We start from the raw sequence: 144,179 nt of genomic DNA on the forward strand, positions 1-144,179 counted from the left end.
TTGTTGGCTTTCCTCTTGCCTTATTTATATGCTATCGTGTTTTTGATACGATTCTGCTGACTGAAATGCTAGCTAATTTTTAACGCCGCTGTTATTCTCGTGAGCTGCTTTGAGCTCAGCCTCGTTGTTGGAAAAGCAGACTACAAATATGAATGGAAATCAAAATGCAAACCGGACGTTTCCGTTGATTAAGTGCTATACAATAAATAAATAAATAAATAAATTATTACAGTGTTACCTCGGTTTACGAACGGTCCTGTTTACGAACTATTCGGTTTACGAACTCCCCAAAACCTGAAGTAGTGTTCCAGTTTGTGAAATTTACCTTGGTCTATGAATGGAATAACGGGACACGGGTGGTGCTGTGGGTTAAACCCCAGAGCCTAGGACTTGCTGATCAGAAGGTCGGCGGTTCGAATCCCCGCGACGGGGTGAGCTCCCGTTGCTCGGTCCCTGCTCCTGCCAACTTAGCAGTTCAAAAGCACGTCAAAGTGCAAGTAGATAAATAGGTACCACTCCGGCGGGAAGGTAAACGGCATTTCCGTGCGCTGCTCTGGTTTAGCCAGAAGCAGCTTAGTCATGCTGGCCACATGACCTGGAAGCTGTACGCCGGCTCCCTCGGCCAATAAAGCGAGATGAGCGCCGCAACCCCAGAGTCGGCCACGACTGGACCTAATGGCCAGGGGTACCTTTACCTATGAATGGAATCCGAATGGTGGAAGGGCATTGGCAGCGGGAGGCCTCATTAGGGAAAGCGAGCCTTGGTTTAAGAACGGATTTGGTTTAAGAACGGACTTCAGGAACGGATTAAGTTTGTAAACCAAGGTACCACTGTATTTGTATTCTGCAACTCCCCTCTCCTGCTCCCCCAAAGTCTTATTTCTAAGGTGGGATTAAAGGGCTTTCCATATTTGTCTTTAAGAAAATAAGAACATAAGAACAGCCCTCTTGAATTAGGCCAATATCTCACCTAGTCCAGCATCCTCTTCTCACCAGAAGCTGGTGGGAAACCAGCAAGCAGAACCCAAGCTCAAGAACATTCTCCCCTCCTGTGTTTTCCAGCAGCTAATTTACAGAAGCATTACTGCCCCTGACCATAGAGGCAGAGTGTAGTCCTCATGGCTAGTAGCCATGGATAGCCTTCTCCTTTGTGAAGGCATCCAAGTTGCAGCCAGAATACTGAAACTAATCAGCACATAGATTGACCTGTAGCTTAGCTAATATAAACACACACATACACACTGCTTGCCTACAAGGATGAATTTCACCACTACTTCCCAGATATACATTTGGCACGCAACCAGAGTTTCAATGCCAACAATGTTAGCAGCATATGTCAGACCCTCCTAGTGTCCCTATTTTCCAAGGACGTCCCTGATTTAGAGAAGCTGTCCCAGTTTCTGATTTGATCCCGGAATGTCCCACTTTTCCTTAGGACGTTGGAGAAATGTTGGAGTGTATGGAAGGATGTCCCTGTTTTCATTGAAGAAATCTTGGAGGGTATGGAGCTTTCCATCCCCCAAGCTGTCTGAAGGCAATAATGTATAGGGGAGGGGTGTTTTACGTTTAATGTCTTCTTATGTTTTTATATATTTTGGAAGCCACCCTGAGTGGTTGGGGCCCCGCAGTAAGATGTGTGGGGTATAAATAGTAATATTATCCTTATGGAATGGGATGTCTCTATTTTCATCGGAGAAATATTGGAGTGTATGAGATGGGATACAGTGGTTTAGAGCAGGGGTCGGCAACCTAAGGCCCATGGGCCACAAGCAGCCCATGGGGGCTGTTTAACCAGCCCATGGACCCCCTCCACCTGCCCGGGGACCCCTGCTGCCCACTCGGTTGCCTCCCGTGTGCCACACTAAACCGGTGTGGAGCAGAGCAGGGACCTGCTTCCGTAATGCTGGCCGGCTTCCCATTGGCTGCAGGAAGCTCCTGCAGCCAATGGGAAGCTGCGCACACCTCCTCCACGCCAGAAGGAGTGCCGGAAATAGTGTTTGCACATGCATGCGCATGCACATGCACTCCAGCCCACTGCAGGGTCTGCAGGACCATGAACTGGCCCAAGCCACAAAAACTTTGCCTACCCCTGGTTTAGAGCCTCCAAATTTAGGGCTTTGGGCTGGTTACCACAGCTAGAATTTGTAACCTAAAGTGGATATGAACAGAAACCTCTGTTGTACAGTATAATGTCTCAGGGCTGGCTGTGGCATTTGTGTGGTGAATGTTGGGAAAGTAGTGACAAGGTGTTGGAGGACAGAGTGGGTGTGCCAAGCTAGCCTATCCTAAACTCCCTAAGGAAGCCTGCTGCTTTCCGGTGTTGTGTAAGATACTGCCACCTTGCCAGTGCGGAATAAAACTCAACTGTCAGTCCAGTACATGGAACTGAGGTAGAGATTTTGTCCCTCAGGCTGCCAATTAGCTACCAGCCTAAGTTCAGGGTTCTAGTTTGGGTGTATAAAGTCCTACAAAACTTGGGACCAGGATACCTGGGAGATAGTCTTTATATATCAAATCAATCACTGCACTCTGTGGGTGAGGGCAGATAGTGTTCTGTATAATGTAGGAACGAAGCCTTCATTGTTGTGGCCCCAACAATAGCCGTCACCTTGAATATTTGTGTGTGTGTGTGGGGGGTGTATCTAATTTTTATTACATTTTCTGTTTTACAATTTAAAATACTCATCCTTAAGATAGCCAGGACTTCTGTTCTTCTCTTTCCATGGTTCATTTTACATATCATAAATCCCTGCATATTTTACAAAGACTATTACCATTCAGTATTCCATTATTGCATCCATCAAAATGGTCACCTTGGATATTTGACAGGTGCCATCTGTGTGTAGTCCTTTTAGCACCTGCTGAAGACCTTCCTCTTTCAACAAGCTGAGATCCCTCGCCGTCTGTGTCCGTATTGGAATTGTATGCCGCTTGGGGCTCCTTTGGAGGAAAAGTGTGATATAAATTAAGTAAACAATTAAATAACTAACATGTATTGAGCCAGCCCTGGAATGTCCTGCAAGGGGAAAGGGTCACTAACTCTCAGAGCTGATCCAGTGGCTATTGCTTGCTTTTTGTTTTGTCCAGAATTCCCTGCTGACCAATAGGAGGGCAGGCCTGAGTACTGGTGGCTTTATCTGGTGGTGGGAGTAGCAATAGTCAACCAAGGATGCCCCCTGCTAATGACAGACCTGTGTGCATGCCTGTAGTGCCTGCTATTTTCCAGCACTGGTGAAATAAACCAGTATGCAATTATTCTAACTTCCCCAACAATGGGAAAACAACTATAAATAGAAGTTAAGAGTGTGAGAATTGAGTAATTTCTTGAATATGTAAACGCAGTGCAAACTCTTTGTGATTAATATTTGATAAATTCAAAGGTGAGAGCTGAGTAGAGAAATGCCACGTGGAGATAAAGAAACTAATGTACTTAAGGACCCTATATAGCTGTGTTGAGAATTAATGGGAATGTTTCTTCCTTAATTGATAGACCAGTGCAATATGAAGATGAACTAATGGAGGTATCCTAGCAACTGTATTTTCATAACAAGCAAGGCCTGCAAGATTACAGCAAATTTCAGCTGCGTTTGATTGATATAAAAAGGCGCGGGCAGATTATTTTAGCTAATAAAAATAGCAGGGAGTAAATTTGAAATGCAGAAATCGGATATTGCCTTTAAAAGGAACAGCAAGTCTATTTCAAATTGTGGATTTCGTTTCTAATGGGCATTCTGGTTGGAGTGCTTTGCCGTTTTTAACACAGCTTCCTAACTTTGAAACTATTTTGGTTTCCCTTCTGCTGTCTAAGGCATTTGGCATGTTCTGTCCGAGCTATGACCTGCTCAAACCTGCAGGAAATGTTTCTTTTTTTCATTGGTTGGCTGGATCAGGGTTAGAACTTGATGCAAACAAGGTTGAGGATGGAGATTCAGCATTGGAATTCAGCACTGAACTATGGCGAACATTCTGTGTAAGCAGTATAGCTTGCCAGCTCAAACATTCCCCTCTCTCCAACCCTAAATGCTGTTCTGGGGGTTCTCCTGACCCCTCTCAGCCAAATTTGGAAGTTGGGGTGGGGGAGAGAGGGGAAGCCCTCTTAAACAATTGAAAGTACTTGTGCAGGTCTCCTATGGGCAAAGTATGTTAACTGAATCTTGCCCGGCATGTAAAAGGGATGAGGAATGTGTGGTCTTCTCAGTTTCGTGTGGAATGACTGGGATCATGAAACTGGAGAGCAATTTTTGCCCCCTCTTTAATCTTGCCAAGGACTGTCTACCCTGAGGGGTAGTTGCTCTCCAGGGTCTCAGTCAGGGCCGGCCTGCCCATGGGGCAGGCTGAAGCAGCTGCCTCAGGAGGTGAAATCCAAGGGGCTCTCCTATGGGCACCCTATCTACAGAATGATTGGTTTTCTCGAATGCATTTCAGCAGGTTTAATTTACCAATTACCTGATTAATCAAGTAAATCTAATATGACTAATCAACTAAGATTCATTTAATCAAGTCAGAGTTGTAAGTAAAAAGCTTAAAAGCAGACTATTGCTGAAATTAAAGGATAAGTAAGGCGCCGTGCAGCTGTTCAAGAGGAGTTCCTTCCCAAATGCAGCCCTTTTCCTGAATGAGAATAAATAATAACTACTGACTTAAATGCATGTAAGGGCTCATTGGCACACTGAATGGGGGCTAGACCTCTTCCCAGACTCAGGGGATCCCAGTTCTTGTGGGGGGGGGCAGGTGGAGGGGAAAAGTATGTTCCAGCCTGATCCAGTCTTGCTGATTCATTTGATCTGGCAAAGCTGAAGCCAGTAAGGGTTTGGCAATGGGCTGAAATTGGCTCTTGTTGTAAGATTGAGTTTGCCATCGCAAACAACCTGATAATTTATTTACTGAAAAAGAAGCAGTTTGTTATGTATTGGTATAATAAGATGCAAGAAAATATCTAGTCTCACACACACACACACACACACACACACACAATTTAGAGAACAATGTAATGTCATCTAGTTCAACCCCCTGCAATGCAGGTAACTTTTGCCCAACATGGGGCTTGAACTCATGATCTTGAGATTAAGAGTCCCATGTTCTACCAACTGACCTATCGCATAAGTGTGCATGTTCTTGGTCTTTGAGCAGCTTCCTTTCTTCTCTCTCCAGGACCTGCTCTGACCAACATGTAACGATTTTGCTATATTGCCTCTTCTAAGGCAAGCGAGTATTTAACAAGTCTTGTTTACTGCTCAGTATTTTATAGTCCTGATGCAGCATTGACAAAGGAGCAAGCAGTGCCGCAATCTTCCACTCTTACAGATTGCTCTCCTGCAGGAGGACAATGGGAGAATCTTGTGGATTGACACAGAACGGAGGTTTTTTGTTTTTGTTTTTGGTTCTCATTAAGTAAAGAATGTGAGCAGCATAAATATACTATAAATGGTATGCAGCACATGAGTCACTAGAACAGCAGGAGAGTAGATGCATGGAATATCAAGGCGCAGAAAAATACATTCATTTTTTTTTCTTCAAAAAATGAGAAATGGTTGACGTATTTATGAGAAAACTTTCTTCCCAAGAAATCTTACATAGTTTTCTGATCCTGGACTGATTCTCTGCATGTGACTTGCTTCTTTAAAAAAGCAAAATAGTTTCTTGGCATCATTTTATGGCTCACATAAGTAAACTGAAGACCCACAACTTGAATTCTGAGGCTCAGCTTGGTAGTACTCAAGTAACCTGTCTATGGAATCAGGAGTAACTGATCACGCCATTTGGACTAGGGAAGCAATTATTTCCCAGCTGAGATTAGGGCAAGGTGTTGTAAAGGAAGGCAAGGGCTCCTGCATTTCTAATAGTTGCCTAGAAAACAAAATTTCATTTCAGAAATTCAATTCCCCTGAACCTCCTGTTGAGAACCCCCCCCCCCATCAGTGATTGCTTTGAGGCTTCAAGGAGCTGTCTCCCATCGGTTAAACCTCCTCCCTTCCCAAGGTGAGTGTTTATTATAATAGCTGAGGGAAGTAGCAGCAGGTAATGACATTATATACTCCCACCCCAGGCCAGGTATCCTTAGCTTTCCTGTGTAGGGGAGAAATGGCACAGGGATCACAAACTCAAAGGATTTTGCAAGCAGCATGCTTGTTCAGCACCTATTAACCCCCCTGAGATTTTGTGGATCCTCCGTTTTGTGAGCTGAGCAGGGTGGTGCTCAGTCACCCCTAAAGCTAACCTCATTTTTTAAAAAGGCATTAGCAAAGCATTTCCACAATAGGCAAAATGGGGATAGCAATTTACCCCAAAGCAAGGGGCACGAGTGCACAGCGTCCTTTTACTTGCATCTCTTCTTTTTTGGAAGGCTTATTTCAATGCCACTGTGCTTATTTTTAAATGTCCATAACCAGTTGTTTGGCATGTCTGCATCTATCTATCATCCATCGATCGATCGGATAATTCCCATCAAATGGTGGTTGATTTGAAAACACTGTTGAGTTAGCCTCGTAACATTTGAATGTTGCCATTAAGACTGCAGTGCTAAGCCCTTCTTCATCCAGATAGCCTTAACTATCTGGAAAGCATTATTAAATGTGATTGAATTACTTAGTTTCATTATGTACGATGTATGCAAAATATTTTCTCCAGTATATTATATTATATTTTGTGTGTGTGTGTGTGTGTGTGTGTGTGTGTGTGTGTAATAGTCACGAGAAGCATTTAATGCATTCTGTTTAGCAGTCACAATACCTTTGCAGGAACAATTGTTAATGCTAGATTAATCACCCAAATGTTTTAGCAAAGGCTGAGAAGTCTTATCCTCTAATCTGAAAGACTGCATAACCATTTTTTATTTGGGGAGCTTGCACAATGCTGCGATGGCTTTGTAACCATTAAACAGTGTGAATGAATAATACTCCAGAGCAGCTTGTAGCCAATTTTATCTGGAGATCTCAAAGTGCTTTACAGAGATAGGGAATTAGGGAGAGTAATTAGATCGTTTGTATTTCTCTATCATTGCTATATATTGCCAAGACAGGCATTTTTAGGGGTGGTTGGATGCCCCCCCCCCCGCTGTGTTGTCTAATGTAGCTTTAAACATTTGAAACCCTGGTATTTTCCACCGTTTAAAAAAAGTATTGTTTTTATTATCTGGTTATTACTGAAACGTAGAATTCATTTTACATGAATTGCTGATCACATATTGATGTGCTTTCTGTGCACTCTTCTTAAGAGCAATGTTGGCCAAAATATAGGGGATTTCTATGTCTGCCTATTCTCAGCCAATCCCAAATTTCATACCTTTGAATAGATACCTGTTGTTAGGGGTCTGTCCTGTGGCTTCCAGAAACTGGCATTCAGAAGCACCTATGGAGGCAAATCAGCCAAATGATAGTCTTATCCTCCGTGAATTTGTCCAATCCACTTTTAAAGAAGAGTTTGGATTTAATATCCCGCTTTATCACTACCTGAAGGAGTCTCAAAGCGGCTAACAATCTCCTTTCCCTTGCTCCCTCACAAGAAACACTCTGTGAGGTGAGTGAGGCTGAGAGACTGAGTGTGACTAGCCCAAGGTCACCCAGCAGCTGCGTGTGGAGGAGCAGGGAATCGAACCCGGTTCACCAGATTACGAGACCACCGCTCTTAACCACTACACCACACTGGCTCTCAATAAGCCATCCAATAAGGTAGCCATTGTTGCCTCTCATAGTTCCATAGTTTAACTATGCACTGCATGAAGTACTTCCTTTTATCTGTCTTGATTCTTCTGATGTTGGAAAGCTTCCACAAGCCATGTGAGAGGGAGCAAAAACCTCTCTCTTTCTTTTGTACAGTATATAATTTTTATTACATTTTCTGTTTTGCAATTTAAAATGCACATTTTTACTTCCTTAAGATACCAGTGACTTCCCTTCTTCTCTTTCCATGGTTCATTTTACATATCATAAATCCCTGCATATTTTACAAAAAATATACCATTCAGAATTCCATTATTGCATCCATCAAAACTTATTATTTACACTTGTAGATAGGTAGCCGTGTTGGTCTGCCATAGTCAAAATAAAAAAATTCCTTCCAGTAGCACCTGAAAGACCAACTAAGTTAGTTCTTGGTATGAGCTTTCGTGTGCATGCATACTTCTTCAGATACCATTATTTACACTGTTGAGTTTATCTTAATGGTGCCAGCGGTTTCAACTTTACACAATTATTTCTCATATATTCAATAAACGTTTTCCAATCTTTTCTAAACGTATGTTCTTCTTGTTCTCTTATTCTGTATGTTAAGTCTGCAAGCTGCACATATTATGTCAACTTAAGTTGCCATTCTTCTTTGGTTGGGACCTTGCTCATTTTTTCCATTTTGGGGCTAACGAAACACGGGCCACAGTAGTAGCATACATAAATAACCTTTTTTGACACCTGGGAATTTCAGTCTGAATTATCCCCAACAGAAAGGACTCTGGTTTCTCGAGAAAGTGTGTTAAAACTTTTTTTTTCAATTCCTTATGGATCATTTCCCAACACTCTTTTACCCTTTTACAAGTCCACCACATACGAAAGAACATTTGGAAGGAAAAACCTTTCTCTGTCCAATTTTGTCATGCCACGGATAATTTTATAAACTTCTATGATGGCACTTCTCTGTACCTATGTACATAAATAACTGAGCAAAATCAATCAATAAATGTGCACTCTTTCACACAGCACATTTGTGCAGGCGTAGCTCAACTTGCATCTGTGTTCAGTGTAACATGTGAATGAGCTTGTAGTATGCCAGGATCTAATTCTTAATTGGGAAGAAGGATTCAAATGTCAGAAACGCAGCCTGGCACAATGTAAAGAGGCTCCACTGAATCAAGAAAACACACAGGAGTTTCATAGCTGTGCAGTCTTGGCTTTCAAGCTTGCCTCCAATCTCATCCTGCATTTGCCGCTTGCTTTGTGGGGCCATGTTAACCGGGGCGCACCTGGGCATTTCATATACAACACTGATTGATAACAGTGACCTACATTTCTGGCAGCCTAATATTGCCCAGCTGTTGGAGAACCTCCTTTTGTATATTGTTCATAAAACAAGCTGCTTTTTGAAATCGCTATAGTCTTCTTTTGCGCTTGGTGTAGCCTGACATCCTTCAGCTGGCAGATGGCAAAAATGGAAAGAGACTTTAAAAAAACAGAGGGGGAGGAGGGAACCTGAGTCAACTTGTCATTACTCAAGTGATAGCGAACTTGCCGGGGTAAAGCAGTACCATTCTTTCCGAAATTACCGAATTGCTCCTTTATTCCTCCCTTTGCCCCTGCCAGTCCTCCCTCTCTCTCACTCGTACACAGGTAATCTTCAATGTCTTGGCTTAGCTGTTATGATTCCATCTCTGTGCATTCCTTTTGAAACGTTATTGGCCAGGATGCATTCTTCTAGCGTTGACAGCTAAGAAGCAGGAGTGCAAGTGAAAGAACTAATCAGCTCGCAGAACCGAGGAATGAGCTAGCGGCTTGGAAATCGAAGCCTTCCACTACCCTGTTTTCCTCCCCCACACAAACACACATGCTTTTCTGTAGGCTAAGCTGAAGTCGAGCATGGTCTCTAAAGAAAATGCATTTCTCAAGCTCTGCTACGCTTGTTGGTGTCCTGGGAAGAAATCCTGCCTGCTCTGGAAGGCCAGAATGAGAGGGCTTTCTCTATGTCCTACACAGCAGGGGGGCAACAAGAGATAAGGCCTTCTCAGGGTTGCACCAACATTGTGGGACATCTTGCCCCCAGGGAGTGCAGTCTCTCATAAACACATAAGAAGAGTGCTGCTGGCTAGCCAAAGGCCTATCTAGGTCAACATCCTCTTCTCAAAGTAGCCAAAGCAATGCCTATGGACAGACCCTTCAATTGTCCCTATTTTCTAGGGGCAGTCCTGGATTTACAGAAGTTGTCCCGGTTTCTTATTTGATCCCAGAATGTCCTACTTTTCCTTAAGACATCTCTATTTTCATCAGAGAAATGTTGAAGGGTATGTGGAAAGCCTACAAGCAAGACCTGAGAGCAACGGGACTCTCCCTGAGTCCCAGCAGCTGCCTTTTTCCTCCGTGAATTTGTCTAATCCTCAAAATGGCAGCCACCATTATCTTTCATGGGAATGGATTCCATAGTTTAACTATGTGCTCATTGGTGAAGATATTTCTCCCGCAGCAGGATTTTGCCTCCGAAGCATTTGCTGCAAAGATCATGTTTTATCTGTGTTCTCTACCCTCGTCACATAAGCTCTGTGGTGCACAGGAACTAGAAGGACAGGAAATACAACATTATATATAAAAATAAATTGGTGTCCCCGTCAATGATTTCTTGCTATGACTCACTTTGCCTAAAGGTAGGACCACCCCTGGCTTGAATGTACTTTGATGTGAGGCACATATCAAACCGCTCCATATATCTTAGATAAAGCTAACACCCTGAAAGCGGACAGCTTTTCCTCTTTTTTTAAGTTACTAAGTGCTCAGTAGGAAGCTCTCTTTTTCCTTGGAAGCGGAGAGTTGAGCCAACATTTCCTGCAAAGTCAGATGTTACAAACATCACTGGAAAAGCACAGAGGGCCAAACGCTGCAAAGCGTAACAAATCTGAGGTGGTGCAATCTTGTGTGTGTTTACTCACAAGTAAGTCCCACTGTGTTCAATGGGACTTGGTCTCTAGTAATCATGTATTTGAATGAAACAAGGAGTGGCCCCGAGACCATGTCACACTGGTCCTGAAAGACCTACATTGGCTCCCAGTATGTTTCTGAGCACAATTCAAAATGTTGGTGCTGACCTTTAAAGCCCTAAAGGACCTTGGCCCAATATACCTGAAGGAGCGTCTCCACCCCCATCGTTCAGCCCAGACACTGAGGTCCAGCGCCGAGGGCCTTCTGGCGGTTCCCTCACTGCGAGAAGCAAAGTTACAGGGAACCAGGCAGAGGGCCTTCTCGGTGTTGGCTATTTCCAGACTAGTTGCACTGCAGAAGGCTTGCTGGGGAGACCACACATTACAAGGAATGCAAAATAACTTTAGCTAGGTTTTAATAACAAAAACTCCTTTTACATTAATTATAATATATCAATAAGCATGACCCATCCACCAACCCAACCACCAGGATACTGAGAGAGCTAGGTGCTGCTCTTTATAGACTATACCCAATTGCTGACACAGCTTAATTAACACAACTTAACAGCACCTGCTATACTGCTTCACAGCTGTAAAACTAGGTCATGTTATTTGCTCTGGCCCTTAAAGACATACACATCTTGTGCAACAATAATGAACCTTCAAATTAAAAGAGACCATTCAACACTCGGTAGTGGCACCTGCCCTGTGGATTCTCCTCCCATCAGATGTCAAGGAAATAAACAACTATCTGACACCTGAAGGCAGCCCTATTTAGGGAACTTTTAATGTTTGATGTTTTATCATGTTTTTAATATTCTGTTGGGAGCCGCCCAGAGTGGCTGGGGAAACCCAGCAGGATGGGCAGGGTATAAATAATAAATTATTATTATTATTATTATTATTATTATTATTATTATTATTATTATTATTATTATTACCACCATACATTAGGGATGTAAGTTCAATGTTTTAACTCTGATTAACCAATAACTTTGACACTCTGAACTTTCTTCTCAAAAATATTTTCACAGTATGAAAAAATTAGGGGTCTCTCTCTCCCCCCCCCCCCCCGATTCATGGCTCAATTCATATAGTCTTACCTGCTAATGGCTTATCAAATCCTTATCCCAGTAAACTATCAGGGTTAACAATGAATTCAACTTTCCCATATGAAGCTATCTCTCAGAAACATTTCTGCGTACTGCACATTCAAAGGTCCATTTTAATGCACTTCATCCAGCAGTTCACATTGAGGTTGATCCTTGTGATCCCATTCACGGTCCAGTGCACACGAGCAAACTGTCTCCTTTGGCACGCTGCTTTGTGGCACTCCTTCAAGGTGAGGGCAAAAACTCCCAAGCAAGTGTGCGCCAAGATGGTAAGGGGGGAGTGATGCTCCCAGCCAGCTGTTTTGCTGCTTTTGATCATCTACTGAAACACCATTTTAAATTACCTGTCCCTGAATAAATTAACTTGCACTTTAAAGATTGTAATTATGTTTCTTCTTTCTTCTTTTTTCCTGTTCATTTCTCCTGAATTTGAGGGGGAGGAAAGTACTCCCTGCTCCTGGATTTGCCATTGAAAGTGTGGTGGGAAGTAGTAAGCGGTTGCAATGAATTAATTCAGATTAGCTAATTTACTGAATTGATTTTAAAAAAAATATCTGAATGACACATGAAAGTAGTTCTTAGAAGTTCTGGGTAAACGGAGTTCTTTATTTTAATGGAACTCTGGGTGATTTTTAATTCAATTCTTCTTTAATATATATATATATATATTTTCCTCTGACCTTAATTCTTCTGCTCAGTGATTTCATGATTACTCTTTTATTTTATATAAGGATGGAGGAGAAATTAGATTCCATTCACATCTAAAGGCAAGCCTACCTAATTTGTACTTTCTGAAACAATAAGTGAATTGAAGCACAGAAATCTTTTGAAATCTGCACATATCCAAGTTTGGCAATGCAATTCTCCAGCCAAGTAATGTGTACAAAAATGTATGTAGTAGGGCAAACAGTGAATAAAAAGGTACCTATTTGCAAAAACGGTATCAAATGCAATGCATTATGAAAAATTGTATATTACTAATATAATGTGTATATTAGGAGTATATTGTATCAGAAAATGCTGATGAATTTTCATGAAGCTTATCATCATCATCATCAACCAATGTGGAAATTCAGAGAACTAAACTTTAGATGGGAGGAAGCAAGAAACTCAGAGAAACTGAAATTGACAGATTTGCCCATTCCTAACTGTATATTTATGAAATTTTCTTGTGGTTGATGTTCAGCCTGGAGAAGAAGTGAGTGGGAAGAGATATGATGCCATCTTCAAATATCTTAAGAGCTTTCACATGGAAGATGGAGCCAGCTTGTTTTCTCCTGCTCCAGAGGGTAGGATCCAAACCAATGGATTCAAGTTATAAGAAAGGCGATTCCGACTAAACATCAGGAAAAACTTTCTGATGTTAAGAGCTGCTCAACAATGGAACGGACTCCCTTGGAAGTTGGTGGACTCTCCTTCATTGGTGGTTTTAAGCAGAGGTTGGATGGCCATAGGTCAGGGATGCTTAACTGAGATTCCTTTTCTACATGACCCTCAGGGTCCCTTCAAACTTTATGATTCTATGGTTCTATGATTTTACTCTTGTCAGGAGAAGAAAAAGCTAAGGAGTAAATCCCACGGAAATCCGGAGTCGAGTCCCTAAGACGGCTGAATGATGCTTTGTATGCCTCCGTCCAGCAACTCCTGCAGCGAAGCTGGTGTCAAATGTATTGTTCTGTTTTCCTTTGGACCATATAAGTGAGCCCAAGAGAGGGGGGTCTTGTTGTCTGGGCAATCCAGGACCTCCATACACACTGCCCAGGCTTGTGCCCCAGGGATGTCACTTTGATGCTGATAACAGTTGTTTGACTTCACCCCTGGAGGCGCACTCCATTGTCTCTCGAGACAGATGAATGCCACCAACAACTGTTGTTGCTTAGGTGAAAAGCCGTAAATAAAATTAGGGGGAAACTCCAAAGGTTCCAGCCCAAAGGCTAACAGGAAAGACATAAGTAAAGAGAAAGGGACAGAGCAGGGTGTTTCTCTTCCAAACTTTAATTAAATCCCCAGATCTCTTGCAGCACCCCGATAGATATCCCCACCTTAATCTGATGCATGGACCATTTATCACCTGTCTTTGGAATCCTACTGGAAAGATTAAGTCTAATGGGTTCCTGAGCAAACACATAAAACTTAACTTCCCTATCAGTCATGAAGTGGTGGGAAGACAGAGTTAGGGCTGTCTTTCATCGCTGCAATATTTATAGCCAAACAAATGAGCTTTGCAGCTTTGTAAAATCCTAAATTTGTTGCCAGACAGAATCTGGAGATTGTTTTGCATGTTTTGATTAAATGCAGATTCTGTAATTCTTTCCCCTCTTACACAAACCAGCCTCTTGAGTTAGGCCTTGTTCTTTATTTTATTTTCTTTATTTCCTTTTAGGAATCTATGGTGAACAAGACACCAAATAAACGACCCGTGTCACAAAGACTAAAGAGCCACTTTGTTCATGAATATAGCAGGTCACTTAAATTAGCTATATACAACAACTAATTTAGGCCAATTATAGAACTTTGGTTCAAACGGCCATCTCAAGAGAAATAATAACAACAACAGTAATAAATTGTGCCAATGTTCTAATATCATGTGGCTCTTCGAAAACCAAAATGGAAGAACAACAATGAAACATCATCTAGCTCAGGCACATGAAATGCAGAATGTGATACATCTAGATGCCATGTAAGATCTTGCTTATAGTTTGTTTGAAAACAATATGTTTGGATGTGGAAGTACTTAGCATTCCATCCAAGTTCAGCACCTCTTTGTGTATTCTTAATTCTCTTGTTTAAATCAGTGGAACTTAAAAATACAGTGGTACCTCGAGTTACAAACGCCTCAGGTTACAAATGCTTCAGGTTACAAACTCTGCTAACCTGGAAGAGTTACCTCGAGTTGAGAACTTTGCCCTAGGATGAGAACGGAAATCGTGTGCTGGCAGCACAGTGGCAGCAAGAGGCCCCATTAGTGAAAGCACGCCTTTAGTTAAGCACAGCTTCAGGTAAAGAACGGACCTCCGGAATGAATTAAGTTCGTAACTAGAGGTACCACTGCATTACATTAGGGACTAGAATTCAGAAGTGGATCGCTGGATGCAGCAGAACTGCTATGCTAGCTTCTTAGGAGGTCAGCTACTGTTGCTTCCAGCAGGGAGAGGGAGCATCAGCAGGGAGGTAGAAACACTCCAGCAGAGCCAATCTGGTGCTCCTGCCAATGCATTTGCACTGTGCCAACTTCCTTGCCACCTTTCCTGTCTCCTTCCAACAGCACCTTACAAGGGATGCTAGCGTAGCAACTTTGCCCACCCAGCAAGTCACTTCTAGGCTAGATCATTGCCCCTTGCTAATGTTGCTGCATTCTCACCAGAAACCTTCATCTTGATAATCATTAGCTGTTGACATTACCTTTATACAGCCTTTGTATGAATGCTCCCATGCATGAAAATGCTAGCTAACCCCTTATCACAGAGCAACAAAAACAAAAGAAGGTCTGGAGTTCAGTAGCAGAACATATTCCATGCATGGCGAAAGTCCCTGGTTCAGTCCTCAGCAACTTCAGGTAGGGAGGGGGAAATCCCATTCCAAAACCCAACAGTGTAGACAAGACTGAGCTATATGGACCAATGGTCTGACAGTATAAGGCAGATCCCATGTCCCTGAATCAGGGGTAGGATGCCAGTGCCCCTCTAGGTGCCATTGGCCCATCAGTCCCAGCCAATGGTTAGGGCTGTTGAGGTTTGTAGTCTAGCTAAACACTGGACAAACCACAGATTCCCCACCCCCACCCCTAAACACTTGTCTTCTACTCAAGAAGAAGAGGATCATGACTGCTTACAGCATTCTCCCTGTTCCATGCACATTCTGCAGTAACATTCTGCAGTAAAACAAATTTTACCCGGCATAAACGTAATAAAATAAACGAACCTCAATGAGTTACACTTGTTAATTTCAATGGGCTAGCATTGAATAGAACCCTTTATCGGGGCATAATTACCCAACCAAAGTTAAGCCCTTAAGAGTTCCGTTGATTTCAGTTAGAGAATTAAGAATTCACATTGCTTGGAGAGTTCTTTGATTAAGTAGTTTATAAATCCTTCTAAATATATAAAATAATCAAAAACAAAATTGCTGTTAATGATAATAATGGGTTATAATGACCATTGAGCATTATTTTACATCTACATTAAATATTAAAATAAGGAGAACCATCTGAGCAGATACCTGTGTTCATGAGTATAAAGTTAAAGGTGAAGGGACCCCTGACCATTAGGTCCAGTCGTGGCCGACTCTGGGGTTGCGGCGCTCATCTCACTTTATTGGCTGAGAGAGCCGGCGTACAGCTTCCGGGTCATGTGGCTAAGCTGCTTCTGGTGAACCAGAGCAGCACACGGAAACGCCGTTTACCTTCCTGCTGGAGCGGTACCTATTGATCTACTTGCACTTTGATGTGCTTTCGAACTGCTAGGTTGGCAGGAGCAGGGACCGAGCAACGGGAGCTCACCCTGTCACAGGGATTCGAACCGCCAACCTTCTGATCGGCAAGTCCTAGGCTCTGAGGTTTAACCCACAGCGCCACCCGCGTCCCTTGTTCATGAGTATACTATTGTCAAAATATGACTGTTTGCTCCATTGATGCAGACAATCAGAAGCCCTCTGAGGCAAGGATGTGGGGCTGAGCAGCTGGATCTTGCTGAACCCATGATGCAAGCCGGCTGCCTGTGCAATGTGGGGCTGAGCAGCTAGAATGACCCAGCCCATGAGGGAAGCAGTCTCCTTTTACTGGCAATTGCTACAGTCACTCTTGGGAGAATGCACTCAGTAGCATCTTCCTGGCAGTAAAGGCACTCTGCTTGTCAAGACAGGGCTGGAGTGGTGAGGTTGCAGGAGCTTCAAGTTGGTGGTGGTGGCTTTGTAGGTGCACCTGCACCTGCGGCCACTGCCTGCCGCTCAGAGCTCCTGCCTTCCTTCTCCACTTCCTCACTCACCCCCATCCCAACAAGTGCAGTGCTGCCACCACCAAGAGGATACCACTGACTCTGCTCCCATGAGCTGCAACTGGGCAGCTGGTGGTTGTCAGGCAATAGCTCCCACCAAAGACCTCCAAGACAAGGGATGAGGGCTGAGCAGTGGGAAGTTGCCCTGCACTGGATGGAACCAGATTTCTCTTGCTGACAGTTGGCAGGATCTAGGGATGATTCACTACTTGCTGATTTGCCTTATTTAGAAGGAAATCAAACAGAGACATCCAGAAGAATTTCCTGTCAACACAGTTGTTGTTTTGTCAAATGAACAAAAATTGAATTTCTATTAACCAGCTGTACTACATATATAACCAAAAAAAGGTAGCTTTATTTGCTGTTGAAGGGGAGCGTATGCGCCAAATGTTTGGGCTCTGCTTATATGATAGATTGAGTGACTGACTCTCCATTTCGATAACTTGCTTTCCGATTATCTAATCATGGCTTTTGTGACCTGTGGTTCAAACAAATCTATATATGATGTACACATCTAAGTACTGTTCCTGACTTTTATTTTGTATTGATATCTTAGCTTTGTTATGGTTTATGGCCAAATAAATATAAATTTATGACTGCTACTAAATCAGCTGCCCAAAGCAGTCTGTTTCACATTGCTACATGATAAGTCCAACCTTGTTTTCCTGCTTCCTTAATTTCTATATGCTTCTAATGGTACAGAATGAAGTTTACTTATTCTCTCATTGCTGCAACCAGGAAGGGATGGAGGCTGGTTTCACACTGAAGAACAATTTTCTTCATGGGTCATAACATTATGTCAGCTGACTGGGAATGGTTATGGAACACCGGTATTAAATTTACGGCATGTAATGCCTTAAAGGAAAACATTATGAAAATGGTCTATAGGTGGTACATGACCCCAGTCAAGCTGGCAAAAATCTATCATTTGCCCGATAATAAATGTTGGAAATGTAAGGAGACTGAAGGTACCTTTTATCACCTTTGGTGGACATGCCCAAAGATTAAGGCTTTCTGGGAAATGATCTATAATGAAATGAAAAAGGTACTTAAAAGTACTTTCTTTAAAAAACCAGAGGCCTTTCTCTTGGGCATTGTCGGCCAATTGGTGTCAAAGAAGGATAGAACTTTCTTTATGTATGCCACAACAGCAGCAAGAATACTCATCGCAAAGTATTGGAAGACACAAGATCTACCCACTCTGGAAGAATGGCAGATGAAAGTGATGGACTATATGACATTGGCCGAGATGACAGGCAGAATCCGTGACCAACGAAAAGAGACGGTGGAAGAAGAATGGAGAAAATTCAAAAGTTATCTTAAGGACTATTATAAACTTAATGAATGTTAGAGTGTTGTGGTTTTCAGGAACAAAAGGATACAGTGATATAAGGTCAGTTTATAGAGATAACTAAGATGACAGAGGTTGGAAAGGTATATTTAGAAGTTGCTAAAAAATACTTTGGACATTGGGATGCAGAAAGGGGGGGTATGGGGGAGTCCCGTAAAAGAAGTTTATGAAAAAATGTTATGAAATTATACGTGTTTGTTTGTTATCTATGTGTTTGTTTGTGTTTAAAAAATCTGTAAAACCAATAAAAATTTATAAAAAAAAAAGAAGAACAATTTTCTTCAGCCAAGCTTTTCCCGTCTACCCTTGAGGAAAGGGCTGCAGGCTAGTACAACAGATCCAATTCAGAATATAATTCAGCCCTTGAGACTGACCGGGAAACTCCAGTGGGTGCAGAATGCCACGGCGAGACTCCTTACAAGGTCCTCGCTGTGGGATCACATTCACCCGGTGCTATACCAGCTGCACTGGCTCCCAGTGGAGTACAGGATCAGGTTTAAGGTGCTGGTTTTAACCTTTAAAGCCCTATACGGCATAGAACCCTCGTACCTGCAGGACTGCCTCCCCTGGTATGTCCCACAGAGGATCTTACGGTCTTCAAACAAAAATATCTTGGAGGTCCTGGGCCACAGAGAGGTTAGGCTGGCCTCAACCAGAGCCAGGGCTTTTTTGGCTGTGGCTCCGATCTGGTGGAACAATCTGTCACAAGAGACTAGGGCCCTGTGGGACGACATCTTTCCGCAGGGCCTGCAAGACAGAGCTGTTCCACCAGGCCTTTGGCCAGGGCATAGCCTGACCATCTCCTTTGGCAATCCTCACAGAACTCTCACTCAATGGTTGCCATTAATCTGATTTGAATTGATTTTAGAATGAAATGATTTTAGAATGTTATATCATTTTACTGTTGTTAGCTGCTCTGAGCCCGGCTTCGGCTGGGGAGGGCGGGATATATATAAAATAATAATAATAATAATAATAATAATAATAATAATAATAATAATAATAATAATAAAATTATTATTATTATTATTGCCTGCTGAATCAGGTCAGGTGCCCACCTAGTCCAGCCTTCTATTCTCACAGAGGCCAACAAGATACCTACTGGATTATTCCTGGTGCAACTGCCACAGGAATGTATGAAGGAAGATGTCATATGGGCAGGGACAGTAACTGGTCATGTGATCCTATAAACGTGTACTCAGAAGTAGGAGTGGGGGAGGAATTTGGTTCAGTTTGCAGTGAAAAGTGAGCCTACCTAATTGGTAATTTCCAAAACAATACACAAACCGAAACATAGCCTTCCTTCGAAATTCACATTTCTTTGAATTTTGCAATGCAGTTCTCCAGCAAAGTAATGTGTACAAAAATGCATACGCAGTGTAAAGTGTGCATGAAAATGTGTGTGCAGATGAAAAGAGCATACAAAAAAGTATTCTTATGTGGGAAATTGCTTTGCAAAAAATGTGTGTACTGGGCATAATTGCATACCAAAATGTGTTTACTTGAAGAAATTCACACTTAAATACTGATGAAGATTCATGAGGACTTTTAAAAGAATAATAACAATTGAAAACTGATATGGGATTGGAAAAATGAGAAACAGAGAAAGTGGCAAAGAGTTGCCCACCCATATGCAGAAGTAAATTCAACTTAGTTTAGTGGGGCTTACTCCCAGGTAAATGTGTACAGGATTGCAGCTGTGGAGCACAATCACTAGGTTTAAGTCCACTCTGTTCAATGCCACTGATTTCCAGATAATGCTGTAATCTTAATGCCACCTGCGTGGGAGTGAGCCCCAAGACCTCTAGACATTGTTAGAATTATGCTATAGCTATGCATATGATTGCAGAGTTTGTTTCTTTCCCCCCGCAGAATAAGTAATATAGAAATCCAGTCTACCAAATATATGAATTAACGGGTTTTTTAAAAGAAAAACAACAAAGAGGAAAAGAATTTTTGCTTGTTAGCTTTTTCACATACTGGCTCCTCCACAGCATTCATGACCCAGCGCTGAACTTTCAGTTTCAATCTCTCTGAATGAAGAGCGCCCATCAGGTCAAACACAGCTTTGTCGGCGGGAGTGGGGGTGGGGTGGGGATGTGGAATAACTTCTAGATAGAACTAAGGATGAAACCATCACATTCGCTCTCACTCATGACCTTATATTTTCTGGCTTTCCTTTGGCAGGTTTCTCTGTTGGCCCAGAGGGTAACAGCACCTTGACTCAGTGGGCTGCAAATCCTTTTTACGCTAGGTAATGAATCTTTGCTGGCTTGAAAGTAAAGAAATGAGGTTGCTGACCTACGAGTTGAAAATGGGTTTAGTGGGATTTCTCTATTTAAAAGCTAGGAATAAGACACCACCACTGCAAATAATATTTATTTATTATTTTATTTATACCCCGCCCATCTTGCTGGGTTTCCCCAGACATTCTGGGTGGCTTCCAACAGAGGACTAAAAACAGAATGAAACTTCAAACATTAAAAATTTCCCTAAATAGGGCTGCCTTCAGATATCTACTAAAAGTCAGGTAGTTGTTTATTTCCTTGACATCTGATGGGAGGACGTTCCACAGGGCGGGTGCCACTACTGAGAAGGCCCTCTGCCTGGTTCCCTGTAATCTCACTTCTCGCAGTGAGGGAACCACCAAAAGGCCCTCAGAGCTGGAACTCAGTGTTGATGGGGCTTGGAACTGCTCCTTTAGGTATATTGGGCCGAGGCTGTTTAGGCCTTTAAAGGTCAGCACCAACACTTTGAATTGTGCTGGGAAACGTACTGTACTCAGTAAAAATCTCTGCTTGGGTTCTTTCAAAGATCAGGTTCTTTCAAAGCAGTCTTAGCAAAATCATATTGATAATTCTGAAGTTTGCTTTGGTTTAATATTTCACATTCCTGTAATGGCTTTAGGTTGCTGGCAATATGGGTCAAGGCTGCTCGACCAGGAACAAAGTCCAGGCCAGTGGCTCACCCAGAAGCAGGTTGCGGGATGGGGCAGAGGTGCTACTCTAGCTTCCCAGCAAGTGGGCATTCGTTGCTTATCAGGAGGGGGAGGACCAAGATGGTGGGGAGGTTGGCATGGTGCAAACACACTGGCAGAGCAAATCTGGTGCATCTGCCGGTGCATATGGAGTGTGCCAACCTCTCTGCCACCCTAACATGCCCCCGTCCTCATAAGCAATAGTGGCCCACTCCCAAGGAGACTATCTCAGAGACTCCACTGAGATTCTGAGTTTGCCGCCCTGGTTACTGAAGAATGCCTTTGTGGGGATGTTTCAAGGAAAAGGAATTGTCCATGTACTTTCCTCGCATTTGCGTATTCAGTGGAAGAGTTCTGCCCACCAGCTGGCTGCAGAATCTATTGTCACTGTACTTTTTAAAAATGGAGTGCTCTCATAGAAATTTTCATGCAAGCTCACATAAAAATGCTTAGCTAAATTATCCTTCCCTTTTGCTCTGTGTAATGAAGCACATATTTCATTCCAGCCAGCGAGCTGCTAATTTTCCAAGAGCAAACAGCAGGAATTTATATATTACAATATGGAGCCACAGCCTGCCCCTATGATCTAGTAATAGTGTATGTGTGTTATTGTGTGTGTGAGAGAGGGAGGGAGGGAGGGAGGGAGGGAGGGAGGGAGGGAGGGAGAACATTCCATCATGGTTGAATCTCAGCATTAGTTTGCTTTAATTCTTCGCAGTGAAAAAGATATTCTGTGAGTTAACCATATTGCTTGAGTGGTGCCTGAAAATCAACTATTGTGATTTTCATTCCTTAGCACCATCCCTTATTTTGTTGTAAAGGTAAAGGTAAAGGGACCCCTGACCATTAGGTCCAGTCGTGACCGACTCTGGGGTTGCATCACTCATCTCGCTTTATTGGCCAAGAGAGCCGGCGTACAGCTTCCGGGTCATGTGGCCAGCATGACTAAGCTGCTTCTGGTGAACCAGAGCAGTGCACGGAAACGCTGTTTACCTTCCCGCCGGAGCAGTACCTATTTATCTACTTGCACTTTGACGTGCTTTCGAACTGCTAGGTTGGCAGGAGCAGGGACCAAGCAACAGGAGCTCACCCCGTCACGGGGATTTGAACCGCCGACCTTCTGATCGGCAAGTCCTAGGCTCTGTGGTTTAACCCACAGCGCCACCCACGTCCCTATTTTGTTGTACCAGACTCCTAAATTGTGTCAAGTGCAAGGCATTTCACATAGGGAAACAGAAGTGGAAGGGAAGGATTGCTGGTGCTAAGCAGGAATGTCCATGCCATTGCTTCAGTTGCACATATGGATCCCCTGTTACAGGCTGCAATCTTAATCCCACGTGTTGTGAGCTGCCCTGAGATTTATGGATGAAGGGTGGTATACAAATTGAATGAATAATAATGATAATACCCGGGAATAAGCCCGATTGAATTCAGCAAGAGTCACTTCTGAGAAAACATGAGGAACTTTGCACTGTTAGTTACAGTAGGTCATGGGAACCTATGCCACAGAAAAAGTGTTTTGAGAAGGGATTTGAAGGAAATAAGAGATGTGTGGTCATGCAGCCCACTGTTTCCTCAACCCAACCTTGCAATATAGGGCAATAACACTAGCCTCCCTTATCCTGCTGTGGTACTGATATATCATGTGTGTCTGAAGTGCTCTGTCAATAAGAAAAAGTGCTTTACGCTCACTAACAAAAACGATGACCTTGCAATGCTACAAGGCAAAACCCCTGTACAGTTTAAGGTTGGAAATTAATCCTTGCCTTCAGATTGTGGGGTGGATGACTCTGCAATGCTCCCCCCCCCCCCGGCGGTCTCAGGTTTCCCAGGCTGCCGCAGTCAGAAGACGACTCTTCTCGAGACAGCCGCACCTGTTTGAACTCTAGGTACTCCCTCCGTTTTTCTGCCCAGGTGTTTCTTTTGTCACCCCACATGATAACAATCTGCAGGTGCGCCGAGCTGTTGGCAGGCAAGGCAGATATTTCCACGTGATTCAGTGAGGAAGGAAAGGCTTAATCTACAAGAATGTAAAACACAGCAAGATATCAGCTGCTCGTTTAAACTCCCCCATTTCCTGAAATATAGCTTGTTCTGTCTTTTTGCCAATGCAGCTGGGAATACGAGCTGCGTCTTCTCAGGCTGGACTCCTCCCTGCCTCCGTGGGGACCTGGAACAGCGAACTTCTAACGCCTGCTCCATGGGGCCGGCTGGGCTTGGGAGCATCACAGCCGATATTTGATTTCCTGGGGGCAATCTTGACTCATGTAAAGAGAAGGACCGGTTTTCAATTTCCCTGAAATAACTAGCTGGCTATTTTTATTTTTCCTTCATAGAAACTATTCTGTACGTGTCCTTCCATTTAAAAAGGATGCCCAGGAGCATTACAGGGATGTCAAAACTGCTCCGAGAGAAGCTGTTTGCTTATCTGCTAAGCATTATTCAGGACCTCACCCTACCTATGGCTTTGTTTATGGAAATGGGTTAGTGATTTTCCAAAAAATAAGAAATGCAAGTTGATTCTTAAGAATAATGGCAGTGAGGCTTTGAAGAGGAGCGGGCGATGACTTTCAAACTCCCTTTTATGAAATAACTTCACCTTTTTTTTCAACGATGCTATCATGTTAATATGAAAGACTTTTGATCGGGGGAAATAGTTCTATGATTTCCAGTCCAGTTTTATTTGATGTTTAAAGCCCTATCTATAATAATGCCAGATATTTCAAAACAATTGCTTGGCACACTTGGTTCCTCCATTGCCTCCAGAGTAAGGCTTTTGGCTTTTGGAAGGAACAAATTGGGGTTTTTTGACCATCTACAACCATTATAGAAATATTAATAGGATGTCAGACTGTGATGTACAACTATTGATCATAGCTTAATGAAACTGCATCATTATTTTGTGTGTGATTCCAGACAGAAACTGGGATTCTCTGACCCTACTGGTTGGGGATCCTAAACAGGAAAAAGCCCAACTTGAGCCTGCAGAGAAAGCACTTTTTCAGGTGGCCCTATTTCCTGTGGACAACCAAGAACTATACTCACCTGCAGAGACTAAGTCCTTTCTTTCTGTTGTAAATGGTCAGGATACCCGAGACAAATCTTCCCACACACTGCTGAATTATTTTGGTGTGATGTAACATAAAGGTTAATGAAACTGTCCTTGGTTTTCTTTTTTGATCTTTGTTTCTAATAAAGGGATTGAAGCTGCGCAGAGGTGGAGCCCTTCAAAGTGCTCCTCCCCCTGGACCCCCCCCCATTCCAATACCATGCCAAGAAAAGCCGATTTCTGTGGTATGCATAAATCATGCAAATTGAAATAATTAGCATAATTTCATACTTTGCATAATTCATCCTGGTTTTGATAGACATGAAAGGGAGAGGGACACTGAAGCCCAGCCATTGTAAATGTTGTTCACCCACCCCTTTGGCTTCTGAGATTTCAGCAGACATCCCTTGAAATGCAAATAAGCAGCTTCAGAGAGGCAGTTCTTAGGTACAATTTACTTTTAATCAGGTGGCAGTCCTTTTGAAACGCTTTACATTCCTAGGTGGAATCTATCCTGTTGTCTTTATGTATTCACATCCCGCTTTTCTTCTGTCATGGAATTCAAGGTCCTAGGAATTTATTCATCCAAGTATGGAGCAGACCCAGAAAACCTCAGCCATCTTTCACCTTTAGACCAGGGGATCTTTATCCCACCCCCATGCCCTGTGGGCCAATTGTGGCCAGGAGGGGACACACCCACCTGCCAATTACCGGACATCACAGTGATATCAGGTCACATGCTTTTGCCCATGTGGTTTGAAAGGAGGCCATGAGAGCAAAGATACCACACTTTGCAGTCCCCAGAAATCAGCTGTCCATACACTAACTCTGAGTCATGAAAAGCCTAATTCTGTGGCTTTCATCCCATGGTGTCATGTCACTAGCACAAAACCTGGAAGCCTTGTTTTAAACTTTGTACCTTTGTTGAATCCAGTACTTGCCTTCTGCTTGACCCAGAAGATGAACAATTGCTAACGCTCATTGTTTATAGCACTTGCGTATGTTCTTTGGAAGACTAATTCTTGTCCAATTACTAGCATAAACAAAAACTGCTAGTGGAACAATGCAAAGGCTAACATTTTGGGGAGGGGGTTCCCATTATGTTGGACATTATCCTATCATTTAAATACGTGCAGCAGATTAAATGCATCTGCACACTGATTTTCTTTTTAGTGATGGACAGCACTGTTTTGCCAAGGCTGGGCATCAAAAGTGACCAGAACCTTATTTCTCAGGAGCAAACGAAGCTGGTGCCTCAGGTGAAGCTTGAGAAAGGTGCTCCAGGCCACAGATGCCACCTAAGAATCAAGTTGCAGAGCTGAGTTATATAATAACAGGGTTGCAGAACATAAGAAAGTGATCCTGTGTAAAGCAAGCCAACCAGTGATCCGTGGTTCAGTTGGGTTCCGTCCAGCAATGGGTCTGCATCTGTCTCACCCACATTGAGCTTCAGTTTGTTAGCCTTTCTCTAGCCCATTTGTGGACTCCAGACATGTCTTCTGAGATGCTGAGTAGAAAGAGGAGGTTCTGTAGGTTTTAATGCATGTTCATTCCAAAGACTTCGGAAATACAGCTATCAGAACAATTACCTTAAAATGGATCTACATCCAGGTAGATGGTTTATAGACTGTCAGGGCCACACTGCTGGTTTAGATTTGAGGAATTACTGTAGGAGAACAAGGCAGGTTCTATTTTTGACGTTTCAGCTATGAGACCACTTGTACGTTATGACCCAGCTTGATTTACTGTAAGAAAAAAAGAGTGCTGTAATTTGTAAAAGACATTTATTACATGCGTGTTTTGCTTTTTTAAAAACAAAATTGCTTAGTGTCTCTGTCCATCTCCATCTGGTTTTATTTTAATCTCACTCTAGTCACATATGAAATTTTGCTTAGCTGTCTTCATTTTCCTAGTCAATCTTGATTAATGACCTTCAAAGTAAAAATAATTGGCCTGCATCAGGCTTGTTTTATAACTCTTGTTCGCAAAGAATGTGAAAGGCTGGAAAATGAGCCCAAACAGAAGGAATGCATTACGTTAGCCTTTGAGAAAGAGCAGTCCACCAGTTGCGTTTCACTGTATATTTTTATAACAGGCGCCTCCTTGACCGTCCATGATATTGCTGATACGTCCTGCCAAAAACCCGATGTCTGCTTCATCAGACTGACCAGGTCACCTCTTAGTTCTCATGCAGCCCTGTCTCCAATGGTCACATCAAGCAGAGAAAATAACAATAATGTTGATGCATAAGTGTTGAAGTCTGCCGTGTACTCTCTAGGGATCATCCTGACAGACTTATAGTGGGACTTACTTCTGGGTATGCGAGCCCAGAATCCAACAGACTTACTGCTTATTAGATTGAACAGAATGCCGTGGATTGTGGCCAAATGTATAATACTTTTAAATCCATCCTCGCTCTTCAATGAGGAGCTGAAATAGGTGGCACCAGCCCTTTTTCTAGTGTATAATTTCAGTAATTCAAATAGTCCGAGGGAAAACCACTCCCTTGCCATTGGATACAATGAAATCACAATAACTATTTTTTAAAAAATTTAAAGTGGAGGAATAAATAAGGCTGTGTAGCCACCACACAGTTAAAGCTCATTTAAAGTAGATGGCTTTCTCCAAAGAATCCCAAAAACTGTAATTTACCTCCTCACAGTGCTACAGTTTCCAGCACCCTTAACCAGCCACACTTCCCAGGATTCTGGGGGAAGACATGTGCTTTAAATGAACTTTTAATGTATGGCATGTGGCATGTATGCAGCCTCATTCGTTTTAGGAAGGGAATTGCATATAGGAATGTAGGCATTTGGGGGGAACCAATGGTTTATTCCACCCCAAAGATGATTGTCATGTAATGAAGGGCCCTGTCTCACCAAAGATGAGGATGGATTCAGTCCAAGGCATCTCCAGGTAAAGCTAGGAATGTACTTGGTCTGATACCCTGAAGATAATACTGAGCTATATAGATCTATGGTCTGAACTCAGGACAAGGCAGTTTCCCATGGTCCTAAGAAGCATCTCCCCAATTAGTCAATCTGGCTGAGATATATATATATATATATAGAGAGAGAGAGAGAGAGAGAGAGAGAGGTGTTCCTTCAAGTATCTAGTCCAGTGAGAAGAAACCAGATTACTATCTCCCCTACCTGTCATGGAAGAAATTTGACAGTGGGTGGGCTGCCCAACTGTCTACCACCTGACACCACACTGGTGTCAGGTGATTATCATCATGATTTCAAAGCACCAGGCAGGACATCCAGGCCTTATCAGCAGGTTTGAAGGCACCACCTATTAGCTTGGTGGTGTAGCCAATCCAACAGGTTTGAAGTCATTGCCTATTAACTGATGGACAGTGACTTCAAGCCTGCTTTCTGCAGGGATCAGCTGTGCAATCAAGTTCTCCACTGGCTCCCCACTCAATTGGGCAGCTTATCCAATCACATATCTACCTGTCTTGTATCTGATGTCACATTTGACTTCACAGGTGATGTGGTTTGGAGCAAACAGCCTCATGGTCCAAAGTGGGACCTGTGCAGGGCAAAATATGGCCTGCAGACTGAAGGTCTCTCACCCTCGACTTAGCACAATATTGTCCACTTCAACTGATAGCAATCGTAGGCTGCCACATCCATCTAGTACACAATTTTGTGATCACAACACAGCATAAGTAGTTTTATGGTGTACATGTCTAAATACGTTCCCAAACATATCCTTTGGGGATATAGCATGACAATATAACTCCTCCTTTCTCCAGAAAAATGCATGAAAATATTATCACCCATTTTTCATAAACCTATGCAAATCAATTGTTGATAGGGTAAAAAATGCCCCGAGCCCTTTCTGTTCCGATTCCCTCTCCTCTCCCCTTTTTAAAAGTTAAGGCACAACAGCATAAAAAAAAATTGATGGAGGAGAATGTTATGTCTGTGCCGTTCTTTTTTCAGAGCACTGTAATTACTGTATTTCACGTAGCCCTTTAATTACACAGTAGTTCCGATTAAAATTCAATGGCATTTCTCAAAGAGAAAGTGCTTTCCTATCCATAAGGCTTCTCCTGTAAATTGGCATCTTGTGTTGTTGTTGTTGGGGGTTTTTTTAATGTAAAAAAAGGTCTGAAATGCTAACATTCACCTTCTTTCTATCTGACTGAAATGCCAGGGAGCTGCACAGAATCTTTAAACAGACCTCCCACATTCTTGATGGGATGTTTTCGATCAGAGTGATCCACAAATATTATCATTCAATGACAATACAGTTTCATCAAGGTACGTCTCTATCCGCAGGATGCAAGCTCCACACAACAGACGGAAAATTTGGCGCAGTGAAGTGCATACTGCATGTGTTACTTACTGGTTATTGCGGTGGTCATACCGAGTCCCGTATGGCAGTGTATTAACGAATAGCATGCAAGCACCTTCTGTTGAAACATCTGCGACAGGGAAATTTCAGGCAGTATTCCAATTTTTCCCCCCTCCCTGTAATGCTCTGGACCAAATTTTCTTCAGGACTATAAAATCTGGCAGGCAGCATTGTTGTGCATGATTTTTTAATAAACCGGGACATGCCTTTGTTGGAAGAGTGAGGAAAAGGGCTCTTTTGAGACTTCTTTCTGTTACAGAAAGTTCGGAAAACATATGACATCTCACGAAATCGCATCCCGCCACTTTCTCCTCTCTCTTGCTCCTTCCAAGTATGAGATTTTCTGCTTCTTGAGATGTATGTGGAGATTTGCTGTTTTGAACTATGTTTTCCACTACGAAGTTATCCAGAGCAAGTCCATCACTGCAATGAATGGGAAGTGTGCAACAGTGCTCCCATTCATTCCAGGAGAACTTGGGCAGCAGACCTTCAGCAGAATATTGCCCTTTTTATCACTGCCTAGAAACGCTGATATATGCACTTACGATTTTTTTTTATTTTAAAAAAGCTTTCAACAAATGTTCCATTCAGTCATAATAGGTATCTTATCTAATGCTCGCTTGTTTCTGTGTAGCTCCCCCCTCCCCTGAAAACTTTCAGTTAATAGCTTAATTTAGAGCAATGTTTCATTTTCTTTCTTACAGGTGGCGAATATTACCAAGCGCATTTCAGCCAAACTAAACAATTGAAGCTGTTATTCTTGGAAAGCATCTTGAAAGGCAAAAGGTTTATATCTCAGACAGCCTGACAAGGAAAAAGAAAGAAAAGAAAAGAGCAATACTAAAATTGGACCCCCAAAGTCGAATTATCATACAGGTTTCAGTGTGTCCCTATATTTTGTTTTTGCTTTTACAAATTTTGTTTCTAGTTTTCATTACAATTCACATTTCGTTGAATATCACCACACTACGTTGACTACCCTTCCCCCACTTCCATGGTTCCAGTTATTTAGCCATTAAGGTCGCATATTCCATTTTCCCCTTTTATCCAAATTTTCCCTTCCCCTTATAGTTATGAAAGTTCAAACTGCTGAATTTAAATTAATCCTGCTAACACTTTGTCCTGCTTTATACAATTCTTCAGATATGCCGCAAACATTTTCCACTCTTTCCTGAAAACTCCCATATTCCTGATTTCTTATTATGCTGGTTAAATTTGCCAGTTCTGCATATTCCATTCATTTTATCTGCCACTCCTCCTTTGTCGGAATTGTTCTCTCTTTTCCTTTCGTACCATTAAATTCATAGATTTATGGCAACATTCATTCTCTTATCTATCCAATAAGAATTTAAGAAGAACCTTCTGTATTAGGCCAATGGTCCAGCAAGTCCAGCATCCTATTCTCACAATGGCCAACCAGATGCTTATGGAAAACATGCAAGCAAGATTTGAGCACAAGAGCACTGTCCCCTCCTGAGGTTTCCATCCACTAGTATTCAGAAACATAACTGCGCCCACCTGCGGAGGCAGAGCATGCCCATCACGGCTAGTATTCATGATGCACCAGACAGTTCACCCTGTCACATTTTTGTTAATTTCAAATTTGTATTCCAAGCTTCCTCCCAAAGGAGCCCAGGGACCTTTGCAGGCACTTGCATTTGTGAATGCTAGTTCTTAATATCCAGGTAGATATCAACTCTTCAAGGGACACATTAAAAAAAGTACAGTATTAAAGCACAGCAAGAGCCATGGGGGGTATTAAAAGGGGGAATATTAAAGGGAGCCCTTAGATCACCTCGTTGGATTCACTGCAGTGTGGATTCCTCAAAAGGACTGTGTCCCCCATCTGTTCATTAGTCCAGGGAGAGTGGATCAGGACTATTCGCAGTGTTGGGCATAACTATGTCTTATGCACTGTGTCGCACAGAAGCTGCAGTTAGTTCCTGATGAGTTTCAGGCGTTCTGCAAAAACAGTCCTTGGAACAGAAAACATAAGAAGCAAAGGTAACAGTCTTTTATGAACTGGAATGTTTGCTAATAGATAACCAGACTGCACAAAGTGCCTATGCCCAAACTCTTCCTCCTGCACACTCTTCCATCTGCCCATTTTGAGCACCTGGCAATTCTGTAGTGAAAGCACCGAGTTGAAGGTTACTGGCGTCTCCCTTTTGTCAGGATGTGCTGCCACGGAGCTGCCTTTGCGTTCTGCATGGTCTCCAATTGCGTGTGTGTGCGCTCACATGATCGCGGCCCATCTGCTGCCCTCTGCGGCATGTATAGAAAGGCAGCATATGGACCAGACAGCAAGCACACAGAAGGCAGAGAGGTAGGGAAGAAGGTCTGAGTATTCCTCTTGCTACCACATGCCTGGCTGTTACTGAGCAATTTTAATTATAACAAGCGGAGCTTTTCTTTCCCAAACACAAAGAAGCACGGCCTTAAACCAAAAGGAGGAAGAAGTGGAAGGACAGGCAGATTTTGATCACGCTAAGGGCAAGTTCAGTTTGTCCTTCACAGGTTCACGTGGGGGACTTCCCTCGAGTCCGTGAAGCAATAATGAAGCCATTACACAACACCTGAAAAACACAAAAATGCAAATCACAAAAGCATTCTGTGACAAACGTTGCAGCTTTAAACAAACGGGGAGTGGGTTTTGCCCTTACGACACTGTTTCCTGAAATGCAACCTTATTTATTTATTTATTTCCTCTCATATGAAATAGCAGCAGCCAGTCACTAAAATAGGAGACAATAAAAGGCTAGGCATCAGTTCCATGGCAATGACATGGTCGTCAGGTCATGTCTGGAAGACAGCCATCTTGCTGGCGTTAAGCAGGTCTGGGCCTGGTTAGCTGCTGGATGGAACAGGACCTCAGAATCCCATCTACGTCACCTCAAATTCCATCACAGAACTGTGGTATATAAGTGTAGCAAGTACATTAGTAAATAACTTAATGTTGAGGGGAAATGTTCTCCTCAAATTCCCCATGGGATGGTGTTATATTTCGCTATATATTCTTGAGGGGAAGAGTGAAATTCTTCAACAGTTTAGATGTAGGTAAACATCTGTCAGGAATAACTTTTCCGGAATATTTCAGCTCACTGAATGATGAATGAATGCTCTTACTGTGTATTGGTGGATGAACAGAGAGCCTTGAGTGAAGAGAAGGAGGAGAAGAGTACTAGGAAGAGTGGGACCAAGCCCCTTACATCAATGATATTAAAATAATATTCAACAATAATCAACCTAGAGTCAGACTTGCATCCAAAATTCATGGATGGCGATTTTGGGAGGTGACTGTGTATGGTGGAGAGTGCTGTTTCACCAAATATTCTCAAGGTGAGGGTTGATGTTCACAAACAGTTCAGCAGGCACTCAGTTTAAAAACAACACCAGACATTTTGAAAGCATAGCCCTTTTTTGTTTTCCTAATGCTCTTATAGATATCCAGTCATTATAAAGTTCTCCCCGACCTGCCTCTTAAATCTTCCATTTCCAAAACGCTTCCCTTCCTTCTGGAGAAAAAGTTTATTGGCATTATATTTACTTTACAAAGGCAGAAAAGGAAAATGATTTTCAGCCAGTCATGGTTTTCTGCTGGGCCCGTTTACAAATCTATATCACTTTCATTTGTAGTTGTCAATGTCATGCCGTTTAGTCCAGATGAGAAGTGAACCTTTAAACTCTGAAATCTGCTGATGTTAGACACTGATTAAATGAATACTTCAAATGCTCATACTGCCTTGAGCAATGTACTGCATGGGGTGACTTCATCTTTGTACTCCCCCTTCCTGAAAAAAAGGATTTAACAAAGATTTTTCACTGAGGGTAAGTAAAGATTATTGCTCTCCATGGCTGACTAAAGAGGGTTTTGGTTTTTTTAGTGTATCTATTTGCAAATTCCCTTGTATGATATGCTTTTTATATTTTGGAAGGTCTCTCTGGTTTCTGCATTAGTAGTGTTAAGTGAAACATAAGAAGCTTCCTTCTACTGAAGCTGCTCATTGGTCCTTCTAGCTCAGTATTGTTTACACTTAACAGCAGCAACTCTCTAGCATTTTAGACAGGGGGTCTTCAGCAGTCCTACCTGGAGACACCAGGTATAGAGTGTGGGACCTTCTGCATGCACTATGGCCTTTGTCTTTCTGAGCTGCATCTGGGCCTCTCTTCAAGCTCTCTTTCTCATCAGAATGGGAGTAGATTTCCCTGCTTACAGTCTTCATCATAGCTGAGCTCAGGTACTCGCCTGACATGGTAAGTTGAAACATGGACAGGACCAGGGGCACGCAAGCACATTTCTGGGTGCTCAGGCAGCTCTTCAGACTTCCCACAAGAACGGGAAAGAAATTTTAACTGCATTGATGGGTGAATGCACTTAGAAACCTCCTGCAAGTGGGAAACTGAGGGTATCATGGCTTTTGATTGTGAGGAGAGTTTCTAAGGTCATTTCCAGGTGGCCTGTTTCTTGAGCATTAACCCTGATTTCTTTGCAGAGAGATCAGGTGTCACTGGCTATTTGTGGAGCATTTCTTCTGATTTGCTTATAGGGAGATTAGACAGCATTCCTTTGAGCAAATCCTACCCCACACTTTCCAGTGCCTTTCCCCCCATCACTTTCCTTATTGCAAAAAGTCTAATTGTTTGGGAAAGCCAAAGTTTGTTGGGCAAGCTATCCAAATCATCTTTGATTGATTTTCTAGTACCTGATAGAATCATGCCCCAAAATAGTGCCAGTTCAGAAACTGCATACGTGTATTCTGTTTGAACGTGTTTAAAGAACCCCTTGAGATCTTCACACTCCTCACACCAAGATCCAAAGCCCAGCCCTAGAGGCTGGGGATAGTATGAGTGAGACTTGCATGTGCCGTGCTCCTTTGCCCTGTCCCTGCTTTTACTCATTGCATATCCAGGCTTGTGTCCTGTCCAAATTGTAATCTACCTATATATAGAGCTCTTTCAGTATTACTCTAAAGAGCAAACAGACTGTGTGTGGGAGGTCAGAGGCTGGAAACTTAAAAGAAGCCACAGAAAGGGGATGCAGGGGTAGATCAGGGCAATACCACAGGGGTTGTAGTGATTCCAGCCCTTTCCTCCTGAGACACACATCCTACACTCCTATTTGCAAAGCAGGGGAATAAAGACAAGAACTTGGAACACTGGATAAACACACTTTTACCTGTGCTGCAGCACCAGCTGATTAGCTTTGCCTATCTCCACTCCATCTCATGCTGTTTGGATGCTTTGAGGTTTGTTGGTTTGTTTAAGTCAATACAGCATGGCTCTCCTCCATTGCCTAGGATGCTGCATAGCAGCATACCAGGCCACAAGAATCCCATGGGAAATGTGGTTTCCTGGAAGGCTACTCACAATGCATCAGTAGAAAATGTGGAACCTCCTTCCCTTCCTTCTTACTACCATTAGAATCAGTGCTGGACCACCAGTAAAAGGAAGGAAGGAAGGAAGGAAATCGATGGACCAGTGGGAATTTGGGTAGGTAGTCATGGGGATTTAGGAGTTTAAATGGGTAGAGGACTCAAGTTGGTTTGGAAATAAACTGAATTATTCCCCAATTTAGTGGGGAAGTAGCTTATCTTATTCCCAATAAAAGCCAATTAAAAAGTCAGGGGGATCTCACCCATCACTGGGTGTTGCTGTTGCTTTTTCTATTTTTTGAAGTTTGATTATTTTATATAGATATTTGTTTTACTGTTGCTGTTTTTAGAAAATATATTCCTGGAGAGGTGAAGTATACATAAGTTTGAAATAAATAATTGAGTTCCATTAAAGGAATACTGTTAGTGGTTCTGTGCATCAAGCAGAATAAAATACATAAAGGGGAGCTCTGGAGATGATTATATTCTCCCCTGGAATCCCTTTTCCAGATGTTACAAGCTTGGCACGTTGCCTTGGTTAAGTGTCAAGCCTGGTTTGGGTTTGCTTGTCTTTCTTTTTTAGCTTTGCCCCGGTGGTCTCAAAGAGTTACTGGAATACTTGTTGGACGTGTTTTGTATCAGTGTGTACACCAGTCGTGACATTGAGAAGAAACAGGTAGAGGAAAGGAAAGGGCGGTCTGGATTCTGTCTTGCTTAATTCTGATAGCAGTCGCCCTGTCTGCATAAGCAGCCCTGGAGCTTTCCTTAAGTCCTTCTTTGGCTCCTTTCTGTGCTTTTTGCCTTCATACACTGTAATCTCTCCTTCCATCCCACACCCATTCACTTCTTGCTCCCAAGGGAGGGGGCTGTCAAAACTCCTTATCTGTTGATGAATGGAAGGAATTTCTGTTTCCACTGCCTGAAACTGGTCAGAGCTATTCTGCACAATGCTTGGTCAAGCAAACTGGAATAATAAGTAAGAGAGAGAGAGTTTGTGGCCATCACAGGGCCATAGCTCAGTAGAAGATCATCTGCCTTGCATGCAGAAGGTCCCAGGTTCAATCCCCAGCATCTCCAGGTTGCATTGGAAGAAAAACTCCCTGCCTAAAATCCCAGAGAGATGCTGCCATCAGACAACACTGAGCTAGATAGACCAAAGGTCTGACTCCATATAAGACAGCTTCCCATCTTCCATGGTTATAATCCATCTTGTTAAAAGGAATAGTGGGAGGAAGGAGGGATTTCTGGCTGCAATCTTGTACACACTTACTGGGACTAAGCCCCATTGAACTCAATGAGACTTACTTCTGAGCAGAAAGGTGTGCATGGTGCATGGTCAGGGCATTAGAGGTAGGGCTCCCAAGCTGGCTTGTAATTGAAAGCACAAATTACACAACCTATGCAGTAGAAATCCAAGAGTGTAAAAGCTCATAAAACCAACAGAAGAAGAGTCGATACGTTAAAACCAAAAACAACACAGCTGGGGCAGAAAGAAGCATCCTTACAGATATCCAGTTCCAAAAACCATCTAGGGCTCTGCAGGTAATAATTGGCACTTTGAATCACACCTGGAAAAGAACTGGAGTCAAGTGCAGACTACTCTAAACTGGAGTAATGTGCTCTGCAAAGCAGGTGCCAGAAATCCCTCTAGCCACTGCATTTTGCAGTTTCCAGACACTTATCACAGACAGCCTCCTGTAGATCTTCACTGAGATCCAATCAAAGAGAGAGCCCCAAGTGCAGACAGCTGTAGAGTGCAGGTTCAGTCTACAGTATCTCCATGAAGGGCTTGGAGAGACCCCACCTGAAACCCTGAAGAGAGCCTGCTCATCAGTGTCAACAATGAGGAACTGGACGAACCACTGGTCTGACTCAGCCCTTATGTTCCTATCCTTCTGGGGCCACTTGCCAGTGGTGGGTGAGCTCAGAATCAAAACCAGCTCACCCCTCTCTATCCATCATCCAGACACAGAAGAGACAACGTCACAATTCAATGGCTCTTCCTGCTCAGATGAAACACTTGTGGAGAGTGTGAAACAGGGGGTAGATGTGGCCTGGGTAGAGGGAATGTGCCTTTATAGAGTCCCAAGGGCCAAATAGCGAGTGCTACATGTGGCCCAGGGCTTGCAGTTTTGCATGGAAGTTGGTGCAGAATTTTCCTGAATTTACTAGAACTTACTAGAACATTCCGGTACTTTCTCAACAAAACATGCCCACAGCTGGAGACTTCCGGGGTGGTGCCATCGGCAATGGCAGACTCCCTCTGAACTGGAGGGACTAGCTCTGCGTGAAACGGGTCTTTTCCACTACGGCGAAGCGGGGACCCTGCTAAAAATCACAGGCGGATGAAGCCTGTGACCATGGGAGTCGGCGGGCACCCTTAGCGCCCCCAACCTGCAAAGGAACCCACTAACGGGCTCCGAAGTGAAGAGGGGGAAGTGGCGCGGTGCTGTGAGTCAACTGCTATTTTCGTGGAGCGAAGCCGCACAGCCTTTGCCGGAGAGTGCTGCCTTTTTCCTGGGACAATTTGGCTTCTAAAATAAGCACCCGTGAGTACTTAAACTTTGAACAATTGGACTTTAAATAAGGACTTGCGAGCAAAAAGGAATTGGACTTAAAAATTTACTTTAATTTGGTACTGAAACATGAAGGTCTAAACAGGAAGTCAGCCTTCCGTTTCTTTGTAGACAGAATAAAGCAAAGACAACGTAAACTAGAGCTCAGAAAATCGCTTCTAATGGATTGGCTTTCATCATTTAAAATTGTTGAACCCCCCCTTCGGCAGCAGGAGAAGAAGGGGGATCTTTTTTGGACTGTTTAAACCTGCAGAAGTGAGTTTAAAGGAAAGTAACTTTCCACCGTCCTGATCCTGGAGTGGGGTATCAGGACTGACATTTGAAGCTCATTGACCAGAGACAAACGTTTTTGACAGATAGTTAAAGGAAGAGAAACATAGTGATTCCATTGTTTCCTTTCGCACTTTAAAGGAACAAATTTTGACAAAATATCTCAAAAAGGATACTTTGTTGCAAGAACAAATAGAAGTTCTCCCCCTAGAGGGAGACTGTGAAACTGTAACTAATTCCAGGGAGCTTGCAGCTGTCTCAGATTACAATCGTGGGAATGGACTTGTGACCTTGTAGGATAATGTATTCAGAGGCTCTGTTGTGTGCTCTCTGTAAAACAAGTGCCCTACTGGAACAGTTAAGTGAGAAGATGGATTTGATGACTAATGTGGCCAGAATTTTTGAACAGGCAGTGGGAAACTATGTGGAGCCCACCCAGGAATTAGATCAGGAGTGTGTCCTGACAGAGCAGATGAGAGAAGAGGATGTTGCTGAATCTTGGGCACCAGAGATGGAGGGAGCTGCGGCCTTGCAGGAACAAGAGCTTTTGGATTTGACAAATGAACTTGGAAAAAGCCAGATTTGGAAAGATAAAGTTTGGATTGGTTTGGAAATGGGGGGTTGGATAGGGATGTTTGGACTTTCTGAGTCTGGCAATGGGCCGTGAGATGTTTGGAGCTGTGGGGGCTCTCAATTTTGGAGGGATTCTGAAACATCTTCTTAAATACCACATAGAGTTGAGTCTGGACTATGGAAAAGGGGCTGATTTGTTGAAAAGGGTCAAAAACATCACCAAGCTGGACTTCCCACGAGTGAAAGGAGAATATGAAGAAGAGCTGCGGAAGGGACATGGAAGAGATTTAAGGGCCTCGGATATAAGGTTACCAGGTTAATGCGCTAGATCGATGGGATAAAAAGGACTGACAAAACCCGGGACCAGGAGGAAGGGACGCTGGATGAAGATTGGATTGTTTTTATTTCTCTTTTTATTATCAGGATTGTTTTATAAAATTGATGAATGTTAGAAAAATGTTGGAACGAAATTACTTGGCTCTAGCAAAAATGTTTAAAGAATTAGGTAAGAATATTATGGTTGTGAGAAGTCGGTAAAAATAAGATTTAAGTTTTAAGTTTTTAAGGTTTTCTATAAGATAAGATGAAATAGATTAAGGTAATGTAATGACAGAATACTATGAAATATGGAAAGGATTTGCTGCATAATTATTAACCAGGATACAAAAAAAGGGAGGAGGAGGAGGTCAAAGAAAGAAGGTAATGAGAGTTGAGGATTTGAGAATGATGGATTTATTTTTGTTTGTTTGCGGTGTATTTTTGTTTTTTGAATTTGTATTGTTTGATGTGGTTTGTTTTTTCTTTGTCTTTTCTATTTTCTTTTTTTTGCTTTGTTTTTTCTTTGTAATTTCAAAATTTTTCAACAAATATCATATAAAAAAACAAACAAACATGCCCACAGCTGTTGTTTTCCTCTGAGTCATGTGAGAACTCAAGATCAGTGCTCAGAGAAAGAGTGATATAAACCTGCCACTGAGCTCCGTTCCTTAACCTTCTTTCTCTCTTTACTTTCTTTTCTGTATATACTGTGTTTTTTTGCTTCTGTAACTGGATGCGCTATCAAGAAAAGGTTTTTTGCCTTACTGGGAATCTAGTAAGTTCCTGTGTGCTTTTAAGCCTCAGTTAAACTCTTACTGAAGAACTCTTCTGCCTGTGTGTGTGTTTTCCTCCTATCTCTGCATGGAGTGGACTCTGCTGGGTTTTGCCCATGTCCTGCAGTTGCCCAGGAATGGATACAAGGGGATGACTTTTCTACGCAGACATTTCACTGAATGAATTACCACTTATTCAATGTAACCAGTGAAAAAGGCTAAAACACTGAAAGCACTTTGCATACATATCCATGTGTAGGAATCTATGTGAGGGTAGTGGATCTGAACTGCTGGCATTTGCCCATACCATGGATGGAGGGGAAGTGGGGCATCTAAGTCCCATTGAATTCGTGGCATGGCTCATTTTCTGAACCACTATGCAACATACACCAGAATCCATGCAAGACCGCAGGCCTCCCATAAGAATAACATAGTAGTACATAGCAGCAAAGGCTGGTGGGGCAAAGCTAGGTGGGGCTTCTCAATGCAAAGGTCACTTGCAGTAGAGGGGGGAACAAGGCAACAGGAAGGTCAGCACAGCACAGGTGCAATGCCAGGAGCATTGGATTGGCTCCACCACTGAAGCTGCAGTGTGCCAGGCTCACCATCACACACCCCTCTCAGTTACTGGAAGTGACCTCCACATTGGGAAGCCAGGTAAGCAATCCCACCCCACCCCACGTTAGCCCACCAGCTGCTACTGGTAAGCAGTACTAGGCTTTACTACCAGCCTTCAAACTGTTATGCTCACACTATCAAAAGCACCAGGGCCATGTCACCAGCTTTACGCTTGCGCTCACATGGCTTCTCCCTGCCCCACCTCTGACACCCAAACATTGGGCAGGGACACCTATAGGGGGAAAGCTTAGACATATAGATCTCTTGGTGAGTTGTTTTACCAAGAAGTAAGAACCTTAACCACATGTAAACTCTCAAAATATGCATTGTTCTTTTGTGTGTGTGTATATGAGCCGAGAACTGCATAGGAATATTTGGGGAACTGAGGAAAACAGTGATAACGAAGTTTCCATCTGTACAGTAGTTTGGAGGTGCAGATAGTGGGATTTGCAGATATCAAATTCCTCTCGTACTCCTATTGGAACTTAGAAAAAGGAAGAAAATTGGGTCGGTGGGTGGGAAATCACCAGGCATCATTTTAAATAGTATCAGGACTTTATTTCAGCTGTTCCTCAAGGACAGATCAATACGGGGTCAGTCAAGTCCAGGAACCCTTTCAAGAGCATTCTGAAAACAGCAGCCAATTAAACATGCATAGATTAGAATGGCATTATTCATTCCAGACCATCCAAAGAATAGTTTCTTAATTAGGTCATATGCTTTTGCTTATGTGTGTTTACCAAGCTCTACTTTACAAAAGAGAGAGAGAGAGAGAGAGAGAGAGAGAGAGAGAAGGAAAAACACATTCTACTTTACATAAATTATAACCCAATATGTGACACACAGAGAGAGATTTCTCAGCAAAATGCACTGCCATTTGCATTGCTATAATAAAATTATTAATTTTTGCAAATCTCTCAATTATTCAGATTAATTCTTTGGGTACTGTTCACCTAGATTGATCCCTCCTCAACTGTGTTCATGCACAGCTCTTATTCATTAGATGATTGAATGGTAGCATAGTTACTGCTGAATAGTACTCTAGTTTTCCCAAGTCAATATCATGGTAAATGACAACATTTATGAATACCCACAGTCACCCCACTCTTTGAGGTTTTGCATTTCTTCCTAGGGTACTTATACAAAGGAAGCTGTACTTATACATTCACTTTGTGGGGATAGAGGATACTCATTTTGCCTGCAGGGGGGCTTTTCTTATTTACTGTATGTAAGTTAAGGGAAGATGGATTGTGTTTTGTGGCAGGCGGGGGTGCAGTAGAGCCTATGAGGGCTGGCAGGGGTTGGGTAGATGCCAGAAGTTCTTCTTTGGCCCAGATTTTAATCTGAGCTGGAGAGGAATTAGGGGAGAAGGGTTGTAGAATTTGCCTCGTCTTTGATCTGGGCTTTAATGAGCCGCTGCCGTTCATTTACAAGACTGAACTTGTAGAACCTTATCGCATGCTTAGTAAAAGCCTCAGGAATGTATAGACCACAGTGACCCAGATCCAACCATAATTCTCTGTGGTATGAATACCTGTGATTCATACCATCAAGAAAGCAAGGTTTGTGTTCATATCTTCAGTGGAAATCTTGTTTTGTAATGTCCGAGTTAACCCGTAGTACAGATGAGAAACTGTGAGAAGCAGTGGCAAGGGAGATGGTCCACACATCATGTAGGATTTTACGCATCTTTCTGCTATGTGGACTATGCCACAATCCTCCTAGTCTACCATGTGACCGATGGGAGGATCCATTTGAGGCCAGCATGAGCACTATGAGATCTGTGGAGGTCAGTTGAGCTGACTCAGCTACCTGAAACTTGAACCACTTACCAATCCCTTTCTCCACTGGGCATATATTAAACTTGAGTTACTTTCTTACCAAACTGTGATTTATAGCATGGGATTTGAAGGTGCACTGTGCACAGCACATTGTCCAGCTGAGAGCTCATTCATGGTGCATGGTAGCATTAGCGTTTCACTAAGGTAAGGTAAAGGGACCCCTGGCCATTAGGTCCAGTCGTGGCCAACTCTGGGGTTGCAGCGCTCATCTCGCTTTACTGGCCGAGGGAGCCGGCGTACAGCATGTGGCCAGCATGACTAAGCCGTTTCTGGTGAACCAGAGCAGTGCACGGAAACGCCGTTTACCTTCCCGCTGGAGTGGTACCTATTTATCTACTTGCACTTTGGCATGCTTTTGAACTGCTAGGTTGGCAGGAGCTGGGACCGAGCAACGGGAGCTCACCCCGTCACGGGGATTCGAACCACCGACCTTCTGATTGGCAAGTCCTAGGCTCTGTGGTTTAACCCACAGCGCCATCCCCGTTTCACTACATTCAGATATATTCAACTCAATGCAATTACTTAAAGCTCAAAAATGCAGCCTTAAAGATTAGTCCTGAGATAACTTAATAAATGGGGGCTGTCCTGCTAGGGAGCTCACAGATTGTTCTTCTTTCTCCACATTCTAGAAACCTTTATAAAACCTTATGGGCATGTGTTCTTACCAGTTTTTGGGAGCCTTGCAATACATTGCAACTAAATTAGTGCCAGGAAAGAATATTTTACCAAGGAGAAAAATATAATCTGCCAGGTTTTTTTATATAAAAATGGTTTTTGAAATAAGCCAGGAGTTTTCTCATTGTTGTTGTTGTTCTAAATAATAATTAGACAATAAAATTGAAATTCCGTGCCACCCATCTTCTTTTTTTAAGAGTCTGTTAAAAATGCACAGCTGGCTTGACGCTGAGTGACAAATCTGAAGTCAGAGTGAAACTTCCTGATCATCTGAGCCCTTGCCACCCGATTAGCAGAAGAAAAACAGGGCAGATGGAGGGAGGCACAGCAGTTCGTAGGGAACAGATGGCCACTGCGAACTTGATATATGAAATTAATAACACTTTCTCAAATACAATTAGTAGTAGGAAGACATTACCTGAATTTTCATAACTGTGAGCAAGCTGAAATTAAATGAGGGTTTTCAGAGTTACAGTTGATATGGCATTGATATTTAGAGGGAAATAAAAACAATATATGGGAAATAACGACCTTTATGTTGTAACTGCTTAGAGATGAATGCTGCATAAGGTGTGGATGCCCTATAGGGTGTAATTCCCCAAATATGTCATTCTTTTTCTCGCTAAACTTGCTTCAACCTTCTCACTACTATGCCCTCTTTTCAGGAACAAAATGGGCATGGTGTTAACTTTTGTTGTTGCAAGATTTGTCACATAAGGCCACAAGTGTTCAGCTATGGGGATGAAACTGTACAAGAATCTTGCGCATTATTTTCAGCAGAGGTTATGAAATGCCAGACTATGATAGCCCGGTGGGACCACATGAAAAACAAGGGTGTATTGACGTTTAAAAAAGTTCAGCTTCTGGTGGAAATGATGCACAGAGATTCCTCAGTAGATCCAGTGACCTACTAGAATTTTAGGTCATCTGATCCACTAAGGGAAAGAGAGAAACACAGAGGTTCGTCGGTGAGTTCAGTGGTGGAAGTAACCCCACCTACAAACCTTCACTTCAGGTGCATGAAAAATGAAATTACAGTTGAAGACTATATGCAAGGAACTCTTTACATGGAACTCTTTACATGGAACATCGTCCTTCAGTAGGAATTTCAGCCAGTCACATCTCTTGGTAGGGCCAGGGCTGCTCTACAGACTTTGTGTGTTTACCATGAAGGTCCAGGGAAGGTTTCTATTTGCACTCAGTTGGATAAACTTAGAAACCTCATTGCGAGTGGGAACCCTGTCTTACTGGAGTTCCTGTAAGAGGATTACAGGCATGTAGGGAAAGGATCAGAGGGAACTTAACCCCTTCCTTCCTTCTTTCTCCATGCTTTTTTCTCTGACATGCTGGCTAATGGACTCTCAGAGTACAAAGCCCAGGAGTTTCAAAGAGCTTCCACTATTGGTTTTGGCAGGGTGGCACGGAGAGCATAAGGTTTCCTCCAGGGATTCTGGGAGTTGTAATCCCAAACCCAGTGCCTGATGAGAAAGAGCTTGCTTAGGGGGCTGGAAACACCTGTCATTTTCTCTGCCTTCCCCTGCCCATAAGTTTGCTGGCTTGGGGCAGGGGAAGTGGTCTGTGGTGGCAGATTGCAGAATCAAGGCAAGGCAAGGCCAGTTTGGGACGCGGGTGGCGCTGTGGGTAAAAGCTCAGTACCTAGGACTTGCTGATCGTAAGGTCGGTGGTTCAAATCCCTGTGATGGGGTGAGCTCCCATCGTTTGGTCCCAGCTCCTGCCAACCTAGCAGTTCGAAAGCACCCCTAAGTGCAAGTAGATAAATAGGGACCGCTTTATAGCGGGAAGGTAAACGGCATTTCCGTGTGCGGTGCTGGTGCTGGCTCGCCAGATGCAGCTTCATCACGCTGGCCATGCGACCCCGAAGTGTCTTTGGACAGCGCCGGCTCCTGGCCTCTTGAGCGAGATGAGCGCGCAACCCCAGAGTCGGACACGACTGGCCCTGACGGGCAGGGGTACCTTTAAGGCCAGTTTGTAGTAGGCTGTGCAGGACTGTGCTTGCCCCAGTCCTGGTCACAAGTATTCAACGAGAGGTGCCCACTTACATTTGAGACATCCCTATCTGAGTTCAGTTTCTGTTTCCATGCAGCTGCACCTTGCTGCTTGCTGTGAGTTGTTTCGTACTCTAGCCTGGTCCTCAAGACCTTGCCTAGTGCTCCATAGGATCTCGCCCTTCATAGGCGGCCTCATCTGGAAATAAAAGCACAGGTCTAACATTATACTGCTGCGTAACCTCCAGGTGTGCATATCAGCTTGTTCCATGGTATTAGAAATGGCTGAGCTTCTTGGGCTTCTGCGTTGACTTGTAGAACTGCACAGACAGTTTATTGATCATCTCGTAAAGCCTCACAATCGGAAGCATCTATTTGCAAGGCAAAAGGTGCTCTCGTCATTTCATTAAGGGGATTTACGAGAGAAAATAATGCATTTTCCATTTCATCCTCCAAAACAAGGAATAAGAGCCGGCAGCCACCCAGATGTTGTTGGACTACAAGTCCCATCTGCCCCAGCTGGCATTGCTGATGTTCAGGGATGATGGGAGGTGTAGCATCTAGAAGGCCACAGGTTTTCCATCTTATGCACTAACTGTTCTGTTATATTAACTTGCCACTGTCTCCTTAAGCCCAGCCCTGCCTCCAAGTTTCTCTCATTTCCTCTCTTCCCTTCCCCTGTGAGAAACCCTGCTGCAAGCCTGGGTTAATAAATTAATATTAATAAATAAGTTAAATTACCGTCATCATCTATATGGAGCCTGGGGGACGCGGGTGGCGCTGTGGGTTAAACCACAGAGCCCAGGACTTGCTGATCAGAAGGTCGGCGGTTCGAATCCCCACAATGGAGTGAGATCCTGTTGCTCAGTCTCAGCTCCTGCCAACCTAGCAGTTCGAAAGCAAGTCAAAGTGCAAGCAGATAAATAGGTACCGCTCCAGCGGGAAGGTAAAGGGCGTTTCCGTGTGCTGCTCTGGTTCACCAGAAGCGGCTTAGTCATGCTGGCCACATGACCCGGAAGCTGTACGCTGGCTCCCTTGGCCAATAAAGCGAGATGAGCGCTGCAACCCCAGAGTCGGTTACGACTGGACCTTTACCTTTATATGGAGCCTAACATTTAACAGGTATCATAAGGGTAAAACTTTCTTGTTGTGATTGGATTCTTGCATGGCCAGAGTTAGATTCTAAGAAGATGGTTAGCTTTTGAACATTCTGTTCCTCAAGTTCTGATCCATAACCACTCTCCTAAAGATCAAGCTCTAAAGCAGGTGTGGGGGACCTTTATTCCTCCAGATGTTGCTGAAATATAACTCCCTTCATCCCTTGCCATTGATCATACTTGCTGGGGCTGATGGGAGTTCCCATAACTTTTGAAACCATTTTAATTCTTCCTGTGAATTTAACTTTTTTCTTTTTAACCATGCCTGGATTAAATTGGTGGAGGGCAGAGAAGGGGTTCAAGTAAGCTTGTTTCGTGGGCTAGATCTCACAGCCACTCGATGTGCTATTTAAACATGCATCGAGGCGCTGTTGATATATACCTGTCTACATGGGAATGTGCTCATAAAAAGGTTTCACCCTGTGGTGCCTTGCAATAAATAAATCTTTAAAAGGATCCTAAACAACAGTAGCAAAATCTTTCTCCCAAGCAATGGATCTGAATTCCACATTATCGTCCATGATAAGAAATATTTTGATATAACTCTGTGGGTATCAGCAGCTAGAAAAATGTGTAAGAGGGGTGGTGGAGGGCTAGGGGTTCCATATGATCTTTAAAATTCCTTAAATATGCTGAGGGGGGAATCATAACTGCACATTTCCAGAGTGTGGATCTCTAAATGCATATGTAAATGTCCTTAATATTTTTTCTTGGAGTGGAAGTGACCACTCAATCAGCAATTCTCTTACCAAGCTTAAAGCCTGAGCCAAATGATAGGATGTTTTATTTAAAAGTAGAGCTTGTACCATCAAGGCAGGAAATGTATACCTTTAGTACATTTTCAAGGCCACATCGTGGCACCATATGCTGCCCCCGCTAATGTTTTGAAAGCAATTGATGACCGCCTAAAGGTAGCACATCTCGAGTTTATAAGCCACATATTGCCACAGGCAAGGAGCGAAGCCAGTTATTTAAAAGACCACAATATGGTTGGTTTTGAAGGTGTTAATTCGGGCCCATGTGCTTCACCTGTTTGTTTATAATGGTGGAATTTAAAAAGAAAGAGCTGGTAGGAGCTTAATGTAGATGATGTACGTCATTGTGTCATTACCAAATTAGAACGAGGTGGAAGAGGGGAAAGCGCTGTAACCAGTAAGCAGAGAAGTGTCCTTGGAAGCTCTTGAAGCAAATATTTTGCACTACCAATCAAAATTTTCCTGTATCAAAGTATGAGTGAGGAGGAGACAGGGACAGTTCTCCACTTACAAGTGGTTTATAACAGAAGAGCCTGTTATAACATTTGTTCTGGATTATCGTGCGCATATTTAAAGAGCGAAGTTGTAATTTATATATTTTAATATTTAAACTTCTGTTAAATTTGGATTTCTCTGCGGTAATTTAATATACTTCTGCCCACTGTTTGCTTTCAGATAGCCTTGGTGAAAGGGAAGAAAGATGGAAAAGGAATCATTCCTTCCAGGGCAAATCAATCATTTGGCTGTGAATTTGCCAGTGCTTTGGCCTTCAAGATAAAATTGAATACGTGTTGCAAGCAACAAAGCTTTCCTCAGCCTCCTTTTGGTGTGTGTGCGTGTGTGTGTGTGCGCACGTGTGTGTGCATGCGCACAAACGTGCACATAAAATTACCACCATACAGCCCAGTCCTGCCCTGCGAAATGCTATTTGACTCCTGCAACTTATATCCAAGCATGATATTAACTCTTTAGCCTGGCCTTAGGCAGCACTAGAAGAGGAGCAGGGGGGCAAGTGTCCCTCAGTCAAAGAGCTTGCCCCACTTGCCCCCCCCCAATCCCTGAACTCCATGCTGTTATTTTTCTTTGTCATCCACCTAGAAATATACTTTGTCCCCTACACTTTTTCCTGGTATCACAACTCAGCTTGGAGAACAAAACATTAAGCAGTGGGGACAGGACACATTTGCAAATCTTGCAAGCCCACATCACACATTGAAAGCACATGGCTTCCCTCAAAGAAACCTGAGAACTGAAGTTTGTGAAGGGGGCTGGGAATTGTAGCTGTGAAGGATGAACTACAGCTCCCAGGATTCTTTGGGGGAAGCCATATGTAGCATGGATGTGACTCAGGTTCCTATGCCTTTTCTGAGCTGTTGCTGTTCTTCTTCCTGCAGTTTCAATCTTCTTTTGTGTTTTGTTTCAGTTTATGTGTTTTAGCATTTTGTTCTAAGCCACCTTGTGGAGTCTACCAGACATATAGACAATGGAAAGAGAACATCTGAATAAGGAAATGATAGTATTAATTGAGGGCAGCAAAACCAGCATCAGTTCATTGCAAGTCCCTTTGCTTTAGCAGCTGGATGGGGAATCCAACATATCCTTCTTATGAGGTGTGGGAACTGGTTGTTAAGATGCCAGAGTAAAGATGTTCTACAAGAAGTTAAGCATACTCTGAAAAATATCCCCATCTTGCATGTTTTGGGCCTTGCCTGCTTTTAGTGGAGAACTTGTTAGATGCGATTAGGGATGGGGAAGAAGTTTGATTTTGATTGCATTTTAAGGAGTAAACTACCCAATTTGCACTAATACAAGAGCTGAAACTCAACCATCTTTGAAATTTGCACTTCTCTGAATTTTGTGATGCAGTTCTCCAGCCAAGAAATATGTACAAACATATATATATGAGCAAAATGTGCATAAAATGAATATACTGGTGGAAAAATAACACACAAATGTCTTATATCAGGGGGAAATGCCTTGCAAAAATGCATATATTTCAAATGCATGCAGACATGTATTTACAACGTGAAGTCTGAACTAAAATGCTGACAAACTTTCCTGATCATTGTTTTTTAAAAGACAAACACAAATTGACTTTAAGGTAGGAAGAATGAACAACTGAGAGAATTGAAATGGTCAGATCTGTCCATTCCTAGGTGAGAGAAAGCCATTTCTATGTATTTTCAGTGGTGGGTTTCAGATGGCACGCCTTTCTTAAAGGGCATTGAGGCATGAACTGCTTTGAGCCGTGCTAAACAGTCACATAATTGTTTATCAGAAAAAGCCATAGCCACTGCTTTAAAAAAACAAAAACAAAAAAACCGAGCCATCTCCGCCTCTGAAAGTAAGCATCTCCATTTTCCAGCTAGCAAGCCATCTCTGTTTAGCCAGGGATAATGTAGGGACACCTTTGGGTGTATTGCCACTTCACTAAACAGTTGGAGGCAGGGAGGCAAAATTGCCCCACAGTCCAATGTACTTAATATGAGTATCCATGTTAACCTAATACTTTTTCCTCTTTTTTAATAGCAGTCTATAACATGCTTCCCTATCAGGTAATAGCTATCGGGATTTATTTAAAGAGCCCCCTTGTTGTCTGCAAAAGAAACAAAAACCCTACAATGATAGAGGGATTAGGTTCCCCCCCTGAGGCCTAGTTCAGTCAGTGTGCGTCTTTGTGTGTGACTTCCCTCTATTGTAAGATGCAATCGGCAGCTCCGGTTTTTGAAGCCTGCGGGGGGAGAAGATTAAGTTCTCTTCAGCTGGCCGTCCAAGGGTGTGGCTTTTTAACATTTGGACTAGCAGATGGTGACAAGCCCAACAGGTGCACTGCTCTTGCTGCTCCAAACCCCCCTTTTGAAAAAAAGAAAAAGAAAAAAGAAAATAAACATCTGCTCGGCACACAAACAGCGTTCAGCACTCCAACCACACAAACTCAACCTTCCTTCCCCCCCCCCCCCAACACCAGATGGACATTTTACTATTAGTAGCTATGGAAGCGGACAAGACGCTGAGAGAAGAGGACTGGTGACCTTCAACTATTAACCTTTTTGTGCTGAATGTTGCAAAGGCTGAGTGCGACAGGAATGCTTTGATCTGAATATTAAGGGATGTAAAATGAACACGAGCTACATTGGTGATTAGGTCGTGTAGGAAGTTGTACAGCAGCGGCCCATTAAAAAAAAGAAGAAGGAGAATCACAAAGAAAAATAGTCCAAAGCGAGTGACAGACTCTCTCAGCAGTCGCAAAATGATAGCTGATAAAAAGGTGGGGCAGGGGTAGCCAAGAACGCAAGCGAGGAAGTTCTAAGTTTACATCTCACTAGGTGGCCTTGGGCAAGCTATGTTTCCCTCAGGGTTGGGCCCACATTTGCAATGCATGGGGAAGAAAACGAGGAAAGGCCATACATCAGTGGTAGAGCAACCATTTTGCATGCAGAAGGTCCAAGGTTCAGTCCCTGGTATCTCCAGTAGGGCTGAATGAGGACCCATTCTGGTATGACATTCTGGTGAGTCACTGCCCATCGTTGTAGACCAGGTGTGGAAAACTGGATCCTGCTGACTACCTTTAAGCTCCCCAATGGTCCCCTCATAGACACTGGCTCCCGAGGGCCAAAGCTCTGTGGGCCCCTTCAATATATCTTTCTGAGGGGGCTGCCCCCCCTTGCTGGGGCTGAAGTCAGGCATGGAGTGACACCAGGACGTCATGTCAGCCCCCTCAATGTTCCGCGGAAGATGGTGCCTCTGGTTCCCCTGTAACCTTGTCCATATGGTGTCAAGTGTGAGGCGGGGGGCCATGCTTTGTGAGGAATGGCACCAGGGACCAACTAGGGATCTGTGCCAGGCCTAATAAGATCCACAGGTAGGATGTCCTCCACACCCACTGATGAATCAATGGGCCGACTCAGTATAAGGCAGCTTACTATGCCCCCATGCATTTTACAATGCATACAGATCATACAAGAAAGCCCAGAGATTGAGATTGTGTATTATTTAAGAGGCCTGCCCTAGATAAACAAACCAACCACCCACCTGGCGCTGAAAAGATCATGGAGGAGGCAGTAAGGAAACCCAGTAAAGCGAACCCATCTTGCGAGGTGCAGAAAATCTGTGACAAATGCATTAATTCATTTGGCTAAGGAGCTGGTTTAAAGTGGGGGGGGGTAACTGATGTTGCTTTGGGAACGAGGATTGCTGGACATTTTACTCGTGTCACTTCTCAGCTCATATATTTGTAAATAAACAAGTATGCAACCTAACATCATAGATCTCTAGCGTTCTCCAGAGGGGATTGTTTCTCTAAAGGCAACCACTGTTTGAGTAGAGGGAAGTGTAAAACAATAATTCAGCTGAATGCTTTTATGGAAGAGCAGGAACACATCTCTCACCTCACCCATAAGCATAACTCATGTTGGGAAAGTATGGATGAATGTTAGGAAAATAGATTTGACTCATGTTGTTTGTGCAACTCACATTAAGCTCAGTGCTGAGAACAGGACTCCTTAACCCTTTCCTTTCCTGCCATGTGTCCACTCAAAATTTCTCTAGCTTTGCCACCCCTGGAAAAATATATACAGGGGTGTCCTCTATTCTCCCTCCCTCTGTGTGGAGTAAACCAGCTGGGTGATGGTGATTTTGAGCAGGCCCCTGCTATTTCTCTTTTGCGTTGTAAAAACAACAGCCAAACCATTGGAGGGGGTGGTGGCATGCAAATAAGCACCACATGCAGTTTGCCCCCAAAGTCCTAAATAATAATGATGGTGATGATATAATTATAAATAGAAAATGAAGCAGAAAACGTTGTGCTGAATTGTCTTGCAGAAAGCTGTCACAATGAATTCTCTTGCTTAGGAAAAAAGTGTGCATTCTGAGTAGCCCCTTTGCAGAACTCCTGGACCTTTTAAAAAGCCGCTCGAAGAACAGCAGCTGAAGTTCTCTTCATCTCAATGCTAGGAAAAGCTTGATTTTTTTGGTCTGTTGTGCAGCTGTTCTAACAAAAAGTGGGGGAAAGGTAGTAACAACAACCCTATCCATTCACAGATAGGTAGCCGTGTTGGTCTGCCATAGTCAAAATAAAAAATTCCTTCCAGTAGCACCTTAAAGACCAACTAAGTTAGTTCTTGGTATGAGCTTTCGTGTGCGTGCACACTTCTTCAGAAGAAGTGTGTCTGAAGAAGTGTGCATGCACATGAAAACCTATCCATTCAGAAGTTTACATTTCAGGGTCAGCCTTTTAATGCTAAACTGAAAGTATAGAAAACAGTTCGGTCAAAAATATAGGATATAAAAAGGGATGGGAACCTGTGGCCCACCCACAACTCCCATCCTCAAGAGTTCACTCTGCTGCAGACTGATGGGAGCTGAAGCTCAGTACCCCCTCCCTGTTCTATGCTGTGCTCTTATGGTGCATTGCAGAATACCTGTGTGTCAACTGCATCTTCTGGCTTACTTGACTTTAAAGGGAGATGAGACAAATTAAGGGAGGAAATCTCAATTAGAGGTTATTGGTCATGATGACTATGCAAGTCCCAGTTGCTGAGGAGCAACAATAGGAGAAAGCTATTGCCCTTGTGTCCTCCATTCTGGAGTTATCTGGTTCATCCCTGTGGGTAGTAGGATGCTGAGCTAGGTGGACCTTTGCTTTGATCTACAGATCCACCTCATGTGTTCCATGTTGCCCTCAGTGACCCTACAATTCCCCTAGCCCTCCATCTTTATGGTAAGGGAATGGATCTGCTGGATTGGGATATCCATAAAATGTAGAGTTGTATTTAATGAAATCAATGGCCATTATTGACTTAAAAGGTAAAGGTAAAGAGACACCTGGCCATTAGGTCCAGTCCTGGCCAACTCTGGGGTTGCGGCGCTCATCTCGCTTTATTGGCCAAGGGAGCCGGCGTACAGCTTCTGGGTCATGTGGCCAGCATGACTAAACCGCTTCTGGCAAACCAGAGCAGTGCACGGAAAAGCCGTTTACCTTCCCGCCAGAGTGGTACCTATTTATCTACTTGCACCTTGACGTGCTTTTGAACTGCTAGGTTGGCAGGAGCAGGGACCGAGCAATGGGAGCTCACCCCGTCGCGGGGATTTGAACCACCGACCTTCTGATCGGCAAGTCCTAGGCTCTGTGGTTTAACACACAGCACCACCTGCGTCCCATTATTGACTTAGGTCTGTTCATTTCAGTGGGTCTACTTGAGTAAAGCTTAGTTGGGCAGAACCCCTAGTATTCTTCTCTCCCCTCAGAGACTATGTTTTGGGTCATCAGTGCACTGCAAAATTTCTGCAGAAATTTTCTTGGTCACAAAATTCATCTTCTTGTCTTTCATGATTGAAAATGGCTTGAACGTGAGAAGGAATATGGGCGATTAAATGTCAAAAGCCAGAAAGGTGGCTGCATAAAACTGGGATCCAGTGTCCTGCCACACTTCCTTACCCTTCCCATGAACTGAAAATCATTAGTCAAAATAGCAAAGACGGTAGACAAACAAAAAGAACAAAGAGATTGTGCAAAGGGAAAAACCACCCAGATTATGTAAATCCGCTTAACTGCATATTTTTGGGGTTTTTTCTTGACCCAGAATTCGGATTACCTAGGTGTGGACATTCAGTTTTATTTCAGTGAAGGATATGTACAATATTGGAAGCAACTATTTCTGTGACTAACATCCACCATCAGTATGCAAGCTGACATGAGCTATAGCTGCTCAGTTGATGCATTTACAGGACATACTGATTTGGACGCAGAGCTGCAGTTATCAGTTTCCCTGCCTCCCTCCCTGATGATCCATTACTTCCTATTCTTTATCACTGACCTGCTGCAAGGTCTGCTCCCCACCCCCGGGGTCCTTTACTTTAGCTGATGTTCTGGATCTGTTGCAGGGTCTCGACAAACCTGGCAGCTTTCGCTAGACTGGCAGCTGTCTGCAAATCTCATGGCTCAGGGGCTTGCCTGGGTCAGGAGCTGATCACGAAGCAATGAATTGTATATGTTTCATCCCGAGGGAGCATCAGAGCATAAAATATGTGAAGAAAGCATTCGGTCCAGGAAAGAGACTGCCCAACCAGCTGAAAAATAGGGGTGCTGATGGGGTTTGCATCATTCTTTTGCTAAGATCTCAACAGAATGGTCCAATGAGGAGGACAGTATGGGCAATGAAAGGGAGTATTATATTACAGCATGGTTATAGGCAAGCTATGGGCAACAGCAGTTTCTCTGAAAAAAAGTTTTATTTTTTTTAAATCTGAAAATGCAACTTTGGGCCAAATGGGTTGCAGCAAACATTGCAGTTCTCAGAAGTCTTAAGTTATTTCTGAATGGGAGGGGAAAACAGGGTATCTACCCTGTGGCTTAGTTTCTATAAACAAGGCTATTCAATCATCATCAATGAAGCTGAACATAGCCACTAACTCTAAGGGGCCCAGGTCCCTTCATCCCCCAATAAAATGTTTGGAAGACTGCCCCCCCCAATGTTCAGGACAATCAGGGGGTAGATTTAGGGGTGTATGAGCAGTGCACAGGCACTGGGCACTGAGCTGAGGGGTGCGCTGATGCCGGGTTTTGGGAAGGAGGTGTGAGGGCTCTGACAGGGTCCTAGAGTCCTCCCAACTCCTTCCCAAAGGGTGTGCATGTGTGGGGGCAAAGTGGAGTGAGTGAGTGAATGTGGTCTGTTCTGCTGGTGGAAGAGGCTCTCAAAACCATCAGCCTCCTCCATGGCATGCCTGCCGCCCCATTGCATGCCTTGTATACATAGCAGCCCAGCAAGCAGCGAAGCAGCTGCAGCAACAAGGGTTTGGGTGAATGGGTGTGTGAGGGCTTGAGAATATCCATTTTCTTCTCTCTCTTCTTCCCTCCCCTTCATGTCTCAGAGAACAATTAAATGTGATGGAGGTGGTGCCTAACAAGATGGGGCATTGATCTGATCCAGTAGCCTCTTCTTGTCTTCATTGGAAACATGGATTTGCGTGTTTGGGCTAGCCAAGAAGAGGGAGCTCTGGGGTGGGCTCTTTGAATGAAGGGACAGAGACCCAGGGACTACAGCTCACGTCATTGCTGACGACTAGCTAGACTGGCCTGGGCTGGTGGGAAGAGAGCATCCAATAATAACTGGAGAATCATCAGTTGTGCAGAGGTTTTTGTTTCATCCCTCCTTGCTCTTCTCTAGTGTCCAGGGTCTCCAACTATTGCCTTTACCATATTGCATAATGAAAAGGTGTGTTTTTTTCCTCTTAGGGCCTTTCCTGTTTATTTTGATAGCTGTTCAAAAACTCATATCTGCTATTAAATATGGAAAACCTCAGCAAATATAAAATTTGCTAATTTATTCCTACTGTATGCATAACTAAATATTTAGACACTTTCTGTGAAGCTGCTAATGCCTAACCTTTGTAAGAATCTATAATTTGGCATAGAAAAAAACAACAGTATTAAATGCTGTACTGGTGTCACAGGTACCTAAAAATAGCCACCCCTTACCTATAAATATTCCACAAGCCCTGGGAAGAAACGTTTTAGCAACACTGGAAAAATCCAATACCATGCAAAGAACAGCACACTCCTTTGTAAAAGGTCCCTAGAAGCCCTTTTTAGAAAGAAATTACATATCCAACGGCCCAAGTCCTTAAAAGATCATGCTTGCTTATGCTGATCAGATGCTCTTCAGAATGTAACTGTAGTGGAAACAGGAATTTCAGCAGATCTAATTTATGTTTTAGGGCAAGGATAAGAAACTGCACCCATGAGAATTCCTGCTTCTACACAATTATTAAAATCATTAAAATTATTGCTGTATCTCAAGCTGCAGTGCATATCTTCAAGATGAGAGCCTTTCTAAAGTTATCCTAAACAAATATGTTAAATCCTAAAACAGGGGTGGGGGGTGGGGGACTTGTAGGCAGCAGATATCGGAGGACTGCAATTCCCATCATCCTTGTCCATTGCCAATAGGACTCATGGGTGTTGGAGTCTTAACAACATCTGTAGTGTTGCTTATTCCCTATTTCTGCTCTCAAGGTTATGCTATATTGAGGCACAGTGTATTAACTTGACACTGCCCTCTTAAGCATAGAGCAACCATCAGATCTTCACATGCTAATTCTTTTCTTCCTTTACCTTCATCTTCGAGAGACCCTGGGGCAGGCCTGTGTTAAGAGCCCTGCAAGGGAGCTGTATACAATTGTGTTTAAAAAATGGTAAAGGACCCGTGACAGCTAGGGGTTCTAGGGGTTCTAGGGGTTGCTCGTGCGTAAATTGGCGCCACACCTGGCTGGGTCGCCTGAGTGAACCCTTTCTGTCTGGACAGCCACTCGCCCGTGGCTCTCTCAGTCGCTGGCAGAATCCGTCAGTGGGCGTTTCTTGAACTTCTTCCAGCAAAGAAGCTCTTTGACGCCTAGTCTCCGCCTAGTCTCCCTGCGCGGAAGCCTTCTGTGCAGGGAGGGTGTGGGCAGCAGAGGACCCGTGCTCTCCCCGCTGGTCCCTGGTGAGGAGTCATGGAGCCACCTCGCCGATTCCCCCATCTGCCCCCCTTCTCCACTGGTGCCACGCTGATTTCCTTCCCCAGAAGATGTGCTGCTTCTCTCCCTCCCGGGACGCTCTCCGGAATCCCTCTGGAGCCCTCCCTCTCCCTCTGGCTCCGATGGCAGTTCCCTGACAGCTAAGTCCAGTTGCGAATGACTCTGGGGTTGCAGCGCTCATCTCGCTTTACTGGCCGAGGGAACTGTTTGTCCGCAGACATTTTTTCCGGGTCATGTGGCCAGCATGACTCAGCCGCTTCTGGTGAAACCACAGCAGTGCACGTAAACGCTGTTTACCTTCCCGTTGAAGCGGTACCTATTTATCTCCTTGCACTTTGACGTGCTTTTGAACTGCTAGGTTGGCAGGAGCTGGGACTGAACAATGGGAGCTCACCCCGTCATGGGGATTCGAACCGCCAACCTTTCAATCGGCAAGCCCAAGGCTCACTGGTTTCAGTTAAATTGCCATCATTTTTTTAGCCCTGCTCCAATGTCTCTTCTCCTTCTGCCAACAACCCTGGGTTATGTGTGGCTTGTCTGCAAAGGCTGCCAGTGTATATCATGTGTAGGAGCCTAACACAATTGAGACACCCAGTTGTGTTGTTGTCCCAATTGTGTGGAAGAAACATCATGTGAATAGGGCAAATATTATTATAATTAATATTATTTTCATTACATGTTAGTCCACGGGTTTCCCAAGGCACTAACAATCTGGCCTAAACTTCCACAAAGCCCTATATTTTGACAACAAACACACCATCCCCTTCATCGTGCACCCCTACTTTTCGATTATTTGGGGCCCTACACAGAAGCGATTTCACTCCACAATCTTGCTGGATACCCTCCTTTTGCTTTCTTGTTACTGAAAACCCAAAATTTGGAATTTAGCATTGCTCATGGCCTGGCTTTAGTTCTCATCGCATATCCACCTCTCATTGTGTACCTGGCATCCTTCTGAAGTTTCCTGCCTTCACTCTGGCATACTACGTGTCGAAAAGAGAGAGAGAGAAATGATGTCAGTGGGAAGAGAGGTCACAGTTGCTGCCAGGACCACAAATGGGCAGCAAGGAAGATAAGCAAAAGCTGTCGATGTATTTGACCTTCCACAGAGTCCCCATTCGTGTTGAAAATCCTGTCTCCTTGGGAAGGAGCAGCATGGAATGAATGTCTTGGCTTTATGTATACGACAGGATCTAAGATGTTAAATGGGTCAGTCCATGTTGTCTTTTAAACCTCAAGCTTTATCCTTGCTGTTTCTATGGTCTGATGTATTTACTTACCAAAAGCATCCCCGTCCTCTGTTTTGGCTCCACACTGGAGTTCCCAAGATAGCTAGCAATTGTAGCGAAAACCTGCAGTTGTGAAACAGTGTGCAACAGACAAAAGGCAAGTGCAGTAACCACCACTAATAACAAACAATTAAAACAGCACATAACCTACAGAGCCCCCACTATGGATGGTAACCACTTTATTGAAAAGAACTAAAAAAGAAGAAGTTTACAATCAGCACTTGAAGCTCACATAAAGAGTGAGGCGGACCAAATTTTCTATGGGTGCCACTACTGGAACGGCTCTTCCAAGCAAGACATTAAGCTAGTAGTAGAACCCTTTTCTTGCCAAATTGGCCCCTCTCTTGTTCTTGCCAGCCATGCAAACTGAGACTAGGTCAAGGAATTAGGTTGCTGGGCTATTTCGCTTCCCCTTGCTCTCCACTCAGCTTCTTTTTGCACTGAACAGTATTTTGAATGGCGCAGGAAAGGAGAACAGGCCAATAGCAGTTGGTTTCCTGCACTGAAACCAACCCCTATTGGCCTGTTATAAAAGGAAAATGGAGCACTCTCTCAAGAAGGTGAAGAAGCTTGTTTCCTTGCCAGGAGTCTGAGGCAAAAAAAGCAAGTTGGGAGGAGCCTTCATGTCTACCAGCTCCTGTAGCAGCTGCCATCACTAATAGCTGCAACAACCCCAGTTGGTTCACTTATTGGCTGTGTGTCCCGTCGACATATGTCTACATCCAGCTCTCCACAGTTTAAATTTCTGCGCAATGCAAGACTGGAAGGTTCGCTCCTCCAGAGGTATTATTTCAGAATGCCTGAAGGGGGATTTGGTTGTTGGACTGGGCTGGTGAATTATGTTATCAGCAACACCCCTAGAGTCAAGGAAGGAGAACCAAATGTTGGACTTGAACTGCCATCATCCCTGACCATTGGCCACACAGGCTGTGGCAGGTATGATTTGGAGCCCAACAACATCTGGTACCACAGATAAGCTACTATTTGACTTCTAGAAAACATCTGAAGGCAGCCCTGTTCAGGGAAGGTTTTAATGGATTACAGTGGTACCTCAGGTTAAGTACTTAATTCATTCCGGAAGTCCCTTCTTAACCTGAAACTGTTCTTAAGCTGAAGCACCACTTTAGCTAATGGGACCTCCTGCTGCTGCCGCGCTGCCGGAGCATGATTTCTGTTCTCATCCTGAAGCAAAGTTCTTAACCTGACGCACTATTTCTGGGTTAGCAGAGTCTGTAACCTGAAGCGTCTGTAACCTGAAGTGTATGTAACCTGAGGTACCACTGTGTTGTTGTTGTTGTTGTTGTTGTTGTTGTTGTTGTTGTTGTTGTTACCCATCACCTGGCCCATCACCATGGCTGCTTGTGGGTGTTTGGATAAAAAAATTCCTTCCTGTAGCACCTTAAAGACCAACTAAGTTAGTTCTTGGTATAAGCTTTCGTGTGCATGCACACTTCTATCTGAAGAAGTGTGCATGCACACGAAAGCTTATACCAAGAACTAACTTAGTTGGTCTTTAAGGTGCTACAGGAAGGAATTTTTTTATTTTGACTATGGCAGACCAACACGGCTACCTATCTGTGGGTGTTTGGGTTTAGCTAGATCTGCAGGCTGGTCCAAAACCTGTTTGCTCCGAAGTTAATTCTGAAATGTGTTCAGTTGGGCTTACTCCTATGTGAGTGTGCAGATGGACTCCTGTCTTACTGTGGCAAGGCCCTTCCCTCCCGCTTGCTGTGCTTTTCAAGACACTGAGAAAAAAGAGGGCAAGGTATGCCTCCTTTAAGTTCACCCACTAGCCTGAAGATATGCAGTTAGTAGCCATGTGGAAGAGAGCTGCATTTCCTTCCTTGTCTGACATGTCTTTTCATACAGCCTTCTTCACAGTTTTTTTTCTGTATTGTGATTTTAGGATATAACAAGGTGTTAACAAGAAAAACATGTTTTCACTAAAGCTATATACAAAGCGTACCTCTTGCCCTGAGTCCTTCTGTGTGTTTATTTTTTTCCCCCTGAGGAAGTCTGTCTCTAGAATGAATAAACAAACTTTTTTTAAAAAAAGTGTACAGTACTTGTGGGTGGTGGCAGGGTGGAGAAATTATAAAAAAGTGCATTGCTCTCTCCCGCCCACCCCATTTTGTCACAGAACATGAGTTTGGGCTACATAAATACAAATGCTGGACCGTAAAGAAGGCTGATCGCCAAAGAATTGATGCTTTTGAATTATGGTGCTGGAGGAGACTCTTGAGAGTCCCATGGACTGCAAGAAGATCAAATGCATCCATTCTTAAGGAAATTAGCCCTGAGTGCTCACTGGAAGGACAGAGCGTGAAGCTGAGGCTCCAATACTTTGGCCACCTCATGAGAAGAGAAGACTCCCTGGAAAAGACCCTGATGTTGGGAAAGATGGAGGGCACAAGGAGAAGGGGACGACAGAGGATGAGATGGTTGGACAGTGTTCTCGAAGCTACAAACATGAGTCTGACCAAACTGCGGGAGGCAGTGGAAGACAGGAGTGCCTGGCGTGCTCTGGTCCATGGGGTCACGAAGAGTCGGACACAACTAAACGACTAAACAAACACAAATACAAATCACTGTTCACCTGTTGAGTTTCACTCTTGTTTCTTTAAGTTAACATGGCTTTGGTCTATTTTTGCCTTTAAGGTGCATGCAGGGAGAAAACGGATCATGTGGCTTTGAACAGAGAAGGTCCCTGGTTCAAGCCCTCAGAGGCTCCAGGCAGGACTGCAAGGCTCCTGCCTAAAACTCTGGAGAGTCAATGCCCATCTGTGTAGACAATAAGGAACAAGAAGTGGATCTATAGTTTGACTTACTGAAAGATAGACTGACACCAGCACTGCAAGGTAGAAGTCCTCCATTAGAAGGACCAGTTGTGGAAATTGCCTTGTTTCATGTGTGTCTCTTGACTCGGGTTCATTCGTTCTGATATTCCAGTTAGGAATAATTGAGGAATTACATTTCTGTGAATTCCAGTGTAAAGTGACCTGATTGATAACTTCTGAACTAATGTGTGGCTCAGAATGTGCTTCTCCTTCAGATTTCAGACTTCTCTGAAACTTGCAGTACAGTTCTCGGATTAATAAAACATACCAAAATGAGGCATATTTCAGGATAAGAAACATTTACACGTGTGTGATGTAAGAGATGCATATATTGCGATAAAATATGGAATAAAATCTTTTTAAAAAACAATGTTACCTGATTCGAAATTGTTTTTATATGTTTTAACTGCTTTTGTTGCTTTGCAAAATTGCTTTGAGATGCTTCAAAGGATGTGATCCAGAAATGAAATAAAACAGTCTTGACTAGGCATCCAACACTCAGTAGGGACAGCGCCTGTCTAACTCCTTGTGGGAGGGAGTTCCATAGACACAACACTGAAGGCACGACTCCTTTCACGACTCTTTGTTTGCATGAGTTGTGCTTCTGGTGCATAGGGAACCACTAATAGCGCTCCCCCCATTATCTCAATGAGCCATTTTAGGCATATGTCTCATAATTTTCAATACATTTCTTGTGAAACATTCCATACGGCAATCAAGGAGAACTGAACAAAGCTCACAAAATTCAAATTTTAATTTTTACAAGTTTATAAAGTTGTCACAATTAAATTTGTTTTGGATTTTAAAATCTGGTGGCAATCTTTAAAATTGAAACCATCTGTTTGATTGCCATCAGTAATCTTGCCCAACATTTGAAAACAAATGCAAGTCCACAGGTTTAAATTCAAATGATATATTTCAAGCATGTACATTAGCTCTGCTCATTCAAAGCATCTTTTTCATTGCAACGAGAAGAGAAATACATTAAGAAGAGAGCCTTGTTCAGCTTTTAGATCACAATTGCACAAAACCAAGGACATGAAAGTGAACTGATTGAATTGACTGCATTCCTGCAATGGAACCAAAACATCATTTCTTGGTGAACTAAATAATTGTTGTGGCTACAGGATGTACAGCTTGATCCAGGAAAAAGTCCCCCTCAACTGCCTGGAAAGGGTTCGGCTTGACATGGAGGAGTTCATAAATCTACCATGAGCAATTGAGTAGAGAAATGCTTAAGAAGGAAAGAACTGGGGGAAAGTGCTCTGCAGTCAAGCATCCACTTTGCATGCAGGAAGTCCCAGGTTCAATCCTTGGCATAACCAGGTGGGCGGAGGGCAAGGGAGCTGCCTGTCAGTGTGGACAATACTTAGTTAAATCGACCATTGGTCTGACCGGTGGTAGACCTGGGCGCTATGGCACCCTGTGCAAGGCCAGAATATGCACACACACCCTGCTACCATTGCACTGCATTCCCAAAGGCAAGTAAGGAGGCGCCCAGCTTTGGGAAGGAAGGGCCAGGGCTCTGGCAGGGTCCCAGAGCCCTCCTGCCTTTTTCGCACAGCTGGGAAAGTGCTAACTAGGAGACAGAAGGATTCTAGGATCCTGCGATTGCCTCGTGGCACCTTCTCGCAGCCCAGTGCTTCGCTTATCAGGCATTGAGACTGTGCCCCCTCGGCTCAGTGCCCAGTGTGTGCACACTGCCCGCATAGCCTTAAATCCACTCCTGGTCTGACTCTGTATAAGGCAGCTTCTTATATTCCAAGAAAAGTGTTACTCTGCAGCACAGTTCACGGTGAGCACATAGTTGAAGCCACCCGCTATGCTATCTTGTTTCCATGCTCCGATATCCTTGTCACTTTCCACATCAACTTTGCTAGGATCTTTTCTTCAGCATATCAGTGTGTGTGTGTGTTCGTGCGTGTTCGTGTGGTGTGTGTGTCTGCAATGCCCTGAAAATTAAATTAGTCTTCGACTCCACTAGATATGACAGTTTCTGGCATGCACATGATGGTATCAATCTGGCCTGAGTCTAAAATAGCAGTAGCTTGATTCTCCACCAAAGGCCAAAGTGGAGGAGATGCTGACTCTGAGACTGGCTCCTTATGGCTTTCTTTTCCAATTTATTTTATTTTAGTTTGTAGCTTTACTGAAATACAGCCATGGGGGCTGCAAATCTGATTGAAGTGGGGCGATGTGGAGGGACCAGTGTTTGCTTAATCCTTTCCATTCAGAAAGCAGTCGGGGAACAGAGAGGGTTCCAAGTGCGTCAAAAGAGTTGGACAGTCCCCCATGCTCAAATTCCAGGGAGGCCAAAGGGTGGGCTGCCTTCCCTACTTTTGTGATAGCCTCCACTTTTTAATGACAGTTTTTTGGAAGGGCCCAGGGGGATCATGGTTTGACTGAGGGTGTGACAAGGATTGGAACATATGTGGACCTCTACTCCCCATCCCACCCCCACCCCCAAATAACTAGAGCCAGTGAACTCTTTCTGCCATTATTTCTATTGGGAACGGGTTAAGGTGCATTCCTTCCCTCATCACTGCTATAATCCAATAATCCAATACATGTTTCAGTTAAAACAAAAATAAAAGCTACCAGATAATTGGTCCCATACCCCACAACTGTCCCGTTTTAAGTGGGACATCCTGCAACCACAGAAACCAATCCCAGCCTCAGTTTGGATCCCATAATGTCCATTTTATTGGGTCTGGTGAACTGGCGTGAAGAAGAAGAAGAAGAAGAAGAAGAAGAAGAAGAAGAAGAAGAAGAAGAAGAAGAAGAAGAAGAGTAGTAGTAGTAGTAGTAGTAGTAGTAGTAGTAGTAGTAGTAGTTTGGATTTGATATCCCACCTTTCACTCCCTTTAAGGAGTCTCAAAGCGACTAACATTCTCCTTTCCCTTCCTCCCCCACAACAAACACTCTGTGAGGTGAGTGGGGCTGAGAGACTTCAGAGAAGTGTGACTAGCCCAAGGTCACCAGCAGCTGCATGTGGAGGAGCGGAGACACGAACCCGGTTCCCCAGATTACGAGACTACTGCTCTTAACCACTACACCACACTGGCTCACCAATTCTCACTCTGGCATAAGTCAGCAGGGTTACACCAGAGCACTAGACTGGAAGGCATTCCTTTTTCGGACTGATGTTCTAGAGCGAATCAGCTGGGTCATGCTGGAGCTCCGAAATGAAAACCACTTGTCTTTTGGTCTTGCAAGACCAAATAAGTAGCATATTTTGGTCTCACATACTTATGCGTGCACGAGGACTCAGGACAAAAAATGGAGCGCCCCAGATTAGGTGCCAAAAATGTTGGAGGGTATGCAGTCATATTGTCTAGTTTGGCCCTAATTCACTTCACTTTTACACTGAGAGTTGCCCACAGTGTGAATGGAGCATGATATATCCATTAAAAGAAAACCCTTGCTTCTCTCCCCCCCCCCCCACCTTCAGATCACTCTCTCCATGCCCATCCAGGAAAATGAAATCCAGAGTGTGCCAAACAGTATATGTTGGCCAGATGTCATGCTGGGACAGCCTCATGGTTGTCATGGTGACCATGAATCTACCCCATGAGCTACCCCAGACAGTCTAAGAGTCTACAGTGCTATGTTCAAGACCATTTCTGTCAGCTCAGTTAGGGAGACTATTGGGCAGTGGCATGGATGGTACACCAAATTATCCTGTTGGCCTAACACAAAATACTGCAGATTGACACTCAGGCGTACAGGGAGCCTGGAGAGCAAGATAGTTCTCCTATAGACAACAGTGGCCACCTTTAAGTCCGACAACATTTGGAGGGCCACAGGTTTCCCATACCTAGGAATATTTTTTTATATTTTTGGTTGTGTAATAAAGCCCACACTTGCAGGATTGCGTTAAGATGATCCAGAACCACCCCTCAGGGAACATGCAGATTTAGGAGTCCGCAGTTCCCTCAGACTAGCGCCTGCCATCTTGGCACAAAATGAAACCAAGCCATGCTTGCACACAGTGTGTTTATATTTCGAACTGCCCTGTGATCCTCGGATGAAGGTGGTATAAGAATTTAATAAATAAAATAAAAAATAAATCCCACCTGAATTCCAGGCAAAGCCTTGATGTACTTCTTCTGTGTGTTCCTGAAACCAATTATTTGTGTTTCACAATACCTTTTTGCTAATGTGCTCCAGTATGCACATTTGGGATTTTGAGAAAGGGTAAACCTGGGTGCAGGACGCGGGTGGTGCTGTAGGACGCGGGTGGCGCTGTGGGTTTAAACCACAGAGCCTAGGACTTGCTGATCAGAAGGTCAGCGGTTCGAATCCCCATGATGGGGTGAGCTCCCGTTGCTCAGTCCCTGCTCCTGCCAGCCTAGCAGTTCGAAAGCACGTCAAAGTGCAAGTAGATAAATAGGTACTGCTCTGGCGGGAAGGTAAATGGCGTTTCCGTGCATTGCTCTGGTTTGCCAGAAGCGGCTTAGTCATGCTGGCCACATGACCCAGAAGCTGTCTGAGGACAAATGCTGGCTGCCTCGGCCAATAAAGCGAGTTGAGCGCCACAACCCCAAAGTCGGTCACGACTGGACCTAATGGTCAGGGGTCCCTTTACCTTTAAACCTGGGTGCCTTGGGGTGTGGCATAACACAAAATGACTGCCACCCCTAAAAGAGCTTTAAGATACAGGACCACATAATGTTGCAGGTCTGCCTCTCCATCAATGGAAGAAAGAGGCACCTATGTCAGCTTCCACCATGCTCACTAGTAGAGAGAAGCACTTTGCACCTTTCTTCTGCTTAGAACAGAAGGGGAGGAGTCTTCCCAGGCATGGCATCCAATGAAATATGGGCGTGTTTAATGGATTTTGTTTTTAACGTGCAAAAGTGAACTGAGCAGGAAGAAGAAATAGCCTCTCAGGCACTGAATTTTGGAGGGAATATTTACTGAGAGCTGAGAATGGGCAATATTCTGACATACCGGCAGACACATTGGAGCCCACAGTCTTCATGTTGGTGATCCCTGTATACACTGCAAACTTATTTGAAGGACGCTGGTCACTGTGAGAGAACAGGATGCTGAACTAAATGGGCCTCTGCCCTGAACCAGCAGGAGCATTCCTCATGTTCTTAAGTTGGCATCTTAAGTTAGAACAATAATTCTAAAATAAGGACTCTCTGTGCACTTTTGTACTTAAAATATACAATGCTGCAAGGACGACAGTTACGAAAGGAACACTATTTCCAGGTCACAGCACTAGCACCAGTTGAGCATTCTGCATGTTACTTGTAACTTGATCAGGTGCTACTTCACTTAATATAGATTAAGCGACTGGAGATGGATGATGGAAGAGATGCAAAGTGGCCTGAAGGAATACTGCGGTGCTGCTAGGATAATAGGACGATGTCTGTATGCAAAATATAAAAAGACTATTATGAGTTGTATTTTCCCCCCCTGTGCGCGACCATATGTTGAGCACAATTGGTGTGCATATGGACAGAGGACACACTCGACTGTAATCTATATCACAGGGACCAAAAATAAAACAGGAGCAAAAGGCTAAAATCATAAATGCTGTTTTTTACAGGGCAAATTGAAAATGTTTGTTGTAGCAAAAATATTGCTGCATTAATTAATAGCTTTGCAGCACATTCTGGCAAGGAGTGATAAAAGACAGAGTGGATTTTCAGACTTTTCTTTAAATACTCTTCCCTTCAAAGCTGAGTGCAAATGGTTAGCAAAGTTTGGGTTTTAGAAAAAAAATGTTTATTAAATTTGTAGCCCACCCTTCATCCATAGTTAGCGCCTTTACTCAGTACTCTGGAAAGAGATGTCACCGTATCTAACTGTTCTCACCTCATATGGCAATTTTACATGAAGATAGTTAATTAATATGTTTTATGTTGAGGGTAGGTTTCCATGTCTTCATCCTTGAATCTTATGAGGTAAGGCTTGGTGATGTCAAGAGTCAGAGCAGAACTGTCGATGAAGTGCAGTAATATTTCATGGAATATGGCAAGTGGCGAATATTTTCCCCACTTGTGATTCCCAGCAAGTAGCATTCACAGGCATGGAAGCAAAGTATAGCCATCACTAATGGTCTTCTTATCCATGAATTTGTCGAATCCTCTTTTAAAGCCGTTCAAGTTGGTGACAATCACCATCATGTTCTTAAATGGTGGTGCCCAGAACTAGACATAGGGTTGCATCCAATGCTGTTCTTACTCAGAACAATCCCATGGAAATTAATGAACATGGCTAACTTTAGCCCATTAATTTCAAGGGGTTTACTCTGAGAAGGGCCTATAGTATGCCAGGCAAGATCTGACCAAAGCAGAACAGAGCATTGCCATTTCTTCTCACCGTCTAAATATTATATTTCTGTCAATGCAATCTAGAAGATACTTCGGTTGCATTAACCATTGCTAAGTATTGCTAGTCTCCTAGCAAGCACCAAGTCTGACAAAGCCATACTGTGGTTTTTGCTTTTTGTTTTTAATAAAAAGATTACAAAATGGCTCCCTAGTTACAACAAAGAAAACTTTTAGTGGTCTTTTACTTCTCCATATTAAAGGTGGACTGAAAATGTCCTTTGTAGTTTGAAGCTGATACTGTACAATGACATCAAATTAGGAAAGGACAAAAAGAGTTTGATGACAGATGTGAGACGCTCCCTGAATATTAAAGGGCATTGGAGAGATCTGCTGCTGTTAATATATGTACAGTAAGTTGCTGTCATAGCAGACCCAGATTTCTTCCCCCTTGAGAGAGTAATCTCCTTATAGATGAATCATTGAAGCATGAAAATATATTCTTTGGACATGGCGCTGTAAAAATGGAAGGATATGCATCAAACAATGCTTTTGTATAATGCTGAAATGTTTAAAAGACGGGGACATGTTGGCTGGATGTGCATTTTTTTAGAGTATGCTATGGAAAAAACAAATAATTGAAGATGTATCTATTTAGAATATTTATGTACTGCCCTTTCAACAGCATCCATTAAAATAACACAAGCACATGGCAACAATGACAATCAGGTCTCTCCTCCTCCAGCTAACTGCCTAATACAAAAGATAGATGGGACCTGACAAACCTCAGTAATTCCATATACAAGGAGCCACCACCGAAAAGACCCTTTCTATAGGCTTCACACCACATACATACTGACGAGGAACCACCAGGAACGTCACATCTGCTGATTTTAGAACATGGGAAGTTATTCTCTCAGATATTTGGGTCCCACACTTTTTGGAACTTTAAATGTCAACATAACCATCTTGAATAAAGCCTGGAGAACAATTGGCCACTAATGTAGCTGTTTTAAGATATGGGTAATATGTTGGCAAACTGCTGCCCCCTACTGATATTGCTGGTGCGGCGTTTTCCACTAGCTGCAGTTCCCAGACCATCTTCAAAGGCAGTCCCCATAGAGAAAATGGCAGTAGTCCAGTTTGGAACATGAACATCTGAAGGCAGCTTTATATCAGGAAGTTCTTAGTGTTTGATGTTTTGCTGTGTTTTGTATATGCTGTAGACCGCCCAGAGTGTCTGGGGGGACCTAGCCAGATGGGTGGGATATAAATAATGATGATGATGATGATGATGATGATGATGATGATGATGATGATGAAATGACCATAGTTGGCACACCAGATGAAGCCAGGCATAAGTCCTCCAAGCTACTTTGGTCACCTGGGTCTTGAGTGACAAATATGGGTCCAGGAGCACACCCAAACTATGGACCTGTTGACTTTAAGGGGAGTGCATTCCTATTAAGAACAGATAATTCCCAGATATGGGAACCACTGACAGCACTTCCATCTTGTCTGGATTCAGCTTCAGTTTGCTGACCTACATCCAGCTCATTTCTGCCTCTAGACTCTGCCTTCAGGACTTGCACTGTTCCACCTGGTACTGATGCAACAGAGAACTAGAACAACGTGTCATCAGCCTATTGGTGACACCCTGCTCCAAATCCCCTGATGGCTGCTTCCAGCAGCTTCCTATATATAAAATTTATATTCTGTGTGGAACATGCACTGCATTTTGTTTTTAAATTCCAGTCAGCTGTCAGTATTACACTTGCAATTATCTGCAATTTCCATGCCACTGCTGGCCTCAACTTCTTAGAGAGCATTTTAGTGGTGCCTACTTGCAGATACAGTTGTGGGAAACCCACAAATCTGACTGGAGTGCCAAGTAGACTTTTTTTAAAAAAATGCAGGGAGAAAAATTACACTTGTGTGGAGGAAAGCATCCCAGAGAATCTGACTTTTCCCTATTGTGGACTGGAGATGGTTCAATATGCTCCTTCTGTTAAAATAACTTTAGATCTTCTCCAAATGTTTTGAGACATTGAACATTTATAAAAAAAATTAAATGTGTGTGGATGTTTTCTTCAACAATCCCCCCCCCCCTTTTTTACAGAGAAGTACTGGAATTTCTCACTATGGTTTCAGCTGAGAAGATAGACTTATTTAATGGCTTCAACAGACTGTGTTGGGATACGTGGTTACGCTGACATAAGGAGAAGAAATTATTAGAATTGGGTTTCAAAAAGGAACATAAGGGAATGCATGTAATGCACGTCTGTTGTTCTGGCTAAATACTGTATGGAACAGAAGCTCGTCAGCAACGGGGATGGAGAGCAGTGTGTGATGTACACAGGATTAGGAAGAATAAAAATGAGAGCAAAGAATTGTGCATCTCTGCATTTCCCCCTCCCAATCCCATACACAGGATGTCCCTGTACCATTTGCACACAGTCTAGCATCTAACAAGTATATTGTTACTCTGATTTTTGCTTTCTCGGTATCATTCTCAAAAGCAATCCCGGAGCGGATTTGGCCTGACAGCATGCAGGAAATATTTCAGAAGAATCATATTGGCAAGTCTAAGTTTTCACTTGGTGATAGATTGAAAATGCCATGTTGTTTTACTATTGCGTTTCATCGTTTCGTGGGTTCTTTGTTGTTGTTTAGTCGTTTAGTCTTGTCCGTAACCCCATGGACCAGAGCACGCCACGCACTCCTGTCTTCCAATGCCTCCCACAGTTTGGTCAAACTCATGTTGTTAGCTTCGAGAACACTGTCCAACCATTTCATCCTCTGTCGTCCCCTTTTCCTTGTGCCCTCAATCTTTCCCAACATCAGGGGCTTTTCCAGGGAGTCTTCTCTTCTCATGAGGTGGCCAAAGTATTGGAGCCTCAGCTTCAGGGTCTGTCCTTCCAGTGAGCACTCAGGGCTGATTTCCTTCAGAATGGATAGGTTTGATCTTCTTGCAGTCCATGGAACTCTCAAGAGTCTCCTCCAGCACCATAATTCAAAAGCATCAATTCTTCGGCGATCAGCCTTCTTTATGGTCCAGCTCTCACTTCCATACATCACTACTGGGAAAACCATAGCTTTAACTATATGGGTTCTTTAGGTGTTTGTTTAAAAGACCTGCACTGGTTGAGTATGTGTATTTGCAGGGGGGGGGGGCAGCGGACTTCTATGGAGTACTTGATCTCAGACAACCCCAACACAGGAAAGGTGCATCCTGGTTGCTAGGGGCAATTAAGACATCTAAAACTATCCAAATTTCAATACAGAAGCAGACTAGGAAAGTTATCTATTTGTTGGAAGAGGAAAATATTCAGTAGGCGCCTGAAAGACATCAGAGATGGTTTCTATGAGGTTCCAAGGAATAAGAAAGGGGAGAGAAGGAGGAAAAGTGCACTAAATGGGAGAGGAAAGAATCGGCTCTTTAGGACCTTGTAGATTCCAGCTGCCTGGTGTCCAAGCAAATCGCTCATCAACCATAGCTGCAACTTTGCACATTGACTGAAAACCCTGAAAGTGGGAGTAGTTGGGCTGGTTTGTCTCAGATAAAACATTTAGGAGGGCACCTGCATATTTAGCTTGAGAACTTTATTTTTAGGAGGGCTAGAGACTCTTGCATTTCCCTCCTATTCCTGGACCCAATACATCAGTAACCCTTGTGCCCATGTCTTGGTGGCCTTCATGAATAGACTAAAACAGCGGTTCTCAACCTGTGGGTCCCCAGATGTTGTTGGACTACAACTCCCATCATCCCTGAGCTCTGGCCTTGCTAGCTAGGGGTGATGGGAGTTGTAGTTCAACAACATCTGGGGACCCACAGGTTGAGAAAGGCTGGGCTAAAACATCTAGCTCAGTGCTCTTTTCACCAGGCATAGCCAACATAGTGCCTTTCCAATGTTGCTGTGCTTCAACTCATTTGATCCCTGACCATTGGCCATGCTGGCTGAAGGCTTGATAGGAGCTGGAATCCAACAACATTTCGAAATCACCGCATTGCCTATCCTTGGCCTATGCTTTTAGGATTTCAGCAGCTTTCAGGATTCAAGATTTCAGACCGGGGGCATTCCCAGTTCCATTTAGAGAGTATGGCAATTGAACCTGAGACCTTCTGCATAAAAGTAGATGCTTTCCTATTGAGATATAGCCTAGCTACCAGCTGCCACAACAGCTTCTGAGGCTGTGGACATAGAAGATCATTAACAATTGGTTGGTGGGAACCTTTATACTTCAACATTTAAAGTCTTAGTGATTCATCGGGGTTACCTCCAGGTTAGTAGAAACAGGAGCATAGTGTAGGCTTTGGCACTGGGGGAAAGCAGGATTCTCTCTCATATTTTATTAAAGTTTTTCATAATACAATAAAAGAATCTAATCTAAATAAAAACAAAAACAGAGGAAAGAAATAAAAAAGAAATTGCAGAGGTAACTCTCAAAGTTAACTCTCAGACATGACTCTCAGCCCTTGTCCCCCACAGAAAGAGGCAAAAGCTTGAGGAAAGTAGGATTCTTGTGCCTTTAATAGTGGTGTGGCAGGCAGAAAATCAACAGGCTTTCTAGAATGGAAATAAAACTATGGGGGAAGCTTTTCCTGTTCAGACGGTTAGATACTTTATTATATGTGTGTCCACTGATTTATTTCTGGGCCCTCCTCTCCACCTGCAAAAGAGGACACAACTATTCATATGACACAGCGTATGCAAATGTTATGCAAATCTGTGTCCTCATTTGCAAGTGGGTCAGAGGACCCCAATCCACATACCGTGTACCAGGCCCAGAAAATCCTGTGGGCTCCCCTGCCATTCTCAGTCTCTTTTCATTTCATTTGTTTCCAGACTGCGGAACATAAAAGAGGCAAAAGAGACTGATATCTCTATTCTTACTATGGCAATCAATTTAGAGATCTAGCGTGTTGTATTTGTAACCTTGGGGTTGTTTTTTTTTCTTTTCTTCCCCACACGAAAATGAAGTTTTGTCATAGCTAATAATTGATCTGACAAAAGTGTTCACAGTGACTTGAAGGGTGCCTTTGGTTACCAAGACAGATTTTTATAATAATGAGTCTTTTTCCTGTGGGGGGCTGTGAACTGCTAATTAGCATCTATGACCCAATATTCTCAGCAAATAAGAGTAATAGCAGTAATTTCTAGCTTTATGTAGGGTGGAACTCTAATATTACCAGCACTTCTGTTGCATTTGTAATTAACTGCAAGTAATTATTATAGTCAAGGAGTATATATCCTAATGCTCCTAGGTAATAAAAAAAATATTGGAATGATGTTTGTAAAACTCATATGTTCCATGCTGGGTATACTGATTTATTTCAGAGTGCTGGTGATTATACACAAACTATTTTTTTTCTAATCCTGCTTTATGTCTCTGCACATTGTTATCATTCTTAACGTTTATGGGCAACTATATTGTCCTCATCTTAATTCCCTGTAGTTCCCACCCCTGATGAGTTTTAATTAATATTTTGCTTTCCACGATGCCGTCTGATTCAAACGCTGGACATTTGGCTGTAGGAGGCATTGATAGAATAATTTGTTTTCACCCAGTTTTAATTAAACGTTTTACATTTGGTCTAAGAACATGGCGAACTTTAAACCCTGAGTCAAGATAAAATAGGCATGAGAATCACAGATGAAATAGAGCAGTCAGGGTTTTGGATTCCCCTCCCCACCCTTCCGTAAACAAAGCTTTTGTCACTGCAACGTAAATTATGTTTTGAGTTGGGATGTTTTCTTGCACCCTTGAATAAGGGGTGCGACCTGGGCAGAAGTAGCCAACAAGGACCTATCTCCCCTTTGAACATAGGGAGCTTTCTGACTGGTTGGCGGGGTCGGGCAGTTCAGGACAAGGAGCAAAACAAGAAATTCTCAGGAGCCAAAGACTATTAAGGAGAGCTTTGTTCTTTGCACAACTCACTTGAGCTCACAGTGGTGTAAAGACCCGTGGCATATCAAGCTTTTGAAGGTTAGAGGCATATGTAGAATATCCAGAGAAAAGCATCAGGAATATTTGATCACTTATTTTCTTGTTAAGGAAACAGAACTGCAGGTACAGAATTATTCACGGCAAACAATATATTCTTTCTGTAGGAATAAACTGATTAATAAGTTTATTTTAGGAGTGGCAGAAAGCAAGAAAATTTGTGTTACCTTTGGGAAAAGCAATGCCTCTTTCTGTGCATTGGGTGTGTGTGTGGATTCCAAGGAGCCAACAGCAAATTTCCAGGTGCATTGGCTGTCCCCACACTTGCATAAAAGGAAAATGCACTGCGATTTCTAGTCCCAATACGTAAAAGCATAGATATTTTGCACAATACCCTTCTTGTGTAGACATTCCATTTTTCCATATGAAGACAATATGATCTTTACATTGAAAAAGTAAGGGCTCAGTCCCCTGAAAACCTCAGTGATGGGGAAGGGATATAATGAATCAGGTAGTTACTGAGGCATCTTGGAACCAAGTTGTTAAGCGTCTTGTAAATTATGAAGTGATGATAGTCTGTACCCATCAACAGTCTAGCTGCATCATTTCCATCATCTGAAGTCTCTGGAAAAGGCCTGAGGGTAACCCCAAATAGAAGACAGTGTAGGGATCAAGTCTTGAGGTTACCAATGCACGAATCACCATGGCCAGGCTATTCCTGTCTAAGAGCAGCCATGGCTGATGTATCAGCCATAGTTGCTAAATTGCACTCCTGGTCACTGAGGCCACTTGAGTCTCCAGTGACAAAGATTGATCTACGATAAGCCCCAAATTCCAAAATAAATGTTTTCTTTCCTTTTCACGGTGCTCCAAAAGAACACGGACACAATCCCGAACCTCAAGTGCACTGAACAGGTACCTTACAAAGGGTGTGTTTCCGGAATCAACATATGAATCCTGAGATCCACTATAGTTCTTGGTTTTCAGGCAGTCAGTCTGATGGAGGATGGACAATAACATGGCTTCGTGTAAGTAGCGCTGAGATATTTCTATAAAACCATTCCCCACTGTCTTCCCCATCTAATCACAATGAATTCTCTCAAATGCCTCATCGATGAATTATTATGAAACTGATCGAAAAGGCTCCGAAGAAAACCCTTAGAAGCAATTTCTTTCTTTCTTTTTACCTTGTACAAGTAGACCCATAACTCTTTCCAATTACACAAATTTTCCATTTATTAGTTGGCATATTGTAAAGCATTACTTGCCTTCAGAGAGCAGAACTTTTGGGTTTTGAGAGGTAAAGCTCCGGAGACAAAAGGGGGAAAGGTTTGCCATGCTTGCAAGGAAGGAGATGTTCTCTTTTTTAAGCCCCCCCCCCCCAATAATTCCTGCTTGTGCTACAGCCACATGATTTCCATCATAACCAAAACTATTTGCGTAGCATTTCCATGCAACTTCCATTTCACAGTTTTAAAGCTCTCGTTCTTAGAGAGACGTGTCGGCAGTGCATTGTATGAGAATCTCCGGGTAATCAAATTGCAGGAAGGCGGTTATAAGAGTCTTTGCTCATCCTGAATTGCTGAGGAAGAAGCAAATGTGGAAATTATGAGTAATGCAATTGATGGATTTAAAGCTTTTAAATATGAAGACTCTCCACAATTGAGATGTATATGAGTTCAGAATCTAATAAGTGGTAAATACAATAGGTTTCAATAAGATATTTTATCAAGTGCTCTGCCTCGCTTTTCACTCCCTTTGGTTTTTATGGGCAGCATTAGCATCTAATCAGCAGACAAGTTGGAAAATTTTTATTGTGACACATAATCATTTTTAGCTCATCATCTTTCTTTTTACATACTCCCTTGCTCTGGATTTTCTCACAATGCACATGCTTTCCAAGCTGTTTTGTCCCCCATTTATTTTAAACAGAATTCTATTATATTACCAGGATGTTTATTGACAACTTATTTACGGCAGAACATTGCAGGTACTTGTATAAGCTTCAGCAATGCAAGTGTACTAAATTCAAACATCTAATGGACTTTTGAATGTCCCTTGATTTACATAGCTCTTTAAGCAATACTGGCAGCCCTAGAGTTTTAGTGCAGATTTTTAATACTATTGCAACTGAACAAAAACACGCCATTCATTCTTTTCTTTTTTAAAAAAATGGAAGTTATTTTCTTAATGTATTCGTGGGTTCTTTTAAAATTCTAAGCATTGTTTGACTTGGGGGAGGAAATAATATTAGCATGGAGGCGAGGTGATAAAACATTCCGTTATGTTTTGTTATGTTTAGATGCTACCTAAACCCTATTCACACAAATCCTTGCACATGAATCCCACATGCAACCATGGGGGATTGTGTATAGCTCCATATTATCCCCACTTCACTATCCCCTGGAGAGCTAAGTCTAAAGTGAGGAGCCTCTTTTAGACATAGAAGCATCCTGCTCAATTCAGGGCCCTCCATTTTGCAGAGTTCTGAACTGTGTGAGGGACCTCCATGCTCAGAAAGGACTCTCTGCTTCAGACCTCAGCCTCTACAAGTCAAGGAGGCTTGCTCTCGCTTGCCCTATTCATATGTAGGGTTTACATGGAAGCAGAATGCCCAAACAGGACTTTAAACATCTCTGTTGGGTATTTGTTTGGGTTTGAGGCATCATTGTGATGTTAATTTCTGAGTTGAGACCAAGCAGACCTGAATTCAGCCATGATGCTTATCGGGTGTTTTCTGGAGTAATATGGATGAAAAAGGTCACAATGGGATAACCCCCACATTTGCTGCACAGTGGTTTTGGGGAAAAACAGAACACTACCTTAATAGATAAATACAGAGGTGAGATCTGGGGCACCAGCTCCTGAGGGCCAAGCTGTTTTGGGGGCCCCAATATATTTTGTGGGGGGGCCTCTCCCTCCCCCATGTTAAGGCGGTGAAGGAGGCTGAGCATGGAGCTGAGCATGGCACAGCTCCAGTGGCTGGCTCCTTGCTCTCCTGCCATGGAAGGGAAGGAGGGTGGAAGCAGCCTGTCACCAGTTGCAGCACGAGGAGGAGGTGGACGAGGAGCCACAAGCCACTGAAACTGCACGGCCCCCACGTTTGGCTCCGCCCACAGCTCCTCCTGATGTCCATCATACCCACAACATTTGCCCCGCCCAATTGCCCTCGCAAGCTGGCACCTCTGGCGGAGATGAAATATCACTGAGGTGTGACATTAGCCTATGACAGGAGTGAGATAGGGCAATAAATGTCTCCCCTGAAATCATTCCCAAATATTACCCCAGTTTTGCTGCTTCTGTGGCTGTTTAAACAAACAAGAGGAATTATCAGACAAATTCAGAGCCATTCAAGGACAAATTTCAAGCATCCAGAAACAAACAAGGAGGATCAGTATAAGGTTGTGACCTAGGAAAGGTGAATCATGAAGAGAGTATCAAGGTCCTATCATCTAAGACAGTGTTCCCCAACCTTGGGCCCCCAGCTGTTTTTGGACTACAACTCCCATCATCCCTCGCTAGCAAGACCAGTGGTCAAGGATGATGGGAATTGTAGTCCAAAAACAGCTGGAGGCCCAAGGTTGGGGAACACTGATCTAAGACATCTCCACTTGATTCCCTTCTAGATGATGAAAGTTCTAGTCTGAAAGGGGACTTGGGAATTTTGCAACTATGGAAAGAGAATAAATTACAAAATTTCAAGATTGGAAGGGCATACAGACAGTACTGAAAGCCAAATTGAAAACAGACTCACCCAGATACCAACACATACAAATTTGGGCTTTCTTGAGTAGGATGATTAGAAGTCAAGAGATCTAGAGAGATATGCCTGAGTTTGAAATAATATTAGAGAATGACAAGCCAGGATGTTTCTCTTAGATGTGTCAAATTATCATCAACACTCAAAAGAAAAATAGAATGCAAATATATGTTTTAATGGAATAATGATATAAATAGGGAAATTACAAGAGAAATGTGGTTATTTTTATTTCATAAAGGCTAATAGCAATAGAATATTATATTAAAATGGAAGTCCAATGATACTGGATTCCATGGGGAAACAAAATTGTAAGTAAATCAGAAGACAGATTGTTTTAGATATGTCAGGAACAAAAAGGTAATTTCTATCACATGTGGTAGAGGTGTGAAAAAGCACAACTATTTTGGCGAACAGTGGCAGAAATGCTTAGAAAAATGTTTCCAAAGAAGCAGTTTTGCACTCATTATTGTGTTTATTAAATCCCCTCAATTCCTTCATCCAAGTCATTTATAAAGATGTTGAACAACAACTGGGCCAGGACAGAACCCTGTGGCACCCCACTTGTCACTTTTTCCCAGGATGACAAGGAACCATTAATGAAATAAACTTTGGGTTCAGTCAGTCAACCAGCTACAAATCCACACTTACCTCGTTCAACCAACATTTTACCAGCTCCCTCGCGAGAATATCACGGGGCACTTTATCAAAAGTCTTGTTGAAATCAAGATACACAATGTCCACAGCATTTCCCTGATCCACCAAGTTTATAATTCCATCAAAAAAAAAGAAATCAGATTCGTCTGGCATGACTTATTTTTGAAAAACCAATGCTGGATCTTAGTAGTCACAGCATCCTTTCCTAAATGCTCACAGACCAACTGCTGAATTATCTGTTCTAGGAACTTCCATGGTATCAATGTCAAGCTCACTGGTTGGTAGTTACCTGGGTCTTCCTTTCCCCCCTTTTTGAAGATGGGGACAACATTTGCCTGTCTCCAGTCTGTAGGCACCTCACCTGTTCTCCAAGAATTCTCAAAGATACTAGACAAAGGCTCTGAAATTGCGGTACATCTGACAGCGCCTTTAGTACCTTTGGATGCAGCTCATCAGGCCCTGGAGATTTGAACTCATTTAATGTACCATAGCTAGGTGTTCCCCTACTACCTCTTTTCCTATCTTGGGCTGCAGCTCCCTCCTTATATCATTTATTCTGTTATCATCAGGTTCGGCATCACTTTCCTTTTGGGCGAAGACATTAGCAAACCTTACAATGACTATTGTAAGGTTATTGTTTACTAAAGCATGGTAACATAAAGTAGTACCAAAGGAACTTGAATTAATTAGTAAAATCTGGGACAACTAGAAATCATAAAATTAACTGCAATGATCTACCCTTATAAAATTACCAGAGAGGATAGTGAATCCCACAATTACATATATTAAAAGAGAACTTGGCAGAATTGATATAAGGATAGACTACTGCTATGAATTATTTTTATCTATTAGACGACATTAGTTTTAAAATTATATGGATGTAGAAGTATTTATGTTTATATTCATATGTATTTATATATGTGTGCATATGTCTTGTGTGTGTGTTTTGTATAGCTGCATATTTTTGGAATGGTATTCGTTAAAAAATTTTTTATGAAGAAATGAATGAAAATAGCATACAAAAAGCATTCTAATAGGGGGAACTGCATTCAAAAATATTTTTATTAATAAAACAGCATCTATACATATGTTTGTTTGGAACCATTTGCACCAAACTGCAGACAAATTTTCATTTATTTATTTTTAAGTAAATTGCGGAGAATTGAATATAAAGTTGGAAAAATGAGTGCTGAAATTGACAGAATCACCCATGCCTACCTGACACATTCCCTTGAGTGGACTGGTCAGTTTAACGTAGTCTTATTTTCTGCTCAGCTTCAGAGCTGAGGAATATACAACACGGAGTGTCTTCAAATGAATTAATATTCACAAAGGAGCAAAGAGGAGCTCTTTGAGGAAGGCAGCGAATTCAAATGCGTTGCGCAGTAAATGCCCAAGCTCTAAGTGCCCAATTGAGCTAATAACAAGAATGATGATGATGAAGATGCTGCTGAGGGGAGGGGAGGGGGGACGAGAGCCCATTCGCGTTTGTTCACTTACTCGCCTCATCATAACTGTATTTCCCAGTGACAAGAATGAAAGCAAACTAAAGAATCTCTTGGATACAGAATTGTTTTTCCATGGATGAGGGATTACTGATTGGCTTTTTAACTTAGGCTTTTCCAAATAGTTTTTCAGTTATTTAATTTACTCTACATGGAGCCTATTGATTATTCAAGTTGGCAGTCAATTTTATAGGGCACCCCGCTGTTTCTTTGCTTAATGTAGTCAATGATAGTAATTGCTTGATCAGTGCAGCCCATGAAATAGGTTTTGTGTCTTTTTTTTTCCTTTTACAATGCATTGATGGCTTTATCTGATGTAGTCTTGGCAGGGCCCGGGTTTTACAGCACTATCCCGAACTCCCAGAGGTCTCTAGATTAATGGCAATGGCTTTCGGTCGAAGCTGCTGATACAGCTCTCCAGAAGGTATTCGCACATCTGGCATGCCACACTTGGCACGGGTGCCAGCTTTTTCTGTTGTGCAGTTACCAAATGGCTCACCAGTGCCTAGTTAACTGTTTTCACTAAGGGAATGAGATAAAAAGCTATTCATGGAGATCTTGGCACCCTCTCTCTGTTCTCTGGTAATTACAATTTTTTAATTTTTCCATTGCACTTTTTATGGAGACAATCGACAATTAGAAACAACTTGGCGTGCCAAATATTTGTGCTACAAAAAAATAAAAAAATAAAACTCACAGCTCATTTTTGGTCTCGTTCCCAAACTGGTGGGGTTTTCCTGCAAAGTTATTGTAATAATTCCCATGCACCAGTTTACAGATTTGACTGTCATTTCATAGTATTCTGGTGCCCAGTTAAACATACACAAGCCCATTGATACCAACGGTTTTAAGCAATGGTAACTGAGCGCAGAGCTTGGTTGTTGTTTTGTAGCCAATCCTAAGAAAGAAGCGCAGGATTTCAAACAGCTACTTGCTTTGGGCAAATAACCATTCTTCCTGAGGGGATTTTCCTTGCCAAAACACAGTGCTCTGAAATCATCCTACAAATTGCAAGTGGCTGGGAGAATGTTTTGTAGGCTGATATATATGCATTGTTTTTGTTAGATTAGTGCATAATAAACTGAACATGTGAGATATTGTGGGCCCCAAGAGGTGTCCTGTAAATTAGTTTATAAATAAGGGGAGTGCCACAGCCGAGAGTGGTAGCCTTCCCTGGCCACCCCCCTGATGACCACAGCTGATGATGGGCTGGACCCAACACAGGAAAGGGGTTCCTAGGTGATGCAGATTGGGGCTTCCGCATGTAACAAAAGTGGAGTTTAGTTGGCAAGGAACTGCTGCTGTAATGTCATTGTTCAAGAGTTATACCGTAAAACAATATCCAAGAGACTGCTGGTGGCCTGATGGTGTAACACCTATTTACAGCATCTGAGGACTCCCAGTTTTGTGATTTACACTAGTGATGTGTTTTCTTTTTGATGAAAGCCTTATTTGGAAGTTAGCTCTTTTGAACTCAGTGGGGCATCAAGGTATCAAGCCGCACACTTATTGCTTGCCCCCCTAAGCTTTATAATCCTCCAGAACAGCCTTTCTCAACCTTGGGTCCCCAGATGATTTTGGCCTACAACTCCCACCATCCCTAACTAGCAAGGCCAGAGCTCAGGGATGATGGGAGTTGTAGTCCAACAACATCTGGGGACCCAAAGTTGAGAAACACTGCTCTAGAATGATCACCGTCTTCAGTTAGTTGGATAGCCACCTATCAGGGATACTGTAGCAGAAAATTTCCTGCATCTGCAGGGGGTTGGATTAGAAGTCCTTGGAGGTGCTTTCCAACTGAATGATTCTGTGAATTCCTCCCAAATTCAGTGAACAAGCAAGGGGGACGTGGGGCTGTGCTGGGTAGCCACTCACCTGATGGTATGCTCATTTCATCCTTTCTTCAAACTCTTGTGCATCCAGTTGAATGTGTGAAAGGAATCCTGAATGATCAGGGTTCCTTATGGAAGCTTTATATGTGCGTAGGTGTCCCTTTCACAGGTTCAAATGATCATCAGCTGTGGTCATTATGGGGGGCAATAAGGGGTCTTGTGAGCTGCTGTGGTTATACTCTCCCCATACAATCTCCCCCTTTTAAAATATGTGTATTTATTTATTACATCATTTACCCCACCCAATCTATGAAACAAAGTTGAAGCTTATTTGAGAAATTTAGGAAAACTCAATAAAATTATATTTGAGAAAAATGCATATAAAGTGAGCATATAAATGCATTATATATGGGGAATCTGCAAAAATGTGTATAATGCGGGAAACTGCATACAAAAATGTATTTAGAGAAATTCATACTAAGATGCTGATGAATTTTCATGAGGACTTTTTTCAATTAAAAAAAATCGCTAACTGATGTGGGAAAGTGGTGAACTGAGTTTAAGATTAGAAAAATGAGAAATTGCGAGAAATCAAACTTGACAGATTCTCCCACCCCTACACTAAACCCAACAGAATGGATTTATGAGGAAACACAATGGGCTCAAATGCACATTCTCTTAGGACTGCAACCCCTGTTTTCATGCTGTCATGGTAATCTGAATTGTATTCCTATAACCGTGAGATGTAATCCCCCCCAAAAAACTGGCCAAGGACTGAAATGAAATGTGCAACACAGGTGCGTAAATCCACAGACAATATAATTGCAGAGTGCACACAGACGATTTACAATGCCTATGGTGACATCCTGCCAAAAATGTAAACATGTGATGGATTCTGGACCAGCTGTGATGTGAAGCGATTTTCCTCAGCTGAGTTTGACAGAGAGTCTGGACATGTGCAGTCCCCATATTAATTCATTTCTCTCCAGGTAGTAAACTCTAAATGCATAATGCATCTTTGGGTAGTAAAGGTCTACTGAGAAGACATCTGGAATATGCTATTTAAAATTCCTGCTCTGTCTTTAGCATCAAACTCCCAGTTACAGTGGGAAATAATGCATGAATAGCATAGCTCTCCATGCAATATTAATAACCCATGTCCCTTTGTGTTTAGGATAAATAGCCTTAATAAAAAAATCTTACTGAAAGAAAATTACAGGAATAACACAGGCTGCCCTTCTTGGTCTTCAAATTGTATTATCATTGTATCAACATTATCTTTGGGCTGTTTGACATTTCTTCTTCATTTTAAATGCATTTACAATGAACGGTTTTGCATTCCCCAACGTAAAAGTGCTACACCTAGGTGGAAATTTATTCTTGCCGATATAAATGCATACCAGGAGGTCACTGAGGGACATTGAAAATGTGCTGTGTGAACCAGAAGATGGACATAATTGAGGACATTCTGAAGATTCATTAGGTAGCCTTAAGGAAGTCTACATCTGTGGCTAGTGATGGGCAAATCTATCAATTTGGGTTTGTCTTGGTTGCTCAGTTTTTCTAGTGTTGAGTCCAGATCAAAACAGATTTTAAAAAAATATTCATGAAAATTCACCAGCACATCTCTCTGCATGTACTAAGGCTGTGTGTACAATCCCCGCTCCAATCCTCCCTGTGGCCTTGATCTGGGGGTCCCCAATCAGGTCAACCCAACCTGAGTCATACCAAAGACTTCATGCTCCATCAGGTCCTGAATTAGTTCTGAGGAGGAACTAACGTTTAACTAGCATCTCCTGCATGCAAAGGATTTGCACTGACACTGAGCCTCCATTCTTCTCCCAATGCATTGGTTTGTTCGTGACATGAACAAGTCCAGTGGCTCCTCTGGCAGTTATTGCTGGCGGGTGATGTTGATCTTCAGGGCTGGCCAAGCTCAGCAGGAAGTGGGATGGGCAGATGCTGCATATTCCTGCATGCTGATGCCCTTACCTCCCACCACAACCAGTGATAGTGTGTGTTTGACTGTGTCTGTTTAGTTGAGAGCCAGGACCTAGGAGACAAAACCCCACTCAGCCATGAAGCTCACCTGGTCACCTTCTGCCAGTCATTGCCTCTTAACCTAACCTACCTCGCAGGGTTGTTGTGAATATTAGGAGAAAGGAAAACCATGTCCACCACCTTGAGCTCCTTAGAGGACAATGGGGCATATACATGCAATAAATAAATAAATAGGTAATAGCTATGTTTTAACTTTTTAAAATTCTTTTAATAGCAGCTACTACTATGCTATAAGATCCACTGTCCTGTGATATCATATATGAGTTGGTACTACTGATGAAGCCCAGGACTGCGAAACATGGCTAATATTCCGGAAATCCTTGTCTTAGACTCTCTTAAAGGATTCTTTGGAACTGTATCAACCTTTCGTGTGGATTGTTGGACTCTATGAACAGACAGGTAGAATAGACACTTACACACATATGCAAGAACTGATTAGAGAATTAACTGATCCACTGGTCTTCTCCTTTTTTCGTTGAACTTTATGAGCTACTTCTGTTGAAATCTACAATTTAATACAATGAATAGTATACCTTATTTATTAAATGTACAGCCAGTTAAGTAATATGACACAGCCATTTCTAAAATAAAGGAAAATAGACATCAACCCCAATGGAGAAGGAAGAATTTAACATTGCTTGAGAATATGAGCTGCATATATTTTTATTTAGAATCATAATGTGAGTCTAAAGGCTGTACGCACTATTGCATAAGAAACATGTTTTATTGTCTGTTTGCTGGCATATCAGGGCTGCTTAAACCTTTCTTGTTGGGGTATTCTCTCATTGAAAATCACAAGCCCTGCCCCCCCATGTTATTACCCTTTTGGAGGTAAATGTTATGGGTGCTTATATTTTCTCCCCTTGTGGGTTGAATATCAGCTGGGGGCAATTTTTAGTAGAAAAACATCCAGAGGAAAAGAATTCAGAATGCCCCCCTCCGCCTCTCTTCCTCTGATTGAACTGGCAGCCTGCAGCAAGTGCTTTTCATTCATCTCTTGAGTAGCATCCTCAATGGGCCAAAGCATGCATCCATCTACTTGGGAAGCTTCCCATGCTCCTATTTCATGCTCCTCTGCGCAGTCAAGTGCAATCCCAGAAATGGCATCTATGACGCCAATTGGTGTGTATTTCCGGAAATCGTGTTTTCTATTTCTTCAATAGTGGAATGTCCTATGTCAGCCATAAGAGAGGAATAAAGAGCTCCCTTCTACTGAATCACTAGCACAATTGTGCCTACCATAATTGGCAGCAAGTGACTCTGTTTTCCTGCTTCATGAGAAAAAGAGCAGCACACTTACTGGGGTGAAGCTGCATAAATAATCTCTCAGAGGTGGAGTTACAGCCACATACCAGGTTGCGTGGCAGGGGGCGGGGAGTGGGTTCAGGGCTGCGCAGCCAAACATACCAGTGGGTACATACCAGCTTGACTCAAGGTTATGCTACAACATGGCATTGTTGAGGTGTGTGCCTCAAGATTATCTCTCTGGTATTGTATTTCAAAACTGTGTGTTGTCTAGAAAGGATTGGGATTTAAATCCACAGTCATTGGCAAACACCTTCATCTTGCTATCGTTCCGGACAATCAAAATCTTGGAGTTGGTTATTTGTAGATTCTTCTTCATGAAAGACTGCATTTGTGGTGAGCAAAGTAGAAATTCTAGATTGCTAGTGATTGGATTGCTCACTCTATTGAGAGAGTAGCTCTGAATTGCTTTCTCCTTGTTCGAAAACAGGAAAATTCAGTGCTGGTCTGTTTTTCAACAAAATGGCTTTCTTAGCAAACATTTTATGGAGGCAAATGCTGTTGTATAGTAATGCAATTCTGCCTTGCCAATGGAAATTCTGCCATGTGCTATTATATTATCATGGCTATTTGTTAAATGTAACATTCAGCTGAACTTTAATTGATCCAACTAGGGAGATGCATTCTAGCAGATCCAATGCATTTCCACACATGTAAGTTTTAAAAAACTTTGATAGACTTCTAGTAGGTAATGGGGGTGGGGCATAATTCAATGGTGTTTGCATTTGAAGGTGAATCATGTGATCCACATTTTCCAAAACCATGCGCAAACCGAAACACAGCCATTCCTCTGAAATTCACACTTCTCTGAATTTTGCAATGCAGTTATCCAGCGAAATCATGTGCACAAAAACACATATACTAGTGTGAAGTGTGCATAGAATGGATATATTAGTGAAACTGACATTTAAAAATATATTGCCATGGGGGGACGACTGCTTTGCAAAAATGTGTACACTGGATGAAATTACATACACAAATGTAGATAGGTAGATAGATGATAGATAGATAGAGATAGATAGGTAGATAGGTAGGTCGATAGATAGATAGATAGATAGATAGATAGATAGATAGATGATAGATAGATAGATAGATAGATAGATAGATAGATAGATAATAGCAAACCAATTTGTAAATGTGGAGAAGTAAACTTAATACAGTATGAGAAACTGAGGCAAAGCAAAATTCAGATTTACTCATCTCTACTTGTGAGAGAAGTATATGGAATTTTATTCATTTTTCCTGTTTATAGATTTGTGGATCAGTAAGGTGTAGCGGTATCACGGCTTTCGAGGAACGGATGTGCTGATTCACTGCAGAATGCAAATACTATTTCTTGTATAAATCTACATTTAATATTGTGGCAGCTGTAGCCCAGTCATATGCACTGTATTAAATGGGTTTGTTTCCAAATAAGTGCACATAGGATTGGAGCCTGGAGGGGGGGGGCACACACAGTAAGCACATTCTGAATTAATTTAATTCTTTGCAAATATCTTTTAAAGTCTAGTGTGTGGATTTTTAGGCTTAGTTCTGGATTCTGAGTATTTAGTGTTGATTGAAGAGGTTCATTATCACTAGCTCCATCGTTCCATTAGAAACCTGATTGCAAAGTGTTAATTCTGTTTTTTCCTAAGTTGTTTGATTCTCGGCTGAACCCAACACTCCTAAGTAGGTATTTGTTTATGCAACCGTAGTGAATAAATATGCTGACTGGCTTGCAGTCATACATATTCTAACGCAGCATCTGTCTTTGTTTAAACTGCAGTCATACTTTGAAAAGTGAGTTTGTACAGCTTGCACCATGGTTATTGTATCTCGATTGGTCTCCATTTCAAACCACCTCAGTTTAGAGGTGTGGCATTGGTGTTGTTGTTTTTTAAGTAACTACTTTTATAAGATTATTGCATTGTTAGATCCAAGTGCATTCGTTTTGGTCCTTACTTGGTCACGGTATTTGTGTTTGCATGACTTTAAATATGCATTGCAGCTTAGAGTGTTGAAGTTGGTTAATCAGACACAAGCTATTGGAATAATAATAATAATAAAAATCTGGTTCCTTTCTCCTTGAGGCAGTTTTGAATTATTTCTCCAAAGACAAAACATAAAAGTTCAAATAGCCAGGCAAACATGGCCAGTAAATGCCTCCGTTTACAACACGAAGGCTTTTCTCTGCTAATACAGCCCTGAGCAGCGTTGTGCAATTTTTGCCTGATCTTTTGTTTACTAAATGATTTAGCACTGAAATGCTGTGGAGTTGTCAAATATTTGTCTATTCCTCCGCTCCCACTTCATGAATACTTGAATATCTATTTACCAAAATTATTTTGCAACTGAACCAGAATACACTCCTATGAATATTTTGAGCTTATTGTAGACCATCAGCAGGAGTATGGCTTGGCCAGAACCCTAACCCTTGAATGACACCAAGGTTTTTTTAAAAATTACATTTGTAAATTTTATGTATTATGATACAATAATGTCAATTAAAAAGAATAAAAAATGAGTATTATAAAGTTTCCAAGGAGAGAAAGATCAGAAAGGAGAGTAAAGGTAAAGGTAAAGGGACCCCTGACTGTTAAGTCCAGTCACGGACGACTCTGGGGTTGCGGCGATCATCTCGCTTTACTGGCCGAAGGAGCTGGCATTTTGTCCGCAAACAGTAGCATATAGCTAATTAGATTATTTTAAATAAGTTATAAGGAGGTATTTCATCTGTTACTTTATCACTCCAAAGCTGAATGTACAATGCCCATTTCTCAATAAATTTGTTTTGATAATTATATTTTATAGCATTTCTGATGGATGACCCCAAGTTTTAAACAATGACATTTGCTTATGTATGACACACATACCAAGTTAAGCCTTGCAATAGTATCTCTGAAGTGTTGAATCTTGTACAAAAAAACTGGTTGGACTGACAGAAGATGAAGGCACACCCTCAGAGGCCTTCTTGCCAGTTTCATCCACATCTCCTCTTCTGAGTTTCTCCTAGTTCTTATACGTCAGGGCTCAGGAACCTTTCTCAGCCTAAGGACCGCATCCTCTGCTTGACAACCTAGGCCAGGTGCCCGTGATGGGGAGGTCCAGAGGCAAAATGGGTAGAGCAACAAACATAAATTTTACTTTTGTGTAGTAGTCTTGCTTCCATACACTCTCACACCAGTGTGGTGTAGTGGTTAAGAGTGGTAGACTCGTAATCTGGTGAACCGGGTTCGCTTCCCCGCTCCTCCACATGCAGCTGCTGGGTGACCTTGGGCTAGTCACACTTCTCTGAAGTCTCTCAGCCCCACTCACCTTACAGAGTGCTTGTTGTGGGGGAAGAAGGGAAAGGAAGAATGTTAGCTGCTTTGAGACTCCTTAGGGTAGTGATAAAGTGGAATATCAAATCCAAACTCTCTTCTTCTTCTTCTTCTTCTTCTTCTTCTTCTTCTTCTTCTTCACACGCCCTTCCAGGCAAGCAAGAAGCATTATCAGAGTTCAAAGACACAGTCCAGTCAGGCAAAAAACAACAACAAAAGCCCTCAAGGAGAGTTTGAAGCAGAGCCAGTGAGGGATATGGCCTAGGGAAAGGGGTGCGGTTCCTGGAGAATATCCTGAGGGCAAAGACAGAGAGGCCTCATTTGATCTCCAGGTCTTAACCCCCGTTCTACTTTCTCCATGCCTTCTTCACCTTATGCCAACCATGAACTTTGGCATTGCAGAGGGCAGTAACATCGGCTGTCTGGCACATCCAGAGACCATCTAAATGCATGCTGCCGTGGGCTTCCATTGTGGGGGAAAGGGTTTTTGGAACTCAGAATTCCCCTCTTCAACTCCAGTCATATGCTTTAGAAAGCAAAGGGATTCCCCCTTTACAGCAATGCCTCACAACTTTTTCCCAAGCCAGCACGTATGTTTCTACTTGTCTATGCACTTGGGAAGCAGCTGAGAAGCAGGATAATGCTTCTTTCTTTTTTAAGAGATAAAAATCTGGGAATTGGGTAATTCAGAGAATTCAGACTTGTTCATTTTCGGAACTGTTATGCCTCTGGTGTGTTAAGTACAATATGCTGTATACTGACAGAAATGTTCACGATAGCTTTCCTCCTCATAACATTGCAATATTGTTTTTCAGATTTCAAAATTTGATTACCTCCCGTCAATACCCCTCTGAAATGCCCCCATGGTTTAGTAGTTTGTGAAAGTATGGCCGTTCAATTGATTCATCAATTAAAAGCCAGATGATTAATCAACTAAAAATCATTAATCGCTTTACCACTGTAGTGTCAAAGGCCATGATCCACCACAGTTACGGCAAACTAAAATCAATGGGAATTACTTGAGCAATCACAGGTAATTACTATATACTTGACTGTCTTCATGGAACCACAATCCTCATACTTACTTTTAAATAATATTATTTTGTTGGACTCTTTTCATCAGCTCCCATTCAAAGTGCTTTGTAGTTCATTTGTCTGAAAGAACACCCCCAACATTCCCCTTTCTTTTGCAATCTGGAATCACATGAACAGCTTTCTTTGAAACAAGTTGGGACAGGTCTTCTACATATGATGTACACTGTAAATCTCAAGTCTCTCATTCTCTCCGCTAAACCCCTTGCCTTATACATGGTCTGGAATCTTCATTTCAGTCCCAGTAAGACTAATATATCCAACCCAGCTCCAATAGGGTTGATGGATTGACTGATGGGGGGAGATGGAGGCAATTTTTCTCAGCTCTTCTTCAATCCCATAGGCACGTAGCATTTGACAGATTGGGCAGAGCTGCCACAGAAGAGTTTGACACAGATGGTGTAATTAGAAAATGCGAAGTGTGAGTGTGAAATTTATCTTTGATCAGCACCTCCTTGCCAGATTGCCATCTATGTTAATATGATGATGGCTTCTTGGAGATAGAAGCAAACAGCAGCCTTGAGGAAGGAATGGAAGAGTATTCTCTTACAATATAGAAAAATGGTATTTTTCTGTTTTCCATGCTGAAACTCTCTCTCTTTTTTATTTTTTGAAAGGGGCAAAAAGAAATATGAGCTTCCCAGAAGAAAATTTGAACCTAATCTGATTCAAACCTCGTACTCTCTCATAGCAACACTCAATATGGTGAAACCTTTTTCCTTTTGTGAGAAGGAAAAAATACATTAATTTTAATAGAGAACTAATTAAAAGATCAATTATATGCAAGTGCACATGAAGCTACTGACAGACTCATTTCTAAAGGTCTCCTGTAAAAGGAATACAACTAAAGAAATACAAAGGATCATTGCTGGAAAAGATTGTTGATCCAATTTTGAATAGCTTGAGATAATCTCTTCTTGAAACTTTCAGGGTTATTTCTCTCTCTCTATTAAACTTTATACATTTCCCCCCTCTAAAGTTTTCTTTTCCTCTTCAGGAAATACAGTAATAGAAAAAGAATGTTGTGATGAAATACAACGTACAGACCAAGATATTTTCATCCATTTTTCTAGCAGCTCTCTGTGTGGGCTGGTTCACACAAACATGCGGCTCTTATTGTCTCCATATGGCCATATACTCAAATAGCCGTTTCCATGATTGCAGGGATGTGGAAAAGAGCAGAGAAGGGTACAGCTCGGCATTATGAGGAACACAAGGCTGTCATCAAAAATGGCGGCCCCGTGTCAAGTTCTCCCCTTGCTACTGATGGGTGAAATGACTCCATTATGATTAGTAAACAGCCATGATTTATGAGCGCAGCTGAACAAAAACTCAGGAGGGGGAAAGAGCTCTCCAAATTCCAAGCTGTCTAATCATGGTCAAATTTTAGTGCATTGCTAAAGTGTGCCTTGGGAATGGAGTGTGTTTAGTGCAATTGTTCCCTGATTGGCTAGCGTCATGGGCTTTGTTCATGTGCTGCTGCCCCATATGGTGAACAGCGGAACCTGAAGTTGAAACACCTGGCTAGGCAGGCAGGCTATTGAATCCTCCTGTACAGGAAATACAACAAGAGGACTTCCTGCTCCAGTTGTGCCTTGCTCATGAAACAAGCAATGGGCAATAGCATGTTGCTATATCCTTTAGTTGTCCTGACTTTGGGGTTGCTTCTTGGTCCTGCCTTACCCTATGGTCCTAAGCAGTGGCTTCATCCATTGCCTCTGAGTCCCAGCTCACCTCACGGTCTAGTAGTGACATTTACAAACTGATGAGACACACATGGAGTAACTAAAGAAACATCTGAGCAGCTACAAAGATGGCGGACACCACTCAACTTTGCCACATTAGTTAGGCTACCCACATGAACTGTGTAAGTGCAAAAAGCCAAATTAACTTGCACTGAAACTTGTTTGAATTACGAATGTATTACAATTTTAGTACATTAGAGTCAGGGCTCGTTATACATACAGCTTTTAAAAGCAATCTAGATTCATATTTTGCACCAGATGGTTACAAGCTTTTATAGCATCACTAGTTCTTCATCTCTGTAACCAGCCACACAATGTTTGCCCCATATCCTCACATCATATCATGTCCCTACTACTGCTAAGCATGGATGGGTAGCTGGGACAAAATACAGATTCCACTCTAAAGCCTTCCTGAGCTAGCCAAGGATGTATCTGTGTTCATGTTGAAGTCCCCCTCCCCATCTTATTATGCTGGGGCACTTCACACTCTATTGTCATGAGTGGCCAGGTTTTGAGATCATCAAGAGTAGAATCGAATAAGCTTGACACCACAAGAAAGAGTTCCCAAAAGTTTTGCTGCAAAATGTCTTAAACTAGTTACAAAATAAAAATTACAAATACAAATCAACACAGTTTAAAGAAGTTAACTTGGATAGTAAGGTGTGTGAAATCTATTTATTTATTGCGAAATAAATTTTTATTGGTTTTATGAATACAAAATATAAATGAACACAAACGGTAAAAAACAAATCTGTATAAAGAGACTTCCCCCCTTCCCCTCTGTGGGGTCCCATTTTAAACATCTAGAACTGCATATTCATCCATATTCCAGTTTTTATATCAAACCATATTATCCATAAGAATTTTTACACCACAAGTGAGTCAAAATCCTGCTCTTGTTTCCATCTGCTTACAGTGGTCTCTTAGGTAACTTATAAAATTTCCCCATTCTTTTATAAAGGTTTTATCCTCTTGGTTTCTGAGTTTTCCAGTCAGCTTTGCCATCTCAGCATAGTCCATCATCTTGGTTTGCCATTCATTCTTCTCTGGTAGGATCTTCATAAGGTGTGTGAAATTTAAATGGGAATTATGAAAACTGGTAAGCACCCATAGACACCTTTGAGGATGATGGGTGTTTCCAGAAGCCAGCTATTTGGGCTGTGGGGCCCTTAGCTTTGTTTGGGGGCATCCTTAAGGCTAACTTGCCTAACCTGTCCAGAATTGTGGAGCCCCAGGAAGGGGTGGAGTTAGGAAGCCCTCCCTACTCACCTTAACAGTGTGCCCCAGGTCAAGAGCCAGTCATATCCCTTGCCCTGGGCAGGGCCTATGACTCAACCAAAGCTCTTAACTTATACTAGTATTACACATTGTTCATTTGCCCCCAAGAAATCTGTAAATGTGGCACATTCTCTGTGTCTTGATTCTTATTTTCTTCTTCCAGTCGCAACAATCCCATCAAGATTACTGTTTTGCAGCGTATTATCAATGCGTTCATAAACATCACCATTGATGGTGAAAAATGGAAATGAAGTGAAGGAAGGGTCACCTGGGTTAAACTGTGCATGCTGCAATTCAGAGATTAATTATAGAAATTCTGAGAATCAAACTGGAATTCTGGAGGCATGAAACCATTTGATTCTCAATCACTGCTTGGACCAAGTCCACTACAGTCCTAAAAAAATTTCTACAGGCAGAGTAGTATTTATACTGCAAATTTGCAGAAGTGTAGAAAATGTGTTAAATCACATCTTTCAACTTCTGGGCAACTTCACCTTTTAAAAACATGAATTTGTCTGTTTAGCTCAGTGTTGCCTACAATGTCTGGCAGCAGATTTCTTGGGGGCAAATGTCTCCGGGATTTCAGAGTCTTACCCAGCTCAAATTCTAGGGCTTGAACATTGGAAATTCTACATGCAACGCATATATCCAACCAGTGCACTATTGCATTAACCAAAATAGCACAATAGCTGGATAACATGTGGATGCTGAGAGAAATTCTGCAAGTTTTCGCCATAAAACGCAGAATTACTGCTACATAATCTGAACTGATTTTTGTGAAATCTTTATTAGGTTAGCTTTGACGTAGCCCCACATACAGGAGAAACTGAGGCACACAGGCTAGTTCAAGGTCATATCTGAATGGAATCTCTGGAATTTACATCTTTGGATCTCTTCTAGGCGTTTGTCGACTCAAAGCATCCTGCTTTCTGGAGAGGAGAGCCATTTGGACAGTTCAAAAGGTTTAGGTTTACAAAGCCTTGTGACACAGTTCATTTTGTTATAAGCTGCTCAAAAAATGCTCACATGGATGGTGCTAATTTTCAGGAAGGTAAATTAGCATAATTAATGACCAGCCAAATTTGGGGGTAATACAGTATGTAATTAACATTAGAGAGTTCTGTTGTACCACCTGCCCCCACATTTCATTGTTGCAATCTACAAACTGTACAGGAGGCTATTTTCCCCTTTGCTGCACTGAGCAGAAAGCAGCTTCCTTCATCAGAATAAGCCATTAGCTGTAATGGCATGTAGGTGTAATGGAATGTGCTCGAAACATCTGTGCTGAGAGCAGGGGAGAAATTGCTGCATGCAGTCGTAGGCCTTTGGGGAGCTTGATTAAGGATTGCTTCAGAGAACTTGAGATCTGGCTTGGGATGCAAAAAAAGAGAAGAAAGGAAAATAATGCTAATAGATTTACGGACGTAGTGCAGGGAGAACAAAGGATTTTAATTTTTTTTTCCTCTTTCCCTTTATTGCTCTTATATGGCATCTGTTCTCTGTTGGGCTTTGACTTAATGAACTGATCTGGAAAAAATGTAGCAGAAAATGCAGTTTAGCAAAAGAGATTGTAGCTGTATAAACATGAAAATAGCTTGGTTTCCCCCCACCCTTCTCTCTCCTTTGATGAAATCTTCATTAACCAAAATAGACCCTTGCATTCATATTATTCCACTTGATATAGGCTGACACATCTAAAGGGGATCTTTACCATTTTGTTTTGTTTTTAATATGTTTGTAACGGCAAAATCCACATCTAAATGTTTGAAAGACTATTGATTTACATTCCTGGTTTTTTGGAAGCTTGTTTTTAAATCTGCATTATTTGTTTCTAATGGTGGGGAGTTGGCGGTAGTGGGAATCTGAGTCCATGCATTTTCTATTTTGAGATCTAACTATAAGTAGATTGCATTTTTTATAACAGTTCTTTTAGCCCAATTTCATTATTCATTCAACTGAAAAGCATTTTTAAATAAACTAGGAAACTTACTCTAAGGAATATAGGTAAATGTTTTGCCAATTTTTAATAGCAAAATGGTTATGATCATTAAAAAATATAGATGCTTTAAGTGGGAAAGGTTCAGATACAACAAAGCAGGATAGCCTAATATAATGGGCAAATATTAGGGTTGGTAGGTTTTTTTTAATCATTCTCTTCATCTTCTGCTTTCTAATTATAAATGACAACAAAGCACGACATTCACCAGCCTTCTTCTTCTTCTTCTTCCATATGAAATAAAGCTTTCTGAGCCGATGCCAGTTACAAAAAAACACACATTAAAAACCCCGAGCTATGAAGTTTAAAATATGTAGGGAGGCAAAAGGGTAATAAAAATGCAAAAGCTAATAATATTACGGCAACTGCCATTGTTTACAATGTAGAGCACCTGCTGTTAAAAAAAAAAAAAAGACAAGAGGAAGAAAAAGTGAAATCATCAAACTGTTCCTAAATGGAAAATCTGGGCACCAAGCCAATTCCACAATGTGTTTCAGGTGTACTGTAAATAGGAACAATAAAAGGTGCAGAGGAGAAAATCAGAAATGTTAAATCTCACAGACATTAGAATATTATGATGATGTTACTTGAAAGAAGAACCTTGGGCACCTTCCAGATTTCTTGTGTGAAGAAATGGGTTGAACATTTTACCATTGTATACAGTTGTAAAAATCTAATTATCCTTTAGGATGGGGAGGGGGGCAACGGAAACACCTTGATTAAATTAACCCCAAATAAGGCGGGTGGTGGTGGCAGTGAGCAGGCATGCTGAGAAGTCTCTTGAGACCTCCCTATTGCCAGTCAATGTTAGCGAGGGGAAGCACTGAGAATATTTATAACAAAGGACAAGAGTAATAGACTTCCACGTGCCATTCTGCCGGTACCTAGGCCCCAAGCAGAGGGGCTTAGAAAACTGAAATATCCCATTTCACCTCACTGGAAAGTAGTTCTTTTTCAGAGCCCAGACAGCCCAACTAGACTTTCAGATGACCATCTTTTCCAGCCTTACCTGGAAATGCCAGGGGTGGAATATAAGATCTACCCACTAAGCTATAGCTTTTCTCCCTGACCCCCATCTCAGTTCTCCTCCAAGTTCACCCAGAAGTAAGTTCCACTGAAATCAACAGAAGTCACTTTCCATCAAGGAATCAGAGCACCCTCGTAGGTGGATGGAAGCTCAGTTGTGCCCATCTATTTTTATTTGATTAATTTTTTAATGAAGTGTATGTCCTGTTCCACATCACAACTGTTTTGGGGCTAGGTCACAACAATATAAAATACAATACTGACAGAGACGAGAAATAAAATACAATTACATATCATAGTCACCAATAGCAATTACATATCTCACTGCCAGGTTGCCCTGTGCAAAGCAAGCTGGTGCAGAGAGATAGAAAGAGGAGGAGGCAGCCAAAGCACAGAGGGGAGCATGTTCCATAACCAGCGTGACATTCCCAAGAAGGTCCTGTGGAAAGTAATATATCTCTTTTTCTTAGTCAAAAAAAGCCTCCTCAGTTGATCTCAAGGGCCTTTCCTTCTTCAAACTGCAACAGATGAGAGAGGGAGGCAGCAGTGTAGCTAGCCACTTGGGTGCCGGGTGCGGTGCGTGCATTCTGCAGCCGGGGGTGGCGCAAGCTGCCCACGGGGGTAGAGAGAGCCACCCATGGGGGCAGGGCACGCTGCGTGGAGCCTCTCTGCTGCCTCCCCCTCAGCTGTAGGGCGGCTAAGGGAGAGGCAGAGGGCAGACGCAAGTGCCCAAGCCACCACATCACTCCCAGGAGAGACACGTGGCTCAGGCACGCCGCAGGCCTCGTGGTAAGTGCCAGCCCCCTTGGTGTGGCACCTGTTGCCAGCCGTGTTTCGTTACATTTGTTGACTGAACTAAAAAGTTTCATGTGCCCATTTTTTATTATTTTTTAAACTTATATTTTTGACATTTTGTCACCCCCCTCAGTGGTGACAGCCAGGGCGCCTGCACCCCCTTCCTCTGCCACTGGAGGGAGGAAGCTGGGGGTACATGCTGCTGGCGTAGGAGGTCCCTCCTCTCAGGGAATTCTGGGAACTGTAGCTCTCTGAGGGGAATAGGGGTTGGGTCTCCTTACAACTCTCATCAGCCTTAGCAGAACGGCAGTTCCCAGGATTCCGGAGGGGGGAGTTGAATACGCAGCCCTTTTTTTCTAAAAAAATTTTTTGGGGTACTCTCATTTTCCTACTCATATTGAAATACTGCCCCTCAATGATGCCCAACTTAGATTCACGAAATGTTTAGGGGCATGTGTCCCCCTGCGTCCCCCCAGTAAAAAAGCACTGAACCTACTATAATTTGCACTTCCCCAAGCAAAACTGAAGCACAGCCATCCTATGAAGTTCACCCTTACTTGAATGTTGCAAGGTAGTTCTCCAACCAGATAATGTACACAAAGATATATATTATGAAGTGTGTGTGCTGTACAGTCATACCTCTGGTTGCGTTCACTTCATGTTGCGGATTTTCGGGTTGTGAACACGGCAACCCCAGAAGTGTATATGTCCGGGTTTCGCCGTGTGCGCATGCGCAGAAGCGATCCGCGCGCTTCGCACATGCGCAGAAGCACTCTATCTTGCTTCACGCACACGCAGTAGCAGTGCTCTACTTACGGACTTTTTAGGGTGCGAACAGCACCCAGAAATGGATTGCGTTCATAAGTAGCGGTACCACTGTATTAGTAAAAATGCTTTATCGTACTAAAAATACACCCTACAGAAATCCATTGTATTAGGGAGAAATTGTTTGCAAAAATACATATATAAGGCCATAATGCATACAGAAATGAATGTATTAGGAGATGAGCATGTTAGAATGCTGATGAATTCTTCATGAGGACTTTTTAAAAAAGAAACTTTGCAAACTGATGTCAAAATGTGAAGGACTGAAATTAAGATTGGAAAGAAAGGAGGCTCAGACAAACTATCATTGGCAGATTCATCCATTCCCACTGCCAGGCTAATGGAGGGGGGGTTGCCACCTTATTTATGTTTGTTTAAATATTATTTATATCCACTTTCTTGGGAGTAAGCACCATTGAACTCAAAGGAGCTTGCTTCTGAGTAGATGTGCATAGGATTGCACTGAATCCTTCCACCTGTGGTGAAATCGGTAACTCATCCTTACAGGTGCACATGCAAATCTTTTTCTTGTGACGCTTTCCTTTCTAATACGTCTTCAAGCTTCATTACAAAAGAAAATATCCAGAGTAGGACTTCTTTCTCACTAGCTCATGATATCATGCTCTCAGGATCTAAGGACGAGGCGATTCATTTCCATGCTTTTTGGCAACTCCTTGTGGCATCTTGTCAAGAAGAATGTTTGTAAGGAAATGATTAATTCTTTCCTTCATACAAGGGTTTGACAATAGGCAAGTGGGATGTCATTTTCAAATAAATATATAACATACCATAAATAAGTCATTGAGCTCTGTGAATCATATTGATATAGGAAGATTGTGTTTCATTCGACTGCCTGATGATTTTTTCACCAATAGCCTTCCAGCTGGATTACTACAATTCACTCCATCTGGAACTGGCCTTGAAGACACTCAGGAGGCTGCTGGTGGTATACAAGATGGCAGCCAGAGTGTTAATGGGCACATCCACCATACAGTGACTTTCTCCCTATAATTGGCACTTTTAAAAGTTTTTAGTTGGTGATAACTGTTATGGTAAGTGTTAGCTTGGTTGCAGCTGCCCATAGGAAAACAACATATCCATGGAAAAATACGAGGGCTATGCAATCATGTGAAAAGCCTTCAATACAGTGTGGGCTCTATCCTTCAGAGTGGCATATCATACATATTCAGTTAGCTAAGTGACAATGAATTACACATGTGTTAAAATAATTAGGGATGTATAAATCCCTCATCTCATGGGAAATTGTTGTAATCTTATCAGAATTCTTTTGGCATAGCTAGATATTCCTTTGAAGCTTCATTCCAGAAATTCCTTTGGAATGTCAGGCTTAAAATTATTTGGTCTTCCTTGAAATTTCTCAGAAATTTTATCTCAGGGATCACGGATGGTTGGGCAGGGATAGCTCTGTGTGGGGAAGTGCTACTCCCATCTTGCCCCCATCTTGCCTTGTACCTCCAGTCATTCCTATAAAAAGTGTGTGTGTGTGTGTGTGTGTGTGTGTGTGTGTGTGTGTGTGTATCCACAAGTGTGGTAGTTACGAGCAGCTCACACCCCAGATTTATTATTTTAAGTTTTTTAAAACAAACAAACATGTTCTACAGCTAGCAAAGCCCCTGGAGCAGCCTACATTGGATAGATAGATAGATAGATAGATAGATAGATAGATAGATAGATGATAAATTGATTGCTATGGTATTTAAATAGCCCATTGAACTATTTGGCAATGGTGGCAATTCACACAGTCAACTTTTCCTTCTTTTCATAGACCTCTTGGTTCTACTGGTATCAATAGCCCTATTACATGTTCCTCTCCTATGTTCACATACATGTGGCATTAGGGGCAAGGCAATTTGACCTGGTCCCATTCCTTGCTCCTGCATTGTTCAACATGGGAGCATGGAACACACCCAAGTAGGGCTTGTGAGGAGAAAAGGAACCCTCCATTCTCAGCATGAGAAGTGGTTATAGTTGGAGTGGATGTTGGTGATGCTGTCAGTTTGCTTTGTTGATGGCTACTTTTGCTTCTTTGTCACAGGGCAGTTGGACTTTAAAGGACCCTTAACAACTAATACTTAACAATTAATACACAGTCTCCTCAGAGCCCCAAATAAAGATATATTCCACTACATGAACATAAATGAATTTGAGCCTGATGAGAAATTTTCAATCCATATGTACCTTATGCAGTAAAATACCTGGGTGGGATGAATGAATCTGATGTTGCCTTTTTTAAAAAATACAGCTAAAGGGTGGGTTTTCATTGTCCTGGGGTGGTACCTGAAAGGGCAAGGCCCATACTACATACTTGCAAAATTCCTTAGGATGTATTTGTATGAAGGATAGGGCACACCTTAAATAAAATAGCTGCAGAGTTCTAGGAATAAAAGAAAAGGTCTTGGAAGAGGAGGAAAAAACAAAAAACCATTTTCTGACAGGTCAGGGCAAATGTGAAACATACAGGATTTTGTATTAAGAAGCAGAACATATATGCATATAGTGTCTAGAACTGGAACCTTTTGAAAAAAATGGGTGCTGATGTGACCTTTGAAATCATTGTGCTCAAATGTCTAGCTCACCCCCAAATTCATTTTGAATTTTACTTTATGCAAAATGTGGTAGCACCTCTGTCTCATATGGTTCCATTGGCAGATATACCATATGTCTCATATGGTTCCATTGTGGTGGGTCAAGATATACTTGATGTGGGTGGCGCTGTGGTATAAACCACTGAGCCTCCTGGGCTTGCCGATCGGAAGGTCGGCAGTTCGAATCCCCGCAATGGAGTGAGCTCCCATTGCTCTGCCCCGGCTCCTACCAACCTAGCAGTTCAAAAGCAGGCCTGGGCAAGTAGATAAATAGGTACTGCTGTGGCGGGAAGGCATTTCCATGCGCTATGGCTTCTGTCACAGTGTTCCGTTGTGCTGAAGCAGTTTAGTCATGCTGGCCACAGGACCTGGAAAGCTGTCTGTGGACAAACGCTGGCTCCTTCGCCCTGAAAGCGAGATGAGTGCCGCAACCCCATGGTCGTCCTTGATTGGACTTAACTGTCCAGGGGTCCTTTACCTTTTTAACCTTTATACTTGTTGAAGTTACCTGGTCAAGAAGTTACCTGCAATCATTCCATGCTGAACCATTCACAAGACTATCCACCATGAAAGAGCTGTAAGACAATGTCACCTTGGAGCAGAAAATAAAGTTCTATGAACCCTGCTTTGCAGGGGGGCAATATGAGATCAGACTTGGAAACCCTCGTCTCCAAACTCAGTACAGGGTCACAGGCAAAATTCAATGCTTAATAGCATCTCTTAGCAGGATAATAGGAATTTGGTTATACATGTCACTTCTGATGGAAAACCATGTACATTTTTTGAATGCATTCGCAGTTATCTTTTGTTTCTTTAAATGAAATGCATGTTGAAACCAGTCATCCAACACACACACACACACACACACACACACACACTCATAGAGAGAAAATAGGATTTATAAGCATGGACTTTCTCTGCTGCAAATGGTCTTTTCGTTAGTCCACTGAAAAACCATTTGTCATAGGCTTTACTGTACCATGAAGTTATGATTAATATTATGGCTTGACTACAGCAGGTAGAAAGAGCACATTCATTTTCAAAGTCACGTCGCATTGATTAGAATTCACTGCAGGTTATTCAAATAACGATCCGCTGAGTTCCCGGGAGAATTTCTGTCTGATTTTTCTTTATCCTCATTAAAGATCCCAGGTGCAGACAAAGCTTTACACACTTCTAATTTGCATTATCCTTGGGAAGGAGGTAATTCACATGCCTTCAGTATATAGCACTTTTTTGTAGTTTGCTCTTTCCTGTCTATTTAAATAAATCAAGAAATTTAGCCTTTATAAAACATCTGACAATAGAAAATGCCAGATTTTATTATGCTTCGTAATAAGCACGTGAATTTTTAAATATCACTTGCAATTCAGAGAAAGCATTCTCTCTCTCTTTCCCCTACCCCAGCCCCTTTATAAATATAGCCCCCTCCTCTGACTTCTAAGGCGAGAGTGATTCATTTCTAGTGTGGAGGTAAACAAGGTATTATACCGCTCTTCCACTGTGAGAAATGAGAAATTATTCCCCACTACTGCTAAACTACCACTAACCAGTGCTTGTTGACGAGTTGGCAACCACCAACAAGGTTTTATATGCTGTTTAATTGTGCTCAGTAGAATTCTGCATGAAAGTAAAACACTAAACAGTTAAAGCAACTAAATGGGATTAAATCCCTCCAAAGCACTATTTGTCTGGCTCCACATCTGGATTTCCAAGGCATAAGGTGTGTGGCCCTCTGGTCTGCAACAAAATGCTCTGTCTTGGACTATTTTTATCTCTAGTCTTTGTTCTAATGAGTTTAGCCTGAAGGAGAGTGACAGCACAGTTGACATTTCATTGGGTTTCCATCTCTCAAGAGACAGGAAATTTTTTAGCTAATTAAATAATGTTATACCGTGTTCAAACTACAAAGGCAATGCGAAGCCATGCTGCAGTGATCCTCCAGTTGCTCAGATCACTTGAGTATTTGTAAGGTTTTATTATGCAGAATCCACTGTCTTTGAGGTCTTGAAAGCAATGCCTCTATTAGATAAGCTTTTGATGGCACAACCTTGACAATAATAGTTCAAAACAGGCTTATGTATTTATGAAATGAATCCAAACGGCGGGAAAGCTATGAGAAAAATACTGCCATTATCCTTCAATTTCATCATTCCAACATAGATTCAACATAAATTGACAAAATTGCTGTTGTTGCTTGAGAATATTGGATGAGATAAGTAAGGTTTCTGCACTTAGAAGGATGTAAAGGACTTAGGTATACTGATTGTTGTCAAATGTATCTTGTAACCTATGTTGAAAAGTGTCAGGGACTGGCTGGATGAGGAAGAGTGGTGGGAGCCCCCCGCCCACGAGCCCCACGAGGAGGGCACAGAAGAGAACAACTTAGACCCCGGATGGTGGTGGTGGGGCACTGAAGAGCAGTCTGAGGAAGGGATGAGCTGAGATGTTCTAGAAACAGGGGTTTGAGCGATCAAGGAGGTCAGGAGAAAGAGGGAGCTAGTAGTCAGTTTCAGCAACGTCTCAGCAGGCTTAAGACGAACCAAAGGACTCTACTGTGTTGTTGCTTTCTGTTCATAAAAAGCTAATTGCATTCTGTGCCTCCCATGTGTGTGCCTGCCCTGTGGTTGACCTGGCTTGCTTGTCAGCTCCTTGACAAAAAGTGATAAAGGCTGCAATCCTATGCACACTAAACCTAAGTCTATTTCCGAGTAGACATAAACAGGATTTTGCTGTAAGTGCGTAACAGGGGTGAGATCCCCCAATGGCAGCGAGGCATGTAACCCCCGATACAAAATGGCCCCCTGTGCAGGGGCGGAGCAAGGTGGGTGCGGCCCACCCCAGGTGTCACCTCTGAGGGGGGTGACAAAATGCTGTGCGGCACTCAGCGTTTGTGGGAGATGGTGTGGCTTTGGCACGCAGGCTTCCCTCTGCCAAAATGGTCCACTCAACAACTTTGGCTCCCCCCAGAAAGCTCAACAACTCTGGCTCCCCCCCAAAAAAGCTCAACAACAACAAAAAAATCATGGGGGGGCAGGAAATTTTCACACTGGGTACTACCTGACCTTGCTACGCCACTGCCCATGTGTCCTCCTTTTTCCTTCATGCACAGAAAAATTAATTATACCTACTTCCCCCCTATAAGGGCTGCAAATCAGGGCTGGAGCTAAAGCTTAGTGTGGGTGGAACCAAAGCCCAAAGTAGGCAGGGCCACATCACACACATATGTTCACATGTACATATCCTACTTTTTTTTACATACAATGGCATAGTGCCACACTTCACTTGCCCTGCTCCAGATGCCCAAGGAAGAATGGATTCCCCAGCTTGCTTGCCTCTCATCCTGCCGACTAGGAAAGGTGTTCTCTTTCTCAGCGCACTGTACAGAAATGCAGCATGCTGTCCATGGAGGAAGAGAATCAACCTGTCCACCATCAACTGCTTGCTTGGATCCCATACTGCACACTGGAAAATGGACTCAGGGCACACTGGAAAATGGACTTCTTTCCTGCTGCTGAACTGAAAGGGGCCGTAGCTCAGTAGTAGAGCATCCACCTTAGAAGCAGAAGGTCCAAGATTCAATCCCTGGCACCTCCAGGTAGGGTTAGGAGCGACTGCTGCCTGAAATCCTGGACAGCTGCTGCCAGTCAGTGAAGACAATATTGAGCTACATGGACCAGTAGCCTGACTCTGTATAAGGTGGCTTCCTGTGTTCCCATTTATCAGCTGAGCATCAGGAGAGGGGAGTTTGGGAGCAGAAGAGGTTTTAACATCCACCTGTCAGGCTTTGGGGAATCAGATCCCTCCCCCAGTGGCAGCAAAGAAGCAGATAAAAAAAAAGAAGAGTTCTTACCAATTAATTTATTCAATAATTACAACAAAAGACAAAGGAATGCAGTCTCTCTCTAGAAATGTCATTGCTCCAAATAAAGTCTCCCCTCTTCCACATCAGTTCTGCACTGGCTAATCTGGGACTTCTGACGCTGAGCTCTCCATTCTACTACCCTCAATGCCTGTCTGGTCCTGGGAGAAAGGGGGTCAGGAATGCTTTCCAAGGACACTGAGTCTGTCAAATGTCTCTCCCCTGGTGGTGCTTCTTCTTCTTCCTGCTGTTCCTCTTCCAATATTTCCCAGCTTCTGCCCTCTGCAGCCTCTGAACTATGCCCTTCCGCAACCCACTAATCTAAATCTATACTGTCCTCCTGTTCTCAGGAAGGTTCAGGAGAAGGGAGGGTGGTCCCCACCATTCCTCCTCAGTCCAGCCCCTGACACCACCTGATAGGTTATCCCCTGCTGGTCAGCTGGTCAGAAGGCAACAGCTCAGCACATGTACATACCCCCTCCACACACACACATTCAGGCCCCACATTTCCAGAGCACAATATGGAACAGCCCAAAGATTTTGAGCTGAGTTTCCATCAAGCTGTATCCTATAATATTCATTTCTGTTTTATCCCACCCTTCCTATTGCCTCCCCATCGCTACCCCAGTTCATCCTGACAAGAAGTCTGTGAGGGAGATGAGGCTCTGAGAGAGAGAGATGGCAACTGGGCCAAGGCCTCCCAGTGAACTTTGTGGCTGAGCAGGGATTTGAATTCCCTGAGCTTTGTCCTTCTATGTACTTACCTCACATTGGCACACTTTCCTGAAATAAAAAAGGTCTTATTAATTAAGCTTTGGTTGTGCTTCTTTTGAAAAGTTATGCCATTTTTCCAGCATGAGGTGGAACAATTCCACCACCACCCGCCCCCCCCCTACAAAAAGCCTTTATCAAGAAAAGACCTATGCTGCTCAGATCCTGTAGCTGCTTACCCTTCAGTCTTCTGTCGTGCGTTGCACCCAAGATATGTGATTATCTTAGTGGCTATTACATTGATGGGTGCTATAGAATCGTGCATATATAATAATACTCTCCAGCCGCACACTCTGTCAAGTAGAAAACAATATATTTGATATTAATTATTCAATTTCTTTATTATGGTGTCAGCATTTCTCTGATAAGCTACCATTTATATATCTTGTTTCATGACTCTTTAAGTGTCTAATGACATTATGGGCTAAAATACAATAGCTGCAAAATAATGTCTTCTAAGAAATGGTTGTGCTTTCAGTTATATTCTGAGACATAGGGCGCTGTTTGCCCGTGATTCATACCCCAGAAACCATTACAATTTGTCCTTCTAAGTTCAGAATTTATACTAATAATAAGACTTCCTATCGGCATGAGGCCTTTAGCCAAGAGCTCAGAGCAAAATAATTCCTCATCTCAATCTCTCAGGCCATATCTACATCACAGAATTAAACTGATTTAGTAAGTCATTCCTTCCCCCCCTCATGAAACATTGTCTACAGCAGATTTGTGAAGAGTGGGCTGGGAATATCTCTAACAGAGAATTCTCAGCACCCACACCAAACTATTAATCCCCAGGATTCTTTGGAGAAAGCCCTGCAGTTACAGTGATATAAAACTGAAATTAAGTGTTCATTGTGGATGTGCCCTCAATCCATTAAAAACACTCTGAAGAGGGTTAAATTCAAGATTGTTCATATCCCAAAGTAGGATGAAAGCATAGATCAGCAAAATGTAATTTCAGTGGTTTCCCTTGTAAGAGGGGTTAAGGAAAAGTGAACCCCCAAACAAGGCAAAGGGAAGGCAAAGAGGGCTGATTATTAGCAGTGGTGGTCTTCCTTGTTTTTTCTTCCCCACCATCTGCTGTTATAGCTATGGCAGCTGCAACAGGAACAGCGCAGATCTCTGCTTAGAAGCCTGGGCACAATCTTAATTCCAGGGCATTTGGAACGTGGTGGGATGTGCTTGTGTTAAGGATGGCAGCCACCAATTAACCATCATAGTTTCCAGAAAGCTACTGTTCCCTGCCATAAATTGCTAGAATGACACTTCATGTGGACCAGTCTGGGGGAAATAAAATGGCAGCCATGCAACCCAAAGAGATTGCTATCCACTCCCAAATAGGTCCTTCCTCAGAGGGAGGCATTCTGGGCGAGACAGCCTGTACCATCAACAGTTTTCTGTGGGGACTAGAAATGCCGTTTGGACTTAGAGCTACCTTGCCCAGAATGGCTTCTTCTAAGGACTCCCAAAGCCCTTTCTCAGGGTGCGGTAGGGAGGGTGTGAAGAGGCAGCGAGAATCCACCAGCACTACCTACACAGAAAGGAGGAAAAGGAGGAACTTGGGCAGCAGCAGAAAGTTTCGGGTGGCACTGTCTCTTGCAGTGCCCCAGTTAAATATTGGGGCTGTCAGGGAAGGACTTTGGAGGAAAACCCAGGGCCCTCAAATACAGCAGAACTGCTTGCCACATTTCGAAGAAACTGAAGTAATATGCATTACCATTCGTAGAGAGGAGCCCCCACAAAACCATTAAAACCATTTCCTGTTTTAAAAATTATCTTCCTTTCAGACCAAACCACACCCACCCACCGTCAAATACAAGTCTGGTTTTGCTTACTCCTTCTGTTGTTAAATTTATAGGCTGTTGTTTCCCCCTATGAAAAACACCCACATGGTGTGTGCAAATTAAAAACGATAAATTGAAATGAACCCATTTTTCTTTTTATTTTTGAAAAGTGTAGAAGGGCTGAACTCTCTTTCTTGTAGCGTTTTGAAGTTCCTTGGGAAGGCTGTGTGTGAAAATCCCAATAAGCCATTTTAAATAGATTCATAAATACCCAGTCAATATGGAGATGATTGGGCCCCATGCTAGGCATTGGCAGCCCACGCTCTGACCCGTCAATCTGCTGCTGCTGCACACGACAGCAGAAACTCGTGGTCAAATATGTTTGAAGCAGAGCAGTTGCTTGGCCATTGTCTGCTTCTGAATGGACTTTTGGATCCTTTTCTGTTGGAGGCCGCAAGCTGAGACGTCGCTTGTACATTTAAATAAAGGAAAGGTTTGGGAGCATACAGTGAGCTCCCCCTCCAAATCTCTGTTTTCTCTTTAACTTCAGGGAATCCAAGAGATTTTATTGGCCTTAATGAAAAACCCTCCTTAGGATCATGAGGTCGGTTGGCTTGGGGAGCTATTATTCCTCCAAAAGCAACCTCGCTTGGCTGGCGAGTTTTCCCAAGCTCTCGTTTTATTGTGATTTCCAGTGGGGGATCTTGTTTCAAGGGATATTATCAAAGTAAAGGACATTTCTTCTGGGGCTTATTTTACATAGATTAGATCTCATTATTCAGCTTGCTCTTTAGTCTATATTCTTTTTATAGGCTTCTGGCTATATGAATGAATTTAACAGCATGTGAATTTATTCTAATGAATAATACTCTTTTTCTGAGTGAAAAGGAGGCAAAGTGCAGCTACAGTAATACTTTAAAGCTTTCATATCGACAATACATTTCAACCACACAGTTGTTTCATCTTATCTCAGATCAGATAGCTGAATGCTAATTTCAGAGACCATCCACCTCCTCCTGCCCTAAACCTTCAATATTAAACAACTTGTTTGCTGAGAAATGTTGCTGCCACAAGTAAGATCTCCTTCTATGAGCACCTGTGCAGAATTATGCAGAAGATGTGCTAAATACGTTAATTGTTATCACTGGGCCAAGGATATATTTGTATAAACATCCACTCTTTTATAACCATGGACAGCAACCTCACTCCATAGCAGGAATAAGGAAGAAATAACTGAGAGATTAATTGCCGCCTCACACATTATGATGTTAACTGGAACAAGTTCCAGACCATCTTTCCCAGTCTGCTGTAACTGCAAAGCTGAAAACAGCAGCCTTTTTCATATCGTCAACGGCAGTTTGAAAGAGGGATCATGGTATGTACAATCACCCCATTTATGATAAGCAGGTTCTTGACATGTTTTATTGCTTTAGAACACTGCAACACCTGTGTCTGTGTGCAGTGCACATTACCATGGGAAGCAAAACAACTATCAAACTAAATATCCCTACTTTACAAAAGTGTGGGCATGGATGTACTGTCATGTATAATGCAAATGGACAAAAAGTGGCTTATTGCAAAATGAGCTTTCACGGGCAAATGGGCTGTTAACTTGTGAGTCGCCCTTTCGGTGCACATGGTCAAGATTACTTAAAAGCATATTAGTTTACTCCTTAAATGTCATACTCACATTTAGGGTGGGAAATAGGTTGATTTCCACCACCACCCCAATTCATTTTTTATTTTCTTACACTTAAGCACAAAACCATTCTCTCAATGTCATTGCTTATGCAGCCAAAGCCGCAACATTTAACGACAGGAGAGGGGGGGGGGATACACAAGCAGGGGTAAAAACAGCCCAATAGGCAATGATCATGCTCTGCGGCTATTGAATGTTGACTGGTTATTGGAGGAGAGAGAACACAAAAACAGGTGGAGGGAAAATGGTATGGAGTATCATGAGAAGGACATGGTCATCTGACTGAACACCACACTGCAGCAAGTATTCATTTATTTATTTTGCAGGCTCCCTTGTGGGAATTCTAATCTGCATTAGTGACTAAGTATAAAGGTAAAGGTAAAGGGACCCCTGACCATTAGGTCCAGTCGTGACCGACTCTGGGGTTGCAGCGCTCATCTCGCTTTACTGGCCAAGGGAGCCGGTGTACGGCTTCCGGGTCATGTGGCCAGCAAGACTAAGCTGCTTCTGTTGAACCAGAGCAGCACACGGAAACGCCGTTTACCTTCCCGCCAGAGCGGTACCTATTTATCTACTTGCACTTTGACATGCTTTCGAACTGCTAGGTTGGCAGGAGCAGGGACCGAGCAACGGGAGCTCACCCCGTGGCGGGGATTTGAACCACCAACCTTCTGATCAGCAAGTCTTAGGCTCTGTGGTTTAACCCACAGCACCACCCGCATCCCAGTGACTAAGTATAGAACTGACAAATATCAGCCTGGGCTAATTGATGATGCCTGTGCCAATCAGATACTCTCCTGGTACCCCTGGTAGCCAGGGCTGCTGGGAATTGTTGTCCAAAACCTTTGGCGGGCACCAAGGTGGCCAAGGGTGCATTAATAGAAATGGTATTTTATGCAAGCCTCTAAGTGCTCCAGAATATATGTAAACAAAATTAAATGTATTTCAGAAATAAACTTGGAATCCCAACTAGTTGGCATAGAAGAGAAACTCGGGGTATATGCAAATTCCCTCTCAATTTTGCTCAGTTTTTGGGATTATGAAAAGTGACGGTTGGCATTAAAAGCCAACCGTCCAACCGTGCTCATTTCATGTCCAAATATAGACTGAACTAAAGTGGTCACAGCAAAAACTAAAGTTTGACTTTGGACTTGAACATTTGTTCCATAATTAACACAAAGGAGTTATGCAGTAGTTACAAAGCAAGTCCAGAGAAACAAATACTTTTAAGTAATGTAAGCTAATTTGATATTGATGCCCAAGAAAACCAAAGAGGCACTAAGCTGACCTATTGTGTTATTTGATTAGACTTCCCTTAACTAGATTGGCAATGAGGCCGGCACAAGACATTTTGCCGCCTGATCCAGTGGTGGTCCTGCCCCATTCCAGCTGTCTGAACTGAAATAGCCCACAGCAGGGTAGAGCAGTGCTGTGCAAATGCACTGGCAGGGTTGCGTTTGCACAGTGCCAACCTCTGCACACTTTGCCCTTCTCACATCTCTTTCCCCGTAAGCAGCATCAACTTCACACCTGGGAGGCCAGGTAAGTGCTCCCTCCCTTCCCCACTTTCCCTCCTACAGCAAGTTTGAGTTGCTCAGTGCTGAGCATGATCATATTTAACATGCTGCATGGCCAGTCTTATGAATCATGCTGTAACCAAGTCTCTGTTTGTTAGTTCTCTTCACACCCATGTGGTCTGACCCTGGCTCCTTCCTCCAGGCTGATGCACGGAACGATGGCTTGGCCATCGCAAACACAATAGAAGATTGAATAACAGACTCTGGGAGCCTTGGTTTTAACTAATGCTCTGCTAAAATCTGTCCTACCATTTCACGAAAATTTTCTTCTCCTGAGAAAGCGGTTTCCATTTTTCCTCTTCATTCTCTGGGTGCTTTGGAATCTCGGTGTGTGGAAGGTGGCAGTTGAGCTTACCCTATTTATTTGCAAGGTGGACAAGGATGGGGTATGTGTTTTTCTTTTTGGTAAACATTCCCTCAGCACCCTGCAGCCTCCCTGGCTGCCCACACTGCCTGTTCTGAAAAAGGCCCACAGGAGGTGTTACCTCATGATGACTTCTTTCCCCAGGCTTCAGTTATAGGGCAGGCACCCAGGAAGGCTGCAGAATACAAACCACCAGGCAGATGAGGTGTAAAATGAAAGAAAGGGCACTCACAAACTTGCCTCATCCACCTTGAAACTAAGGAAAGTGTAACAAAAGCTCTTCATGCTACTCAGGAGAATATCACTGAAGTTTTTTTCTCAGCTTTGATCTTCTTTGAATGTGATTTCTCTTCTCATTAATTGACGGAGAATGGTTGGGAAAGGGAACAGAGGAGAAGTTAAGCACAGGACTAGCATTCCCTGTGGCAGGTGTTTAGTCTTCTTATTTGTGGTTTGAAATTATATTTTGGCCAAGAATGCAGTTAGAATCTGGAGGAAGAGACACCCTTAGCTCTAGTTGTTTTCACTGTAAATAGGTACAAATCTGCTAACTACTCACTTGAATTAACCTTCACAGGAGTTCATTCTCTTCTGTTTACTGGGTACCTTTGAGAGCATTGCCAGGGAAATTCTTAGGGCTTTCATGGATTGTACAATCATAGTCTCTATATTTCCCGCCAATCTTGCATCCTGTAACAGGAGTATTGTTCTTTTAACCATAATTTAACCAAATTTTATCTTATACCATAATTAAGTGAAGCATTGACTGCAGCTACTAGCCACACAATGCATTCCAAATGCACTATGACATTATTTACTTACTTACTTACCAGAGTTATAAACTACCCGCTATCACATTGCAATCTCAGGGTGATTTCCAATAAAATAGCAAAGATACAATAAATACAGTGAAACACTAAAAATAAATTCATATCATATCATATCATATCAAAAAGCAAATAAGAGCAGATTGGTACTATTCAAGTGAGGAACTGGTAGATTGGTACATATTTATAATGAAACAGTCGGAGTTAAAGCCCTTCATTCCTTCATATTCTAATTGTATTTATGGTCTAAAGTTCATTTATTTGGCTTCAATGTACTTGCTTCTCTTGTTTTGTAACACTTTTAATGCTGAAATGTTTAATTTGTTGATTTTTATAAAGTAGTGAAGACCCATTGAAATGGTTAAACAGGCCTTAAGAGAATTCCATTCTTTAATTCTTGCCCTTGTTCTGATCAACACACCAGATTTTATGTGCAAGTAGATGAATCATATTCAGAACTCTGATCCATAATTAAACCACAAAGAGGTTGTTGTGTTGAAATGTAGGGAGCTGGAAATCTTTGAATCATGGCAAAATATCTTTTATGCACAATCTCTGCTTAAATTACAGATTCAGATTTATTTATTTATTAAAAAGAAGTATGGCATTAAAAAGCTTTCTTACACTCTCATCTTATTTTGGAAAATTACCATGAGAGCATCCTAACCAGCACACTCTGTGACAACTGATAGGAGCTCTCCATGGTCTCAAACAGCACATACAGAGGTCTTGTTCCCCATGCTGCTGTACCAAAGTTGGCAGGTGCAGTGTCTGTCATTGTGTGTGTGTGTGTGTGTGTGTGTGTGTGTGTGTGTGTTCTGCCACTGTGGCCCTTCTTAAGGGTCCCTACTTAGTATGCACAACCTTCTTCATAATCCTATTCATGACAATGTTATCCCCATTTTGCAGTTTGAAGAACTGAGCCAGAGAGACAGCTTGGCCCACACGGTGGCAACCCAAGAACAGGGCCTTTTCTGCAGTGGCTCCCACTTGTAGAATGCTCTACCCAAGGAGATGCATCTGACACCTTCATTATACATCTTTAGGTGCCAGGTGAAAATGTTCCTCTTTGATCAGGCTTGGGCTGATTAACAGTCTTTGTCCTTTTAAATGTGTTTGTGGGAGGGGGTTATTATGTTTTGTTCTTGTTTTTATTATGCATTTTGTGGTTTTATTCTTTATTTTATGCTGTGAACCACCTTGAGATCTTTGGGTGAAGGGTGGTATGCAAAATTACTAAATAACAGCAGCAGCAGCAATTTTGGGGACGTAGCATAGGTACATCCAACCCAACATTCTTGATCACGGGTATGAGGAACCTGTGCCCTTCCATATATTGTTGAACTTGAATTTCAATAGTCTCTGACCAATGATCATGCTGGCTGAGGCTGATAAGAGTCCAGTGACACCAGGAGGACCACAAGATTCCCCACCTCTGCTCTAACATCAGTGGCAAGGTATCTCCAAGGCCTGGAGAAGAGCCTGTGAAGAAATCCTTGCTCTCATGCCCCTCTGTTTTGGCTGACTGAGCCAGGCACATATCTCCTGCCAGGCTTTTTGATCCACAATTAGAGATTAGATGGTACGGGGTGTTAATTAATGCTGAGATAACCATCTTCCTCTGATCCCAGGTGCCTAGTATCCATTTACTCCCTAACAGGTGTGAAATGTGACATGGGGGCTGATGGTCATGGAATGGCAACTGTCACTCAAACCATCATGGAGGCTAGAACCCTTAAAATTACTGAATGAAAGCCTTTCTCCCCATCTCCCACCCTTGTGGGGTCTGCCTGATGGTGAGTGGTGACTCACCATCAGGAAACCTGCAAACAATTCATTGCTGCTTTACCCTTGAGGAGGCCAGGACACCAAGTTGTTAGTTAATGGCTTAGAATTAGTCAGGTTAGAGCCACAGAGCTCCTTTTGTTTCAACTCTCTTTTTTTTTTTTTTGGTCCATTCACCTTCTCCTCCCCTTTGTTTTAGTCTTAATATAACTTTTTTATTCTTAATGAAACTGCATATATTTTTGGCTTGTTTGGTCTGGAATGTGCATTTGCCAAGTTCAAGGATCTTTGTGATCTCCTATGCAGCCTGATTCGTGGAATTCATACTATAGGAATATACATGGTGGCAGCAGTTAAGGACCCCAGGCCATTAGGTCCAGTCATGGCCGACTCTGGGATTGCAGCGCTCATCTCGCTTTACTGGCCGAGGGAGCCGGCGTACAGCTTCCGGGTCATGTGACCAGCATGACTAAGCTGTTTCTGGTGAACCAGAGCAGCGCACAGAAATGCCGTTTACCTTTCCACTGGAGCGGTACCTATTTATCTACTTGCACTTTGACGTGCTTTCGAACTGCTAGGTTGGCAGGAGCTGGGACCGAGCAACAGGAGCTCACCTCGTCGCAGGGATTCGAACCACTGACCTTCTGATCAGCAAGTCCTAGGCTCTGTGGTTTAACCCACAGCGCCACCCGCGTCCCTGGTGGCAGCAGTTACTGGGTAATTAAGTTGCAACTGGACACCCTACAGGGCTGTTGGGGAAGGCAGGGCCACAAGACGCTCTCCCTTATCTCACTGAGCCAGCAAAACTGTCACTTCCACCCACAACACTCAAACCTACCACCAGCTTCAGAGCCTGAAAAACAGGCCAATAAGAACCAGAGAGCCAGAAGCAGGTGCCTAGTTGGAAACAGACTCAGGGCAGGTTCTGGAGCAGATATATAGCCAAAGACAGGCTAGGGGTCAAATAGCAAGTAAGGTGAGGCAAGGCTGTTCAGCATCTCCTCAGAAAGACAGGAGGAATGAGGCATGGATTGATATTTTCAATTGATATTGATATCTCGTACCTACGGGACTGCCTCTCCTGGTATGTCCCACAGAGGACGTTACGGTCTTCAAATAAAAACATCTTGGATATCCAGGGCCACAGGGAGGTTAGGCTGGCCTCAACCAGAGCCAAGGCTTTTTCGGCCATGGGCCCGATCTGGTGGAACGCTCTGTTACAAGAGACTAGGACTAGGACTTGACATCTTTCCACAGGGCCTGCAAGACAGAGCTGTTCCACCGGGCCTTTGGCCAAGGCACAGTCTGACCCCCTCCTTCGGTAATCCACATAGAACTCTAGCCCAATGGTTGCCATTAATTTGATTTTGAATTGATTTTAGAATGAATTGATTTTAGAATGCATTTCAATTAATTGATTGTGATTTTATGTAAACTGTGTTACTTTTATTGTTGTTAGCTACTCTGAGCCCAGCTTCAGCCGAGGAAAGCGGGATATACGGTATATAAAATTGTCATCGTCTTCTTCTTCTTCTTCTTCTTCTTCTTCTTCTTCTTCTTCTTCTTCTTCTTCTTCTTTATAAGGTCAGTGAGAACCCTTTTGGTTCCTTAGATCACCTAGCTTGGCTGAAGAGAAGCAGTACTATCATTCACTGCAAAAATCTTCCTCCTAGGCACCATAAATCATCATCCCACAGCCATCTGGTTGGCCACTGTGAGAACAGGAAGCCAGATTCAATGGGCCACTGTCTTGATCTAGCAGGCTCTTCTTATGTTTATCTTTTCACCGTGGCCATAACACCCAAAGCAAAACACAACAACCCCAAAGCTACACCTGCTTTCATTTTTTTTTGTTCCTGTATATTGTGTCTCATGGGCCAGTTCAAGTAATCACCATTTATCTTCTTTTGCTTCTTTTTGGGCATATTGTTTGGCTCTTGGAACTCCCCTCCAAGCTGCTGTTATTCTGAAAGATAGCCAGCTGCCTCTTGCCAAGCAATATGCTCCCTTCCTAATCTTTGTGAAATCAAATGGGTGCTGCCTGGTTAGTTTCCATTAACCTAAGCGTAGTAAGTCTTAGCTGCTAAGCAAATTATTTTCCAAGGGAACCTAAGTGGTATATATGCAGTCTATTGTTCCACTTGCGTGGAGAAATCCCGGCTGCATAAACTGGACGGCCATTAAGTGGTTTTGAAATAACGCATGCAGATTCTGCAATGCACTGAATCACCTTTGTATATTATATCCATCTACTAAGGGGGGGCTTCAGTCTCTGAATTGTGTGAAGGGCTGAACCACAAATGCATTGGGGAGTGCCGAAGGATGTTCAATTACAACCCACAAGGACCCTTGTTCATATTGCTTGTGAGAGAGGATCCCACGTGACTCTAAGAATAGCCTGTGGCTTGGATCCAAAGCTCCTTGTATGTGACCTGAAGGTTCATCTTTGGTATGGGAAGGTTGGCAATTTCACCCACCCCCAATTTCAACTACCACTGCCATGGTTAGTTCCATAACACATACAGCTCCAGAGTGCCTTTTCAGGGCAAGTGGGTCACTGCAACCGAGGGAATGAGGATCACTGTCCCCTCAAGGTAGAAGAGAAGCTTTCCATGTGGATGCATGGAGATCTTGGGTCCATGCCAATAAAAGAAATGGTTTTATAACAGAAAGGAGCAATGTAAAATAAACGTATGAAGGAACTTATTTAGATTCATAAATACATTTTATTACTTAAATTAAAAAAACATCGCCCTAATTCCACCAGCTTCATTTCCTTTTTGAATGCGGCCCTTCTAGTTCATTTAACATGAAATAACAGATTTGTGTTGATGGTGTTTTGTTCTTGATAGTGAGAGAAGTTGTTACTGAAAAGAAAAAAATTAGCTACTCACCCTGAAGCAATCACTTACATTCCAGTCCCTGAGTATAAAAAGGAATGAGGAGAGCAGATGGAAGCAAACAAAAATTGTATTAATAATACATAACAAAGTGCTGCCTACAAATGATATTTCAATAGAAGGGGGGGATGTAAGAAAAGTGTAGCTTTCATTGGACCTTAATGTCTTTATCCTTCCCTAATGCTTCCATCTTCCAGAAGCACTCTTTTATTGACACAACAACACAAATTGCAGAAGTAAATTGAATCACGGACTTGGAATGTAAAAATCAATGAGAAATAATTTTGTAGCACTAGAGTGACTAGTGTAATGCTAGGTATTCATTTAATTAACCATGAGCCTTTCCACATAATGCACACTCATTGCCAGCTTTTCAGCTCCTAGTTATTCCAGGAATAATGGGTTTGGGATTCATCTTTAGAAAACTTGCATTAATATTTGAAAGCATTTAAATCCATTAGTGGGTCATCTGAACACTGCAGGTCACTTTTACATTGCTAATTGAAACAATAGTAATGGGTTATAATCTACGTCTAATAACGCTCTGCGTGTTTTACCGGTTTTATATCTGAAGATTCCAGGAAATATGTAAATTTGTTGCTGAACCATTCTAAAATATGGAAATCTGAGTTACAAACCAAACTTGTTCTTGCAACAGGGGGGGAGGGGGGACACAGCATTAATAAACTGAAGAGTGACATTATATTTTAGTGTCAGGAGAAGTTTCTTTCAATAGACCTTCCAGTGTTCATTGCAATATACGCTGAAGGCTTAACATCTGGCACTCACATTTTCCACATTACGATTAGGAGAAAGTGAATATCATTAAAAACCAGTGAGTAAACAATCATGTCATTGTTTCCATATGTGAGCTATACATTGATTTTGTAAAGCTTCCCCTCCCCTTTACCTTTTTTTTTTTTTTTTTTGGTCTTACATAAATTTATGCAAATGTTTTGTTTTCCGTACTCCTCTCAAATTACCCAGGTATTTCTGCCTTATGTGACAGTAATTGTGTCATGTGCAAATGTAGGTTTTGTCGCTCTGTATGTGGGGTGGGGGGGTGGGGGGTGTTAAGCAGAACCAGGAAAAGGAAAAAAGGAAAAAAAGACTCATAATTGAATAGAGCTCCAATTGATGCTTAAAGCCTCATTTTCATTTTTAATTAAATGCACACCTTGGGCACTTACCTGAATCTTCATGGACTTAATTACATTCTGATGGTACAGACAAGCCAAGAAGGAACTTCTCATTAGACTGAGCAGGGAAAGAGCTTTAGTACATTTCGGTGCACGTATGTCTGAATATAGGCATGCTTTTCATCCCCAGTCTCCATTCACCTGCATGTTGATGAGTGTAAAAAAATAGGCTGCCCTCTAAATTTAAAACTCACATCATGTTTATAGACCTTTGCCCTTAAACTGGAACAGTACAACTATTTTATAGTCAGCATTCCTGCACTTTGCATACAGTACTTGTTTTATATATCTGACAGAAGAAGAAGAAGAAGAAGAAGAGGAGGAGGAGGAGGAGGAGGAGGAGGAGGAGGAGGAGGAGGAGGAGGAGGAGTTGGATTTAATATCCCGCTTTATCACTACCCAAAGGAGTTTCAAAGCGGCTAACATTCTCCTTTCCCTTCCTCCCCCACAACAAACACTCTGTGAGGTGAGTGGGGCTGAGAGACTTCAGAGAAGTGTGACTGGCCCAAGGTCACCCAGTAGCTGCATGTGGAGGAGCGGAGACGTGAACCCAGTTCCCCAGATTACGAGTCTACCGCTCTTAACCACTACACCACACTGGCTCTCCAAAGGGAAACCAAAACATTTTGGCAATCTGAAATTTTGATAAGTGGGTGTGTCATTAAAATTATGATGCAGCTGCTATAGCGACATATGATGAATATGGACAACTAGAAACAAGAACGTGCAGAATCTGTCCCTGTATCGTCATGGGGTTTTGGGATATACATGGAAATTCCATTAAATTTCATGGATAATCTTCCATTTAGGAGCTATAGGCACAAGAAACGGTGCAACAATGAGATAGAATAAAAAGACACCACAGAAAATGGGATGGGAAGTTGATAAAACAAAAGGAAAAAATATTATGTTTTGGAATTTTATGTGAAATTTGTGGAAATCTAATAAAATATATTATATTAAAAAAGGAACTATAGGCACAAATTAGATATGAAACCAAATGGTCACCCAAAGCCGGTTGCACTTCATCACTTTTATTTGGGACAAGTGAATCTTTTCCATCATTTTTGCATTTATTTACTTATGCATTACTAATAGTGTTTCTAATTTTCTAGACCACTTTTTGGCAGTAACAAGAAGTGGTTAACAATGGCATTCCAAACTGGTAAGGCCACTAAAACTACTTTAACATTTAAACAAAATTAAAGCCAGGGGTTTTATGAGAGAGAGAGAGAGAGAGAGAGAGAGAGAGAGAGAGAGAGAGAGAACCATCTATGTTCACCCAGAAGTTTACATCTGCATTTTAAAAATACAGTGGTACCTCGGGTTAAGTACTTAATTCATTCCGGTGGTCCGTACTTAACCTGAAACTGTTCTTAACTTGAAGCACCACTTTAGCTAATGGGGTCTCCCGCTGCCGCTGCACGATTTCTGTTCTCATCCTGAAGCAAAGTTCTTAATCCGAGGTACTATTTCTGGGTTAGCGGAGCTGTAACCTGAAGTGTATGTAACCTGAAGCGTATGTAACTCGAGGTACCACTGTAAATCCATGCAAGAGTTGGATGGAAACAGTTGTGACAAAAACGTTACTTGTTTCTAGCTAGAATTACTGTAGCAGAAAAATGAGAATGCCTTTCAGGTTGAAAGGATCAGGAGGCTGATGTAATGAATCTCATAACCCCATTGCCTGAAGGTCCAAGGTCTAAATGTAGCTCAGTACCATGGTAAAGTACGTGGCCTTTGTGACGTGGGTGGTGATTCCACCTCACAGAGACAATTTGTTGAGATAGGCTTAGCAATGAGGCAACAGTTTGTACATGGAGATGAAAAAGTTCCTCAGCTTTTGATACGTAATTCAGTAATAAGATGGGAAATGTTTACAATTTAAAAACCATACAATCATTGTTCTTTCACTGTGATCAAAAAGCAAAATTATGGCTGGCTTTCCACCCTTGAAGGGGCAGGGATAAACAGCATTTTTGATCCTTATGTCCTACAGTGTTCTGTTCACTCCTATGGATGTTACATAGCTGCATGGTACAATTAATGTTTCTCTTGTGTGTCTCCCCCCCCCCCCGGCCAATGTTTATCACTTTTTAAAATCAGTTATTGAATATGTGCTGAAGCACTTACTCAATTGTAAGATTTGTAAAAATAGGAACACCAGCAGAATTATGCTCAAGCATATCAGAGCCTATTTCAAAACTGTATTACTACAACCAAGTTGTTGTTGTTGTTGTTTTAAAAAATAAAATAAAAAAGAAATCAGAATAAAAATAAGTAAAAATAGCCAAAAATATACATTTTCATGTTTTTTTATTAGAAAAAACCACATCTTTTAAATATACAAAACCACCTCCAACCAACAAAGTGGGAAGTAATTATGTCAATAACTGAAATGTAGTCTACTAAAGGCATATGATTAAAAAACAGGAAAATAAAAAGGGCTTCACCACAGTGTGTCGGGCAAGCCTGCCTGGGGTGACAATTCCACTATGAGGAGGCCAAAAATACCCTCTCCCTAGTAATCACCCACCTTACCTGGGATAGCTGGAGAAGGGCATGTGATGAGGATCTTAAGAACTAGGCTTGCAGGTAGAGCAATCCAAAGAGGTATCTCTACCAGCGACCAGCATAAGCTTCCAAAATTGAAGAAGTTGCTGTTAATAGCATGTAATTAAAAAGAGATTTTGGCACATTTAAGCAAACAAAAGCAAAACTCTTGAAAAATATAAATTTCACAACTACACTGAGGCATGTCTTCTAAAGAATTTTTAACGGAACTGAAACTGATGAGTTGAACCTTCAATAATGGACAGGTAACAGACTACATCATAAGATATCAGACTGTTATTGTAACTGGAGATCCAAAGTTGCAAAAAAGGATAGGGAAAAGACTTTTGGAAAACATCAATTTAAGTTCAAAGAAAACAGTCAGAATGTGCAGGCAACTGAGATTACCTGCACCGGGCAAAAATAATAGAGGTTAAACCAGATGCTATTACTGTAAACACAGTGCCCAGAATGCAGAAAGGAGAGCAAGGGGAAATCAAGGGAGCAAGCCAAGAGAGCAGGAAAGTTTGAAAACAAGCCATAGTAAAACGAACCAAGAAATAGTGTAAGGAGATGCACAAAAGTTAAAGCTATGTATGTATACTGAAGTCCGCCACGTCTTGCACTGGGCAAGTGCTGCAATTTGTACAAGTAAGAGGCAATCATTTTGCCAAAGTGTGCAATCCAAAGAAACAAGTTCAAGAGAGATAATGGAGAATGAAAGCTAATGAGGTAAAGCAGAACAACAGTGGACATAACAGTAGAAAAGAATTCCGTATGGATGCAATGTCTGAAGAAACCGAACGTGTGCTTAGAGTGAAACAACACTGATTTCTAGAGGCCTGACGGATAGAGAATGGCGCTTTGGCCTTATTATATGAACTCGGGAAGAAAAGGCGCAGGAAGCTGCCTTTCAACAGGTTATTTATCCATCTAGTCCAATATTGTCTATTCTCTCTGGCCGCAGCTACACAAGAACACAAGAAAAGCCTGCTGGACCAGGCCAATGGCCCATCTAGTCCAGCAGCCTGTTCTCACAGTGGCCAACCTAGAAGCAGAATCCAAGCGCAAAAGCACTCCCCCCTTCTGCGATTTCCAGCAACTGATATTCAGACATATTACTGCCTTCCACTGTGGAGGCTCACCGTAGCTAAGCTGGTGGCAGCTTAGTCTAAGAGTTGAATATTATGTCTCAGGAAAGTGGACTTCAGCCACGGATAAGCAAAAAACAGTCTTTCCCAAGTGTGGGATTTGATTTGGGAATGCTGCTAAGTTCTCGAAGAGCAAAAGAACAAGCACTTACCATTTATTTTAAAACATCCCCCACTGTAGAAGAGACCAGGCTTGGTCTCTTACAAGTGGGCCCCCACATGGTGGCCAAAAACCCCTAAAGGAGCAAGGAGCAACGGGAAGGAAATGACAGCCCTGTTCCTAAAAGAGATGTTGCTGCAACTGCGGCAGCTGAAGAAATATTAATCAGATCATTGAGTGCCATCTACTACACCGAGTAGTATATATACTATTGTTGTTGTTATTGTTTAGTCATTTAGTCGTGTCCGACTCTTCGTGACCCCATGGACCAGAGCACACCAGGCACTTCTGTCTTCCACTGCCTCTCGCAGTTTGGTCAAACTCACGCTGGTAGCTTCGAAAACACTTTCCAACCATCTCGTCCTCTGTTGTCCCCTTCTCCTTGTGCCCTCAATCTTTCCCAACATCAGGGTCTTTTCCAGGGAGTCTTCTCTTCTCATGAGGTGGCTAAAGTACTGGAGCCTCAGCTTCACGATCTGTCCTTCCAGTGAGCACTTAGGGCTGATTTCCTTCAGAATGGATAGGTTTGATCTTCTTGCAGTCCATAGGACTCTCAAGAGTCTCCTCCAGCACCATAATTCAAAAGCATCAATTCTTTGGCGATCAGCCTTCTTTATGGTCCAGCTCTCACTTCCATACATCACTACTGGGAAAACCATAGCTTTTACTATACAGACCTTTGTTGGCAAGGTGATGTCTCTACTTTTTAAGATACAAGTGTGTATTTCAGCTCTACCAAATCTGGAGAGAGAGAGAGAGAGAGAGAGAGAGAGAGAGAGAGAGAGAGAGAGAGAATGAGTAAATCTTTAGACTAGAACAACCAGAATGGAAATCAAATACATAAGCTAATGTGAGCAAATATGGAAATATGGATTCAAGCTGGATGATATAGAAACCCCTGGTCACTGTCAGAACCTCTGGATACACTGGGTCCTGGAGTCTTCAGAAGGGGATGGAGGCGGGTTCTGGGTTAGGGGATCACAATTTTCCCATCTTGGCACTTCACACACACTGATATTGAGAGAATGCACAGGATGATGTTTCTCAAGTCTCCTAATAATGCCAAACCTCAGTACATATTGGTGTGCTTCACACATTATGTTACCAGGGAAGAGCTGCTTAGATGTGTGAGAGACATGAAAGAACTTTCATACAGTGCTTTTCTAGTTATGCTTTTACAAGATCTCAGTGAAGACATTCGATGCTGCCAACAATATCTGAGATCTGCTGATGAGACACTCCAGCAGGCAAAAGTTCCCTATGGGCAGAGATGCCAACTGTGTGAGTCTGAGGGTGGGATCACTCAGTCAGCTGTTAATCATAAAAACATAGTTTAAAAGTTGTCTTTTTAGGACATAAATCTAGAGCAAACAGGAAGATTAATTGCAGATTCAATCTGGCATCTGTTAAACAGTACTAGGCACAGTAAGAGCAATAATCATCCTTTGGCTACTACAGCATTCAATGCTACAAAGCGTTCGACTGTTTGGAATGGCCCTACCTTCTTCAATCGTCACTTAAGAATCAAACGGAAAAGAGATTGTTAAGCATCAGCTTTATTAGTCCACAACAGTAGTTGGTCATACAAATATTTTAGATTTAGAATTTATAATACTGCATACTGAACAAATGGTGGTGTTTGCCATCATCTCTCATTTTTATTTTATATGTAGAACTAAAAGTGCAAGATTTAAGAGGCAATGACAATATAAATGGCTATGAACTTGATGGAATGAGACATCCAAATGTGTAATGCTATCCAGCCAGGCAGAGTCTCTCCTACTTATGTTACAAGAAATTAATTTATTTGGGGATATAGCTGGCCCTCAAATTAATTATAGTAAATCAGAATCTTTAGACATAAATAATGGTCCAAGATGACAATCGCAAATTAATACATCTACAACCACTAACAATTTTCTTTAAATTTTTCAAGTATATAGAGATCTATATTTCAAGGAACTGAAATAAATTACAGAAATTAAATTATGCAATAATTTCCATTATAGTAATGAGGAGAACCAAGAAGTACACTAAAAATTTGTTTGCCTTGAATGTCCCTCTGCTGCGCAGAACAGCTCCATTCTGATAGTTTAGCTTCCCACTTCTATTATTACATATTCTTCTAATACCACTTAAAGGAACAACTCAGAAGAGCAGGGGGAAATATTTTTATTACTTCATCTAGTGAAATAAACAACCAAGACCATCCTATAATTTCTTATGTGGGAAAACTTAGCGGGATGGGTTTTTTCCAACTTCCAGCTATACTGTAACTCATTTCCCTTAAAGCGAATTGCCCTATTTATGGTGCAAGACTCCAATAAATTGTGGGTGGAAATAAACACTATAAAGCTTTGCCTTTTCTCTCCATAAGGAAATGGAAACACGTGTGAAACACTTTCCTTTCCTGTACCTACAAAGTTTGGAGTAAATGGCAAAGGAACTGGCACTGTTTTCTTCATTCTTAACTCCAGTTAATTCCTTCTTTAAGGAATGGGAAAACTATTCCCTGAATGGGTTTGATAATTCACTGACAATTAATTTAAAACGTCATCGATCCAAGGCATGTATCTGCAGCAGCAACGTGTTGTACAGGTGCATAGGAGCCAACACCAGTGGGCCATGGGTACTTGGGCACCCACATTAATAAAATTGTGAGGGCCGGGCACCCACAAAATCAATGAGAAAAGCTGGCATGCGGCAGCAGTGCTGCCTCTGAGAGAAAAGCAGTTCAGCTCCACCTTCTGCAGCCAGCCAGCAAGGCATCCTTTTCTGGGGATGGGGAGTTGTTTGGACATGAAGGCAAAGTCTCTCTGCCTCCGAGTCCAGGCCCCACCCTGTGGAAAGGGGTGCCTTTGTGACTGTGGAGAGGAGAAGAGGAGCCCCTGCCACTACAACGCAGTCATGAGACATCACACACACACACACACACACACCTGCATGTAGTACGTGTGATGTCACACATAGTACGTGTAGGCATGTGCGTGTGATGTTGCATGTGTGCGTTTCAGTGGTGGACACCCACAATCCTGAGGGTGAAATGGCACCCCTGTCCAGATGGCATTTTTCCGGGCACCCCGGAAATGATCTCTTTCAGCTTTTGCCTTCTGGACAAAAGGGCACAGGGTTATAAAGACTAGGACTAGCCACCTGAGAAACAGTTTCTATCCAAATGTGATTTTGGTTTTAAACGCAGTGTAAGGTAGTCTCTATGTGAGTATATTGTATTCAGTTATGGGGTATCAGAGTTTTAGGGGGCTAACCAGGCTGGGATAGCTGGGATAGCAGGCTTGTTGGTTTTTGAATGTCTGGTGTAGATTTTTTCAATTTCGTTGTTCTGTATTCCCAAAGATTATCATATAGTATTGTATCGTCAGCTTCACAACGTGATTCAGAGCTCAAGTTGTTCTGAAAGCAATGTTTGACTGGATAACAGGGGTTCCCAAACTGTGGTCTGTGGACCACCAGTGGTCCTTGAGCTTCACTCAGGTGGCCCATGGTGTGTCTGGAAAAAATACAATTAAAAATCATGCAACATCTAGCACAGTTACAAAAGCCAGAAGAAATATTTAGTGGTCTGCCAAGGAACCATCAGCAATTTTCAAGTGGTCCAGGGGAAAAGCATTTTGTGGAACCACTGCTTTATGGTACACGATTCGGAAGGGACATTGCTTGTACATTATAAACACCATCAGTTAATTGAAAAGTGGGATGACTAAAGAGATATTGGGGATTACAGAGGATGTTGACTTAACTATCTGCTTAAGCCTCCTAATTATATTGTGCAGTTTACCTGTATCTTCCATTCCACATTGTAGGCGATTTGTTTTGCTAAGGTTGTCATTGATCAACCAGTTAATCTTTTCATTTGCATGCCATCAGGAAAAATGGACAACAAATAGAAAATGTCTCTGTATGCCCTTTAGAAGATAGGAATCCAGTTTATGTTTCTAAAAAAAAAAAAGGCCTGTACATTTGTTGCCAAAGTGCTGAAATGTTTCTGGGTCAATTTGGAACATCTGTTCCTGATTTAATGTTTTGCTTTCAATTATTTTAAATATGTTTTACCTGAAAATGATTTGTTTTAAAGGGTGAAGGGTGGTGGAGATTTTTATCTCTGTGAATGACAGCACTTCATCAGTGCAATCATGAAATCCCCCCTCCCCCGTTTGCTCCCTCCTTGACTTTTAAAGAAATAGCAGATATAAAACTGGATTGGAATTTTGAGAATGGAAGAAACACAAACATGCAGTTCTAATGACTTTCACATATTTGGTTTTCTCTTGGTTGATTGATTTCCACTACAAGTCACACCATATTATGCGACAGAATAACTATAGTTTGATACTATCAAATCTATTTATTTATTTATTTATTTATTTGATGCCATTTAGAAATCGTTTCCGATAAAATATTTCTAAGCAATTTCACAGTAAAAAACACACAAGCAATTAAAAACAATTCAACGTGTAAAATGTAGTTGCAGTGAGTCTTTGAAATTTGGTAAGTGTCAACTAGGAATGGGGAAGAAATTAGATTTAGCTCATATTTGAAGCAAATCTATCCAATTTTCGCTGTACAAATTTGAACCAAAAGATAACTTGAAATCTTGAAGACTAGCCATGCAAATTTTGCAATGTAGTTCTCCAACCAAACAACATTTACAAAGCTGCATATAGTAAGAAGAAGCATGTGCAAAAATTAATATATTAATGAAAATAACATTAAAATAAAGTGGGGGAGAAAGCCTGAAAAAATGTGTACATCCGCATGCAAAAATCTGTTTGGCGAATTGCTGATGAATTTTCATGATGATTTTTTTTTTTTTTTTTAAAAGAGGATTTTGCAAACTGCTGCAGAAATGTAAAGAACTGAATTTAAAATTGGGAAATGCCCCAAACTTTGGGCCAAACTGTAGGTGATGACAGCAGTTTTATGCATTTAAAACCAGAACCACACCAAACACAAAGAAGCAAAAGCATGTGGATGAGGAGTATGAGACTTCCCCCTGACTTACCCATGACTTACCTCTCTACAGCTTTTCCCCCAGCACACTTTCCTTCAGTCAAGATCTGATATGAGAAACAGCATCTAACCTGCTGAGATGCTAGTGGAGCAGCTATGCCCCATCCAGTGAGCTACCCCTGGCTGTTGTATTTGTAAGTAAGGTAAAGGTAAAGGGACCCCTGACCATTAGGTCCAGTCGCGGACAACTCTGGGGTTGCGGTGCTCATCTCGCTTTATTGGCCGAGGGAGCCGGCGTACAGCTTCCGGGTCATGTGGCCAGCATGACTAAGCCACTTCTGGTGAACCAGAGCAGCACACGGAAACGCCGTTTACCTTCCCCCTGGAGTGGTACCTATTTATGTACTTGCACTTTGATGTGCTTTCGAACTGCTAAGTTGGCAGGAGCAGGGACCAAACAACGGGAGCTCACCCCGTCACGGGGATTTGAACTGCCGACCTTCTGATCAGCAAGTCCTAGGCTTTGTAGTTTAGACCACAGCGCCACCTGCGTCCCTTAAAACAACATTAGATGATGCTAAAATTGAAGCCATGGTTGTATCCAGAATTCATGGCTGGCAAAACCAAGGAGGCCTCTCTGCTGAACATTCATCCAGGGGAGAAGCTCAGGATTTTGTTATGAAATTCTTTTCTAAGAAACTTTGAAGCGCTGACCTTCTGATCGGCAAGTCCTAGGCTCTGTGGTTTAACCCACAGTGCCACCTGCGTCCGTATTTGTAAGTACCTTGTTCTTTAAAGAATCTGCTTCAATGTAGAGCTTGTGCAAACCCAGTACCAACTGAATTTAGCTTGATCCATCCATCCCTAGAATGGTGGGTAGAGAAAGCAGGGCTAGCTCCAAATTTGCAGAGATTGTGGACAAAGTGTCCTCTGGTGTCCCCCCTTAGGCTTACTTGGCATTTGGAGGGTGACTGTAGTACTTCAAGAGTGGCCAGGAGCTGCCATTTTGATTTCCCAACTTGCCCCAGGTTGTCCAGATTGTAGTGTCACTCCAGTGGATTATGGGACATTAGAATGGAAGGTTGCAGACCACGTTGCCTGATGTGGAGGGCCTGGGGCAAGTGTAAGAGCTGGTGGGACCTGCTGGGGTGCTGAGGCAACTTCCCTAAGAGGCTAGGTGCTGACTCTAAACCTGGGAAAGAGTGTAGTCACCTTTCCCCCCATTTATTCAGCTCTCAACTCAAAATCACCCTCCCATACCCTCCAACATGTTGGGACCCAAAACCAGAACGTGCATCTTCCAGCCTGTGCTCCCACGAGAGATCATGAGAGGCTGTGCTCTCATGAGCCCCAAAATGTGTGTTTTCAGGTGCTGCAAGAGATTGCGTGCTTTTTTCAGGGTGCAAAACCATGCAACATCACAGCACCCAAAATTGCCACTGTGCTCTTGCAGGAAAACATGAGATGTGCCAGCTTCTCCAGTAACCTTGCAGGGTATGAGCTGCTTTTCCAAGCTGTTTTTTGCACCCATGGGAGAAAGATACAGGGTCTCTGTAGTTTCCACATTTTCCCCCACCTTCTTGTGAAAAATGCAGCTTAGGCAAGATGAATTAAGCTGGGAAACAACCAGATGAGAAAGAGTTAGGCAGCCTCTCTCCTCCCACCCTATCTCTGCCCAGGCTTTTTTCTTTTTTTATTGAGTAGAGCACTAAACCAAGGTCTGTGATAGTTTTGTTTTTGTTTTTTTAAAGGAATTTAACTATACATTATAGACAATGAGGAAAGATGTACAGTGCCAAAGCTTACACACCGCTCAATACTTTTCTCTTAATGGGCAAAACATGCCTTAGCTGACCCAAGATCATTCTGACTGAAACTCAAGATATACTGTTAGCTTTTCTGTCTCCCCAATTTGTCTTTCCTCTCCTGTTTTCTCCATCAGTAAAAGCCATGAGCTATTTGAAAAGTTCTGGCACCTCTGTTAAATTGTGAACAACATGGAAATGATTAACTCCTGAGCCACTAAACTAGAAACACTCTCGTGTACACATACCCTAGGAACGAAACAGGTCATATGCTGGCCAAATTCTTTTGACTGTGTGTCAGGGTGGGGGGTGGGGATGAGACAGTGTGAATTAAAAAATATAAAGGGTACAATTGGAATATTTAGGTTTTGTGCCATAGCTCCTTTTGTGCTCGTGCCTTTATTCTTTTCCACCACCACCAACCCTTAGTAAACAACCTCAAGTGACTTTGTTAAATATTAAGAAGCCCTGCTATCTATTAATGTTATCAAGCACGAGAAACATGTCTGATGGATTTATTCTGCTGTAAAGGAACCATGTCTCTCCTGGGATTGTACTCCAGCTGTTTAAACTATAATTCCATCACTGGAAGGAGTGGTTGAGGCTGACCTCTACGTAATGTACTCATTGCTGCTCAGCCTGTAAATTGTAAATGAAACCTTTTGTAATAATGTTAAAATATGCATGCAGTGGAATGAAAGCACCAGAGGTCAGCAGCACAGTCTCTCCATGGGGTCGCTGTATGCTCAGAGCAGCTGTCGGATGCTCAGCAACAATAATATATATATATATATACCTAGAGGTTGATTATTGGATTGGGTATGCACACTGCTGGGCTTGATGGATCTTAATGTTGAGAAGCCTTTCATTCTAGTGCTGGGGGTTTCTTTTTGCTTCGTTCTCTTGATATGAACTAAGATGTTTAATTTTACCTTCTGTGGGGATGGTATCTCCATACTTCTCGACATAGAATCATTTAAACTTTATTGTGTACTTTATACCTTCAGTCTCCCTGTACCAATTTGTCTGCAATTCCATCCACATTATGGCCTGGTTCAGACACCATGAGAAACCATGGTTTCCATGGTGAGCACTGGACTTTACCACTCCCCCTTTTATCTCCTCATTTATACTCACAAGGAAGAGATTGGATGCTTTCACTTCTGATTCTAAAGAGCCATGTGATTTGAAAGAAACATTCACGTTTTCTGTGATGACAATACTCAGGGAACTGTGGTTTGTTTAAGCGGTGGTTTACAAAGAAGCCCGGATCTGACACCGTGGCCAGAGTTTGAACGTTATGGGGAACTCTGTTTAGCTTAAAGTCAGATGCAAACATTTCCAATCTCATCTTTTGCTGTATAAAAAGTGGACGAGGGTATGGACAAGTGCACAGCCTGTGGCTCAGCCTGTCTCATTCCCTTAGGCCCCATCTGCTCTATACATTTAAAGCACTATGATACTGCTTGAAACAGTGCTGGCCTTCCCTGTAGTTTGTTAACGGTTCTAAGAGTTGTTAAGGGATCCCATTCAAACCATAGAGCTACAATTCTCTGAGTTCTCTGCAAGGAAGGATTGATTGTTAAACCATTCTGGGAACTGTAGTGGCACAGGGCTTTCTGTTAGGATTCTTGCTCCATGTTTGCAGTCATGAAATTGTTGTCTGTCACATGATGGTGTATGTTTTCATTCCACAGTGTGGGAAGTGACGGAGACAGGATGTTTTGATATTACTGTGTTCCGTGAAGTGGGACTATTGTCCTTTGTTTCTTCTCTCTTTGCTGTCCGATGAGAAAGAGGAAGGAGCTAAGTCAGAATGCTCTGAGTGTAGTATATGTAAATAAAATAGATTAGCCAAAATGCTGTGCTACTGAGTTCTGTTATGCAAACTGCAAACATTCTGCGGATCCTTAAGCGTGCTAATGCCTTTTAGTATCAGTCGCTGTGATGTTTGGGCTGGAGAAAGCTTTTGAAGCTCCCAAACAAACGACCAGGAGGGAGAGAACATGCCAGTCAGACATGTGTCTCTACCAGGGTCCTACATGCGAGTAGGACGATCCTAATACTTCCGTTCTTCAGTTCGCCTGGGCTGGCTCTTGCTTGCCTGTCTGTCTGTCTGTCTGGGCTGGCCAGCCGCCTGCTGTTATCTCAACATGTTGCGATTCATGGGCCACCTATTGGTGGCCACACGAACAACAGTGTGATGACATCCTTAACATTTTAATTATTTGAATCCATACCTGCATCCTCTCTCAGGATGTGTGTGTTTCCTCTTTTTGACAATGCATAAGTGGCCACCCCATCAGCATATATTCCTTCTGTTTCCTGCCAACTAGTTAATCCCAGCCTCTGTTTAGTGGTCTTGTTTCCACTTATGGTAACACAATTTCTCTGCAATGAAAGAATACGGAATATCTCACATTTGCACTCCACATCTGCAAAGATTTTAAGCTCCATCATCAACCACAAATTACTTTCTTTACTAACCAGAGTTGTCCCATGGAATTCAGCAGAATTGCTGACATGAGTGGAGTTTACTTATGGCTAAGGTATCCAATTCTGGTGCTATGCAAGGAGTATAAATGCTACTAGATAGAACATAATCTTCAGGGAACTCGAAGTAGGTTAATGTCATGACTGGCTCATTCCATGGACCATTTAACCAGAGTACCTGGAATTGTGCAGCCATCACTGAACTGCCAGGGACACAAAGTAATCACAGCTGCAATTATGAACATTTACACTTGAATTCTGTTACCTTTGCTACCGATACGGGTCTTGAATTAAGTAGTTCAGAAAGCCAAGGACATCTCATGAACAAGCTGGCAGCTTTTTTTCAATAGTTAATCACTTCACTTAGAGTTTACAGGGAAACTTACAAAACCTCTTCATTTCTCACAATCAATGTGCATGGAGACAAAAATCACTTTTCTGTCCATCCCAATTTATATGATACATGGATTTTCCAGAAAGCTACAGCACCAGCTTCAGAAGCCTCTAGTTCCTTACCTGCCTCTTCACAACCAGAAAATATTTCTTTAATAGTCTTTCTCCCTTCTTTCTATTTCCCTATTCATAAAATCATAGAACTGTCGAGTTGGAAGGGACCCAAACAGACATTTAGTCCAACACCTTGCAATGCAGGAATCACAGCTATTCAGCTTTAGTCATTCCATGTTATTGTCCCTGGTATCAGAAATTCATTTCTGTGTTACCTTTTTGCTTCAATTAATTAAATATTTAAACCCTTTCTTTTTATATTTATTTTTAAAAAACAAAAAACTTCTGTACCTTCACTCTCCCTCACTTATTTTACTATTATTAATTAATTAATTTTTTAATAATAATTTTTATTGCATTTTCAATTTTATTATAATCACAGTTTCCATACATATTTCAATAAACTCAAACATTGCTCTAACCGAGCATCGACCTCCTCCCGCCCCTTTTTCTGACTTCCATACATAATTGCATTATTCTTAGCATTTCTATAACCACTTTTTTTACCTTCTCTCTTATTTTTGTATTTCCCCTCATTATATGTAAATCAGTTCCTTATATTCTCATTACAAAACATTTCAACTCAAACCTACAAACGTTGTCAGATGTTTACACTGTTCTTTCATATATAATATAAATTTGCTCCAGTCCTTTTGAAACAGTTCGTCGAGCTGATTCCGGATCTTCCCTGTCAGCTTTGCTAACTCTATGTATTTAATTAATGAATTAATTAAATTTCTATACTACCCTTCATCCAAGGATCACAGTATGGTATACAATATGAAAACACAAAAATACATACCATTGTTGTTGTTTAGTCGTTTAGTCGTGTCTGACTCTTCGTGACCCCATGGACCAGAGCACGCCAGGCACTTCTGTCTTCCACTGCCTCCCGCAGTTTGGTCAGACTCATGTTTGTAGCTTCAAAGACACTATCCAACCATCTCGTCCTCTGTCATCCCCTTCTCCTTGTGCCCTCCATCTTTCCCAACATCAGGGTCTTTTCCAGGGAGTCTTCTCTTCTCATGAGGTGGCCAAAGTACTGGAGCCTCAGCTTCACGACCTGTCCTTCCAGTGAGCACTCAGGGCTGATTTCCTTCAGAATGGATAGGTTGGATCTTCTTGCAGTCCATGGGACTCTCAAGAGTCTCCTCCAGCACCATAATTTAAAAGCATCCATTCTTCAGCGATCAGCCTTCTTTATGGTCCAGCTCTCACTTCCATACATCACTACTGGGAAAACCATAGCTTTTACTATACGAACCTCTGTTGGCAAGGTGATGTCTCTACTTTTTAAGATGCTGTCTAGGTTTGTCATTGCTTTCCTCCCAAGAAGCAGGTGTCTCTTAATTTCTTGGCTGCTGTCACCATCTGCAGTGATCATGGAGCCCAAGAAAGTAAAATCTCTCACTGCCTCCATTTCTTCCCCTTCTATTTGCCAGGAGGTGATGGGACCAGTGGCCATGATCTTCGTTTTTTTGATGTTGAGCTTCAGACCATATTTTGTGCTCTCCTCTTTCACCCTCATTAAAAGGTTCTTTAATTCCTCCTCACTTTCTGCCATCAAGGTTGTGTCATCTGCATATCTGAGCTTGTTGATATTCCAGCAATCTTAATTCCGGCTAGGGATTCATCCAGCCCAGCCTTTCGCATGATGAATTCTGCATATAAGTTAAATAGACAGGGAGACAAAATACAGCCTTGTCGTACTCCTTTCCCAATTTTGAACCAATCAGTTGTTCCATATCCAGTTCTAACTGTAGCTTCTTGTCCCACATAGAGATTTCTCAGGAGACAGATGAGGTGATCAGGAATACATACCATAATAAGAAACAAAAACAATACCCCCCCTCCATACACAGAGTTTAAAAGGCCATAAAGGTAAAGGGACCCCTGACCATTAGGGCCAGTCGTGTCCGACTCTGGGGTTGTGGCGCTCATCTCAGCTTCCAGGTCATGTGGCCAGCATGACTAAGCTGCTTCTAGCGAACCAGAGCAGCACACGGAAATGCCATTTACCTTCTCGCCGGAGCGGTACCTATTTATCTACTTGTACTTTGACATGCTTTCGAACTGCTAGGTTGGCAGGAGCAGGGACCGAGCAATGGGAGCTCACCCAGTCGCGGCGATTCGAACCGCCGACCTTCTGATTGGCAAGTCCTATGCTCTGTGGTTTAACCCACAGCACCATAGGTTGTTTAATAAGACAAAGGCCTGGGAGAAGTGGAATGTTTTTGCCTGGCACTTAAAGATATACCACTTCACTAAGTGACACTGTTGTAAAGGATCTGTCTACTGATCAAGTGTACAGGTATCAGATCACACAGGCCATAAGAACAGGAAAACTTCCCAAGGATCTGGGCCTTCTTGAAATTAATTCAGTGAGCCATTCAAGGTGGTTAGCAACAAGCTTTACCTCATATGGGTTTCAAAACATCTCCTTAAAGGCAAAACCCTCAGTGACTTAAGATTCATAGTGGAATACATTGTTTGCATGTACAGTGGTACCTCGGGTTACATACGCTTCAGGTTACATACGCTTCAGGTTACAGACTCTGCTAACCCAGAAATAGTGCTTCAGGTTAAGAACGTTGCTTCAGGATGAGAACAGAAATCGTGCTCCGGCGGTGCGGCAGCAGCAGGAGGCCCCATTCGCTAAAGTGGTGCTTCAGGCTGAGAACAGTTTCAGGTTAAGTACGGACCTCTGGAACGAATTAAGTACTTAACCCGAGATACTACTCCTGCTAGTTCAACATCAAAGTAGAACATCCTTGGGTGGAAGGCCCACACGACTTGTTTCAGCTGTGGCGAGCTGGGTTCCAAAGGAAGGCTGTGGTGGATGCTGTTTTGTCAACCATCCATCACTCAGCATGGTATGCATTCAGTAAAATGATAATCCAGACACCACTGTGCTCAAATGACAATGAGGAGAGGAGAGCTTGTGTCCAAAACATCATTGACTTGAGGGGCAGAGATGATGACACACTGGGAGATCTTCCTGTATGTCTGAGGAAGACACATTCCACCCCTGTTGGAGCTGATAGACTGGTCTGATGATAACCATGATGATGATCCGGCATCCCCAAACTTGGCCCTCCTGATGTTTTGGGACTACAGTTCCCATCATCCCTGACCACTGGTCCTGTTAGCTAGGGATAATGGGAGTTGTAGTCCCAAAACATCTGGAGAGCCGAGCTTGGGGATGCCTGATGATGATGATGATGATTTATTGTTTATACCCTGCCCATCTGGCTGGGTTTCCCCAGCCACTCTGGGCAGCTTCCAGCAAAATATAAAAAATAATAAAATGTCAGGCATTAAAAACTTCCCTGAACAGGGGTATATGAACCTCCTTTGACATGTAAACTTATTACAGCTGAGGTAAAGAAGTTAATTGAGGAACACATGTAAGTTCCATAGTGGCCCTGTCATTCTCAGTCTATATATAGAAAGGTGTGTGAAACAAGTCACAGAGGTAGCAGACAGAGTGTATACGCATGAGAAATGTGAGGGCTACATCTGAGGCAAAGAAGCAAGTGGGCAGCTGATGTCCCATGAGCAAAAATAAGGTATGGCTTAAAAAAACCTTTCTGCACCAATTTCCTTAAATGTAAAAAAAATATGGTTTTACTCAGAGTAGACCCACTCAAATTAATGGGCCTAAGTTAGTCATGGCCATCAATTTCAATGAGTCTACTCTGAGTAGGACTAGCATTTGATTCAACCTTTTTACCATTTTGTGTATATTATCTCTTACCTCCCAGGCTGTATATTTTTATTGCTTTATTTCATTGTTCCTTGCTCTGGGATCAAAATGTTCAACAACAACAAACAACAACAATATACGGTACACCTTGGCTACTTTGAAAACCAGCTAAGTCCAGCAAAATCCCTGCACCTCACCCACGAGAATGTCACCATTTTCTCTACACTTTGACCATTTTTAATTTCTTTTCTCATTTACGGAAGGGAAATAAGGAGAGGTGCAGGAGACTATTCCAGAAGACCAGTTGCATCCAATTTTAATCCTACTCAAAGTAGACCTATTGAAGTTAATGGGTATGGATAACTTCAGCTCACTAATCTCAATAGGTCTACTCTCAGCATATCTTTCCTGAATATAATCCTTTATTCCTTTTGGTGCAGTAAAGAGAATGAAGAAAAAAGAGTTTTGACCACATATATATATATATATATATATATATATATATATATATACACACACACACACACACACACACACACACACTAAATTATATTCTGGGAGAGGGAGCATGAATGTATATTCAAACAGTCTTTCTTTCTTTCTTTCTTTCTTTCTTTCTTTCTTTCTTTCTTTCTTTCTTTCTTTTCTTTGAAGAAAAAGAAAGTACCATTCTGTACCAAGAGGCCTTCTGCAGTCCCATGGTTGTAGGCATGAATGATACCTTGGCACCTGAGATTTGGAACCACACCTGTCTTCCCTCAGAAACACCAAAAATATGAATACAAGCATAAAAGAGATTCTCGTAGGAGGGGCATGTGAATGGGTGTAAGGATAAGGAAACATCTTTCCTCCCCCTGCTTCCCCACACCTCCAGTCATTAAGACTGGAGGAAAATGCTTATAGTAATTAGGTAAGATTGATTTACAGGCCGAACACCACACACAATTTGTGTAGTCTGGGGTCAGGCGGGCAGCTGCAGAAACCGCTCAGCTAATTATGAGAATTCACTGTTCGTTAATAGAATCTCTCTCCACAAACAGCAGCTGTGTGTTTGCTCACGCAGATTATTAATTCTGGCCTTGCCTCAGCTGCAAGTTTCTGCTGTGTCGAAAGGAGTCTTCTGATAGAAGTGTCAGTTATCACCCATGCAATGCCAAGAGTGAAGGAAAAGAAAGGGAAAATATCTTCTAATCACAGGTGTATAAAGATATATATATATATATATATATATATATATATATATAAAATTTTTTTGCATATACCTCTCTTTCAGCTTCTCACTCCCAAACAATTAAATGCCAATTTTGGAACTCATTAATCTGTAGGCAACCTAGCGAGATCTAATTTATACCTGTCAGGAGCAATAGGCAGCAGCTAATAGGAAAGTAATTGCAATATAAGTCTGTTTTCCCACTTGGTAGTATGCTTGCTTTTAATGATAACCCTTTGATAGTGTAGCATCAGTACATTACTGGAGATCATCAGATACGTAAGTAGATAACATGCTCTGTTTAGTAAACTATCTGCATAATACCTATCGATGAATAACTGTAGTCTTGCATTTTACAATACTGGGAAATACTGTACATGGTCATTGGTGTGCTTGTGTGTATCTAATTTTCTAATGTAATTTTTGTTCCTGTAAGATGGAACTCCATAAATCTAACTTCTTTCTCATAACATAGAACTCATGGCTATCCAATGAAGTCGAATGTTGAAAGATTCAGGCAGATAAAAGAAAGTACTTATTTATTCAGTGAATAGTTAAACTATGGAACTCACTCCCACAGGAAACAGGGATAGCGAGCAACTTAGATTGCACTATTGTTGTTGTTGTTGTTGTTGTTGTTGTTGTTATTTATTATGACTTTTTTAAAGCTGGAACTCACCAGAACTCAGCTCCGGCACCATTATAAGAGAACAAGGGTGGCGTTCATGGTGAGTTCTGGCACCTCTTTTTCTAGAAAAATAGCACTGATTGTTTTTGTTGTTACTAATTTATTTATACCATGTCTTTTTCTCTGACCGGAACTCAAGGAGGCTTACAGATAAAATCAGATTAAAACATAGGGGGGGAAAGCAATTGTTAAAAAGCAATTAAACATATCTCTCCCTCCATGCACACACACACACACACACATTAAAAGTCTATTAAAATCAAATAATTGCAGTAAAAACCATCCCGTTCATTAAAAGTAGTCAGTTCCTAAAAGCCTGAGCTTCTCTAGGGAGGGAGTTCCAAAGTCTGGGAGCAGGATTAGGCAAATTCAAGAAGAAGAAGTCTTTGAAGAAGAGGAGGAGGAGTTTGGATTTGATATCCCGCTTTATCACTACCCTAAGGAGGCATGAGTTTGACCAAACTGCGGGAGACAGTGGAAGACAGAAGTGCCTGGCGTGCTCTAGTCCATGGGGTCACGAAGAGTCGGACACAACTAAACGACTAAACAACAACAACAACAAGGAGTCTCAAAGTGGCTAATAATCTCCTTTTCCTACCTCCCCCACAACACTCTGTGAGGTGAGTGGGGCTGAGAGACTTCAAAGAAGTGTGACTGGCCCAAGGTCACCCAGCAGCTGCATGTGGAGGAGCAGGGAATCGAACCCCGTTCACCAGATTACGAGTCCACTGCTCTTAACCACTACACCACCCTGGCTCTCAGTGAATGGCTACTAGCCATGAGGACTATGTTGTGCTGCCTCCACTGCTGGAGGCACTAATGCTTCTGAATGCTAGTTACTGGAGACCACAGGAGGGGAGTGCGCTGATGTGCTCCGATCCTCCTTGCAGGTTCCCCACAGGCATCTGGTTGGCCGCTGTGAGAAGAGGAAGCTGGACTAGGTGGGCCATCAGGCTCCTCTTATGTTCTCATGTTGATTTTTCACAAAAGGATTTCTCCCACAAACATTGGACGAAATACAGTCTCTCTCCTGCTGCTCACGTCGTTTGTTGCCTGTTTGGAGTCTTACCGACTGCTGCTTTGATGGCAGGTTTAGTTTTTTTAAAAAACCACAAAAAAACAGCAAGGCTTTTCTATATAGTGGTACCTCGGGTTAAGAACTTAATTCGTTCCAGAGGTGTGTTCTTAACCTGAAACGGTTCTTAACCTGAGGTACCACTTTAGCTAATGGGGCCTCCCGCTGCCGCTGCACAATTTCTGTTCTCATCCTGAAGCAAAGTTCTTAACCCGAGGTACTATTTCTGGGTTAGCGGAGTCTGTAACCTGAAGTGTCTGTAACCCGAGGTACCACTGTACTTACCATTTATTGTGGTGCAGTTGCTATTCCTAATCTTTCACAAAAGTTGGTTTTCATGGTGGAATAAACATATTTTTAGTACATTATCCCAGAATATTAAATATTAGCTCAATTATGATGCTCTTATGTGGCTGCATGCCTCATATATATATATATATATATATATATATATATATATATAACCTCCTCCATGAACCCTGCCCTGCAGAAACTATGACATTTCAAATAGAAGTGTGGAAAGGTCAATGGTCTTCTTGCTGGGATGCCAGCCAATTGAATCATAATTTATCTATTTATTTATTTCCATAATATCTATTCCACTTTTCTATAATGTAACAAGAAAACCCTCACTAGCTATCAAAAATGAACAATTTAACATTCAAACTAAACGGATAGTAAAATTTGACTAGTAGTGGTGATAATTTATTTATATCTGACTGGGTGGCCCCAGCCACTCTGGGCAGCTCCCAACAAAATATCAATAAAACAAAAAAACACAATGAAACATCAAGCATTAAAAACTTCCCTGGACAGATGTATTCTAAAAGTCAAATAGTTGTTTGACACGTGATAGGATGTCTTTCTTCCTCCCCCCCCCGCCACCCACACTTTCTCTCCTCCTACCCACCCAATTTGCACTCCTCCCCCCTCTCCCATGTGACTTATTTCAGTAGGTTTACTCTGAGTGGGACTAGCAACAGATACAATCCCTTGTAATTCTCCAATGATGCTATTTCAGAAGTCATTAGAATTCCTCTCCAAAGACTGGACCAGCTTCGGAAGATACAGGTGCCTTTTGTGATATCTCCTCCACCTTCACAATTCTCACCAGAGAACAAAGCTAGGCTGCAACTCACTGCTGAGAGTATACTCTGTAGAAAACCCAAGTTTAATACCATCCACCATGTGAAACTGTCCACCGATATAAAGTTCACTGGGTATCAGGTCACATGAGCCAGTTCTCATCATTCAAACATTGGTTCTGAAGCTTAAGGCTGAAATACAAATGTAATGAACAAAAACTTTCTTTTCTTGCTTACAATACAGTGGTAGTTTGGGTTACATACGTTTCAGGTTACATACGCTTCAGGTTACAGACTCTGTTAACCCAGAAATATTACCTCAGGTTAAGAACTTTGCTTCAGGATGAGAACAGAAATCGCATGGCAGTGGTGCAACGGCAGCGGGAGGCCCCATTAGCTAAAGTGGTCTTCAGGTTAAGAACAGTTTCAGGTTAAGAACGGACCTCCAGAACGAATTAAGTTCTTAACCCGAGGTACCACTGTAATAACTCTTCCCTGGAGGGAGGGGAGGGGTCGAAAGGGAGATGGGAAGAAATTAAGACTAGGGTGGCCATATGTCCTACTGTTCTCTGTTTGAAGGGTTGGCAGAGGACAGTCTGTTGTGTGAAGGAGTCCTCTGTCTCAGTTTAAACATCAAAAACCATAGAAAGGCAATGTACAAAATATAATGGGCCCTATCCAATGTTAATCTGAGTCAGAGTAGACCCATAGAAATGAATGGACATAACTTAAAAGGAAAATGTAAAGGACCCCTGACAGTTAAGTCCAGTCGCAGACGACTCTGGGGTTGCAGCGCTCATCTTGTTTTACAGGCTGAGGGAGACAGTGTTTGTCCACAGACAATTTTTCCGGGTCATGTGGCCAGCATGACTAAGCCGCTTCTGGCGAACCAGAGCAGTGCACGAAAACGCCATTTACCTTCCTGCCTGAAAGGGACCTATTTATCTACTTGCACTTTTTGGCGTGCTTTCAAACTGCTAGGTTGGCAGGAGCAGGGACCGAGCTATGGGAGCTCACTCCGTCGCGGGGACTCGAACCGCCGACCTTCTGATCAGCAAACCCAAGAGGCTCAGTGGTTTAGACCACAGTGCCACCCGCGTCCATAACTTAGGTCCATTAATTTTGGTAGGATCATTCTGAGTAAACCTTAAGTGGGGCAACACAATAAAAACAGTAAAAAAAGAGAAGCACAAAATAGAGTTGGTATCTAGATAGGAGGCTGAGCAGAGACATGGGTCACCTGATAGCAGCTTTCCCCACTTGGGTGGGATGTATTGTATATCTCTATAAATTATAGCCATCCCCCTCAATCAGCATCCATACATAGCATATGCACATTTTTATGCAAATGCATGGCCTAATAGTCCACTTCAGGAGACATTCCCTCCTTTTCGGTGATGCGTTAATACTCGTCCTAATTAAGGCACATTGAGAGCCAATCACTTACTCTGTGATTTCAAGCACCCTTCCTCAGAGGTTCTATGTAAATCAAGTAAATATGTGTAGAATGTATCTTCACTGGATTTATGTCGAAGTTTAGAAGACAGTAATATTCCATAAGAAGAAGAGGAACACGAGTGACCGTCCATCTCCATCCCTACTGTGGTCCTCAAGTTAAGTCCAGCTGACTTGGTCTCCTTAAATACTTTCGGCAGCACTGTTTACAACATTGACTATTTTTTTAGTAACCCAATATGCAATTTTTATTTACTGTTGTTTATATATAACCAAACTTCCACTTTCTGCACAATGGGGAACATTCTAGTATTTTAATAATATTCCCAGATATAAATTATGTAGAGTGTGTGTGTGTGTTTTAAATTAAGTAAAGCAACACTTTGAAGTAATTACTGTGCACGAAACTACTGCATCAGTTGCACATTCGTTTTTCGCTCATGTCTGCAATTATCCACTCAGCCTGTACCCATTAATATTATTTTTCTTCCTAAAATGGAAGTATTTAAAGCCATTAGAAAATAATCCAAAGAATTCTATTTGCTGAATAAATTTTAATTTGCATGGCACCGGGATTTTTTTATTATTATTATTAATGGGAAATAAATTATTGCAGTCTTATGGAAGGCGACAAGTTAATAGCTTTATGAAAAGTAATGGAGAGAAAATGATCTTGAAAAGGTCAGGTATCCTGTCTCACAGTGTCTTTATGCACAATTAAAACAAGTCAAGAAAGTGGCTATATAATCAGGACCATGAATATGCATTATATCCTAATGAGTGTGAAGATAGGGATGGGTTAGGGTAGAGTCATGATGGGGTGGTGACATAAAAATGGTAATGTGTGATGTAGTATTTAACTACATGCTTCTGTTCTATATAAAAAAATTAACTCTTGCTTGCCTAGGTTCAGTCATGCTGCCTGTCCAATAGTATATTAGGCAAGCTCTTCTGTTTCAGGGTGTGCTCACGGAGAATTGCCATGATGCTTTGATCAAGTGCGAGCAAATATCACAACATAGTGTTCAGATAGTGAGGACCTCACCTACTTACAAGCATATGAAGTATTGTATGCATATAAAGTAGCTGAAATAATTTTAATTTGTTTTAGTATTTCAGCTTCTGTGTGTTTTAAAGGGTGGTTGTGAATTTTTCTTGATATCATTGCTTTATCTTTTTGTAATCTGCTTTTACAATCAAGAAGCGTATACATTTTAATAAATAAATTATTGATTGATTGATTGAATTTATATACCACCCTATAGCCAGAGGCCTCAGGGCGGTTCACAGTACAATAATAAACATTGTATAGTGGAATTATACCAGTAGCTTCAAGCAATCAGTGCTGCATCAAGTCCAGAAAATTAAGGCTGCAATCTTCCTTTCCTAGGAGCAATCCCCACTGAATTCAATAGGACATAATTCTGAGTAGACATGGTTAGGATTGAATTTCCCTGAGCAGAAAACTATAGGATTGCACTCGAAAGCTGCACTCCTAATCATAGTTGCTAAGGAGTAGGTCCCATTGAACTGAGTGGGGCTTACTTCTGAGTAGGGATGGGAGAGGAATTTGATTCAGTTTGCATTTAAATAGAAACTTAGTTGATGGACACTGTCTGAAACAAGAGACGAACCCAAACACAGCCACTCTTCGAAATTCACACACCTCAAAACTTTGGAATGCAATTTTCCAACCAAGCAGTTTATTTTAATTTTTGGAGGGGGAAAAGTGCATCCTATAGAGTGAAAAATACTGTAAGTCCCCCCCACCCATCCATCCCTATCAAACTATGTCACTCCTATGTCTTGTAATATGAGCTTGGAGCCGCTGTGTTTTCTGTTTTGCCACTTTGAGTTCTGCAGGACTTTGGCGAAGGGGGGTGGATACTCTCCAGAGACTGTGAATCTGCTAACTCTCTCTCTTCTAGTATTTCTTCTGCTAGCTGTCCCCCATCCAGTATTTCCCAGCTTCTGCCTTCTGAACTATGCCCCTCTGCAAACCACTGTTCCAAATCTATACTGCCCTCCTGCTCCTGGGAAGGTTCAGGATCAGGAGGAAGGGATGGCTCCCACCATTCTTCCTCAGTGCAGCCCTCCTCAGCACGGTCCCTAACATAACACAATGAAAATAGCATGGGAAACATTTTGTCAGAGAAAATCATATACAGGAGGAGGGGCAGCAATAAAATAAGTAAAAGCAAGTTGAGCAGAATGGTTAAAGGCCACAAAAGAAGAAGCCAAGTAGAGGGGGAATTCCACAAATATGGAACCACCACTGGAAAGGTCTTTGCTTGGAATTTACTATCCTGATCAACCTTAGTGTCAGGCCAGACAGCAGACTCTCTGCAGCTGACCTTAGTTCCCAGGCAAGTGGGTTTTGGTAGTCTTTCGGCTAACCTGGCCCCCAACTGTTCAAGATTTTGAAAGTAAGTATCATCAACATCATCACACTTTAGATTAAGCCCAGAAAACAGTACAGCTGGTGGTAAAGTGTTGTAATATGATCAAACCAACGAGCCCCACACAAGCATTCTGACTGTTGAATTTTGCACCAGATGAAGCTTCCAGAATGAATTTAAAAGGTAGCCCTATACAGAGAACATTGCAGTAGTTGGGTCTGGTTGTGACAAGAGCTCATATAATGATGTCTGAGTCTGCTTTTTTCAGCTTTCTCAGGTCACCTCTGCCTCCACTGGCTCCAAGTGAACCCCTTGCTCTGTACCCAATTTCTCAGAGAGAATGCAGGTCAGCGGTCTTCCCAACTAACAGTCTTTCTGCCTTATTCAGATTAATTTTCCATTTGCTTCCTTTTCCATGAGTCGAGTGCAGTTGTGACAGGTGGAAGCCAGGGAGAAGAGCAGTAGGTGGAGCCAAGAGGCAATGGCAGAGCTTACTGATTCTAGCTACGCCCCTTCCTCCTCCTTCTCGAGTTTCTTACAAGGAACAGAACAACGAAGGAGGAAGAGGAGGAGGACACTGAGAGGCAGTGCCCCCCTGCCTGAATGCAAGCAAGAAGGTAGGCAGGTGGGGGCTGGCTGATGGGAAGACTGATGTTAAGGCAATGTCCCATTTGCCTTAATGGACCAGCCTTCATGGGTTGACTTCATTACTGGAGGAGAACATAGGAAGAGTGTTTAGGAATAACTGATGATATCAAGAACTCACCAAGAAAGGAACTTGAATCCTTGAGAGGTGCTAGAGATAGCATCCTCGGTGGAATCAATGGTTGCTGAGAAATTTCATTTGTTGATTTTGGGGCCACTTTGCATATGTAGCTCTGTGTTGCTGATCCAAATTATTTCCATGGCTATGTATCTTGCACATAAGTGTTTCCATCGAGTGGGAAACCCAACCCAAAGAAAATCTTCTGGTACATCAAAGACTAGCAGATTCATGGTAACATAAACCTTCATGGGCTTTAAACTTCCTGCTTTTGGAAAACCCTTTCCATACCAACCTATGTAATGTTGCAGAAATCTAAGGATGAAGGGATGTTCCAGGAAATATGAAGCAGTCTCCCAAATTGGTATGTTACATATAAATGTGGATTGGTGGCGTGGGGGGGGGGTGTCTTTGTCGGTTCAGGTCTGCTTTGCCCAAATGCCTGACTAATATTTGTGTCTTTACCTTGTATGACTACCTCTACTTCCATGTCCTTGTGGAGCAAGTCTTCCAGAAGGGAAACGTTGAACTCCTCTCTGACACACACTGTGGGTTTTGAAATTAGTTGTGATTTCTCAGGAGGAAAAAATAAAAACCAATTGTCATTGTTGACAGCTGAAAGAAAATCTCAGTATCCAGCTATGGTTTGAAGAGGGGGCTGGGTGCAAAGAAAATGTAGGCTGTGTGGAGAAGGACACAGTGCTTGAGAAAAATTGTAATGTGGTTTTAAAAACAATCAATACATTCGCTTCATCTTGAGTCATGTGTTGAATTGCAATCACTCCGGCCTAGACAGATATAGATCAGAAGGCAAAGATATTCAGTTAATGCTAGGGAGTTGGGACATGTGTCCCTGCAGGCTTGGGTTCTTAAGAGGAGCTGCGATTAAGTTCTCTGCGGGGTCAAGCTTGCAAAAGAACAATATCATCATCACCATCATCATTAATTAAATATTTTAAGTCACCTAATATTGATAGTCTCTTAACGACATAATGAAAAAAATTAAAATATGAGTTGTAAAAGGAAACTATAGTAGTCTGTCTACACTGTGGAATCTGAATTTCAATACAAGGTCATTATCCTATTAGCAGAAACCATATATCCTAAATGGGTGGTGCAGGGAATGCAGGAAGAAAATGAAGGAATGCAGTAATTAATTAATTGTTTATTTGTTTGTACTCCGCTCATCTGACTGGTTTGCCCCAGCAACTCTGGGTGGCTAGTCTTTGCAGAAACTGTAACAATGGATATACGGAGCCAATCTAGGTGTAACAAAAGAGATCCTTAAAGGGTACTTTTAAACTTTTGCAAATAGGATCTGGGTTATGAAAATTAACCTTTGAAGCTGCTATTTGCTCTGTTGAAAAAGCATACATCTATTTTTCCTGATTGGGCAAGCAGCAATTATCTCTGATAAGATCAGGCATGGCATACCTACTATCTATGGCTTTTCCCCTTTTTCGATGAAATCGTCACCCTCATTCATTTCTCCCCTACTCTAATATAGCTGCACTTATCAATTTCTTTTCATACCAAGAAAAAAACTATGAAATGCACAAGGAGTTGTATCCAGTCATGTCCACTATGTGGATGGAAAGCTCTGTGATCCACTGGAGGCTCCGATCAGAGGAACAAGGAGGGGGTCCATTTTTGCCTATTCACCCTGCTGCCCACAGTCCCCCTTGCATGCCCCAAAATATGTTGGAGGACCGCTTGGAATGCAGTGGGAATTAATGTGGGAAACTGCAGAGTGTCAGCAAAATGGCTTCCTTCCTTGTTCCTCTGATGGGAACCATCTTTGGAACAGAGAACACTCTGTCAATGTAAGGTAAGTCTCTGGATACAACCCAAAGGGCTATTCTGTTTAATGATCAATATCTTTGTGGGAACACAAAGACAATATTGCCATTGGTATGGTGCAGTACAGTATTAATTCATCATCAAAAGTAGGAAATTGCTGTTAACCTTTTCAATGTGGCAAAGCACCACCCTATCCTATGAAATAACCCACAATTGAAAAGTAGACAGACCCCTAGAGAAAGAAAAATCTATGTACTTCTCTCAAAACGAAAACAAAACATTATTTAATTTTGAATTACTGGGGTTTTTTAACCTGGAAAATTAATCGTTTGAATAAAAATAAAGTCCTCATAAAAAAGAAGTCTGACACATATAAAAAAAATCCTAAGCACTGAAAAATCAAGAAAGAGATGCATTAGTCATTTTACGAACAACAACAAAAGGCAGGACTCTACAATTTTCCAATGATCACTAGAAAAAGAGAAGCAAAACTACAGTACACATGTAAATTAACAGAGAGCAGCCCATGTGTGTAAAGAAATATCCGCAGGACATTTAAAATCATCCAGACTTCGGGTATACTCATTAATCCATGGGAGTTAGCCATCTGGCATGTAGTATATGATTCCTTAACTATTGTTATTATTGTTGTTGTTGATATTATTATTATTTCTGAATCAGGCTGTATCTGACAATACACTTGCCATTCAGTATGTAGTGCATTCATTAACGTCATGTCTGCTGCTGGATGAAAACAGAGAAGAATAATATCTGGGGCAAGAAAAGAAGTCATCCTTAAAAATGTTATTAGAGTGTTGGTGACATTGACAGAAGACTACACAATAACCTCTTGCTCAAACTCATTTAAAGGGGGAGAGATTGTTCCCCCTTTTAAACAATGAAAACAATCACACACCCATCACATCTATCTATGTATGTGGTAGATTTGTTGGTGGTGAGTGTGTATACATAAAATCACAAAATCACTCCTGCACAAATGCAGTTTAATTAAAGTACTCCACTTGGGCCTGACTCAGTCTATAGTTTGACTGGAAACTCATTTTGGTAAACATCATTAATAAAATTAGTTTCCAGAAATAATGCAAGTCTTATAACACTAAAAGCAAGATTGAGTATTATTATTATTATTATTATTATTATTATTATTATTATTATTATTATTAAATTATGCTCCAAATCATAATAAAACACTGCTTTACAATCAGGCTGCGACACATTTATATTTATGGATTCTTTATGTCATATTGTTCAGCAAAATCATATGGGCTTGTATTTATATTCATAAAATTGCATTCACAAAATAGCAATTGGACCACAACTTTAAAAGAATTTGCAAGAAAATGAAAATGCAGGAATGCATATTTGACTTTAACCAACTTACAACAGAATCATTGAAAATAGTATTTTGATCGTTTGAAAGAGTCCTGCAATTATACTTAGGCATTCCAAAGTGATCATAAGTTAAAAAAAAATTTTGGGGGGGGGTTGTGTTTTACTCAGATGATACCCAGCTCTACCTCTCTTTCAAATCGGAACCAGTGAAGGCGGTGAAGGTCCTGTGGGAGTGCCTGGAGGCAGCTGGAGGATGGATGGCAGCTAACGGGTTGAGGTTGAATCCTGACAAGACAGAAGTACTATTTTGGGGGGACAGAGGGCGGGCGGGTGTGGGGGACTCCCTGGTCCTGAATGGGGTAACTGTGCCCCTGAAGGACCAGGTGCACAGCCTGGGAGTCATTTTGGACTCACAGCTGTCCATGGAGGCGCAGGTCAATTCTGTGTCCAGGGCAGCTGTCTACCAGCTCCATCTGGTACGCAGGCTGAGACCCTACCTGCCAGAGTGGTGCATGCCAGAGTGGTGCATGCTCTAGTTATCTCCAGCTTGGACTACTGCAATGCTCTGTATGTGGGGCTACCTTTGAAGGTGACCCGGAAACTACAACTAATCCAGAATGCGGCAGCTAGACTGGTGACTGGGAGTGGCCGTTGAGACCATATCACACTGGTCCTGAAAGACCTACATTGGCTCCCAGTACATTTCCAAGCATAATTCAAAGTGTTGGTGCTGACCTTTAAAACCCTAAATGGCCTCAGCCCAGTACACCTGAAGGAGCATCTCCATCCCCATCGTTCTGCCCGGACACTGAGGTCCAGTGCCGAGGGTCTTCTCAGTGGTTCCCTCACTGCGAGAAGCCAAGTTACAGGGAACCAGGCAGAGGACCTTCTCGGTAGTGGCACCCACCCTGTGAAACACCCTCCCATCAGATGTCAAAGAAACAACTATATGACATTTAGACGACATCCGAAGGCAACCCTATTTAGGGAAGTTTTTAATGACTGATGTTGTAATGTATTTTTAACCTTCTGTTGGAAGCCGCCCAGAGTGGCTGGTGCAACCCAGCCAGATGGGCGGGGTAGAAATAAATTATTATTATTATTATTATTATTATTATTATTATTATTATTATTATTATTATTTATTTATTTATTTATTTATTTATTTATTTATTTTACTCTGCATTGTCATAGGGTTCCT

Source organism: Podarcis liolepis, assembly GCF_965112155.1.
Source record: "Podarcis liolepis genome assembly, chromosome: 8".
NCBI classification, from domain to species: Eukaryota; Metazoa; Chordata; class Lepidosauria; order Squamata; family Lacertidae; genus Podarcis; species Podarcis liolepis.